A 103,088-nucleotide genomic window follows, 5' to 3' on the forward strand; every position below is an offset into this window, starting at 1 on the left:
CAATAATGAAATAATTACATTATTTTTTGCTCTACCTCAAATTTGTACTATTTTTTAATCTAATAGTGTAAGTTGTTATCTTGCGGAAAACCAAAAATATATTCAAATATTAATTATGACATATGTAATTATACAGTTATGATATCCGCAATATTATTTATATTTTACGTGTTAACTGCACTTAAATGATGTCCATTAAAATAATACTCTATATTTTATAACTGATTATCAAAATCAAACTTTCTTTTTGATAACACAATTGTTTTAACTGTTTTTTAGTTTATGTTGAAACATAGTAAATTATTTAGTAACAGGTAATTTCGTTTCAGGAAGTATAGGAAGTTCTTGTACGACACCAAAGGGTGAATCACTGATTATCAAAATGAAATTTTCTTTTTAATAACATAATTTTGTTTTAATTGTTTTGTTTTACTTTATGACGAAACATTATAAATTATAAATTATTTATTAACAAATAATTTTGTTTCAGAAAACATAGGAAGTTCGTGTAGGACACCAAAGGGTGAATCAGCTAAATGCATACAAATGTATAAATGTAATCACCTAGCTGAACTATTCGTTTTACACAATAAAACTCCAGAACAAATAAAGTTTCTAGAACAGTCGCAGTACGTAAGATTATTATTTCTCAGAATTCTCTGAATACTAACAATCAAAAGTGAATCAATCTTTTCTAGTAAAATATTGATGCAAAACAATTGGGGAAAAACAGTTCTATCAAATTAATGAAATTATTATTTAATACTAATATAATCCATCAGACAAAAATATATTAAATATAACAGTTGTTAAGTCATACAAAAAAGTAGTTCTTAGGATTTCCGCTTATACAAAGAACGATTTCTAGAAAAACTCATCTCAAAGGCATAATGTGTAATTCATAGAAATGTTTGTTTATAATTATTTCGTTTAGTTTGAGCCTCCAATTCGTGTCTCTTAAAAAATAATCACTTCAAATAAACCTAAACTAATCCTACTTCTTCCTAATAATACGGCAGTTTCTCAATTTTTGTCCCACAACAGAACTGTTCCTAGGTATTTCTCTTTGTATTAAACAAATAAATATTGATTATATTTATCAGTTAATTGACAAAGCAGTCCATTTAGAAATGTATGTAATAACTATTTTGAAGACTTATATTAAACTAAGCGACAACTAACTGGTTAGGAGTAGAGCAGATTTTTATATTATTTTCAATATTTTACAGAATTAGCGACGCAAAGACTGCTACAATATCCTCCTCGAAAAAGTTTCTCCTCTTGCTTTGATAAACGTGAAGTTCTTAAAATGTTGCATTTGCTTTTTCAAATAATATTGACATATGTTTTTAATACTACTGTTTACTAATATTTAAACATTAACTTGTTTCTATTAATCGGAGCAACGAAAAATACAGTTAGTAAAACTGTTTGTCTAACAACTAAAGTTGATCAAATTAATAGATATTATTTAACACCTTTGAAAAATATTCTCATTATAGATGCGGAAAAGATATGTACGGTCAATTAGCAGTCTGTTGCGGATCAAGATCTGCAGCTCGAGAGCCAATTAATACTCGTAAGTATTATAATCTAATAATAATTAATCAAAAAATAATTATAAAATAGTAGTGATAAGATGCTTGCTGATCTGTGTAGATAAATAATTTATAAATGATTGATTATAAAACTTTTATTCAGTTTATATATGTTTGTTATTTTAAACAGTATGAATTAAAAAACTTTGAAAAATTTATTAAGAATAAATTATTAATTTTGAAGATTCTGCGTATACAAGGACGGTGCTATAAGTTCTTGGCCTTGACAGACATTTATTTTTTAATATAAATTTTGAGTTTAATATTTTTTTTGTCTTTTGTATTAATGGCCGACTTCCCTTGACTACAAAGACCATTTCAAAAATCGAATGTAATAATTGTTTCGAACAGTAAGAAAACATTGAAATAATTATATTATTTTTTGTTCTACCTCGAAATTTGTACTATTTTTTAATCAAATAGTAATAGTTGCAATCTTGTGGAAAACCAAATAAATGTTCAAATATTAGTCATGATATATGCAGTTATACAGTTATGATATCCGCAATATCATTTATATATCATAAGTGTTAACTACACTTGAACGATGTCCATTAAAATAATATTATATATTTTATAACCGATAATGAAAATGCAACCTTCTCTTTAACAGCATAATTTTGTTTTTTTTTAGTTTTTGTTGAAACATAATAATTTATTTATTAACAGATAATTTTGTTTCAGCAAACATAGGAAGTTCTTGTACGACTCCGAAGGGTGAATCAGCTAAATGTATACAAATGTATAAATGTAATCACCTAGTTGAACTATTCGTTTTACACAATAAAACAGCAGAACAGATAAAGTTTCTAGAACAGTCGCAGTACGTAAGATTATTATTTATCAGAATTCTCTGAATACTAACAATCAAAACTGAATCAATCTTTTCTCGTAAAATATTGATGCAAAACAATTGGGGAAAAGCAGTTCTGTCAAGTTAACGAAATTATTATTTGATACTAATATAACCCATCAGACAAAAATATATTAAATATAACAGTTGTCAAGTCATACAAAAAAGTAGTTCTTAGGATTTCCGCTCATACAAAGACCGATTTCTAGAAAAACTATCTCAAGGGCATAATTTGTAATTCATAGAAATCTTTGTTATAGTTATTCCGTTTAGTTTGAGCCCCCAATTCGTTCCTGTTAAAAAATAATCACTTCTGATATGCCTAAACTAATCCTACTTACTTCCTAATAATACGCCAGTTTATCCGTTTTTGCCACATAACAGAACTGCTCATAGGTATTTCTCTTTGAATTAAACAAATAAATATTGATTATATTTATCAGTTAATTGATAAGGCAGTCCATTTAGAAATGTATAGAATAGTATAATGAATAGACCAGATTTTTATATTATTTTCAATATTTTACAGAATTAGCAAGGCAAAGATTGCTACAATATCCTTATCGGATAAGTTTCTCCTCCAGCTTTGACAAAGATCAAGTTCTTAAAATGTCGCATTTGCTTTTACAAATAATATTGACATATGTTTTTAATACTACTATTTACTAATATTTAAACATTAACGTGTTTCTATAAAATTGAGCAGCGAACAATACAGTTGGTAAAACTGTTTGCCTAACAACTAATCTAAAGTTGATTAAATTAATAGATATTATTTAACATCTGGGAAAAATATTCTCATTATAGATGCGGAAAAGATATCTATGGTCAATTAGCAGTCTGTTGCGGATCAAGATCTGCGGTTCGAGATCGAGTTACTCGTAAGTATTATAATCTAATAATAATTAATCAAAAAATAATTATAAAATAAATGTGATAAGATTCTTACTGGTCTGTGTAGATAAATAATTTATAAACAATTGATTATAAATATTTCAGTCAGTTTATATGTTTTTAAGCTATTTTAAACAGTATGAACTAAAAATTTTAAATTAATTAAAAATAAAATATTAATTTTAAAGATTCTGTGTAGAGAAGGACTGTGCTACAATTTCTGGGCCTTGACAAAGATTTATTTTTCAACATAATTTTTGAGATTCATATTTTTTTTATTAATGGCCCACTACCCTTGACTACAAAGTCCATTTCAGAAATCGAATGTAATAAGTGTTTCAAAGACTGAAACAAACATTGAAATAATTACATTATTTTTTTGTTCTACCTCGATATTTGTACTATTTTTTAATCAAATAGTAATAGTTGCAATCTTGAGGAAAACTAAAAATATGTTCAAATATTAGTTATGATATATGCAGTTATACAGTTATGATATCCGCAATATCATTTATATTTTACAAGTGTTAACTGTACTTAAATGATGTCCTTTAAAATAATACTCTATATTTTATAACTGATTATCAAAATCAAACTTTCTTTTTGATAACATAATTTTGTTTTAACTGTTTTTTAGTTTATGTTGAAACATAGTAAATTATTTAGTAACAGGTAATTTCGTTTCAGGAAGTATAGGAAGTTCTTGTACGACACCAAAGGGTGAATCAGCTAAATGTGTACAAATGTATAAATGTAATCACCTGGTTGAACTATTCGTTTTACCCAATAAAACGCCAGAACAAATAAAGTTTCTAGAACAGTCGCAGTACGTAACATAAAATTATTATTTATCAGAATTCTCTGAATACTAACAGTCAAAAGTGGATCAATCTGTTCTCGTAAAATGTTAATGCAAAATAATTGGGGAAAAGCAGTTCTCTCAAGTTAATGAAATTATTATTTAATACTAATATAATCCATCAGACAAAAATATATTAAATATAACTGTTGTCAAGTCATACAAAAAGGTAGTTCTTCGGATTTCCTTCCTATACAAAAACCGATTTCTAGAAAAACTGTCTCAAGAGCATAATTTGTAATTCATAGAAATCTTTGTTATAGTTATTCCGTTTAGTTTGAGCCTCCAATTTGTTCCTGTTTTTCCTGTTTGTTTCCTGTAATAATACGCCAGTTTATTAGTTTTTGCCACATAACAGAACTGCTTGTAGGTATTTCTCTTTGAATAAAACAAATAAATATTGATTATATTTATCAGTTAATTGACAAGGCAGTCCATTTACAAATTTATGTAATAACTATTTTGAAGACTTATATTAATCTAAGAGACAACTAACTGGTTTGAAATAGACCAGATTTTTATATTATTTTCAATATTTTACAGAATTGCCGAGACAAAAACTGCTACAATACCCCCGTCAAATAAGTTTCTTCTCCTGCTTTGATAAACGTCAAGTTCTTAAATAGTATTCACTTATAAGTTTTTAATACTACTATTTACTAATATTTAAACATTAACTTGTTTCTATTAAATGGGGCAGCGAAAAATGCAGTTAATAAAACTTTTTGTCTAACAACTAATCTAAAGTTGATCAAGTTAATAAATATTATTTAACAGCTCTGAAAAATATTCTCATTATAGATGCGGAAAAGATATGTATGGTCAATTAGCAGTCTGTTGCGGATCAAGATCTATAGTTCGGAGATCGATCATTGACAACATTGATGGTGATTTTAAACCTAATAAATTGATTCCAAATAGAACCGAATGTGGAGTTCAGGTAACTTACTCACAGATTTTGATTATATTTATTTAAGAGCCTATTAAATGATTATATAAAAAATGTCTACAGTTTATTATTAAAGCTCTATATTTTATTGTAGGGCAGTTCTAGCATATATTTAGGACCAATCGCTGATGTAGATGAGTTTCCTTGGATAGCTGTATTGCAGTATAGAAACAGCACTGGACACTTGAAATTATCTTGCAGTGGAACCTTAGTTAGCTCTAGATACATCCTTACAGCTGCTCATTGTGTAACTTATGAATTGAATAAGCGTATTGGCCATCTGTAAGTATTAATACTATGTGTGAGTTACTTAGTGAGTTTTTTTATCGATGACGTCATATCATGCTATGTCATATCAAGCATTACGTTGATTGTACAAATATAATTTTTATTTCGTTTTCATTAAAGCTCGTTTTCACTAAAGAAACCTACCCTCTCTTTAGTAATACATTTTCTCATCAACGTGTAGTTGTTGGATTGTATTCAACCAATTTCTCATAAGCTGTTCAGCCTGTTGAATGGGCTGTCGGTTTTCCAAACAAAGTCACAGTGATAGGCAGAGGTTATCGACAATCATGTAGAAAGTGAGTCGATGAGCGGAAGTGATTAAAAACCACCAAATAAAACTAAAAATGGTCCAATAAAATTGAGTATTTTCGAAAAAGCAATACATTTTTTAAACCATTTATGTTAACAATTTTTTTTAATAATAATGACAATTTTTGTTATAGTTTTACTTTGATACAAACTAGCAACTTAAAGAGAAGGGTCATGCCAAATTTCAAGTAAATCGGTTCAGTAGAAGTTTAGATATCATGTCAACCGACTCGAAAGAAGCAATTTTGATAAAAACGCGCTAAAATTTTTGTCATTTAGATGTTTGTAGATCAGCAAATATAATTCAAATTTTGAAAATTCCTCTTAAGGCATATTCTTCAAGAATTAAGCTTTGAGAATATAAGAAAAAACTTTTTTTTTTGAAGACTAGAATACCTATTTAAATGCCTCTCGTACGTACATCAAAACTCTCTGTTTAGCATATATCATTTCCGGAAGTGTAACCTAGGCTCCGAAAAATAACAATTTATAAACACGAAAACAAACAAAACACGATTCCCAGAAATGGTTCAGTAAAATGGCGGCAATGAAATAATTTGTTTTCTACATTTATAAGTGATGATTTCGTTATATTTGTTGAAAAAAAACTTTAAATGACAGAAGATAAAATGCTCAAATATATTAAGTGAGAAGCTCAAATAGATTCAATTCATCGTGACTATCTATTGCAACTAATGGATCACTGACAAAAAAATGTTGTAGAAACAGAAATGCAGCGAAAGTAATTTTGCAGCATAAGAAAGCTTAATCACATATTACAAGTCTCTATAACAAGCAATAAAATACTTTTAAAAAGTATAATTTTCAGATAATATACATTAAAACATTTCATTTTGACGAGATACTGTCTACACTCTACTGTCTACGAGACACATTTTAAATTTGTGATGTGAAAAGTATCGGCTAATGATAAACAATAGTTTGAAATTTTTCAATTTTTTTTATTATTTAATAATGTAAATTTTTTACGAAAACAAATCCCTCAAAATTACTTCACAATTCTTATGAATATCTTATCAGCTTATCAACCCAAGAAAACCTCAAAGTGATATAATCAAACACAACATTACCGTTACACATTTGTTTAATAAAACGAATCAAAAGTTATAATAAGAACCTTTATCTATATTTATTTGCAGCGTTAATGTTCGTTTGGGCGAATGGAACATAAGTAACCCCTATCGTGACTGTCGGTCATCTGGTAGAGCCAAAATTTGTAATGACCCAGAAGTAAATATTGGTGTAGAAGAAATCATAGTTCATCCAAATTTCAACAATAAAGACCTTAAACACGACATTGCTTTAGTCAGATTGGACCATGAAGTTCAGTTTTCAGGTATATTTAATAAAATGTAAAAAGTATATTTTGATCTCAGCTCTAAACATCGAATTGCATGCTCGTTAAAAACAATTCTCAAAATATATCCACTTTAATTGAAAGAAAATGTTCATAATTTTCAAAGTGTTGATTCGATATAGTTATGAAAAAACCATACTGTCAACCATAAAATCTCAAAAATAGGCAATTGGAAAATTAACTTGTGCTGTCGTAGTAGATCGGTATGGATTCTATTGATCTGGGTTCTAAAGAGACTAAATGACAAAACTACATAGATTCCTACTTCACTCAGCATAATTATTAAATATTACCTGGCTGACCAACACTTTTCAAGACATGTCAATTAAAACTAGGGCTTGGCTAGTTCTATTGAAAAGATATACTTTTTAATGTGCCGAAAATTACTCTTAGTCCGATATGTAGCATAAAATTCTTCACTTCTATAGAACTTCAAAACTTAAACTTCGAGTTGGATTGGCTCTCAAAGAAAATATAAGAATCACCACCCGGACTGAAATCACAGACACTTATATGGTTCTCGCAAATGACGAAAATATTTCATTACATAGCTATCAATAGTTGATGTACCTAATGTCATACAAGAGACAGTATGCTTCATATCTGAGACGCCATGAGCTTTGACCATCATCAAAATAACTTCGACATTAGCGGCTTACGATAAAAGATATTTAATTACTATAAGATTATTAGAAGATTATATTTAAGATAATTCACAAAAACCAATTCACCAATATTTCGAAAATTATTCTATCTAGCCTCGTCAGAGTACCCTATACGAGTACTTATAGTTGAAATGTTTTCAGTAAAGGAAAGCCTAAACCTTATAATATCACTTAATAGCTACGCTAAAACCTAGCTTGCGAAATTCGTTTCAAGCTATCGATGATATTTTTATCACATCCACTAATGGTGCAGATCCTTGAATTGTACGGTATGGTTATATCTCGACAAAATAACATCCTATTCGTCTGGATTCCCAGTCACAAGGACATACCTAGGAAGGAATGACTAATGACCTCGCCAAAGACGCTATTGCGAGTGGTCAACAAATTATAAATACTTTATATTATAAGGATCTTTCCGCATTTATGCATCATAGAGTAGACAACCTGATGCAACTTGAGTGGCACTTGCTGGAAGAGGAAAACAAGCTGTCGCCCATTAAAACGGACTTCTTTTCCCATGCTACAGCTTTATGGAAGAGATATTTTCAGCAAAAAGCAGAGAAATATAGAAATTTATCTGTTAGAATAAGTCATGGCTTACCTGATTGAGGAAAGTTTTCTTGCTGCAAAACCTTCCCAAGTTATTTTGATTTCCCCAAAAAGATTGGTCTACATTTTAAAATCTAATTTTAACCTGTACGCAGCTTCATTTTAAGATGACTTTTATCTATATATAATTTTATTATTCATTTGTTTATTCAGATAATTGTTTTATATCGATATTTGTTGTGTAGATTTTGTTAACTTAATCCTTTTTTAAATTCTAAGCATTATAACTGTCGATTGGATCTGATTTATTGTTTTAGAATTCCTTAGAACGCCCAACTGACAGAGGGAATTTAGCATCAGTTTTCTTTAACATAATTATTGGTCTGTAATAACCTTTAAGATATGCTATAGCGTTCGGGGGACTCTAAACCAATAATATCGATCAATCGATAACTACTAACTCACAGTCATTTAATATTTTTATATTTTGCAGACTTTATATATCCTATTTGTTTGCCATTACCTGGTGAAACACCTAGGAAGATTTTTTTTATATCGGGATGGAGTAAACCTTCACTGTTTACAGACAACTACAATGACATCAAATCAAAATTAACCGTAAGGTTAATAAACCATTCTAAATGTAAGGAACTGCTTAACCATATAAATATTAATATTACCTTGGGAGACGGACAGATATGTACTTTAAGATCTGAGTATGCATGTCAAGGTAACAGTTTTATATCCTACCGTGATAAAGAAATAGTAAATCTTTTAAATTTAAACCGTATATCATTCCACAAATTGTAACTGATTTAGCTTAATGGGGTTCCCTTACATTTCATTCAAAAAATCAGGGGTATACATTCATTATCTTCAAAACGAAAATAGGAATAAAAAAATACATTGGGTTATTTTTCCGGTTTGCATTATTTTTTATCACATTAATATGCTGTATTATTAGTATAATTATTATTATGAAGCATTTTAGCTAATCCTATAATATTTTATGTAGGTAACATAAGTGATGGTAGACCTCTCATGGGAGTAATCAAAAATGATTTCCGTTGGTACATGGCAGGAGTTCTTTCAACTACACTAAACGCGTGTTCTCCAGATATCCCAGAAGTTTATACCAACGTTTCTTATTATTTGGATTGGATTAATAAAAACGTTCGTGAATAAAAGCAGTATATATGGTATAAATCATATTTGATCTATTTATAATATGTATTATATCCTAAAATTTACCATAAAATTGATCCAACATAAATATTTATATTGATTTTGTATACGTACCCCACCAACAAGTGGCCAGTTAATTTAAATAATGAGAACAACGATCATCATTATAAATCTAGTAGAGTGTCTAGTTTGGAACTAATGCATTTCTATTGAATCTGCTGTGTTCTAACAAGTTCCATTATAATCAAGACTCGCTATTATATTTTTGGAAATGCTCGTTACCTCTTGTTAATTGACAACTCCACAACAAAAGGCTATGATAATTTCGACCATCTTTCATTCTATAAATACATCCAAAAGACTATAATCTGCATCTCTGGATTTTTTCCTTGACTGTACATTGACAATTATTGCATCTTAATCAAATAACGTTTATATAATTTGTATGCTTTTGTATATATATTGAACGAGACAAATTTTCCCCATCCATTTTAACAACTGTTTTAAATTACCTTTATTCTGTTATTTTGAACTGTCCAATGCATATAAGTATAATTTAAAACTGAACATTTAAAATATTTGCATCATATTTAATAATTAATAACGATGATGGTATAATTAATTAAGTACTTTAATGCGGCCTAGACAATGGTGTAAACGGGTCACGTCATAAAATAATGTTTACTATTTACAAACAATTAACTGCCTAATGGAATCCAGTGTTAATATTGTCACAAAATTATTAAAACTGCGACAGGCAGAAGATTATTTTGAACCCAAAAACTCCTAAAATCTCCAGCTTATCTCATATAGTAAAATAATTTTTATGAAAATTTTATGGTCTATCCAAATATAACAATGAATTCACGTCACCACGATATCGAATATAGTACCTATCGCGATTGTAAATTAGTTTTAATATCATAGAATGTTTTGCTTCTCATCTTATTATAGCTAAAAAGAGATATAATGCTGTCTAATGAGTCCGAACATGTAACCGAATCAGCCTATAACATTCATCTAGTTGTCAAATGTCTTGTGAAGTTCTTCAAAACATTAGTGATAATAATTAGAGGTTGTAAACCAGCAAATGTTGTTTGGTACTTTGATTGTTTTGATAAGTTTTATAATCGCTGCTTAATATTTGTAGTTACCCCGATAGAAGTTGCTGAAGCCAATAAACGCTCAGTCATATATTTGTTAATAACTTGAAACAAGAATGAGGTAATGAGGGCCCCTTCTAACCAGTAAGATGCGTTAAAGTATTGATACTATTAAATATTAAGTTGCTGTGGTTTTTATTGGAATAGTTTACCGTGTTGCAACTGCATTGAATATTAGTACAGATTTTGTGACTAAAATCTCTTTAAAAATATATTTTTTTTATTATTTAATTATTACATTGTTACTAGTCATTTCCGTCTAACCTACAATTTGTTTTAATGATAAACTTAAATCTAGGTATATAACTAGGAGGACCCATCTGCCCTATCTCAATCTCTGGCGAAATAATGTTTATACGTGTCACTGCTGTATTTTTTATTATATACACCTCACTACACAACACTACAGAAGATCAGATGGTTTGATTCTTTTGAGTCTGTGTCCTGTTCTGATGGTATCCAAAAGCTGCAATATTTCAATATTCTCATGAGGCTGGAGACTTTCCGCAAGCCCCCTTGCAATTCTCTTGATTTCTTGACTGATTGTGGATATATGAAGGTCTCGATGTAGGTAATCAGTCCTACAGTATTTGAGCGAGCCCACAGAACCTCTCAGGACTTTGTTCTGAAAAATTTATATTTTATTTATGTTACTCTTTGCAGACTATCCCCATAATTGAAGTCCGTATGTCCATATAGGTTTCAATATTTTCTTATATAATAGCAATTTATTATGTACTGATAATTTGCGATTCTTCCAATTAACCAGTACATTTTCCTATATTTTAATTCCAGTTCTTTTCTTTTATTCTTTATATGTTCCTTCCAGCGAAGTTTTGCATCTAGATTCATTCCGAGATATTTAGCGTTGTTGCTATATGGAATGATAGTATTATTTAATATTATTGGTGCTTATACTATCTGTTTGTAGATGAACTGCACATGTACAGATTTACTTTCATTAATTCTTATTTTCCAAGCTTCTGTCCAATTATTTATATTGTCACTTGCTTGTTGTAATTTTCGTAAGGCTTCTTCGCTATTGTCTCCGAAAATATACTTCATATAAATGTTAGGAATATGTAGCTCTTTGGGGGATGTAAGTCATCTCTTCAAACACTGTTAGGAAACATAGGATTTAAATAGTGCAAAGATAACCCACAAACCGAACTTTCAGACATTGCTTTTAAAGAATATTCGTTATTTCAATTTGTCTATAGACATGAATATTGCAAAATGGAGCATTCGGCTACTCTTGTTAATGAAATGTTTTATTGCGCTTTATGTAATTTATTTTATTAGAAATATGCCTGAAATAATATGCACTGTATAATTCCTCACTATCATTGCATATACAATCAAATCGAATTTTTATGCAGTATGCCAAAGAATAACTACAATAGATATGTAGGTTGAGACATATATATACAAGCAAGAAGTGTTTAGATATATGGAAAGAAATTACCAAATAACTGACTGAATAGCTGACAATTACCAAATAAATTAAAAAAACTGTAAATGTATCAAATACATATACACCCAAAATCAAAAAACATAAGATATTTTATGTAAAATATACACAGAGGCATACAAGCTATGTTTAGTACTAAACAAGAGAAAAACCAATATATCTCCATATGACATATAGAAACACCTCAGTTAAAACTTGTAACAAAAAATACACTATTTTCGTTCCGCCAAACATACGCCGTGATATGATAATGAAAATGACATTACTATGCATGGGACATTTCATAACAACAGATAAACTAACAAAAACTACAAGAGCATATTATAGAAATTAAAATTATATTTTTAACAACCTGATACCACTTAGGGCGTGTAAATTCTCTCATCACGACAACACGGTGACTTAATCATTTTTATTGTCTTGGCAATGTATATGCGTGAATCTGATTGAATTGTTTTAGTATTCCCAGCTCCACTGATAACTAGAATTCAATGTGCTATAACATTACTATATTTCATTATTTATTTGTTACCTTTAATTGTCAGTTTTGTGCTTCTAAAGTTGCTACCTTGGCACTTTTAGATGTTACTACTAAATCAGGATAATCCATAACCTTTACAAAATCCGGTATCGACGAATATAAATAGTTCGGTCCCGACCTTCATAAAGTTAAGACGTGTTTTTTCCCTCCCGAAAACGAGTCTCTGTAAATAACAAATAAAAATATATCTATATCTTTTTTTAACGGTCGATTTCGGTTAACGGTTTCAAAAAAATCCCAGGGACGGGGTACGGTGAAACGGCCAACCCAAAGTGAAATAAATATGTGCTCTCAAACAAAAGACGTACCACGTTTTCCAAAAAGCGAAAAAAGTGAAAGATAGTGAAAAAAACATTTAATTATAACAATACAACATAATGGATCTGAATATATTACTAAAAGAAAACGAAGAATTAAGAACGAATAACGATCGTCTGAACCAACAACTGTTGGAATTAACTAAGGATATGGCTGCTATCAGTTTGCAACTGCAAGGTCACACGCAAGATACACCAAAAAGGCATACTAATTATGCAGAGAACTACTACACTGATGAAGACGAATTAGCATTAGAGGTAGGGGAACAGTCTGACTGGACCGAGGTAACAAACAAGAAGGATAAAAAGACCAAGAAGTCAGAGATGACGCCTTTGCTAATCACAAGAAGTGATATAAACGATGAAAGCGAAAAAGACAACTAATGTAAATGGTGAAAAACAAAAAAAATAAAAATTTTCCGTTGTTCTACGTAGACATGACACAAAACAAAAATAATAAAAATATATATGACATAAATTAATTACTAGACAGTAGGATAAAAGTGCAACCTCCGAAGAAAAATAATAATATACCACAATGCACAAATTGTCAAAATCTTGAACGCACTAAAAATTGTTGCAGTAGGTAACCAAGATGTGTGAAATGTTCCGGTAAACATCACACAACTTAGTGTAGAAAACAACGTAATAGTATAGCAACATGCGTGTTGTGCAATGAAAAAGGTCACCATGTCAATTATAAAGGATGTGAAATATATCAAACAAAGACCAATTAATAAAGCCAAAAACTGTGAAACAACATCTACCGTTGAAAATTAAAAAAACCCAAGAAACCTCAAGACCATCAGTCAAAAATATAAACGCCACCAAAATATCAAATGATAAACAAATAGATACGAAACCGCAGGAAGCTGCGGCTAACGAGTCAACTATCGTCGACATGATGAAATTGCTCAAAGAATTCCAGACTGAAATGAAAGAGCAATTCAGTCAGTTAGCAGACAGAGTGCAAATGGACAGGAAAGAAATCTACCCAAAACAAGCTAAAGAAAAACAAAAATGAGTAATTCGTTTTTAAGAATTATAACTTGGAACGCAAACGGACTAAATCAAGGAGCCCGGAAACTAGAATTATTCTTGAAAACTAATAATATATATAGATATATCTCTCACATCGGAAACACATTTATCTAAAAAAACTACATTAAAATACGGGGTTATGATGCTTACTGGACACTACACACCAGCGAACAGGCTCGAAGCACAACAGCTTTAACAATAAAAAATGAAGAAATACAAGCTACGATAATTAGTATCGAAAAAAACGGGGCTGAAATAAATATTGGCGCTATATATTGTCCATCAAGTCATAAAATGACACAACAACAATCTAAAGATATCTTTTTAAAATTAGGCCCAAGGTTTATTATTGGTGGAGACTTTAATGTTAAACATACAGCTTAGGGTCACGAATAATAACACCTGGAAAAGGAAAAGAATTACTCAAAGTCATTAACTTTACAAATTGTAATTACCATTCAGGGCGTGAACCCACTTACTGGCCCACAGAGAGTAATAAAGTCCCAGACCTGCTGGATTTGTACATTCCAAAAAGCATCTCATTAAATCAAATTAGTACAGAAAGCTTGTGCGATCTAACTTCTGATCACACTCCAGTATTGTTAACACTGGGCGCGACAATCCTAAGAAAAGTAAAAAAGCCTAATCTTACTAACAAATGTATTGACTGGGACATATTCAGATTAATACTGCGGGAACAAATCAGTTTAAAAGTAAGACTTAAGAGTATAGATGATCTTGAGCAACAAACCAAAAATATAATTGAACAAATTCGGTCAGCTGCAAAAAAAGCTGCGAAAAGCTAGAAGAGTATGGCACAGAACCAGAAATGCTACAGACAAAACTACATTTAATAAAATTAGTAATCAGACAAATCAAAAGATCAAAGAATATAAACAGAATTACTTTCAAAAATATGTAAGTGAATTAAGCCCACAAGCAGACAAAGATTATTCGCTATGGAAAGCAAGTCGAAGATTTAAAAGACCAATTATTCGAGTACCGCCAATTAAAAATGATCGAAATAAATGGGTTCGACGCAACGATGAAAAAGCTGAATTGTTCGCACAATACTTAGCTAACATATTTCAACCTAATGATATAGAATTTACCATGGATACATCTCCTATTTATCAACCCAATGTAGATCTAAACCTAATTTCTCCATTGGAAGTTGCCACTGAAATTGATAATCTCAATCTTAAAAAGGCACCTGGTATAGATGACATTTCACCTGAATTATTGAAGTAACTGCCACGGCAAGCAATCATCATGCTGACATATATATTTAATGCCTGTTTAAGGCTGAAGCATATTCCGGAATGCTTTAAGGTGGCACAAATAATTATACTCAAAAAGCCTATTTCGTTACTACCTGCAATATCAAAGCTATTTGATTAACTAACATTTAAACTTATTAAACATTTTGTAATAATACCAGATTTCTAGTTTGGTTTTCGAAATCACCATTGAACAATCGATCAAGTGCACATAGTAACTGCGGCTATTGAAAGAGCGTTTGAGGAAAAGAAATACTGCCCTGCAATATTCCTAGATGTCCCACAAGCTTTTGATCGGGTTTTTCATTTGCCATTAATCTGTAAGATGAGCAGATTGTTACCGCGTAACTATTGTCAATTGCTGAAGTCATATCTTTTCGGAAGAAAATTTAGAGTATCGCACGAAATGGCGTTCTCGACATTTAAAACTATTTCGGCTGGAGTTCGATAAGGTAACGTCTTAGGAGCTCTTCTAGATCTGGTCTACACTGCTGATATTCCAACAACAAAAGAAACACCACTTGGAATCTTTGCTGACGACACAATTATTATGGCAAAAGATATTTCTCTGCCAAGGGCAATAGAAAAAGTACAAGTTACAGTCAATAAAATCTACAAATGGACGAAAGATTGGAAAATTCAACTTAATAGCTCCAAATATGTTCGCGTTAATTTTGCATTACGACAAAGTAATAAAAACTTAATTATATTACTTAATGGATGCCCGATTCCTCAAGCAGAATCAGCTAAATACCTTGGAATCAATCTTGACGGTAGATGAAATTAGAAACATCACGTTAGACAAAAAGCAAAACATATTAGAACCAAAATAAAACAACTATGCTGGTTAGTCGGAAGATACTCTCAACTTCATCTAAAATCAAAGAGGTTGATCTATAATACAATTATAAAGTCAATTTGAACCTGTGGGGTGCAAATATGGGTTGCACTAAAAATTCAAATCAACTAGTCATACAACTAGTCTCAAAATAAGGTTCTTCGATTGATTATCAATGCCTGTCGCTACGTAACGAACGAAAAACTGCACGATGACCTGGAAATCAAATGGATTTGCGAAGTTATCCAAGAGATTTCGCCTTGAAACACGAAAGAAGATCACTAAATCATACTAACGTGGAAGCAAAACAACAGCTGGACAGTGCGGAGGATGTCAGGAGATTGAAACGAACAAAACTATACGAACTTATATAAAGTGTATACCTTTAGTGTAAACTATAAGTTATTATAATCTTATAATTGAGGAATACATATTGAATACAAATTCGGTCTGCTGTAAAAGAAGCTACCCCAATATCAAGAGAGAAATCAGTATATGAGGTAAATTATCCCCAAAAAATTAGGGAAAAGAAACACAAAAAGCTAGAAGGGTCTGGCACAGAACCCGAAATGCTCTGTACAAAACAATATGTAATAGAAATAGTAACCAGACAAATCAAAAGATTAAAGTTACGACAAATATGTAAGTAAATTAACCCAGGGAACAGACAAAGATTACTCGTTATTAAAGGCAACTCGGAAATATAAAAGACCAATACATTTAGCAAACGTATTCCAACCTAATGATATAGAATCTAAAATAGATACAAATTCTGTTCATCGGCCCGATGTAGCTGTAAAATGACTCCTGGAATTGATGATATTTCACCTGGGTTATTAAAAGAGTTGCCACAGAAAAACAATAATCGTGTTTACATATATATTCAATGCTTGTTTTAGACTGAAGCATGTTATAAGCATATCCTAAGGTTTCTCGAATAATAATGCTTAAAAATCTGACAATCCGGCAAAACAAGATGTATCTTACAGGCCTATTTCGCTGCTACCTGCGATATCAACTATGTATAAACCATCTCTAAATACCAAATTTTCAGTTCGGATTTCAAAATCACCACTCGGCGATCGACCAAGTGCACAGTGTAACAGCGGTTGTTGAAAAGACATTCAAAGAAAAGAAATATTGCCTTGCAATATTCCTGAACGTCTAACAAGCTTTTCACAGGGTACAGCATTTGGGATTAATTTACAAAATGAACAAAGTGCTACCGCGGAATTACTGCCGACTGCTGGAATCATATATTTCCGAAAGAAAATTTAGAGCCTCGCTGGAAGGGGCATTCTCAACACTAAATCTATATTAGCTGAAGTTCCACAGGGTTAAGACCACTCCTATATCTGCTCTATACTGCTGATATTCCAACATCAAAAGAAACAGTTCTTGGAACATTTACCGCAGCCTAACCAAGCATTTACCTAAGCCTGTAAAAAATGTACAAGTAGCGGTCAACAAGATCTACAAATGGTCTGGAAAATACTAGCTCCAAATCTGCCCATGTTAATTTTTCGTTGCGGCGAAATGACAAAAACCTAATTATATAACTTAAAGGAAGCCCAATTCCTCAAGCAGAATCAACTAAATACCTCAGAATATATCTCAATGGTAGGTTAAACTTGAAACATCATGTTAGACAAAAGCAGAGCAGATTAGACACAAAGTCAAGCAACTGTACTGGTTAGTCGGTAGACACTTTCAACTTGACCTATACTCATATAAAGTTTGGTTCTTCAGTCAATAATAAAGCAAATTATTAAGCTATGGGGTGCAAATATCGGGTTGCGCTAAAACCTCAACTCAAATAGTAATCCAACGCACCCAAAACAATGTTTTTCGAGTAATTACCAATGCTTATCGCTACGTAACCAACGAACAGCTGCACGATGGCCTCGAAATCAAATGGATACACGAAGTGATCCAATATTTCGCCTTAAAAAATAAAATAAGAATTCTAAATCACAGCAACATTGAAGCAATACAGCTATTGGACAACCTTCAGGTATACAGAGAATTGAAGCGAACCAAACCACACGAACTTGTTTAGTGTATAAATGTATTCTTAACTTTAATTTAAGTATATTATATTTATTTGAATTTGGGAAATACATAATGATGTATTAATCCCGTACTCGCCTTGCTTGTGTATATATACAAGTAAAACAGAACAGTAGTAAAAAATTAATTTATCATAAGTTAAAACAAATCAAATACAATCTCGGAGAGAAAAATTTAACTAAAATGTGCCTTAAGCATCGCATTTAAAACCTAAAGCTTGTAGATGTTAGTTTATAACAGTGTCTGTGTCTCAGAACTATACAGAAAGGTTGACAAGATAAAAAAGGGGCTGATTTTAATATTGTTCATATGATTTCCTCTCTTTCATGCACACATTAGATAAGCAAAAGCTCCTACAGCTTAGCGGATTCAGCTTATTACTTCGGCAGCAGATGCCACTTTCTTGTGCTGATCAGAAATACTTGAGCTACTCTAATTGGATCCCTTTGAGAATTATAATAGCAGGCGATCCGTCAGTTGTCAATACTTTGGTCTCTTATTCATTAATTCTCTAGCCATATGACAATTGTTAATATGTTACTAAAATTGTTAAGAATACAACAGTAATTGATAATATTTTTAAAAAACGCTGCTTACTTCCATATAAAATCTATCTGGTAATTAAGCATTAATTCTCCATTAATTTACTAAATACTAAAAAATATGTTCCAAAACTTACACGACAGGAATAAAAGAATGAGAAATAAAACAAAATAAATTTTAAAAACCTTTTACATGTGTTTATTTTTCACAAAATACAAAACAACTTAAAATATATAACATATACACTAATCAATTTTGAACATTTAAAGTTCAAAAAATAATAAAAATAGTTCTTGACCATCAACTCCAACATTATCTTCAGGCCGAAATATATTATAAAGTTCATCACTATCCGACAGTTCTAAACAGTAACACATGTCACAAAATAGATCGTAATTTTCCTTGTCCTTCATTTCGGATTTCACGATAATCTTCATTTCCTCTGAAATAGCAATATATTCAATGAAATTTAAAATCGAACTAAATATAGAATACTTACCAACAGTTAAGTTGCATGATAAATCGAGTTCGTGAGCGAGTTTCTCATTTATATTTATGATAACCTTCACTATTGCAGAAGGAGGATCCTTTGGCAGATCATTCGCTTGAGAACCTTCATCGTTTTTATTTTTCTCCGTATATAGTTCCTCTTCCTGTGCACACTTTTTCTTACTTGTCGTTTCGCCTTTTGACGAATTTTCATCCCCTTTTATTTTCGTAACATCCTCTTTAGGTGGCAAACCAACATCTTTATTTTCTTGCTTTGCCACTTTCACTCCAGTTTTATCTACCACGGAGATATCTGTCGGCAGTACTGTTACAGGTAAGTCCTTCTGTTGGCGTTGTATTAAACATTTAAAACCTCTTTTCGGGTAACTGAGTGTTAATTCTGGATACATCATAATTGTTTGAACGGCTTCCTGCAATACATATTTCCTTTATACATGCACATGATAGATGAATTGAAAAATACAAACCAGGAGGTTCCAATCACACTCTTCCAAGTAAAGAATAGCCAATACCTCATCCGTAATCCCCGTATAGTCCTAAGAAGTAGACATTGTTTTAATAACACGATAAAGTTAAAAGTTTAAGTTAAATTACTATATAAGCAAATTACTTACATGAAGAGCCATAACTTTGTCTACTCTGCTACTCATTATTATAAACAAAGTTATAATAATTACTTCTAAATAAAGTTTCGGGAACTTAAATACACCAATTATGTCAAAAACTACTATAATAACCAATAATACCAACTACCGAAAGCCGCCAAAAATAAAAACACTAACCCTATAAAATATCCATTACCTTAATATAACAAACAATAATTTCAGAAATTTGTTATATATATATTAATGTTGTCGATATGGAACTGTTACTATACATTAAATGTATATTTATTTTAGTCTTTTTTAGGCTTAGACTAGTAACGTTTCGGTTAAAAAAATTCGTCAGCTTCATTACAGATATGATATATCCTTTATTAACTAATACAAACATGAATACTAAAAATTTAAATAAAAAAGTATTCCAATAATAAATAAAACTAATGAAAATAAATCGCATCTCTTTTGGAGGAGAAATCAAGGACGTGTCTACAGTCTTATCAACAGGTGGCATTGGTGTCTATAGGCAATCTTAATTTTCGACACGAATCGGTACACTTATTAAGTATTTATTACATATTCAAAACATACCGTGCATATTTTTCATTATTTAAACGCGAAAATGTTTCAAAAAGTTTAAAATAATACATTTTTCTTAATTAATCGTTAAGGGTATATTAAAAATCTCTTGGAATATTATCAGAAGTTCATGATTCACTACATTCCTACGTGAGGATGACAAAAATGTAAAAATACAATTTTCTTTTAAAAATCTCTATATATTGCGATTTATTGTCATTTCGCTAATGAAATTACTTTTATTAATAGTAACTAATACACGTTTATTAATAGTAAAAATGTTTTATTAATACTATATATTTTTATATCGTCTAATTAGTTACTAAATTTTACTAAAGAATCCAAATTCGCGGAAAGTTTCATTATAAGGTCTGGTTTCACTTCAAGTCGGTTTCTATATACATTTTAAAGGTAAACTAGTGTTGATAACCCAGTTTCACATTTATAAGTTTTTTTTATTACTCTCCACAATAAGTATTTCTTTTGTCTATATTACATATACATGTAGAAAATCACTTCATTAAGCAGTCTTCTGTACAAAATATTATCTTTATTAATTAGTCTTATTCTAAAGCTTATTCTAAAGTCTACATATGTCCAGTAATCAGATCAGGTGGTGTTAAACGTTTTAGTCTACGCACTTCACTATCACGTCGCATATTTAGCTGATTAGCGAGTACATTGGGATGCACTGACACTCTTTCGAAGTACTCCACACAAACACGTTGAACTACACTCGTTATAGGTTCTAGAGGAATATCGCGCTGTATCACTTTATTTGAAATATAGTACGGAGCATCAACAATGGCACGCAACACCTTATTTTGGAACCGTTGAATGATGGATATATTAGATTTGCTACCGGTACCCCATAGTTGGATTCCATATGCCCAAATGGGCTTGAGTATAGACTTATACAGCAATACCTTGTTGTCTAATGATAACTTGGATTTGCGCCCGATGAGCCAATACATTTGATATAATTTTAGTCCCAGTTGTTTCCGTTTAGAGAGTATGTGCTTCTTCCTGGTTAGGCGTCGATCCAAATGCATACCAAGATATTTAACATGCTCTGCTTAGGAGACTTAACGATGATTGATATTCACTGGTGGACATGTTCTTCTACGCTTTAATGTGCCATGTCTTCAACCATAATTGTATTTGCTCCAGGTGGGTTTGTAGGTTTATTGATGCTGTGACTGGATCTTCATGGGATGCTAAGATTGCGGTATCGTCTGCATATGTTGCCAGAGTGGTTATTTTTGTGTTGGGTAGATCAGCCGTATACAGAAGATACTACTGGACCTAGTACACTACCTTGCGGAACTCCTGAATATATGGGATTTAATTCGGTATGTTCATCGCCTTGATTTACAATGAAATGTCTATCAGTGAGATACGATTTTAGTAACTGATAGTCCGGATGAGGGAGAAGTTTCTTTAGTTTAACCTGCAAGCCCGTATGCCATACTTTGTCAAAAGCCTGAGATATATCTAGAAAAGCAGCCGAACAATATCTTTTGGCATTTAGGTCAGCGTTTATTTTGTTTACAAGTCTATGCAATTGTTCTATAGTCCCATGCTTATTGCGAAAGCCAAACTGATGTTCTGGAATAATTTTTCTTTTTTCTATTATATAGTTTAGCTTTTTTATATATAATTTCTTGTAAACTTTCGATATTATCGGTAACAAACTTATAGGTCAGTAGGAGGTATCTTCTGGTATTTTTAAGAATCATTAATATTTTAGCTACTTTCCAGATACTAGGGAAGTAATTAATTCGTAGCATAGCATTAAATATAAATGTTAATAGATTTATACCCTTTTCTGATAGTTCTTTTAAAATTTTGCCAGTAGTTAAGTCATAACCAGGAGCTTTTTTAATATTAATCTCTCTCATTATTGTTTATTTAACTCTTTTGGCCGTTAATGTCTCGTGCGGTAAATCCATTTGAAATGGCGAATCTAGAGAGCTAGTAATTTTATTTTCCTCATCTTTATGTAACTGAGACTGGAAAGGTTTAAAGACATGTTTTAAGTGTTTTGAGAAAATGTCGGCCGTCTCTTTATTGCTTCTCGCTCAATTATTTTCGTTTGTTTTAATAGATGGGTTATGCTGCTGGGATCTCCTAAGCTTTTTTGTTGCTTTCCACAACGAATAGTCTGTAGCCTCAGTTGATGTCAAGTTTTCTAGGTATTCTTGAATACCTTGGTTTTGTTCAATTTCGATTAATTCTTTCAACTCTTTTATTGCCCTATTACATTTGCTTTTATTCTCTTCAGTCCTTTGTTGTTGCCAATTTCGTCGCAACTTTCTTTTTTCTGCTTTCTTTTTCTGTATGGTACATGATATATATGTATTTTTTCTTGGAAATGTTTCGCTGTTAGGAGTCGCGGAATATGCTGCCTCCTCTATATTTTTTGTAAGATTTATTGCTGCTATTTCAATATCCATTTCAGTTTATAACGGTAAGTTTAGAGAGATGTTTCGGTCTAAGTTTTCTCTAAGTGAGGGCCAGTTAGTTTTATTATTGCACAGAGAAGGGGGTTTACCTTTGATGGTAATTTTTGAAGAAATTGTTACTATTATTGGTGAATGATCAGAAGACAGGTCGAAACATGATTCCGCCTGACACTTTTTTGGATCAATATTTTTTGTAATACAGAAATCTATTGTATCTGGTTTTTTATTTCTGTCTGAAGGCCAATATGTTGGTTCACCAGTAGAAATATGTTGTAAGTTATCTGTCCTTGTTGCTTTTAGCAGTTCTCTACCTTTTGAGGTTATTATTCTTGAACCCCACATTAAATGTTTTGCATTATAATCTCCTCCGGCTATAAATCTATTACCTAGCGTACTGAAGAATTCTTGAAATTGTTCTGCCTTGTTGTTATGTTTGGGTGGGCAATAAATCACAGAAATTGTTAATGGTCCATGAACTTCCTCTATGGTTATACTGGTGGCTTGCAGGTAGTCTTTGCGGAATTTTTCTTTTTCGAAATGCTTTATATCATCTCGAATTATTATGGCTGTACCTCCATGTGCTTTATCATCAGGGTGATTTGTATGATATAAGTTTATATTAAGGAATTTTCAAATAATGTTTGTCCGTAAAGTGTGTTTCGGAAACCATTATAACGTCAATATGTTGTTCAGTTACGAACATTTTTAGTTCCCTGGCGTGTTGTTGGAGCCCATTGGCATTCCAGACGGCGATTTTGTAGCTATTGGTTTCAGGTATTAGGCAAGTTTGCTGACGACGGTTGTGAGTAGACCAAGCATCGTACTCATTTGATCCATTAGTTTGGCCATCATGTTTTCTAATCTAGAGATGTTGCTAATTTCAGTAGGTTGAGATGTCGTCTTTCGATTTTATGCTGAACCATTTTCAACCATTTGGGTTATGTCTGGTTGACTTGGTCTGATGGGTAGACTGGTAGGTGTGGATTGTTTTTGTTGCTGTTGATGCCTTTTTTCCCTTAAGGCAGGATATAGTTTCTGTTGTAGTTGCTTGTGAACTGCGCAACCCTTGTAGTTCGCTGGATGATTTCCGTTACAGTTAACACATTTCACTTTTTCATCGCGAACTTTACGAGTACAATCTCCTCTCTTATGTTCTCCTGCACATTTTACGCATCTATATGATTTGCGACAGTAAGTCTTTGTGTGCCCGTGCGCTTGACACCTTGTGCATTGTGGTATAATTCTTTTTATATGTGGTGGTTCGCATTTAATAATATTATTTTCCAATTAGGTGATTTCATACACCGCCTTATTATTTCCATTAGGTTTTATATCTATATAGAACATAGGCAGAGGATTTTTTGTCGTGTGACGTCGTATATTGTGAACATTTAAGACCTCGTGGCCTTTTTCAGCTAGTGCTACCTTGATGGTGTTAAAGTCCGTCTCGTGATGTAATCCTTTTCACACGAATTTAAATGTTCTCTCGGATTTTGGTCTGAATGTATGGTATTGGGTGTTTCCTTCATCTAATTCTTTTTCAAGAACTTTAATGTGATCCACTTCGAACAAATGGATTTTAATTGTTTCATAGCTCACTGTTTTAATTATGTAGTTCGTAGTAATGGTTTTCGGCTCATCGTCAACTGTGATCATGCTTAATGGAGAATATTCACAGTCCTGAGGCTCCTACAGCAACATAAATTGGTTGAGAAGTAGACAATCTTCACAAGAGCAGACTATAGTTACCTACCTGTTGACATGAAGTACCTAAAATAACAAAACTACAGTCAGATCTCGGTAGAAAAACTCTGTCTAAGCTCCTAGGTATGAAGGAATGAAAACCACCCTCCTTAAAATTATGTTCAGTGAAAATTGTCGTATACGATTTTTTTTACCGGGTAGGGGAATCCGGTTACGAATACCTGGTCGGAAAGACCCGCAGGAATAAGCAAGTTGGACTGGTTATGTGGAGACTGCCTCTGGGCTACCCACTAAACCCCACCCTATCAACTGATCCAATGACCCTAACTGATATTTCTAACTGTTAGTAAGGAGGGTGCCCGTAACCGGTAACACCGTTAAGAGGCACAAGGGCCGGGCAAGGACGTGGCATCGGTATCACACCACGCAGCCTGCGGTACATGAGTTAATCGCTCGCCGGAAAAGGTCGAAACAACTTGGAGTTAGAGCATGACGGGGTAGTGTTGGCTGTGATAGAATAAGGCTACGAAGAGCCGAATGAGTTATTGGCTTAAAATATCTGCCAGAAAAAGTTTAATTGTCGTATACGAGGCGATAACAGTTCATATGGGAACTCAATGCTGTCATTACTGTGACAAGATCGTTGATAACACATTTTTGCTAATCAAAATTGGATTATATGGATCAGTTCCTGTAAAGTATCAAGTTAACCAAAATAAAAATCAACAACACGGATAATGAAAACACGAAAACGTATTCTAAAATTACTGATTTAAATATTTTAACAGAAATCGACAAGCGATCAACGAGCAAATGTCTTTATATTCCTTCCAAATTATGAGTAATAAACACATCAAAGTATATTAGATATAGCTAATGAACAAAATGATAACTGTTAATAACAGACTAGCCATAAGTACATTAACTTTTAATTATATTTCCTATATATAACTAAAATTCGATATACGCTATCAGATAGTTCCTATTCAGACTATAACTAAAACAAAAATTAATATGGATATTTTAAGGCTCACTAATTATATTAATGAGATATTTTCCAAACTGCCATTCCAGAAAAAGATTTTATTATATACAATACTAGTGGGAATATTATCATTTATAATACAACTGATATCAGTTGCGATAACCAACGATCATATCAAATCGTATTTACCTTTTCTTATTCTGCATTTTGCTGTTAGTATTTAATATTAGAAATAACCATGCTATGAAATTTCAACTAATTATTGCTATATTCTAGTTAATAATTACATCAACAATGGTGATTTTATTCTCTCAAACATATTTTATAATTGCTACAATATTAAATGATATATATTCGTTTATCAAATTTAACGAAGAACACAACAAGAAGTTTGATAAGCATACATTATTGTGGAATGTTGCATTGCAAATGATTTTCCTCTTTTCGTTTTCAGGCAACATATTTTGGCACTTTAGCGGTAAGATATACAGGGTGTCCCAAAAAAACTGCATGAAACATTTCAAGTGATCATTTTATTAAATCAGATGAATTTAGCAAAACAACACCAAATAACAACAACATGGACCCTTAGGAATAATTTACACATCCAATTTCGAAGTGACCTCCTCCCGCGGCTTTACGCAGGTTTAAGTTTGACTTGAAATTGTCAGCAATAGGCCGGATAGGTCTTCTGACGCAATCGGTCCCATTCTCGACGCTGCAAACTTTTGTAGCGTGTAGTACAGATATTCTGTAGTCCATCGGGTAGAGATCCGTCGAGTAGAGAGGCCATTCTGCCGACATGGTAAAGTCCGAGAAATAGGCCTCCATAGAGTCCTGTTGGAACATCCAATTCGCATCGCCGAAGTGTTGCTCAGCCCACAGAAGTACGACAGCCTTGAGAATATCGCGACGATACATTTCTTGATTGATTTTGACCGCTTGAACAACAAAAACGAGTCGGCACCTGTCATTATGTACCGTGAACTTCCGGTACACAACTGGGAAGCTTCCCGTGCGTGAATAGAATGCGCTCCCATCGCTGAGCAGCGGCCCGAGCTGAATTTTTTGGACCTTGTACGCTTTAGGGTTGAGCATCTTTTTGGCTATTCGATGAAACGACGACTTGCTTATACCATTCCCACGAGTGATTATTCTCATTGAGATTGTCGAATTCTGATGGACTCACTTCTTGACGATCTTTCAGTTAGCAAAAGTGTCGGCAGTGCACTTTCTTCCACTGCTTGAACGCCGACCATCATGACCAAGCTTTTTAAAACGATCGATGATGCAAAAAACAGTCGACTGCGTAACATTGAGCAGACAAACAATTTCACATTACTCTTGAAACTGTTTTCCTTGGCGAAACAGTTCCAAAATTGCACTACGTTTGTTTTAAATTAAAAAAACAATTCAAAATGAGTTAGCATACAGTCGAAATTTAACACAATAGTACATAAACATACGAAAACCCCGATGGAACAAAAATTAGTTTATTACGGTAAAATACTTTCGTGTTAGGTTAACTTAAACTTTCATGCAATTTTTTTGGGACACTCTGTAAATGCTGATCTGAAATTGAATGCAATTTTCATGTATTCATATATAGCTTTACATTTTTTCGTTGAGTTAGAGAAAATAACCTGAACATTTTCCTAACAACTACATCATAGGGACAGAAAGTACCCAAATGCAAGTACTTGAAATCGTTGTTTGAGAATTTTCAGCAATAACCTGGATTGTGTCCACACAAGATAGAGTGGAACGTGAGTCCATCGTAGAGCCCGCAGTTTATGACACGTAGTGCTGTCATCTTCAATTTAGACTGGTTATCGACGCCATTGACCAAAATTCCCAAATTCGTACCAAACAGAAACTTTTGTGGATGCATTGCCACCTGGTGCACTTATGTGGATTACTGGATATTATTTTATCTGTAAAGTATTATCTCTCAATCAAGTAACTTGCACGATGAATGGCAGATATGACATAATAATAAAAAAATATTAAGGAAAGGCCACCAAAACAACATCGACACACCCTTATAGAATCAATCTATTCAAATATTTCAAAATAACGTACAACGAAGAAAAAAGATTGATGAGGGATTTATATGGCACTCTCAAGAATAAAATATTGGCACCACCATCCTCAACAATAACACAAATTGATGCGCAACATCAATTGTATATTAGTTGAAAGACAGATAATCTATCAGAATACATTAATATATACTGACAATGATAATTAAATGCGATTTATTTTAGAAGGAGAAAATTACACCTTGATGTTGGTATTTGCTCGAAAGTATACATCCTATGCATACCACTTAATTAAATGGATAAACATTTGCTGGATTCAAATATCCATTCTACATTTTTCTTCACTGCTTAGACTATTGCTTGACTTATATTTGATCTACATAAAAATGGTAATTACTTTTCGGGTATCTTTTTATATATAATATATACATGCTATCTGTATTTATTTTCAGGTTAATTTATTTTCGAAAAATATTGCATCTAACCAGCTATTAAATCTGCCTTATAATAGCATCACGAGTCAATATAAATCAATTGAATTTTATAATGAGGCTGTAAATAAGGAACTGAAAACAATATATTACCAACATTTATTATTTTTAAGGTAATTAGTAATTTTGTAATCAAATCGTTGCAACTGTTTTCACAAAACTTTAAATTTCCATTAACTTTGCTTCTTTATAGTTATGTTTATATGTTAGATGCTTGCGTGATAGTTATGTAGGCTAGTTTTAAACCCAAGGCGTGTCATATTAAATAACTAGAAATAGATATCAAAATAAATGATATAACAGTTATTTACACAATAAATGGAAAAATAAATTAATCAAATTCTAAGCGTACGAGATCATCATGTTAAGGTAGCCGAGTTGTAGTTCTGAAAACGTACCTGAGCAACCAATTTTCAATGCCGAGGGTGACATTAAAAAATACACATGAAATATACTAAGGATCAGTGATTATCACGAAAATTACTTAAAGTATCAGGTATTAATGACATATAATGATACTGACAATTAATATTACTGGAAGCTAATACTACAAGTAATTAATTATACTGAGAGATCACAGTATTATTTTATTATTTAATTATTATATAGTTACTAGTAGTTTCCGACTAACCTACAATTTGTCTTTATGACAACTTAAATCTACGTATATAACTAGGAGAATCCATCGGCCCTATCTCAGTCTCTGATGAAATAATGTTTATATATGTCACTGCTGTATTTTTTATTATATGCACCTCACTACACAACACTACACAAGATCAGATGGTTTGATTCTTTTGAATCTGTGTCCTGCTCTGGTGGTATCCAAAAGCTGCAATACTTCAATATTCTCATGAGAATGGAGTCTTTCCTCATGCCCCCTTGCGATTCTCTTGATTTCTTGACTGACAGTGGGTCTCGATTAAGGTAATCAATCCTATAGTATTTAGGTGCGTCCACGATACCTCTCAGGACTTTATTCTGAAAAATTTGTATTTTATTTATGTTACTCTTTGCAGAACATCCCCATAATTGAACTCCATATGTCCATATAGGTTTCAGTATTTGCTTATATAATAGCAATTTATTATGTACTGATAATTGTGATTATCTTCCAATTAACCAATACATTTTCCTATATTTCAATTCCAGTTCTTTTCTTTTCTTCTTTATATGTTCCTTCCAGCGATGTTTTGCATCAAGATTCATTCCGAGATATTTAACATTGTTGCTATATAGAATGATACTATTATTTAATGTTATTGGTGCTTGTACGGTCTGATTGTAGGTGAACTGGTCAGTTGTCGAATGCTTGTTAATAAACCCAAACTGGTGTGTTGGTATTAGATTTTTTCTCTCTATATCGATTTTATTCTTTTCAACAGGAGTTCTTCAAAAACCTTAGATATTACTGGCCGCAGTAATATAGGTCTATAGGCTTTTATTTCGTTTGCTGATTTCCCAGGTTTTGGTTTCATTATAATTTCCGCCATCTTCCAAATGCATGGGACATGTTTTAATCAAAATGCTGTATTGATCAAGTTGGTGAGTTTTATAATTCCCTTTCTTGGTAAGATCACAGTACTGATAAATAAATGCATCGACAAGTAATTGTACAGTGGATGGTATTGATAATGGGCATGCAATGAGATCAAGAAAAGATGACGCACGAGATATTGACATTAGGATTAGTAGGTCTCGTTAAAAAAAGCGTAAGGGTAAAGCTAAAATTTCAAATAAATAAATAAGCAACTCTCTTGCTATTGCGCAATTGTGGCACCAGTGCGGATTGCACACTTGCACTCACTTTTCCATCTCCGACTGTGATGAATGTGAAATGCGCATAAGAGAAAAAGCCAAAGGCCACACGCTAGATACGCTGCGACTACATCAGTTACTTTGGCCACTTTGGTATAAGTTTCTTACTTATAAAACATTTTTATTTTACATTTTATAGTTGCAACCATAAAGTTATTGTCTTTAATTTACCGTAAGATACAGATAAAAGTTAGAATAAATAATAAAATAGGGGAAAATAAAATATATAAAGATAATTGGATAAATAGATATATAAATAAAGAAATAAATAGAAAATAATTAATGACATAAATAGAATGGAATTAATTTTAAAAATGAAAACTGCATTATTCTGTGAAAAATTGACCATTTTATGAAAATTAGGTTCGGCTGCACAAAACAAAGACAATCAACATATTAAAAAATTAAAGACTCTTAGCAGTGCGTCTTTACAAATGAACTATTATGAACATCTAACGTCCCTTGGACATATGAAATAATTACATCTGGCCGATGAAAAAGGACCAACCATGTTACCATTTATGGCAATTGTTTATGTTACTGAGTGTGTGGAAGGCCCCCAAAAAAATAGAGGCGACAACTTCACATTTTAGCTTCTCATCGTTATTTCAATTTTCTCAGAATACATAAATGTTCCGTATTATTAAAAGATATAAAATTACCCTTAAGACGTGTTCGATATTTTATAGATACCATAAGCTTTCTAATAACCAATTCTGGGGGTTTAAAATTTCCTCGAACCACATTTATTTAATGTTCGTTTTGTACATAACAATTGTTAAAATGGCATGCTAAAATAAGTCACTTTTACAGTTATTAGTGAAAATGCAAAGTATCAACACCAGTTAAATTTCATGATTTGCGCCTTCTGATCACCACTTTCAGACCGACGCATGTATAGTTTTAAAGTACTAAAGAAGTGCAATGAAAATACATCGAGAATCAGCATGTTGCCTGAAAAATTAAAAACAATTTTAAAAATTGATTTTGAAGAAGATTCGTACTAAAGACAAATTAGAATGTGAGAGCTATCCTGTTTTATCACTAAATTCGTATAATAATTTATTACAAATTGTTTGTTAGGTATCATCAATATTATTTTTCCATTTGGTTTTTGAAATATTCATTTTCAATTTATTGCTTTTTTATATTTTTGAATTCTAATAATATTTGCCCAACGTTGATAAAAGTTTAAACATCAGTTTTTTAACAGAGCAGTGCAAACAGCTTGCCATTCCAATGCAATAAGAATTTACGGTGGATTAACACTAATACTTGGATTAGCCTTTATACCTTTTTCATTATTTGTGTTAAAGCATTTTACAAAGGTAAATATGTCGTATAAGACATTGTTACATAAACGACTAATAAAAAACTTTAATTTTAGATTTTGAGGATGTGTACATTTTTGTCTACGCTAGTACCATATGGTATTTTCTTCATCGAATTTTTCAATGTGGGTCAACTTGCTGAGAATCAAGTATCTATCATATTCCTGTTAATTTCAAATAACTAATATTTAACTATTTTAGCAAATAAAATTGAATAGAGTTCTTCAACAATTAGTTTGGTATGAATGGAACATTGAAAATAGGAAAACATATATGATGCTGTTAAGTCGTAGTCAAAATATTGATAGTATAACTATTGGGTTTAACCAAAAAGTTAACAGGATTTCCCTTCTGAAGGTATATACTATCATGCATTATATATATGAAAATATCTACTCCAGTAGACTAGATTAATATATCCATAACTTAATGGTTTCCAAATTTGATGTTCCCAAATTGGAATAGTTTAGAGGCTAAACGCGCTTTGACCAACCTCAATCCGCCTATACTACTCTGAATAAACCCTTCTCCCCAAATTTCCAGCAAATCAAAATATCGATGTTCTTACAAATTCAGAATTTCCAAATTCCAGAGCTAAAGTCCAAGTCCAGTCCTACTGGTCTATGATACTTAATCATCAATCTATAGCCGGCACTCGGGGAGTGTCTAGTTCTCAACTAATACAATCATTCACCAAATCTAGCCAGTTAGTAACCGTTGAAGTTGGACAAAGTTAATCTCTTAATTTTCAGAGATCGCTTCCTATGATCTTGATACCTGTCTTTCTCAGAGATACTCGTTGCGCTTTCCATCTAGGTTAAATTCTCAACAAGACTGAAAGGAATTCGTTTACCTCTCATTCCACAGACATGCCCAAACCATCGCAATCAGCGTCTCTGGATTTGTGGTTCAACTGCACACTGATTACCGCACCTTAACCTAATACCTTCACTTATAATACCGTTTCGGAGATAAACGTAAACTTTGCCTTTACCATCGAGTTTGAAAGATTTCAGCGATATGGAAAGATTGACGAGATAAGCGTTCGAAAGATACGGGTTTTGGTCAGTTTTGTAATGTTTTCTCTCTTCACAACGAACCATCTTAAAGAAACTTATTATTTCAACAATAAATACCACTTTATTCTCCTGTATTAACGATCCCAAGTAATTGAATTCCTACACTTGCTCTAAGTAGATTAAATAGCGGGCGATCCGCCAGATTTCAATACCTCATTAATTGGTCTTATTTTCATTAATTCTCAAGCCATATGGCTCTGCGGAAAATTGTTTTCAGTTGTGGTTGACTGTAGCTCCATCCTGAGCCGTGTTTTATATGGACCTCATGGGCATGGCACACTCCACAACTGTTGCATTAGATGTTCAAATGCCTGAAATGTATTTGTCATTTCTACTTGAAGCTCCTAATAATTTGTATTCATTTCCACAGGGTATTCCACAGAGTCGCTAACAATACTGCAGATTTGTTGGTATATTCAAGGAAAGTTTGTAATATAAACATGTCACCTGAAAACAGACAATCCCTATTCTTTGTTCCTATACCAAATGAGCCCTAATAACGTAGGTTTTTCTTTGTTGTCTAAGGTATTTATTAAAACACCAGTTTTCGAAATATAAAAAACACTTTAATAAATAACTAAAAATTTAAACTACAAATAACTGATGCTTGTATGTCTAATTAAATTGTTCCTTCTTTTAAACTCAAAATCCAGACTCCAGACAGATTCTGGCCTCCGGTATTTTTTTGAAAAAGCCGTCTTTACTTGATTGTCATTTCTCCTGTGGAAAGTTCACCGAGTTTCAAAGAGGATTATCTAAAATTGATCAATGATCTGACAAGTTTATCTTATCACTGTTATTTATCTCACCTTTATTTTCAAATATATTCTCTATATTACTTTCATTATGGTAATCCACTACATCTTTATTTACTGATTTAGAAGATAATTGTCCATTCTGTTACTGCATCCCTCTTTTAAACCATCATTTTTGTGTAATTTTACTATTCTAGAGATCTACTCAATCTATTTGCTTCTAACATACTACTATATACATCATAAAGTTTTGTTTTCCTTAGTATTTATAACTATTTCACTATCTCGAATACTTACATGTGCTTCAGACAAAAGAGCATTATTAGTAATGATTTTGCTGCTTGAAATTTTATAAAGGCATTACAAGAAGCTTTAAAGTTATTTCTTCTCCATTAATTTGCCATCTTTGTAGAAAGGATACCAGAGTTGTTAATATATCTCAGTATATTTGACCAAATGTGTCTACATTCCTGAATAATTTTTTGTAAAATATATTTTAGAAAATCATGCCAAGATCTATCTTGTTACCATATGCTGTTAATGGGCAATACTTCAAGTTTCCTTCTCCTATCTTCTCTAATGTATCATTTTCTTTACAGCAAAACTGACATCGATATATGAATCTGCTTTCATTCTCAATGAACTCTACTGTTTTAACACCATACCTCTCTTATACAAATGCGATATTATTTCATAATTCCAAACCAAACATTTTTGACGTTTGATTTTTGATTTGTAATTATTTACAAATCTCACCGATTCTATGATGATGTTTTATAACTTCATCAGCAGTGTCAATACTATGTGTCTCTCTAATCTCCTGAAGCCAGAATAATCCAGCAGTATATTCAGTTCATAATTAAATCAACAATAATTTCACAATTTGAGTTCATTAGTCCACATTTTTTCACAAAAGGACTTTGTCTGATTGTATCTTCTGTTTCTTATAATTCCTCCTAATGTAAAGGTGACTGATTTATTTGCTATCCCACTTTATTTATCTTTCTATACGTCTGATCTTTTGTTCTAACCCTGTGATTTTTATTTCTATCTCGGCCAATGTATCTCTCTATCCTAGGCAATTTTTTTATACTCCTTATCCCAATTTCACTATTGTATCTCCGATGTGCCCCCAGTGGTATAGACTTGGCTTTATCGTCAAAAACACCAGTCCAGCCCAATCTAAACACCAGAGCCCGAAATATAAAGATACTAAAATAAATTAAACTATACAGACAACCATATAATTAATGTTGTCTAGCTGTACTCCCTCGTCCAAATCACTTAAAGATAAAACTGTAACGGGCACTAACCTATGTCTTAAGAAACGTCAACATCAATTTTGCTTGTTTATCTGCCGGTAGACTAGCAACACACTCTAATGGAAAGGCCACGCCAGGCGCCGCCGCCTGATTGTTAATGTGATTATTTTTTAAAAAAAGTCATAATTGTGAAATAGTTAAATACATTTAATTTCATATATTTAATACAATAGTATAACATACATTTATTTTCAGTACATGAAACTTATTTATGGTTGCTTCACATTTCTTTACCAAATAAATTTTAATAACTAACACCATATTCAAGAAGTAATATATATGTATTCAGTAAAATATATATAGATAAAGTATAGTTAGTAATTAAAGTGTATCTCTAAAATATACTAATTAAGAATGTTATTTAACATATACTTATTCTAATAATAAAAGCATTTTTAAACGAATGTAAACTTATTCAACAATATAGTTTCCGACAATATAGAATTCCAATAATACCGCAACATTTATATAGAAGGATTACATAAAATAACTATTTGCTTATGTTACAGCTTCTTCATTTGGGCCAAATTTAACATCAGTTAATATTAAAATAAAATTTAACTAATATCATTAAAATGTTTAGAACATTGTGCTGTTCTTCGGACTTAGTATATAAGTCGATGGTTGAAATTAGCAAATAAAAATATTATTTGTATTCTTTACACAATGCGTCATTAAATATAATTTAAAATGTAATTATAAATTCTAGTTATTCAAATTATATTAGGGATTAGATCTAATGAACAAAAAAAACAAAACCAAATAAGACTTACAATATTATAAAATTCTGAAAGCAGAAGGAATTAAATATATCAAACAAGTCTATGTAATAAATCAATGAACTCATATCATCTAAATTTATAAGGTCAAAACGTCGCAATATTTCCCCATAAACCAATTTTAGTTTATTTTGTCTCTAACCAATAACAGAATTTTAACTAACACAAATAATTAAACAAAAATAATGTTATTAAATCTAATTTATTTTAACATTATAGTTCATTTAATGCATATAATTACAGTCACAATAATTTTTACATTTCTTCTTTCTTTTATTTCTCTTTAGTTCTTGAGTTCTTTTATTACATTTACAATGAACCCCCACTACCTGTTTGGTAGAGTTCTAGACGCATTTTTTATGCAGTTTCCCTTGAAGATCTAATCCACCAAATTAATGATTGAATATCCAAGTAATGTATTTTACTTTCATTAGACCATATTTATGTTTTTTTTTAGTTCTTGTTTCTTATCAGGTCATTTCCATATCACTGTATATCTCCTTAATTCCATCTGTTAGTACCTCTATAGATTTTCTTGATAAAATTAGTTTTAATCACTGTATTCTTCCTAGCTTAACTCATACATTCTAACTTAATGCTCATGTATAATTCTGCACAATTACACACATATCTGAGCACAAAAATATTTCAAACTCTACAATTTAGTTGTTGCCTCACCTTGTCTTAGTGAAAGTTTCATTCACTCACTGTTACTTTCTAAGTTATTTCTCAATTGCATGTCCATTATAATCTTTGCCACATCTCATATCAATTCAATTGGATTGAATATGTAGCAATAAGGAGAAAGACTATATAATTCAGCCATCTACTGTGTATCTTTTTCTTACACGTTTTTTATTAGCGTTTTGGCAAAAGGAGCCCAAAATTCCCTTTTGAAATATCTAAATATCATCTAGATACACAAATTGAAATAACAAATTCTCCTTGAGATGCTTTTAAAAGCAATATCTAGAAATATTATTAGACATCTTCGTGGGTTATATTTACACCATTTAAATTCCATGTTCCCTAACAGTGTATGAACTACACATCCCTATCAATACTTTCCAGATTCTCTGAAATAATTGTATGAAATATATTGAAAAAACTGTTTGTTTGTGTAGCCACTATTTCTATATATTTCAAAAATTTGATCTCGAATAGAGCTAACCTCAAGATGTTCTTGATTCCTCGGTCGCTTCAAATGTATGTTTTTCATATTTAAACAGATTTTAGTTAAAGTGTTCATAATAATATTCAGATTAGCTGCAACACACTAAAAAATATTGCCAATAAATACGCAGAAACTTATTATTTAATAGTACTAATACTTACCTCTCTAAAGCATTTTACTGGCAAAAACGCAATTTGTTTCTGATTATTTATATTGGCTTCGGCATTCTCAAGCAGAGTAATCACAAGTATTAAATAGCAATTGAAAATTTTAAATACAAGCAACGCACAGAAACAATGTTTGCCAGTTTACAACCTCCAATAATCATCATTATGTTTGGAAGTTTGCAGATATTTAACAACAAAACAAATTTAATAGAATGATTTGTTTACATTTTCGGACGTATCAAACAGCATTATCTTCAGCATCTCTTTTTAACTGGTCTAAACTATCTCAGTTTAAAACGTATCACAAATTATTATGGTTAGTAAAGACATGAAGGAAGCGAACGGATCGGGGCCTGCGCGGACCATTCGCGAAGTTCCGGAATGGATTCGGCAAATGGTGAGTACGGAGTTGAACGAAGCGAACGATCGCGGTCTGCGCGAAGATTCGGCAAAATTCTCTCCGTTCGCTCCGTGATCAAATCATTTCGTGGGGCGTTCGGTTCTTCTCGGAATGTTTCGATCTCCAAAAATCATTTGACGGTTTTGATGGTTTGGTTCGGATCCCTGTAATCTTTTGTTTATAACACTTCTCATAGTAGCGTGCCAAAATAAAATGTCTTGTGAATCATTTTTCGATGGTACGTGTAGTGTTCTTTTCCTAAAAAGCAATGTTTATTTCTAAAATAATATGTACCGTCTAATCATTTTTTAAAGAGTATCAAATTATTGTAAGTATGACCGGTAACATAATAAAAAATGTTATGATAAAGGAGAAAATACGAATAATGTTGAAATTCAACTCGTTTGAAGTTTATGGTAAGAATATAACATAACACTCGTATGTTTATACGACTTGAGTATTCTATTTGTAGATTCGTGAAGGAGTTTCAAACAATTCTGTAACTATTACAAAATGATCCAAAATCACCAGAATCAGAATCAGAAGATATATTCAATCCTAAGAGAAAAGAGTGTATTTTCATTTTAAGGTAAACATAATAATACCTTAAATTAAAAATATTACCTTTATTTGGTGAGACAAAATGTATAAATGGAGTCATCAGGCAATTCATCCATCATTGCTAGGGATTGAAATTATATAAACAGGTATGAATTTGTATTTACTGCATGATATATTTTGTATATATTTTATTACTATTTTGAAGATGAAATATTTGTTAACTGGTAGTACATCTAAGTTGAATCATGAAAAGCATCATCTTCGGCTTTGAGCTTAATTTATTCTGCAATTCTTCCACTAATATACTGCTGTTGGTGCCTCAGGACATCATTTTTCACTAATCTCGCCGCAATTGGAGATTGCCTGCATCTATTCTGGCCTCGGATAGTATAAGACAGGATGATGACAGTGGAAACAACTGAAGCTGAATATATAATTAATATAGGATAACTGTAGAAAATTGTGCTGTGGAATCTGAAAAATGTATGTGCATAGATATATATGTAATATCTCAGAATATATATGAGCGTTCGATTTAAATATACGAGGAGACAATGAATAGCTGTTTTATTTGCAGTTTGTTTTGCAGATATGGCAAACGCATTAGGGAGGCTGCAGTGATTAAAAAAAATTTATCAAGAAAAATGTACACAGGTAATAACAGAAGAAACTAAGGAGAAACACAGTAATATCAGAATGATTTGACAATTTTGTAATGACTGTAAAATATAATCAAAAATCGTCAGAATATATAATCCGATCCAAGGGCATACACTGTATGTAAGAGGTAGACATAATAAAATCGTACATTAGAAATATTACCTCTATTTGGTGGCACAAAATTCATAATTGGAGTCATGAATTCATTCATCCAACAAGACTAGAAACAAGAATTGCATAGATAGAGTTTATATTTGCTACATGATGTATGGTTATATTGTAGTAATATGATTACTATTTGTTAACTGTGTTAAAATTATTTCAGATACAAAAGTAGTATGAAGAAATAAAGTTGACAAGTACAAGATAATTTGAATGGAAAAGTCACGGTCATATGTCACGAAGATATGTTATATAAGATATATGCTAGTATCTTTTAAAATAATACAATAAAAAAATAAAGTTACCAACAAGTGCATAGAGACATATATTTGAAAAAAAAAAGTGACTCTTCTACAAATCGCTATATTTAATATTTTGCTCTATATTTTAGATAGAAAATATGATATATGCTTCCAAGAACTTTTGACTGAACACCTTTAGAACTATTAGGTATAGAAAATAAACTAAAAACCAATTGGTGAATTCAGTGTGGTTAATGGCATGTTATGTTTGTATATTGGTGTTTGATACATTTTAAGATGTTTGCATTGTTTTATAAATTAAATAAAATTAGTAATAATGTTGTACTGTATTGTTTCAACCTTTTTTTTATTGCCATTTGTAATATTCGCTAAACTTTCATATGTGTTCCTCCGAACAATAATATAATGTAAAATAATATTACAACCATGGCCAAACTTTTTTATATTAATTATTTTTACACTAGTTATGAAATAGCTTTTCCATATTATTAGATCAATTTTGTGCTATGAAGATTATCAATATGTAATAAGTCTTAACTCTTCCAATCATCCCTCCTTTGCTAATTATAATTATTATATATAATTTGTTTAAAATATTTTTATGGCATTTATTTTTCTTTTAATTGCCATTTGCAAAATACATATTACTAAGCCAAATATTATTTCATACTTCAAAAACGAGATTCTTGTAATGGTGAGTACAGATCTGAATATTCGTTCCGAACGGATTCGGCGCATTTATGGAAAGAAGGGCAAAAAGGAGCCTAATTCTATGCGCACGTATGTGTTTTCTATGAATGCGCTGAATGCTCAGATCTGTACCCACCATAAGAAAAATATCAATATTTTAATTTCTCATGTTTTTTAATAACGCTTTCATTTAAATATACGTATTAACTATGAATTGTTATTAAATATATATTTATCATTAAAAATCTCTTTTGCAATGCAAATTTATTTGTAATGCAAATTGCATTACAAATAAAAAAAGAGTAATTTTCTCGAAACCATCTATAATACCATCAGCTTTTCCCACCCTCGCTCAAATTTGTTGGCCGCATTTACCACACCATGGACGAGATTCCTTTCGCTAGTGAGAGATGAAATTAATGTGGCAAAGGTTATAACTAAGCAAGCCGCATGCGCACTACAACTTCGGGCCAATTTTGAAAACTGTTCGCCAATTTCAGCAGTACTCATGTGTTTATTGAATTTTCGAAGTCAATTCCCCAAAGTATTCAGATCTATACTCATCTTAAACTGGTTACCCACCAGTTGATAATAATACAAATAACCCCTAGTTGGTAAAAAAGAGGCTTTAAACTGTATTAAAAAATCGAAAAAAACTATTTACAGTATAAAAACGTAATATTGTTTGTTTATTATTTTATTTTATCAACAAAATACTAATAAGCATTCATATGCTTCCAGATACCTGTAATATCGACTGAAGAATATTAAGGGCTAACTTTGAGGTTTTACTTTAGTTGTCAAACGCAAGTAGCAAATTAGTCTGACTTTACTTGAAGAAAGCGAATTGTGACTAAACAAGATTTAAGATATTAAAAACAAGTTATAACATGTACGTAAATATAATTTCAATACAAAAATTATTTAAAGCATTCTATTTAACAGTTAATTAATTAATTTTAATTTTTAGGTCGCAAAAGGCTATATTCTTTAATCTTGAAAATGAAGGTAATGCGAAGTATCAATAAAAAATACACTTTATTTCTAACAGTTTATACGTTTTGGTGACATTGAAACAAAACACCATTTAATACGTTTAAAATGGTAAATATATTGACTTAAAAAGTTTATATAATGTATGTGGTTTGGCATTTTATTATTTTTGTCTTCATTTAGTATTGGTATTAGATAACGAAGATTTTTAAGTCAAACCTAAAGTCCATAAAAATATACCGACCTAAAAGATTATATATTATTGAAACTACCCAAAAAACAGTTTTGGTAATAACAAAAGTCAATATAAAAAATGAACAAGATATCAGATATATAACTTATATGTCATTATATTTATTTATGATACAAAAGATTAATATTTAATATTATCTTTATATAGGTGATGGCAATATTCACATTGCCACCAATAAATCTGGACTGGATATCCTGGAAAACTTAGCTGATGGCTCTATACATGTTATCAAGAATGCCAACGTTACTTTGGAATTTGCCAAAAATGAAAAGCGCGTGGCTAACATGATTATTGAAGAACAGATCCAATACCAGAATGATAATGCTATCCATCATTCAAACACAAGCAATCAAATTGAAGGATTATTAAAAAATCTACCGCAAGGTATAGATAATCAAGTAGTATTAATATCTATGTCATACATTAATTCTTTTAGGCATTAAAGTTACTAAATGTCGAGCAACTGAACCCAAAGTTGTTAAACCTAGACATATTTAAACGCTAAACTATTATAAAACAAATTTAATTTTCCCTAAATGCTCTATATGTAACTGAATAATAAAAACTTACTAAATTTACTTATTTTTTGACTTAATTTTACCACTGAATCAAGTTTTATAGTTTATGTTTTTATATTAGTCTTTATGTTAGTCTTAATATCAACTGCTATAAAAATTCTAAATAGTATCAATAAGCGATAAGTTAATAATTCTAGTTTAGCCGATTCAAAAACAAGCTATGTTGTTCTACGCAGATTAATCTCACAATAATAATTAACATAAGTAATCATGATTACATATAATGGTAGGTACGAACCTGGCCATTTGGCGCATTCAAAAAAAAATACAAACGTACGCAGAGAATTAGGCTATGTTTTGCCTTTTTTCATCAATGTACTGAATCCGAACCGAATATTCACATCTGTACCCACAATAATATGATAATCAACAATACATACAAACTTTCAAAAAATTATAAATGCATTCCTAATTTTTCACATCAACAATACCACAAGAATCATAGTAGGAAACAAACATATTATAGGTTCAAGTATTAACTTAGTTCAACAGGGGTTTAATTTATTTAATATATTTACGAAAATAAATAAAAACTGAAACAAATAATAAGCTTTTCTCGCACTACGAAGCTGCTACAGTGCTTTAGAAATAAAAGGTGATACAATTTCCCAGAGACTTTTGTGGGGAAATCGACCGTTTGGGTGAAAAATCAGGTAAAGACCCCGAAGAACAAATGAATCAAAATAATACAAAGCACTTTGAAAATAGGAGACTACCATTATCCGGAGCTAGAAAAGTTGTGGCCAGTAGCCAACTGTGGCGAGATTTATTGAAGTAAAGTCTTACAACTTCAACAGCAGTGTATGTGTTGAAAATTCTACATATGAATTGATGATGATGTATTCGGAGCGGTAATTTACTCACGTAAACTCTTGTAAATTTTGAAATACCAATGAGTTTGTATATATTTCTTTAATTATTGCTTAAAAATTCAACATTATTCTATTGTGCTTGCAACTGAAATTCTTTCAAAATGTAAGAGATTAGATGTTAAAGGTTTTAGGTTATGTATCACAAAACTACAAGTTAGGGATGTTAACCCCAACGAAAATTTCGATATATCCATTAAAAGGACAATAAATATATATAATATGCATACTTGTTTTTAAATATATCCATGTTATTTTTGCAACAGCCAGGAAAAATATCTTTTCGTTTTATCGATTATCTTAATATATATCTATCTATAAGTATTTTTTTTAAATATTGAAAATATTAATATATCGGGCCAAAAGAAATCACTTGGTGAAACATTGTGATATTTTAATTAAAAGGTAAGTACCAAAAACGTAGTAAACCTTTTGAATCGGTAGTTGATTGAAAACTTCATTTTAAAGGTTTATTACCTATATTTTTTTTTATGTAATTTTTTTCAAAATTTCGATCAAAAATATCGATCTTCTTGGAAAAAATTATCATCCCCACTTCTATTCAATCATTTAATATCTGAAAATTATTTAAAAAAAGTGAATCTGAACCGAAATTGCAAGTATAATCTAATTAAATTAAGTTTAGTTATTAAACGACCAAAATTATTTTTGACAGTTAATAAGTTGAAGGGCATTTCAAAACATTAATTTCAGGAGTTCCCTGCCGCCCGTATAAATCTAGAAATTCGGAAGGGTAAGTGATAATAATAACTCAATAAGAATCAAAATATATAAAATTTATAAAAACATTTCAATTAGATATAAGTTTATTATTATAGAGTTATAAATATTTAATTTTTATTAGATTATATTTCGTCTCAAACCGCCATAAGTTATTCTTCAATAGCTAACGCAATTATGGACAACGTACAAGGGAAAGAGGTAAAATTAATTTCCTTTATGTTGTTATTCTTATAAATCTAGCCTTTACCTCATCAATTTAACTTGAATGTTCCGACGAATTTTATTATCCAATATTTATTTTATAGAAGTATACTACAACTGCCAATACAGGACCTGAAACTATACAAATTAAAGAAGAAGGTAAGGATTTATACCTTTTTCATGCAATAATAATTATTTTCTTTATATACAGGAAGGAGTAATATTTATATTACACCCAATGATTTACAAAACATACTTAAGAAGGCAAATCGAAGGAAAAAATTAGTCTATCGAAACGTGAGAGTATCACTGTGGCTTAAAAGAAGTGCAGGAAAATTAAGTCAAGTTAATATTAAGGTTGATAGCCAAAATGCAGAAACTAACAGGAAAGATGAAGAAATAGAAAAAATTCTCAAGAAGTTACCCCCTGGTGAGTGGCAGTAATTATCTAATAAATTATTTCAATAAAGTTATAATTTACAGGTACCACTGTTAAAAGATACATTCCAAATGAAACAGAGTGACTGCAAAGAATGCTTGTTAAATTATTATCACTATTAAAGATATTTATTAGTATTAAGTTTATTAAAAGTAGATAAATAAAAGAGCTAAAAAATAAATCACATTTACTATATTATAGTTTAACATAAAAAATACAGTAAAGTGACATTTTTTAAATATGGGTTTTCTTATGTTATCTGGTTTTGTTGTTTCCATTCACACTTAGTTTTAAGACATAATTACTGTAACTTTTTATGGTTACAACTCATTCTAAATTAATTTGCCTGTATGTATATATATTATATTATATATACACATATATGTAATATACATATATATATATATATATATATACATATTCTATAATAAATTGATGGAAGAAAATAGATATTCAATTATGTTGACTATGTAAGAGAGACCTTATATAAATATCATATTCAGTAACATTAACTTTTCATTACATTAATTATGTCTTCTTTACTAAAACTAAAAATGATGAATATTAATCTATATTTTGCCTTTTTTTCATCAATGTACCGAATCAGCTTGAACCGAATATTCAGATCTGTACCTACGGTAATAAGATAATCAAGAATATATACAAACTTTAAAAAAATTATAAATGCATTACTAATTTTTCACATTAACAATACTATAAGAATCATAGTAGGAAATAAACATATTATAGGTACAAGTGTTAAATTAGTTCAACAGGGGTTTAATTTACGTGATAAGTGGAAATTTAGAAAAAAAAAATCGAAGCAAATAATAAGCTTTTCTCTCACTACGAAGGTGAAGTGGTTTAGAAATAAAAGGTCATACAATTCCCCAGAGACTTTTGTGGAAAAATCGACGGTTTTGGTGAAAAATCTGGGAACAACATTGGAAAAAAAAAAAGTTAAAAAATAAGAAACTACCATTGTCCTGAGCTAGAAAAATTGTGGCCAGTAGCCAACTGTGGCGAGAATTATTTAAGTAAAGTTCTTACAACTTCAAGAGCAGTGTATGTGTTGAAGATTGGACGCTCTACATATGGTTTGATGATGATGTATTCGGCGCGGTAATTTACTCAGGTAAACTCTTGCAAATTTTAAAATATCAGTGAGTTAGTACTGAATAATACAAAAATGGTGTCCAATCTCAAAGATTCAAAAAAGAAGTAAAAAATTGTATAAGACAATTAAATCAGAAAGCGTACCATCATATAAAATTTACGACGTTTAAAAAGATATATCTAGTTAATTCTCTAACATTTTCATATAATGACTTAAAATGTTTAAATACAACACAAATCTACTGATATATGTATTATTATAGTACATACTTCTTTAATTATAACTTAAAAATTCAACATTACTCTAATTGTGTTTGTAATTTGTAGTTTCAAAATGTAAGGTTAGATGTAGGGATGCAGAAAAATTTTTATATATCGCTTTTTTTTTTAAAATATCGATATTTTTTGGACAAATTTTTTAATATATTTTTTAATTATTTATTTAATATTTATATATATTGATATATAATTTTTTTTTTTGGAAAATATGGATATTAAAACATAGCGTTTTTGAAACAATAATAATAAAAAATATATCGGAAAATATCGGTTATCAAAATTATCGATATTTTATCGCCTTCTTTAAGGACTTTGACAGGAGAGTCTGACATTTGTAGTTCCGTCCTGAAGAACTATTCAAATGCAAAACGCGGGATTTTCTATTATTTAAGTTTTTTGTTGGAGACACCTAGATGTTACATTAACTAACTACAATATCTTCAAGTGTTCTTCAAGTGGTATCTTCAAACAGAAAATCAACAAGTTTGTTGTAATCTGTGTGGAAAGATTTACAAAACCAGCGGTAATACCTCATATTTGGCGGCCCCTTTAAAGAGCAAACATTGTAACTCTTATTTCAAATTTAAGGACCAAACTGAGAAAAAAATGGCAACTTATGGTTCTTTAAGGTCTACCGGAGGCAGGAGTGCTAAGCCAACAAGTTCTCCTATGCCTTCGAGTAGTTAGAGTACCACACATCACCTTGCTTAATGTGAAGAGGTTGAACTTTAATTCTCTTGAATTGTAAATATTCTGAAGCTGTAAGTATATCAGTTAGTTTTGTTTCATTTCATTAAATCTAGTGAATAATTATAAGCAGTAATATAGAAGAGCAAATAGTGTTAATATATTAATATCAACTTAAATTTTCTTGATTTTACCTATACCAATTTTGAAGACTATAAGTATAGTGAAGTGCTTATTAGATCCTCAATGATTTGATTTTCAGGCTGAATTCTCTAGAGAAATTACAAGCAGGAAACAAACTACGTTAATGGATGTACTCGAAAAAAATTGAAGTTATGAAGGTATTTTTAAAGATTTATATCAATTTTTAATATGATTAATGATAATCCCTTAATTCAGCGGGCGGGCCAAAAACATGCCAGATTAATCAGTCATTAATATATATGATATGCAAAGATAACATGCATTCATCTTGTGGAGAAGTGTGGCTTTAAACAATTTATGAGGGTCACTTCTCCACGTTATAGCATACCGTCACGACCTACGGTAAGCAAACTGCACCTATAAATATATATCTATACACCTTAATATTTAAACATTGTGGTATTGATATTTATTTGTTGTTACAGGTCACTGCCTTCATGGAATAAAGATATGGCACAACTAAGGCCATAATAAAACAAAATATTCTGGATCTGAGAATATTGCCATAACAAGTAACATAACAACATATCTTAACTCTGACAAACTCCACAATAAGTTGCAGTTAAAACATAAAAATAATGTTTGATTTTACTTTTGTAGGCACATACATCGGATTATATTAGGTTGTGTCTGGAAAATGTAATGGCAGAATACGGAATTCAGAAAGAGGTTATTCTGTCTATAACCACAGATGGTGTTGCTAATATGGTGGCTGCTGTCAAGCAGTTTCTAGGAGATGCTAAAGGGATCCCTTGTATGGCTCATTTATTAAATCTAGTTGTAGATGATGCCATAAAGGAAAGTCCACAAATTTTAGAAATTACTAACAGAGTAAGAATCATAGAGTGTGAATACCATGGAAGAGCTCAGAGCTGAATAAGAGAGGCAAGACCTAACACTAATACAATGTGTTAGTACTAAGTGGAATTGTTGCCTTGATATGCTGCAGAGGTTCATTTCTTTATCGGCGAGTGTGGTAAAAATTCTAGCAACGTGACAAAATAGTGCGGACATGGTCACCTCCTCAGAATTGCATGTTATAAAGAATTTAGTGGCTCTGCTTAGTTCTTTTAAACAACCAACTGAAGAGATTGTTGGTGACCAATATGCGACTGCGAGCATGGCTATTCCTGTAGCAAGCACAATTCAGAGATGCCTGCAAGAACCAAAACCATATACTGAGTTAGGTGTTTCATTTCAGCAATGTTTGATTAATTTAGTTATTGAAAAACTAAGTTCGTTGGAAAATAATTTATATCTAGCAAAAGCAACTATTTTGGATGCTCGTTTCAAACGGGCATACTTTAGCTCTATTCGAGCGATTTCAACTGCATTGGCTGAACTATTAAAACAAATACCTTATATATAATTGTAATCCTTCTCCAATATTTAATGATTGTATATGATCCTTACAATAATGGTTGTAAGTGAATATATGTTGTTTTTTAAATTAGGAATAAATGAATATACCCTTACGTCTGCTTAATGACTTATTTTTATGTAAAACGGTAACTGCAGGATGAGTAAAATATATTTTTAATGAAAACTCTTATTCATTAGTTTTTTTTTTATAAATAATTTAAAATAACTTAAAATCTAATAAAAAATAAATTTATCGTTATTTTCTCATTATTTTTTTAATATCGTTTCCGTAAAAAAATTGATATTTTATAATAATATATATATTTTTTTGAACTGTTCCAAAAAAAATAACGATATTATTATCGAAAAATATATTCATATTTTTTAAATAACGAAATATCGATATTTTTCTCGGCGGCCAACACCCCTAGTTGGATGTTAAACATTTTAGGTTATGTATCACAAAACTACAAGTTAGGCATGTTAACCGCAACCGAAAAAATTCGATATATCAATAAAAAGGACAATAAAAATATGTATACTTGTTTTTAAATATATCATATTAAAATAACATATTTTTGCAACAGCCAGGAAAAATATCTTATAATATTTCTGATAATTAAAAATATTATATCAGATTTTTTTTTTAATATTGGAAATATTAATATATCGGCCCAAAAAAATTATTACAAATTGGTAAAAAATTGTAATATTTTTATTAAAAACTAAGTGCGAGAAACGTAGTAAACATTTTGAATTAAGTATCAGAAACTTCATTTTAAGGTTCATTATCAATATTTTTTAAAATGTATTTTTTTTTTGAAAATATCGACCAAAGTTATAAATGTTATTGTTAAAAAATATCATCCCTACTTCAAGTTCTATATATTATCTATTCAATCATTAAATATCTGAAAATTATTGTAAAAAATTGAATCTGATCGGAAATTGTAAGTATAATCTAATTAAATTAGGTTTGGTTATTAAACGGCCAAAATTATTTTTGACAGTTAATAAAATATAGGACATTTAAAAACATTAATTTTAGGAGCCCATTTAAATTATAGATATTCTGGAAGGGAAGTGATAATAATAACTCAATAAGAATCAAAATATATAAAATGTATATACATATATCAATTAGATATAAGTTTATTATTATAGGGTTATAAATATTTTATTTTTATTAGATTATAGTCCGTTTCAAACTGCCATAAGTTATTCTTCAGTAGTCAACGCAATTATGGACAACGTACAAGGGAAAGAGGTAAAGTTAATTTCCTTTATGTTATTATTCTTATAAATCTGGCCTTTACATCATCAATTATTAATTTAACTTAAATGTTCTGACGAATTTTATTATCCAATTTTTATTTTATATAGGTATACTACAACTGCCAATACAGGACCTGGAAATAAACAAATTAAAGTAAAAGGTAAGGATTTATTCCTTTTTCATACCACTAATAACAATTATTTTCTTTATATACAGAAAACGGTAATATTCGCAATACACCCAATAATTTGGGAAAATGCTTAGGATGGCTGAGGGAAAACAGAAATTAGTTTAACGAAACTTGAAAGTTTCACTGTCGCTTAAAAAAAGTGGAGAAATATTAAGTGATGTTAAAATTAATGTTGATGAACAAAATGCAGAAACTAACAGGAACAATGAAGAAATATAAAGAATTCTCAAGAAGTTACCCCCTGGTGAGTGGCTGTAATTATCTAATAAATTATTTCATGAAAGTCATAATTTATAGGTACCACTGTTAAAAGACACATTCCAAACGGAATAGAATGACTACAAAGAATTTTTGTTAAATTCTTATTAGTATTAAATTTATTACAATTAATTATAGTTTTATTATAGTTTAAAACAAAAAGTACATAAATTACAAGGACAAATATATATAATCTTATAAATATTATCACAAGTGTGTAAAGCAAAGTGTAATTTTTTAAATAGGGGTTTTCTTATGTTATCTGCTTTTGTTGTTTCCAGTCACACTTTTAGTTTTAAGACATAATTACCATAAGTCTTTATGGTTAATATAACTCATTCGATATTCATTTACCTGTATGTATATATATATATATATATATATATATATATATATATATATATATATATATATATATATATATATATATTGTGTATTATGTATATTATATTATTATATTCTATTATAAATTGATGGAAGAAAATTGATATTCAATTATGGTGGATATGTAAGTCAGATCTTATCTAAATATATATTCAGTAACATTAACTTTTCATTACATTAATTATGTCTTCATTACTAAAACAAAAATGATAAATATTAATCCAAAGTATATGCTATAAAATTATTGACAATTAAAATGGCTATAATATAAAAATATTTGTTTTAATAATAAACATTACTATCCTTATTTAGCTCTTACACTTAATATGATTCTTATCTGCACAGTATAAATTCCTCAAAACAATATGTTTTTACAAATGAACACATGTCTCACATCAATACTTTCATTTTGGTGTTAATGTGCAGGTACATACATGGTTATTATAAACATTATCAGTTAAGATTATTTGAAGGAACACAGTTAATATCAACAATGTAATTAATGAGAATTATAAACGAGTAAACTAGTACCGTAATATGTCTGTTACTTACTTAATGAGTTTCAATTAAATATCCTCCTGATGCCAGATTTTTCTGTCATAGATTTTTTATATACCATACATACAGACAGTAAAATCAATTGTAAATATGAAGAGCCTTAAATAGAACATAGGCATATACATTATTTTTGTAATTATTAAATTGAATGAAAGAAAATTGATGTCATTTAATATTAGATATTAGGGCACTATAAATTAAAGTCACTCTTAATAACCTTACTGCCTCTTTCAAGTATTATGTTTCATATGGTTGTTGATTCTTCAAAGTATCAAAGATATATATATATATATATATATATATATATATATATATATATATATATATATATATATATATACTATAATGCTGTAACGTTGGCACCTTTCAATGTTATATCTGTTCTTAATTTTATATTTATTGGTCATGGTTCATTCCATAAAAACTCACCAGCAATTTAATAGTGTCTTCTTCATTTCATAATCCTGTTCGGGAAAATAACAATAATTCTTGTCATATAATCATTATCAAAAACATAATGTAATAACTAGAGCATTATCTCATGATTCATATAAATATAATTAATTATATTATTATATATAATCATATATATATTTACAAAAATATATATGAAAAATGTAATGGTTGATCTTATATATGCAATTTATTTTTATAGATCTTCGTTATTCAATTATCTTCATTCATCAATTTACAAATTAATATTAGATACATAAGTAAAATCTAAACAAAAAAAATTATAAATACGTACATCACTTCATGATTGTGCCGTGTGATTCCTGTCTTTTAAAAGTTATTAATAAACATATTTAATATATTTGAACAAAATCATATTTGTAGGTCTCGAAGTATATCTTATTTCATGCAAAATGGGGGTATCAGTAATAAAATAACGAATAACATCGAGTTCTTTTATATATACCAACCAGGTGTCATGATTTTATAACAGAACAGTTTATTGAACTAAAAGAATAAAAACAAACCAAACCATATACCAAACTTATAAAAGTTACAACACATTTTAAAATATTTCAATCATAATTAAACAATCATTAATAACATAAGTAAGAATTGTTGAACAATTAAATTAACTTATATGGTGTTTGATTTATATGTTATCACCTTAAAATGTGAATATGTAAATGGTTGCTTAATTTTCAATCAAAAATGGGCAAACACTACTAGTTTTTTACAATACCTACATGTTATATAGAATATGATATTCATAATTAAAAAATTATATAACTATATAAAAATATGAAAACTGAACCAGAACATCTAAAGAACATTTTATTGCTATTGAATATACTTTCCCTTTGAAAATTGTTCATTATGTCAAGTTAAAGTAACTAAATTAGCAAACAATAAATATAAAACTAACAGATCAATACAAATAATTTTTTTTAATTAGTAATATTTTCATGCAGTAAAGCTACCATCTGAACGATGCAGGCATTTGTCACTGGTTGAAATAGAGGAATTGCTTCCGCGTGAATCCGCTGCGTCAGATGTAGATGAACTATACTATTGAAAAAAAGCAAACAGAGGGCTATAACATTTCTGATTACTTCAATTAACTTGTCAATTCATTAACGTATATTATAATGAAATGGTGGTTGATCTGATAACGAAATATGTTATTTATCGTTTTTAACTTACGGTGACAGCGGTAGCAAAATTCACTTCTACATTGGAGGGATAACGAAAGCATATGAGATAAGTTAAAGGATTTATAGTTTCAACAGGAATCAACTAAAATGTTTTCATAAAATTGGAGACATTTTAAAATATTGCATCACTTACATATTCTTCATTGTTTGGTGGTTGAGTGGATGATGTGTTGTGTCCATTTATTATTGGTATATCTATTAAAAATAAGATAAAATTTTCTATTACATTTTTATTCTCTATAGAGAAGAGTATACTAATGCAATTATCACATCAAAATACAGACTTGTAGTACTTGGTGTGGCAGTACTATGTGTAGCCGTAGTAGGTGTAGAATTAACTGATGGACTGATGGTTTGAGGTGTTAACGCTACAGACTGCGGTAAATCTGTAGTAGTAGCTGTGCTTCTTGGAGCTACAAATTTAAATTAAAAATTAGTTTAAATGGGAATTTACAAAAATGTTGATTGAATATTTACCTAATTGTGGGCAATCCGGCGTGGTAGATGATTGAGGAGTTGGTCCAGTAGAAAAATTAGCGAATAGTGGTATAAAGGATGGAGGTCGATTAATATTTAATGCTAAAACAGAACAGAAATTTATATAGTTGGCTCCATTATTGCCATATCAGGTATACAGTCTAAATTAAATGAAATACAAACATGTTCGAGTTTGTGTTGAAGGGCCTGGTTCATCGGGTTGTGGCGAACTATCAAATGTTAATGACGATGCAGAAGATAAATCCATATTTATAATACACTAAAGCAGTTAAATCTACAAAATACAAACAAATAGTTAAATAAAATTGCATTTAAAAAACGAAAATGAAGTTAAAGAGACCCATAAATCAAGTATTGTGTTGAGCATGTTTTCCTCGGAGTTAATCTAAATTTAATTTTCAATTTTTCTAGTTTACAATATTAAAATATATCGATTATCATGAAAATGTACCAGATTCAATAACAAGTTTATTTTTATAATTTTTTTACCTGAATATTATTTATCTCAAAATATATTTTGGGAAAATCTCAAAATATATTTTCGGAAATTAATGTATAGTTAAAATAATAATCTTAGTATTTCTACTATGAAATTAACTATCCAATTTTTCTCTGCATTTAATTTTTAAAATTAGATCTTATAAAATTGCTGACTAAATATACACTTACCGGGAAAGCTCTACACTCTAAATGAAACAAGAGTGATATTAGCATAACCTCAATTTTTAAAACAATTGGCGTCTGTGACGCATACTATAGTCCGTTTAATAAAACAGTTAACACACGTCAATGAACTCAATTGATGACGTCAAAACGTCGCAATCCTGCAGCGTCAACTTTGAGTACATGCATACTTTGATAACATTATAGTACATCTCATGCATATATTATCGATACTTAAAACTACAATTAATTATACAGTTACAATAATTTGTAGATTAGAGTTCTTATATTTACATTGAATGCTTTTCCACACAACCTATGAGGTAAACTACTAGGCGCATATGCAACGGTATTCCTTGGAGACCTAATCTACCTAATTAACAATGATATATCCAAGTAATATATTTTACTTCCATTAGAGAGCATATTTACCTTTCTGCATTTAGTTTTCTTTCATCGCTGTGTTTCCATGCTACAGTAATTTTGATATACCTGTATCTCCTTAATCCCTTCTGTAGATTTTTTTGATAAAATTAGATTTAATCACTGCCTTCGTCCTAATGCATTTGTCATATCTGCAAAATAGTTGGTATTACCGTAGAATAATTACACACGTATTATATCTACACACACAAATATTGCACACTCTACAATATGATTTTCTGCAGTTACCCTTTACATCACCTTGTCTTGGTAAATGTCACCATTGAATCATATTCACATATCCCAAAAGTTTAATTCATTCAATGTCACTTCACACATGCATGTAATCTTTGCCACATTCCATATCAATGTGGTTGAATTGAATATGCGATAATAAGAAGGAAGACATAATGCTTTGTGACCATATTAGTTGGCTGTCTACTGTGTACCTTTTCTGTGTCTTGCCAAGAGTGGTCCAACATTCTTTTTTGAAATATCTAAGTATTGTCTAGATACACAAATGGAACAAATCTTCCTTTTAAAAGCAATGTCTAGAAGTTCTATAAAAACACTTCATGAATTAGATTTACACTATTTAAACTAAACAATCTCCATCGATGTTTTCTAGATTAATAGTTTCCTCTGAAATAATTATATTAAATTATGTTTATATTGAAAAAACTGTTTGTGTACTCACTGTTTTTACAAATTTTAAAAATTTAATCTTGAATAGAGCTAACATCAATATGTTTTTGATTCCTCGGTCGCTTCATTTGTAGGTTTTTCATTTTTTGAGATATTTTAATTACAATGTTCATAACAATATTTAGTGCAGCTGCAACACGCTAAAAAATATTTACAATAAATTAGCAGAAACTTAATATTTAATTATACCAATACTTATCTCTTTAAGGGTTTTTACTGGGAATAATTCAATTTGTTTTGGACTGACTATTGGCTTGGGTATTTTCAATGTGAGTAATCACAAGTATTAAGTAGCGATTAAAATTTGTAAAAACAAGCAAAGCACAAAAACGTTTGCCGATTTATAACCTCTCATAATCATTACTAGCCTTTAGAGGTTTGCAAATAATTGACAACCAGACAAATTTTATAGCTTGATTTGCTTAAATATTCGGACGTATTGTTGTTGGTACAGACCTGGGCATTCGGTTCGAGCTGATTCAGCGCAGTCACAGAAAACACGTGCGTGCGCAGGTAATTAGGCTGTTTTTAGCCGTTGTTTAATTATTGCGCCGAATCCGGTCAAACCGAATATTCATATCTGTACCCTCAATCAGAGAGCATTCTATTTGTGTCAGTTTAAAATAAATTTAAATTAGCTGTAGGCAATGCGCGAATTCACTGTTAATTGATTGGTGATTGTTATAATTGTAATTGCATAGTTAGGTAACAAATTCACAGACGAAGGTTACAATGTTTTGAACATTTTTGTCAAATGAACGATTAATGAATTCCTTACAGCCTTTTGTGAAAAAATAGCCCCTTTGGGGTGGAAGATGCAACGAACAGGTTCAAAAAAGATATGTATCAAGGTTACCGACAAACGCTGACTATGGATTAATAATGATGATAGTTGTTATAATAGAATTTGTATCAGAATCCTTGAAACATTGTAGAAGAATAAGATCGATTGAAGAACTATGACCACATTTATTGTCAGTGGTTGATAGGTAATATTGTTGTTTTATTTTGTGTTATTTTAAATGTAATATCAGTAACGTATATGTATAGTTCTAACATATATTTTTAGGTATATTTTGGCATCATGACTGAGTGAGAATAATACATATACAAAACAATTTGATTTAAATATTACAAGACCAACCTAATAACTCCTAAGTTTGAAAGCCCAAGTACTTTCAGAAGTAATATGTAGTTCTGATTATCCTTCCACTTCAATACATACTGTATGAAAATAAAAGTAAGTTTGGTATTTATATTAATTTATTATATTTCTTTTTTGAGTGTTTCGAATAATTAAATTTTTTTAAAAGAAATGCAATATTATAAAAGAAAGAAATATTTAAAGGAATACAATATATAATTTAATTTTTAGAATTCTCATTTTGCTTTGAAAGTAGATACCATAACAGTAATAATACAAAATTTAATAAAATTGAGGTTGTGTTTCTGTGGTTTTTAACATGCTTGTAAGTTAAAATTTTTTGTTTGGCTTTAAGAAATGTGTTTTTTGTTACATGGCTCACTTTATATATGGGAGCACTATTTTGCTTTTATTTTAATTATTTTTAAGCCTAAAAGTTATATCCTTTCCTTTACTATACATCTCATATCGTTAAATTACTTTAGCTGATTTCATCAATATTAATCAATAATTTAAACAATATCTATAAAATAAAATTGTTCAAAATTAAATTTAAGTAATTTGATTATCCCTGCTTTCTAGTATTCTGCAATTAATTCTTGATTAAATATATCAAGGATTTGAAAATAGTTTCAATGTATTATTTGTCAAAATTTAAGTATTTTCCTATGCTATCTTTATATTCTCTCTAAGTCTTAGCATGTTCTGCATGAACTACCTTTTTGTAGTATTGTTATTAATAAGTTAATAAGTTGTTTGTAGTTTCAAAAACATATTTTTAAGGTATTTTGATTACTTATTTTAGTAGTGTAGCTAATTAGTATAAATTTTGTATACATAGTTTTCAAATTGAATGGTTTATTTACTCATATCTATATATATAAATCTACTACATATGAATAGATATCATTTTTCTGATAATTATCTATCTAAAGATGTTTTCTAATAGTTTAGTTTCAACAGTGTCTGTAAAAGATGCGTATGAATAATACTATATATTTTTGTTTTAAATATTCACCATTATATTTGTTATTTTTTAATTACAGAAATTATTTAGCTAGCTCCTTTTTGTTCCTACAATTGATTCTTTTCTATTCCAATATAATTTTGTATTAGAATTTTGCTTTAATATTTTGTATCACTGGCCACGATAACCCTAACATATTCAATTCTGCTTTTACATTACTAATTATATATTTTGCTACTAGTGGATAGTACTTTAAAATGTGTGCGTACTTATTTTCAAAATTAATTTATATTTATCTTTATGCTGTATGCGTTAGAAAAAATGTAACTATAATATAGTATTGTATAGTTGAATTGCATAATGTATGTCGTTAATATGAAGTTGAAATTTGTTAATCATCCTAATAACTCAGCCATTTTGCATTTTTCATTATTTAATTTCCATTGACCTTTAAATTAATTATATGAATTTTGTCAAGTTGTTATAACAGATATTGCTGTTGAAAACTGATTATAAAAAAATTTGGTATTAAAAATTAATCAAGCTGTAACTTTTATCGTATTTATTTAATAAAAACCTGATAAACATTATGTTTCTTATATTTTTACTATTGAATCACCTAAAAGGGCATTAATGTCTTACATAATCACAAAATATTTGTCAACAAATGCGTACATACATGCTCTGTATATAATAACAATTTGAATGAAATATTCAATTATACAATATTATTTAATTTAATATCAATATCATAAGTATTAGTTCTTATTCCAGTTTGTGTTTCAACCCAATGAGCAAAATTAGCTATATTTAAAAAGGGCACTAATTTACTACATATACCTCCATTACTTCCCGGTATTAGATATCCCAAAACGTTACCATTTAACTCAACAATATTTCCAAAATAATCTAAATAATTACTTCCTGGTTGTTTGAAACATGATATAATTTTTTGTGTTTCACCAGCGTTATAGCAATAATCACATAGTATTTCTGGAGCTAATTTTACTTCCATCTTTTTCAAATCAAATGTTGCATCAGAATTGGACCATCCACTGACTTGTAACATTGAATTCTCCTTTAGCAACACATCGTCCCACTTTATTTTTGCTTTCTGAATTACAGCTGAAAATTCCAAAGGCTGGGGTATTCGAATTAATGCGATATCATATTTAAAATTCCAAAAAGTATTATCATCGCCATTAAACAAAAAATTGCTAGAGTTATATCCATAGGTATTCAGAATATTTTTACTCAAATGTTTAGCTTTTGTTTTTGTTCCTACGTATACTTTAACGCTAGAAGATCTAAAAAAATGAATGATTGAAATATAGGAATAATATTTAGTTACTTTATAATGTTAGACAATTAAGAAAAGGATGTACATTTTTAAACATCAAATTTTATTATTTCAGTGGTGTTTCAACAAGATATAGAAGGATTTCTTTGTGTTACAAACAGGATAAAATCATTCAACTCTAAATCAAAAACCCTAATGGAAGGCCTCATCCACAAGAAAATTACAGTTACATGTTACTTCAAGAGGAAGGTTCACTTATTATATTCGTGTTATAAAATGTGTATACTTAATTGTGTTATAGCTGTGTTTGTTTGAGGTAAATAGGAAAAGATTATACTTTATAGGGAAACTTTTACATGTTTTAAATAAAATACATTACTGTATAGTTGCATTGATATATCCCACGTTTGTGATGTACATTACCTGTTCTTAATATAATCATGTATTTAAAAGTAATTATATCGTAATTATTTACTCAGCAATGCAGGTTGCAGGTGTCATGATATAATTTCTACTAATAATAATTGCACTACATGCTGTTTCCTCCGATGTAACGATCTGAGCTTGATATGGAAATTCCTCTAAATTTACATTTTGTATTGTTGGCAAATTAATTACCTATAATAATATAGATATTATAACAGCACCTTATGGAAAAGTCTACTTACTTGTGCAGCAAAGAGAAAACTAAAACATGTAAATAAAAAATAACACGTTAAATTCATTTTGGCTGTGTAGGGTATAATAAACCAAATGTAAGAAAATAAAGAAAATATTTCTTATATGTACCGATATCAAATAATAGGTCAATATAAGGTCAAGTTAATAATGATTGTGTATAAAGTCAATTAAGTATAAATAGCGATAACAAATAATTATGTTTGTTTATATATATATATATATATATATATATATATATATATATATATATATATATATATATATATATATATATATATTCTATCAGAAATTCAAAATTAATATTGATCTTTTGTTTGCTTTTAAGGAGGAAAATTTATATTATTGTAGATTATAACGAAAGTGTGCATTCATTTTTTAACTACAATAAAAAGAAAATGCACTTAGCCAATTTTAATTTGAAATATATATATATATATATATATATATATATATATATATATATATGTATATATATATATATATATATTGGTATGTAATATGGCTAAAGACACAATGTTGGTATTAAAATTAGTCTAGATTACATGTGTTGTAATTTAATTATAGAAGTGTAGTATGTAATGAATCATTGAATTTTCTATGAGACATGTATTTATTACATATGTTATGCCCTGTATCTATAACTAGATATAAATGAATTAAAAAATACAAAAAGTTTAATGTAATACAAATTCAACAAAATGTATATCTACTACTATTAAGCAGGTTTTAAATGTTATTGTCACTAATTATAGAAGAAACTATAATTTTTTATATCTAACGGTTAATTAGGTTCAACGCTTCCAGATGCCATAAATAAAATATGGTCAAAAAGTTGTTTTTCAACACAGCTGCATTTCTCGAATCGCTTTTCCATTTTTTCTATAATAGCTTTTAACGTAGTTTTTTTATCTTCAAGTTCTTCAAATTTAGATGTCGCTGATGTGTCCGATGAATCAATTTTCTTCGTAACAAATGTTATTGTGCTAGTTAGATTAACAACCATTTCTTGTAATATGGTAACTTGTGAATTAGTACCATTATTTCCTTCGATCTGTTGTGTTAATCTGTCAATTTCGAATTGCAACTTATCAACTTTAACTTTATATGAATTCAATTGTTTGCTATTATCACCCATTTGATTTTCTAAATATTTTACTTGTGTTTCAAGATAATTTATTTTATTTTCATTTATATTGCATTGGCTAGCTAATTTCGTTACATCACTCTTTAAATCATACATGAATTTTTCTACCGATATAATTTTATTTTTACTGAATGTACTCATTTCATTAATTTGCGATGCAAATACACCGGCTTTGTCGATTAACGCTCTTTCTTTTGTTTCTAACATATATATACGTTCATTTCCTTTTGAAATTAAATCATCATAATATTTCTTGGCAAGATTTAAATTGTCTTGTAAATTGCTTCCAAAAGTATTTACACCCTTCTTGAGCTTTTCTTGTTCTTGTTCTAAATTATCTAAGCGTTTTTTCAAAGAATTTTGAACAGTTGCAATATCCTTTTTATATGAATGTGCGTTACAGACACTCGAATTGGTATTAGTAATTTCGCAGGCCCATTCTGTGTAAGAACCATATCTTACAAATGATTCAGTCACGTTGTTTGAATATACAGTACGCATATTCGTAATTGTATGACCTAAAACTTTACCGTTCAGCACTACTAGTTTCCCGTTTGCTTTACTATCCCGGTCAGAAAACATTTTTTCAGTAATACAACCGCTTCTATCAGATAGCATAATATCGACTGTATCGCATTTAACTATTGTTGCTTTAAAGCTTGAATAAAACCCGATTATGTCGACTATTAAACCGGTATCGAAATCAAGTTGATCTAAAATCTCCGCTTCTTTGAGACCATAAAGCGAAATAGGTATTGGATTTACTAGTTTTAATAACGCAATGTCGTTTTCAGAATTCTGTTTTCCCTTTGAATAGGATTCATGGATAATAATCTTTTCTACTTTAAATGTGTTGGAGCCAACATGTACAGTTACATCAGTTGATCTGTAAAATAATAATATTAATAAACTTTAAATAAAAGCACAAACAATAATTTCATAATAATGATAAAATCAACCAGTTTATTTGAGTTCATGGATTAAAGGACTAACTGAATGACCAAAAAAAACTGAAGTAATGCTGGTGAGAGAGCTACATTACAGAGAAAAGATGTTTAGCAGCAGTTTAAAATTAGCAACTTTTGTTGATACATATATTAGTGTCAAACCTATTCTGTGTTACAGAGACGTACAAACTGATTTTTTTGTTGCTATTTATTGCTGTTGAGAAATTTTCTATGGGAATATATTAAGGACCGATGTTAGTCTTACAATCGGAACAACATATAATTGATGTGCAGTGAAAATGAATTAATATCATAACAATTTCGACAGCAATTTAGATATTTCAAACTATTCTCCATAATATTTATCAGTTGTATTTTCTACAGAAAACAATAATTCTAAAATATTTACACGCATAATAGTTTTAATAACACTAAAGCAAAACCATCTATAAAACGTACTTCCATTTAATTTAACTCACTTTTGTAACAATGATGCACTTGTTATAATAAGAGATTTATCTATGATCACTCCTTTCAAATTTGACCATAACAGATCACCATACTCCGATGTATCATATTTGTAAATCTTAACAATAAAGGGATATTCCATTCCATCAGATTCCAAACGAACAAATCCACACTGTAAAAAAAAGAAATCATTAACGTAGATATGCACACACAAATGCCTCATTTTACAATTTTACTAAAATTTTATTTACTTGAAGCAAATATATAAATAAGAAGTAGAGGACATGCGTTATATGTCTCATTTTAGTGATCAAATTTATCATTAATGTGTTTTAATTATTGTCCTCTATAAATATAAACCAATATTGAATTCAAATTTTATGCAATGAATAAGAATTATTGGGAAAACCAAAGTAAATTTAAATACAATAGAATTATAACAACAAAGTGATTATACGAAATCTCATAATCGCAATTTCGTCAAATAACGCCTCAGATAAAAAATACACTTTTTTTAAAAATACAACAACAAAAATCGACTATCACGTAGTGATTAAATTATTTGTAAAAAAGCGTTCTAAGAACGGTGAAAATTTATACCGAAATGGTAAATGTTGTAGGTGAATACAATTCTTCAAAAACAATTATTTGTAAATGGATCAATTCGTTTAAAAGCGGTTGTACACATCTACATCAATAACATTTATCGTTGTACAAATTCAGAATATGACTTGGGAAGATCGTGGACTGTGATGATTGACTGTTAAGAAATCTATCAAGTAATATTTTAAGTGATATTTTAGGCCTACAAAAATATTTGTAAAGTAGTCTCTAACGATAGAACATGCCATTTTAAGTTTTCTGGGATAAAGTCTGATGGGATAAAAAGAATTCGTCTAAACTGGTAAAATGAAACTCATATCATTATTATATGCGAACTAATTGTATGTAAAAATTGGTGAAACATATTGTTTTAATAAATTTCTCGGGATTTAATTGAAAACCATATGTTACGAATCACTTATCATTTGGGAAGGGACGGAATTAATAACACCTCTTATGGCTTTGGAACAAAAGAGGAACTTTATTTACATCTCTAGTCTTTTGTACATTTTTGAACAACCTCGATACAAATTATAGCGCCCTCTACTAGTTGTTTTTCTTTTCTACATTGGCTCTTGTATTGACATAAATCATGTATTTAACACAATTATCATCAAAGGAAGATGTAATAGCTGACGCAGATAAGTATTTTACAAGCTTTCCGGAAGTACACTACAATTATGGTATTCATAAGATGGCTCCCAAAATAAAATGGTATTTTTATTTCAATATCAATACTTTTCCAAACTCGCCAATTGAAACCGAATACTGCAGCGGCTTAATTAGCGTCAATCATCAGACTTATAACCTAACAACTTGAACATTTGCTTTACTTCTATTTCTGATTTCGTTGGCGATATCGTAACGGAATTTTACATTTATAGTTGTGAAATCATAAATTAGTCCAAACGCTAATATTGCTGACATACAGTAATCCCTCGTTATCCGCGGTGGTTACATTCTGATAAGATAGCAACGGTTGATGTAATTGCGGTTAACGAATCCATCCATGTATGGAATAAAAAGAGAAAAGCATGTAATTTTGTTAGATTTATAGTTGAATTTATTTGTCTATTCATTAATGAAGAAAAATCTATGTACGTAAATATAAAATTTATTTTCTCTTATACTTTAGTTGCCGATTAAAACATGAAACAACACAAAACACCTATAGTACGCCAGTTACAAAGTTATATGTACTTAGAAAATATAAATGTAATAAACTAAAGTTTATTTAAAAAAAATGAAAGGTTTTGAAAAACCCTCTAGACCATTATTAAACTTCATATTTCGTTGCAGTGAAGGATCTAAGTTCAAAACCAAATCCAGATAATTCTTGAGAAGTGTAATCTTCATGATTTGATTTATTATTTGTGTTGCTTTCCAAAATTTCAACAAGTTCCCCTTCTGTGAGTTCATTGTCATTAGCGGTTAAAACATCATTATCTGTTGACTGAAGATCTTCAAAACCTGCTTCTGTATTTGATGCATAACTTAATAAAATATTAATGACTTCAGCTTCATTATCCGGCAATGCTGAGATATCGATAACAACTCCCGGCCATAGGTTTATCCAGCACGCGTTCATTTTTTTTTCTTTTGGCCTAAAAACCAGGCGGTGGAATGCATGACGCATACCTGGTCGCGGAGACTTGTCCTGGAGTGACAAGTTGGATCGGGTTATGTGGGACTGCCTCTGGGCTTACCAATACATTAAACCGAAACCGCCTCACAGTTGACCCCTGTGGATCGCTACTGCTACTGCATTAAATTTGGGGATATGGCACCCGCTGATCGGGCAACCGTTATTGGGCACGAGGACCCGGCGATTCTATTGATTCGCGAATCTGGGTTAACACACAACTGGATACTGTTGTATGGGGGCAAAAGTTATGACTGTAGCGACGGATGAGGTCGTTTCAACCTGGAAAAGGGGAGAGCTTAGCGGTGACGTGGTGGTAAGCTCCCAGCATGTCGACCAGGTCGCGAACAAGCGCGTTTTCAGAAGAACTTGAGCTGAGTTGTTGTTTGTGGAATGACTGAGATATGAAGTGCTTGATTTCTGGAGTGTCAGTTTTCCTATGAATTTGATTATTTCTGACAAACCATGGAGCGTTTAATATTCTCCTGAGGACCTTATTTTGGCAAACTTGAAGCCGTTTGACCTGGTTGGGTGTAACAAACTTGAAGTAGACATTAGATCCGTAGAGGAGTACGGACCAAATTAACATCTTGTAAAATAAGCATTTGATGGAGATGGGAAGTCTGCTAGAAGGGCAGATCAGAGAAGATAGCAGGTTTGCTATCCCCGAACCTTTTTGGATTGCTTTCTGGATTTGGGAATGCCAACCGAACCGCCGGTCGAAGTGAAGACCTAGGTACGTGACGTTATCCAGCCATGGAATTATTGCGGTGTCGATCTTAAGTTGCGAGACGCGCAGTGCGTAACGCTTCTTATGGAAAACGATGGCCTGGGTTTTCAGGGGGTTGATTTGCAACCTCCAGAATTTGAACCACTTGACCGCATGATCGAGCTGCTTCTGTAAACGTTCATGAATTGTAACTTCGAACGGGGCGGCCGTGAAGAAAGCAGTGTCGTCAGCGTAAAACGCGACGTCAATGTGCTCTTTTCTCAGCAGATCTGAAATAAAGAGTTTAAATAAGGCTGGGGCCAGCGGGGAACATTGAGGTACGTCAGCATCGATTTGTTTACGACTGGAAAGTGATTCCCTGATCTTGACCTGGAAAGATCTGTCCGAGAGATAGGACTTGATGAGAGCGGTTAGGTCTTCTGGGAAGCCTAACCGCACGCACTTTGCGATCAATCCGTCGTGCCAGACCTTGTCGAAGGCTTTGGTTAGGTCCAGAAGAACTGCTCCAAGCTTTTTACGTTAGTCAAGAGCGTGATGGATGTGTGCGACCAGACGGGTAGCCTGATGGACGGATGAGTGGTGAGCGCGAAAGCCGAATTGTTCATCTGGGATGATGTTGTTTTCCTTTGTGAAAGAGTTGAGAGCGTAGAGTATTGCCCTCTCGGCAAGCTTCGAAATGGCGTTGAGAAGGCTGATAGGCCTGTAATCAGATGGAGATGATTCTGCTCCTTTCTTGGGTATAACCGCTATATGTGCGTGTTTCCAAGACGCCGGGAAATGTTGCAGCCTCATGATGGAGTTAATGATTTTTGCCAGTTCTGCGAGCTGCTTATGCGGGAGCTTTTTTAACTGGGTAATCGATATTCCATCGAAACCTGGAGATTTTCTGGTTTGAAATTTGCCGATCATAGTCTGTAGAGACTTTGGAGACACGAAATGGTTGAGAAGAAAGGCTGGGTTTACTGGTCTTTTGATGGAGTTGGATTCGTTGATGACAGTGTCATTGCCTTTAGCTTTAGTGTTCTCTGCGGGTGGGAGGCATTTCATTTGAGCTTCGTAGGTCTCTGCAAAGAGCTCGACTTTTTCTTGGTCAGTGACTGCGAAATTTCCTGTAACCGCTGACTTCAGGGGGGGGGTGACATTGTGCGTCTTCCCCACGAGGCATTTGGAGACACGCCAGAAGGAAGGAGGGCCATCCAGTCTTTGGACCGCGAGAAATTAGTTCCATTTCATTGCTCGCCAAGTCGAGACGGCCGCCCTTACCCCCTTTGATGCTCTGTTCGCCTCCCTTTTATCTGCAGCATCAAGGGTGAATCGAGCTAATCTGCATAAACCGTTTTTGATGCGAATTTCACGTTTAAGAGAAGCGGGAAGGTCGTTTTTCCACGGCTGGGGTTGTGATAAAATTTTGACTGTGGCAGATTCGTGAGCAGACTGAATATCACGAGTTAGCTTGAGTACGGATTCCTCGAGTTGTTTTGGTGTGTGAATTTTCGGAATTGGATCGGAGTTCAGGAGAAGAGAATGGTAGTTTTTCCAGTCGGTCTTTTTCCTGAATCTTGTTAGTGGGACTTGAGTGGTGGCGCAGTTTCCGAGTTTGAGAAGGACCGGACGATGATCAGAGTCTAGTTCGTCAAGGACTCGAACTTCGGAATGGCGATTTACGTCTTGAAGAATAAAGAAATCAAGAATTCTTGCTGCGCGTTGAGAAACTGTACTAGGGTGATGGATGGGTTCATCTGGCAAGGCAAGACCGTAGCCCAGAACTGCACTTAGAGCTACGATGGCTTTACTTGCGGGATTCGCTCTGGAACACCCCCAGGTGGAGTGGTGGGCGTTAAAATCGCCACCTATTATTTTTGGAAATTTTCTTTCTACGTAATGTAATCACGAAGGGACGTTCTTGGATATCGATTTTAATGGAGGTTGTTTCGAAGTTGTTTACTGATAACGATGGAAGGAGCTCGTGTTTGACTCCTTTTCTGACGAGAAGGGCGGTTCCACCGCCTCAACCCGGAGTTCTATCGTTTCTGTAGACAAAAAAGTGTTCGAAAGAGAGACGATGTGAGGGTTTCAGGAAAGTTTCCTGGATGAGAACGATGTCGACGTCATAGAATGTTATGACGTCTTCCAATTCCTTTTGCTTTCCGCGTAAGCTGTTTGCATTCCATGTCATCAGTATAAGAGATTTCGAAACAGCCATTTCGAAGAATTAAAAGGCTGCTGGAAGTTAAAGAAACAGGTAAATGTTGCCGCTTATGCGGCGACATTTGGAAAAAGACGAGCAAGTTGGTGAGCCAGGGCGATCACTTGCAAGAAAACCTGCGGGTCAGTAAACGCCTGCATTTGGGATTTAAGGTCCGGTTTATTGGTTGGAGCAGATGTTTGAGTTGGAGCAGGCTCGGTGGCGCTGGCTAATTTTTGGGCTAGCTTCCTGTCACCTTAGTTACTCTATGCAGAACCTTGTGGAGGCCTGGATTTGGTCGGATTTTTTGGTTTTCTTGGAGCAGGACGGCAGCTGCAACCGGTGAAGTTTGCGGTATGAATTTCATCGCAATTGCTGCACTTTGGAGGTGCTTCTGTGATTTTGGTACAGGATCTAGTATCGTGATGTCCGGTACATTTGACGCACCGTGGGGGGACTCGGCAATACGAGCTGGAATGCCTGAAAAGCTGGCAGCACTGCACTGGCTGGCCGTTTCTCCTCTGGACCTTCACTGTGATGACGCCGAGTTTGGTCATATATATGATCTGTCGCTCTTCGCGACGGATAACTACCTGAACAATTGGTAGTTCTATCCCGGATTTTAATTTCCATCTTTGCACAAATTTGGGATGGAAGCCTTGATCAAAGAGAAATTCACGTACCTCGTCAATGCAGAGTGATTCTGCGGTGTTTCTTATTATTACCCGGAATGCTCTCTCCTCCGGATGACAGAAGGAATGGTAAGGGTAATTCCTTTCCTCGAACAGGGTAGTGAGTTTACGGTAATCGTCGCTTGTGGCGACGAATAAGAAAATGCCCTCCCTTTTATTTCGGGTTATATTATCAATTGATTGTGCCTTAGTAATTGTAATGAACCTCTTCTTGTCACGGAGCACTATAGGCGAAATTTTTTCCTTTGGGGGAGTTTGAGAAACAGTCACCGAAACGGTTGGCACTGTTTTTGCTGTGGAGATTAAGATTTGTTTAGTGGCCTGGCTAGTTACCTGCGCAGGCTGGCTGGGTGGTAACTTTTTTCGGTAGTGGCTGTGGGGCCGTCCTGGTGGTCTGCTTGTTTTAAATGGCCTTGGTTTTAAATGCTTGTTTAAATTTAAATTAAAAAATTAAATGGCCGGCTTGGCAACCCGATTGGGTTGTGATTTGGGAGCCTGTTTCCCCTTGTTGCCGGCCTGGAGGTGGAGTGATGGGCCCTCTCTTTCTTTTTCCCACCAAGGTGAAACCGTCGTCTGGGTCTTCAGTTTGGTTTGGTTTGGGCCGTTGTGCCGGTTTAGCTGGTGTCTGTGTCTGAGTTTCTGTGGCAGCGGGAGTTTTTATCTCCATGGCATCTTTTTGATACTTCATGAAGTCTGTTATCGTGGCAGTGAGAATTTTTATTTCTTCTTTAAGATTTTCGGAAGCCTTTTCGCTCTTTTCCGTCTGCTTGTTCAGGGTGTATGTTTGTACTTTAGCGAATATTTTTACTTCAGCTATCTGTTTTCGAAGGTCTTCATTCTGTCTTCTTAAATCTATTATAAGCAATTCCCGGCTGTCTTCGAAAGATTGTCCATTTGAGTTAGGAAAGCTGGGATTATGCTCTGGAGGCGACATCGGCTCTGACATACATGACGCCATTGCCTTGTCTGTAAATGCGCCTTTTCGGCGTTTACAAATGCTTTTTTGACGTAGGCACTGGTGGAAACGTGATAACGGATCGACTGTCTCAGAGGAAGTTTCGGGTAATTCTCGGAAACGCAGGTAGGTTCGGCGGACCGGACACGACCGTTCTCTTCGAGAGCTAGCACGGAACTGAGCACGTGTTTATAATTGATAGTCTTAGTCACTCACTGTATCTTTAATAATGGTTATGCAATGAGCAATACTAAACTGTTTCTGTTCTTTCGGTAACAATCAATGAAGTATCCGCGTATAAGCGGAACCTCAGTTGGTGTATTGAAGAATTAGTGTATTACATTAAACAGAGTGTTAACTGCTGGTGTTTATTTCATTTATTGTTAACTCAGAGATGAAAATTACAAGAAAAGCATTATAAATAATTAATGAATCAAAAAATAATTTGCTTATTGTATTTATATTTGATTCACTTCGAACTCTGTTGTTTACTGTTTTGTATATTAACCTTGATTAAAAATGAAACGGTTGTAAGTGTCATGCGATTAATTTAAAAAAATTAATTTAACTACTGCACGATAACCGTTCGACTATGGAATTAAACACATTAGATCTTTTCAATAGGTTTTAAAATATTAATAATGCATTTTGTATAAACTTAGTTCACTTTTGCCCCATTATTATTATATGCAGAATGTCTTTAAAAGGTACTATATAAATTTAAGATATATATACAATACCTTATATAAAGTACTTACCTTATATATAGAATTAGAATGTAAATACTTTCCATTTTGTTCAGTGTCAATTTTTTATAACTGCAAAAAAATCATTCGCCAGAGTAGTGTTGTGAGATTTGATTAACCTTCCTTTTCTTCCTTCCTTCCTTCCTTCCTTTTTTCTTTGGTTTCTTATGGAATTCTAAATAGCATATTTCCAGTGTAATAACTAACTAGTCAAGATACACTCAGCGGCTAACACAGCATTATCTCTATAACGTTTTCTACAATTTCTTAATATTTTTGTCTTTAATTCGTTTTATCCTTCAGCAGACATTTCTGTACGTAGTCGATTTTCATTATTCCATTACATCTTTCAATTCTGTAAAAAAATGGCCAAAGAATGTAGGTATATTCGGTCAACTTATTTTATTAGCAAATAAATTTGTTAATAATTATTAAAATCCTACTTTGCCACTTTTTATGATGCGTATTTAACACAGTGTCTTTCTGGCATTCACTTAAATCACGCGTATACTATAATATACATCATCATCAATACATAACCGGCACAAGGAAACCTGGAGTGTACCATTTGTAAAAGCATTCGTTTGGGAGAGCGTCTACTTCTCAACTAATACGCTGCTGTTGGTGCCGCAGGACTTTGAATATTCATTTCCTTATCTTGTTAAAGTTAGGAAGCAGTCGCAAATAGTCTAGCTTCGAATGTGATTCTCTATGAATTCTTCTATGAACATGATCCATCTTTTTTAGAGCTATTGCTGTATTGTGATAACCTGCATCTTTGATTGTATTCCTCAACTGTGCTTTGATTGTCACATTTTAAACGAATGACTTCATTTCTAGAACGATCTCGAAGAGAAAATGTAGAATATCTGTCAGACTGTAATAGATTATAATCAATCCTCTCTTCCACGCTATCTTCCATAATCTTAGAGATTCAAAAGTTCCTACAGCTTAGTTGATTCGCCTTATTACTTCAGCGGTAGTTACCACTTTCCTCTCCGTTATTGCTGATCCCAAGCAGATGAACTCCTACACTTGCTTAAACTAACTAAAACACTTTGATATGTTCTATATTAATTCTCAAGTCATTACATCAGATCGGTCAAGCAGTGTTTGACGAATACCGGCATTGTTCCAGTGAGGGCCAATGTATACAGTCGAAAGCAGAGCAAAAATCAATAAAAGTGACAATCGCACATTTTTAGCATCTTACACATTCCTCTATAACTTTATTTACACAATCGCGAGTCGGTCTAAATCCCACTTGCTCTTCTCGGTTTGTCTCTTCAACAGCTCTACGAAGTATCATTCGTAAGATCTTTATAAACACCTTCCGGACAGTTGCTAGGAGGTTTATGTTTCTCCAACGGCCTTTAATGATTTTGTTGCCTTTCGTTTATTGTTGGCTCGTAATCAAAAAAAAACTTTCTAAAATATCAATTGTTGACGTAGATGCTTGTAGAGCTATAGAAGAACTTCTTCAGCCGTTCAATAGGCTCATCGAATTACTTTGCAAAGGTTGCTTTTTGAATGTTTTCGTTGGTAGATTTAATCTTATCATTTAATTTCCTAAGCGATTGGTACAGTACAGTATTTCAGATTCCATTACTATTCTGCTTATATTCAGTTGAAATACTACGATGCCAAAGTTCAGGCCTCTCCAGTCAGTATGCATCCGGTATTAAAAAATATTTAATTAGTATGCTGAACACAACTGATTGTGAATGAGAGCAGATTTTACTTATGGTAACTGTGGCAAACTTGAAATGAAGATCATGAAATGGATGAAAATATGTGTAATTTCTAAGGGTACATACGCTTAATATTTAGTATTTATATTTTACAATTACATTCAAGCCAGTTTTTTGAACAGCAAAAAATTCATTATTGTATGTATAATTTTATTTAGATTTTCAATTATGTCTTATGGAAGTATATTCCACAGACCTAGTATTAAGTATTAATATTGTTGTTACGATATCATTAACATCCAAGAGCTTTTAAATTATTGCTATTAAATTTGAAGCTTAATTATTATTACATCAAATGTATATACAACATTACAACAATAATATTTCAGTATATAATTTTCACAAAATTACAACTGTATTCTCAAAAATTAAGTAAAAAATAATAATAAAAAAACTTATCCCTGAGCACAATATTATTCGTAATTATTGTATATAAAAGCCGAAAATAACTTATTTATATATATTATTTATATATAATTTATTTTGCACATTATACTTATTAGAAATTAATGGATGTTGAAAATGAATAATATCTTATAAGCTGTAAATCCACTATAAGATATCTATATTATTTTCTACTCAAATATGTTAAGTTATAGATGGGACCAAATATATTTTTAACAAATAAAATTAATATAGATATACCACAATATACGTTAGTTTACATTAACATTAATGTGTAAATAAGTTCAATTATTTCATCTTCAGCTAACTTAGCACAAAATACTTCGGAGTTTACTGGAAATAAACCCCACCAAAATTGTTAATCGACGAAGCTTACTAGCGGTCAAATTGTGTAATTCCTAAGACAATTCGGTCTTTTCCGTTCGAACTCTCAAGCAGGATGGAGCTTAGCGGAGTTACTGCTGAAAATGTTCTGAATATTGACACAGAAGAAATCAATAGGCTTATTAAACCTATATTTACCGAAGCAATATGGGCTAACATGACAGAATCGGATAAATTTTATCAAAGGGTCAGATTCATAGTTTATGTAAAACATGAAATGATTCGTAAGTAACCGTTTTTTATAGAAATTTCATAAAAATATCATATATAACATACTTATTTGCAGGCAGTAAGTGGTCCTTGCAAAAATATTTGTTAGAGATTATACCGCTGGTTGTGATGACATCTGATATTAAAAACTTTGATGACGACGTTGTAATATCCATTAGTCCTTATGAAACGCCTTATGGCGGCCATGCTGGATTCGAGAGTAAGTATTAGATATATATATATATATATATATATATATATATATACAGTGTAACTTTTTATGATTTAATTGTTGTCATGGTATTAGATTCGCAGTTAGGGGAAGAGAATAACCATGAAGCCACTAATCCTGTATACTCTAATCAAGCTGAATTCACTATTTTTATTTATTTGGATTTTACTGATAATGACACAACCTCAGGAGGTAAAATAGAACCTTATTTTTCTCTTATGAATATATTTCTCATTTTCTTCGTTTTATTCTTTTGTTTCAGCATAAAGTGTTACCAAGATGGCCTCCATGAAGATGTTACTTGTTAGATGGTCATCAAAAAAATATTTTTTATACTTTTTTTAATTTCTTTTTTGTAAAACAAAAAATTAGGAATAATAAAGTTTTTTTTTAAAGTATTAATTATTTTATGTATATAAAATAACTATATGCATTATTGAAGTTTTTGCAAAATTATTTTCTTATAAATGCTAATAATCCTGCTCCTAATTATCCTTAAAGGCGGTAGTAGCGCCACCTCAATAGACGGCTATATAGGAACTAACCATATATATTAGGAATAACTGTTTTACCTACCTCGCTATAAAAATTACATTAGTTTTAATAAATTGGAATAATATAAAGCTTTATACTTATCAACTACACTTAGTTTAAAATATCTATATAAAATTCTCCAATTACCATTTATTACTTATAAAGTACGAAAAAAATTATAATCCCGCCAAAACCCTTAATTGGTACGTCATTTTATTGAAATAGAAATAACTTTTTCACCCCCTCCACCTGTTTCATTTGGCAACCATTGATAGTTCTTAGCTTATATAGATAGTTGAAAGTTATTCCAGAGTTTATTATTAAACTAATATTAATTATGGATTTGTATGACGAAATTTTTGCAACTCTTGATGTCCAACATGTAAATTTGGTATTAAGAAGATTATATTCAGATTCAGTATGGAACCAGATGAGTGAGTTAGAACAAATGAACAACAGAATTAGATATATTGTATATACCATGGCTCCCATTATTTGTAAGTATACTTCCTTGTATACTATAGTATACTTTAGTATTTATTTCGTGTACACTTGTATATATATTCTATAGTTGTAAAAAATGCCTTTTCTCTTAGATCATAGGTTCAGCCTGCAAGAATTCATGTTTATAATAATACCACCGGTTATCTGCTCGAACATTATAACTCCCTATTATGATGGTGAAATTGTAATAAGTCTCCACTACTCAATTGACTTGGATGAATTTGACGAATACATAGAAAGTAAGATTAACAATTAATTTTGTAACTTTATATTCCCACAATGCCTATTTTTAGTTCCATTAACTAACAATTATGCGTCTGTTCGTGTGGAGGATCTTTTATTTCCTACAATCACTGCCGCTAATGGTTTGTCTATACATGTCTATCCGGCTGAGCAGACTGAAAATTAAATATTAGGTGACACATTAATATCTGATGTTATATAGGAATTTTTAATAATATGTATGTTTCAAAATATTATTCATTGAATTATGTTAATGAAAATGTATGATTTAATCGTTTTTTTTTGATATTTTTCAATAAATAATTATATTAAAGTAGTTGTATATATGTTATTTTATGTTAATAAATCATTAAAATTAATATAACTAAAACCAAAAAAAATCCAACAACAACTTGCTATCAATATTACAATATAATATATCAAAAATGGAGAATGGTTAGATATCTTGTTATTAGTATGATATAAATATATATGTTTTCTGAATTCTTATCAACGTAGTTCTGGAGTATACCAGACCCCAACTCTAGTAATCCAATATGTTATTGCAAATATTGTAGGACTATATTTCTAGTTTTTGGATTTTGATTGTGACAAACAATTCGTGCATCTTTGTATATTTCTTAAAAATTAATAATAAATTGATTTGTAAAGTTGTAAAATACTATTAACTTTTGCATTGGCATTTTTACATATATAATAACGTTGTTTTTATTAATTATAAATTATTATTACTATTATTTATAAATTATTATTCAATCGATTATTATAGTGGACTTTAATAGAGGTATAATCAAGTATAGGATTGTAAATATCTAACATTTCGATGTGTGCACCTTTGAGTGTAACCCTGGTATAATGTATTTTTCTGTTAAAGTTTGCAGATGTCCTCTTATATATGATTTTTTTCAAATGAAAATTTTACATTACATATCCATAATATAGTTACTAAGGTTATGGTAAATTTATATAGTCTGTCGTTGATATCAATTTTGACTTTTATGATCAGTTACTTCAGCTTTTATTTAAATTCAGCACATATTGTACACATAAAATGCTGCGAGAGGTGGGTATTCTTAACGATTAACCTGAATATCTTTTGTGTACATATAAGAAAACAGATAAACACAAGGAAGCTTTCAAGTAAAGTTTTTTGTTTAAGTAAATTTTAAGAAGTTTTTAAAGTAAATTAATAATTTTTGTTTGATAAACACTTTTTTAGCTTAGAACTTAGAAGAAATATATTGTTATCAAAATGATTTGGCAAGGAAACAAGAACTAAACGTAAAAATATAAATGCTCTTTGAGAGAAATTAAATACATTACTTGGATATACAAAGGTTAATTAGGTGAATAAGGCGTCCAGGAGATACCACTTTATAAAAAATGCATCTAGAACTCTACCTCATAGGTGGTTTGGAAAATATTTAAATATAAATATAATAAAATACAACTCTAACCTACAAACTATTGTGACTCTATAATAAACTGTATTATCTTTCGTAAAGTCTTTCGATAAAATATAATATTAGATTCGAATTTTATTTTATGTTAATGCCAAAATTAACTAAAACTCTTTAGGGTAAATGATGTGGCTCGGTGAATGGAGGTAAAACGAAATGAAACAGTGGTGTTTACATTATGTGACCGTTATTTATTGAAGTAATATAAAAAAATAAAAATACAAATGATAAAACGGATGGCAGCGGTGTTACCTGGTAACGAGGCTTGGGCAGTCGATGGTGGCACGTTTAAATCAAACGAGGGTTGAGCACTGAATGAATCGAAATACCCTTCAATAACATCCCAGATAAACGTCTCGGAGTTGCCGCCAGCTATTCGTTATTGGGTACCAGTTGGCGCTGCTGACACCCCGCCCGTGTTCAACATCTGGGATTATATTTCTGGGTATTTGGTAGACCGTTATTCCACGATGTAAAATTCGACATGCCTCAAGGTCGCTACAACTCAAAGATGATGCGGCAACATTACGGCGTTTTGACATTATAAATTTAGATGACGTGAGTTCACTGTTTTATTGATCGAGTTATATATCTGAATCTGTAACTGTCTGTGGAAGTCGGCTGCTTTCGACGACTGGTTTGACTACTGCAAACTAGTTGTTTTGCCCAAAATTTTGTGTCGATCAGATCGTTTCATTATCTTTTATTGATGACGCTTTTCCATCAGGCTTCTGGTAGTAACTGGATCGAAACGTTCTCTATATTTTCTCAAGAGATATCTAATTGCGTTTATTCAATTTAATATATAATAGAATATAGATATTTAATGGTGGGTATAGGCTTGAGCATTTGAAAATTGAAACTACACATGGGCAGAACTGAATTTGGCGACCATTCGTACCGAACAGGTTTCAAAATTGGCGCAAAGTCGTAGTGCGCATGCACTTTGCTTATTTCGAGTGTTCGCTGTATGACTTTCAGCGCTTGACGACGAACAGAACATTGTCCCAGGAGCTGCGGATCGGCCCAACAAATTTGAGCGAATGGGAAAAATTGGCGGGATTATGAATGACATAGGTTTTGGTTTCGAGATTGAAAAACCCTGCAAAACCTTTATTAATATTTAACTTGTATTTCTACTTTGCAAATAGTAATTATCAAAATCGTGTCATAAAAATATGGGCTGTTTTTCGTATTTTTCATAGAAGGTAATTTGTTGATAACATTTGTTGATACTTTTCGTAGCACAAAACTTGTCAAATATGGAAAATTTATTTCACAACTGCTGGGAGAAAAGAAATTTAATTATAATCTCATATAAAATAATTATGAAGACCATAAAAAATTAAGTTTGCCAAGGGTTGTTGGAACATTATTTTTTCAACATATATGAAAGTTGTGGAATTACTAGAAACTGCAACTGGAAAAAGGTTGAAAAAATACTATAATATAATATTACTTTTATTAAATACATAGAACAATGCAAACATTTTATAATGTATCAAACACATCGAATGTAAAAATAATCATCCATTAACCGCGCTACAGTCAACAATTGGTTTTTTAGCTTCTTTCCAAAAAACTACCATATTTTATATGGTATATGGTATATATTTTATATAGTATATAGTTTATAAAACACCGACCTAAAATATAGACTAGAACTCATTAAATACACTAATTTAAAAAAAAAGTCACTTACCTATATTATTCTTTAGACAGCAGTTATACCACCACTCCAATTATTTATTTTTTTAATCACTTATTGAATGTATGTAACGTAATATTTATTGCCTACTATCCAGGAAGCAATTATTGAACTACTAAGAATTATAAAAATAAACTTTTACACTCAACGGCTTACTAGTCCACGAAATTTGTAGTACACGTATCAATAGCTTAATTCTACAACTGTGTGACATAATTAGCGTTTAAGCTAAAATGTATCTCAAAACTGTAAGCAGACCTGAGAGCTGTCTACAGCAGAGCCATAGATACTATTGTTGAAATCTAACTATCACAACCAACAGTATTTTAAATAGAAGTACAATTATCAATTCTTTTTGATTGATTATTGGTTCCTAAATTGTTATCTGCCTCAACGCTCTTTCCCATTGTACTAATAAAATTTTAATAAATCAATTGTTACCCATCTCAATGAATATTACCAGTCAATGGTAACTAATCAACCAAATTTGATATTGCCTTCAAGGCTTTCAAATCATCCGTAAAGGAACAACTTTCATACTCGATCTTCATATTGAATTATTTTTTCTTCTCATTTTTTCTTGTATTATGGCTATCTATGAGGAGAGCTATAGTCTCACTTTAATGATTATTGCTCCCATAGTCCTTGATTAATTACCATTGATACTGTAGGTACTATAAAATAATCTAAAGAATACTGCCCTTACGATTTCCTGTACGCTTCCAGCCTGTCGTAGAAAGATACTCCTGTGGTTCCAAATTTGCAGCTTCATTCTTCATTTTATTAATATCAATGCATTCATACTTTTTTTTGATTTATTAACAGAACATAAATGTTTATCTAATATGTTAATTTTATAATACCAAATAATGATAACCCTAGTTGTTATTGGAAATCCCCATAATTACATAAAATACTTCATATCTGAAAATACTCGTCATCCTTTAAACCAGACATTAATGTAATATATTTCTTAAGTCAGATGAGATTGTGACACTTATCAAGTGTCATATCACTAGCGAGATAATATACTGAATATCAAATGTAGAACAATATAAAACCCATTGCCGATGTTTTATAACACCACAATAAAGGAAAACAACAAGCGGGTATATGCAATTAACATTCTGGGAAATAAAAACGTTAAACGTAAACTTCTACATACAATAATATTAATTCTACAATATTTTTTTATTAATTACATCTTACATTAAATATAATTAGTAAAATCTTAGTTTACAAATTAATTTATTAGTTTATTACTACTATTCTGTTGTAATTAATATAAAACTAATCTACTTAAGTTAAAGTTGTTAAGAATACACTAAACAAGTTCATGTGGTTTGGTTCGCATCAATCTTCCGATTTCCTGCATGTTGTCCAGTAGCTGTATTGCTTCCACGTTGCTGTGATTTACCAACCTTATTTTATGTTTTAAGGCGAAATCTTGAATCACTTCGTGTATCAATTTGATCTCGTTGATTTTGAGGTCATCGTGCAGCTCTTCGTTGGTTAGGTAGCGATAAGCATTGGTAATTAATCGTAGAAATTTGTTTTGGTGCGTTGGATTACTAGTTGGTTTGATGATTTGGTGAAACCCCATATTTGCACCCCATATGTCCAAATAGGCTTTCTGACTGAGTGATAAACTAATCCCTTTGATTTTAGGTCAAGTTGAGAGTACCTTCCGACTAACCTTGTAGTACACTTGCTTGACATTGAATTTAATTTGTTCTGCATTTTGTCTAACATAATGTTTCGAATTTTACCTACCATCGAAATATATTCCGAAGTATTCTTCCCCGTTCAAGTGATATAATTAGGTTTTCGTCATTTCGCCGCAACGCAAAATTAACATGGACATATTTGGAGCTATTAAGCTGTATTTTCCAGTCTCTAGTCCATTTGTAGATCTTGTTGACCGCTACTTGTACTTTTTCGACAGTCTTATACAGAGATACACCATTATATCTGTGTCGTCGGCAAATGTTCCACGTACTGTTTCTTTTGTTGTTGGGATATCAGCAGTATGGAGCAGATATAGGGGTGGTTCCAAGACTACCCTGTGGAACTCCAGCCGAAATAGGTTTAAGACTCTTAAATTCGTTAATTTTCTTTTGAAAAGATATGATTGCAGTATTCGACAGTGAATCCACGGTAGCAATTTTGTGGATTAATCCCAAATGCCATACCCTGTTAAAAGCTTGTGAAACGTCCAGGAATATTGCAGGGCAGTATTTCTTTTCTTCGAATGCATTTTCAACAACCGCTGTTACTCTGTGCACTTGGTCGATTGTCTAGTGGTGATTTCGAAATCCAAACTGGAAATCAGGTATTTCTATAAATAGGTTAATGTATTTTAACAGGAGTTTCTCAAATAGTTTTGATATTGCAGGTAGCAGCGAAATTCGCCTGTAAGATCCCAATTTTTCTGACGCTTTGTCAGATTTTTTAAGCATAATTATTCGAGCAACCTTAAGACATTCCGGAACATAATTCAGCCTCAAGCAAGCATTGCATGTATATGTCAATATGATTATTGCTTTTCGTGGCATCTCTTTTAATAACTCAGGTGAAATATCATCAATTCCAAGAGCCTTTTTACGTTTGAGGTAGTTGTTAATTTATGTGGCAACTTTCATTGGAGAAATTAAATTTACAGCTACATCGAACTGATAAACAGGATTTATATCTATTGTAAATTCTATAGCATTCGGTTGAAATATCGTAGCTAAATTAATGCGAATAATTCAGCTTATTCATCATTGTGTCGAGCCCATTCATTTTGATCATTTTTAATAGGCGGTACTCTAATAATTGGTCTTTTAAATCTCCGAGTTGCTTTCTATAGCGAATAATTTTTGTCTGCTTCCGGACTTAATTCACTTACATATTTTGGAAGCAACTCTGTTTATATCCTTTAATCTTTTGATCTGTCTGACTACTAATTCTGTTAAATATTGTTTTGTCTACAGCATTTGTGGTTCTGTGTCATACTCTTCTAGATTTTCGTCTTTCTTTTGTCAATTCCCTAATGTCAAGGGGGTAATTTACCTCATATTCTGATTACCCTCTTGATATCGGGGTAGCTTCTTTTACAGCAGACCGAATTTGTTCAATTATATTTCAGGTTTGCAGCTCAAGATCATCTATAGTTTTGAGTCTTACTTTTGAACCGATTTGTTCCCGCATTATAAGTCTAAACATGTCCCAGTTAGTAAATTTGTTAGTAAGATTAGGCTTCTTTGTTTTTTTTCAGCATTGTTGCGCCTAGTGTTAACAATACTGGAGTGTGATCACATGATAGTTCGCACAAGCTCTGGATTTGCCTTTCGAAATGTAAACGTCTAGTAGGTCTGGTACTTTATTACTGTCGGTTTCCAGTGATTGGGTTGATGCCCTGAATGATAAATTACAATTAGTAATATTAATTGCTGCGGGTAATTCCTTTTGCTTTTCCAGGTGTTATTAATCGTGAACCTCAGGCTGTGGGTTTAACATTAAAGTCCTCTCCAATAATAAACCTTGGGTCTAATTTAAAAAATAAATCTCCGGATTGTTGTTGGTGGACTGTATATAGCTCCTATGTTTACTTCAACGCCGTTCTTTTTAATACTTACTTTAATAGCTTGTATTTGTCCTATATTTATCACATCTTGTTGGAAATGCTGTATATTTTGTTTTATAATTAGAGCTGTTCCGCCTCGATCATGTTAGTGTAATGTTTTTAGAATAATGAGTCTCCGATCTGTCTCATCGCTTTTAGCAGCTCTCTATCTTTTGAGGTTATTATTCTTGAACCCCACATTAAATGTTTTGCACTGTAATCTCCTCCGGCTATAAATATAAATAAATAAAATATACTTAGCGTACTAAAGAAAGCTTGAAAGTGTTCGACCTTGTTGTTATGTTTAGGTGGGCAATAAATCGCAGACATTATTAATGGGCCATGGAATTCCTCTATGGTTACACTGGTTGCTTGCAGATAATCTTTGCTGAATTTTTTCCTTTTCGAATTGTTTATACCATGTCCAATGATTATGGCTGTACCTCCATATGCATTATCATCTGGGTGATTTGTATGATAAAGCTTATATTTGGGGATTTGCAAATAATGTTTGTCTATAAAATGTGTTTCGAAAACCATCATAATGTCAATATTTTGTTCTGTTACAAACATTTTTAGTTCCCTGGCATGTTGTTGGAGCCCATTGGCATTCCAGACAGCGATTTTGTAGCTATTGATTTCAGGCATTAGGCAAGTTTGCTGACGACGGTTGTGAGTAGACCAAGCATCGTACTCATTTGATCTATTAGTTTGGCCATCATGTTTTCTAATTTAGAGATGTTGCTAGTTTCAGTAGGCTGAGATGTCGTCTCTCGATTTTGTGCTGAACCATTTTCAACCATTTGGGCATAAGTTATGTCTGGTTGACTTGGTCTGGTGGGTAGAATGGTAGGTGTGGATTGTTTTTGTGGTTGATGCTTTTTTTCCCTTAAGACAGGATAGAGTTTCTGTGGTAGTTGCTTGTGAACTGCGCAACCCTTGTAGGTCGCTGGATGATTTCCGTTACAGTCAGCACATTTCACTTTTTCATCACGAACTTTACGAGTACAATCGCCTGTTTTGTGTTCTCCTGCACATTTTACGCATCTATATGATTTGCGACAGTAAGTCTTTGTGTGGCCGTGAGCTTGACACCTTGTGCATTGTGGTATAATTCTTTTTATATGTGGTGGTTCGCATTTAATAATATTATTTTCCAATTTGGTGATTTCATACACTGCCTTATTATTTCCATTAGGTTTTATATCTATATAGAACATAGGCAGAGGTTTTTTTGTCGTGCGATGTCGTATATTATGAATATTTACGCCCTCGTGGCCTTTTTCAGCTAGTGCTACCTTGATGGTGTTGAAGTCCGTCCCGTGATGTAATCCTTTAACACGAATTTAAATGTTCTCTCGGATTTTGGCCAGAATGTATGGTATTGGGTGTTTCTTTCATCTAATTCTATTACAAGAACTTTAAAGTGATCCGCTTCGAACAACTGGATTTTAATTGTTTCATAGCTCACTGTTTTAATTGTGTAATTCGTAGTAATTTTTTTCAATAGGTCATGGATGTGTTTTATTACTCCTATCTTATAGACTGTTATTGGTGGTGGTTTCGGAACAACTTTTTCAGGGCTTGCTTGTATATTCTCTTCAATTTCTTCTGACGGATTACTAAAGCTGTTTTTTGTCTCTATCGGTTTCTGTAACCAATAGTCACTGATTCTTGTCTGTTTCCTCGCGATTTCTTGTTCTGAACTTCTCAATCGTTTTTTGTTAATGACTGTAGTCCATTCTGGTGGTGAAGTTTGCGTTATTGCTGATTGTTCTAATCTTATATCAAAGTGTGCAGGTGATTTGGTTGAATTGGTGTAGTTTGCCATTTTTAGATTTTTAATATTTTATTTTAGTTACTTCCAGAGGATAAAAAAATAAAATAAATACATTGTTTATTTCACGCACTTCATTTTCCACTTACGTTATTTTTTGCACTAGTTTTTGAGCAAAAATACTATAAATGAATTTCAAAAGGACTGTTGTAAAATAAGGAGAAATAATTTTAAAACACTAATAAAAATGAGATGCAGTCTTTTTGTTTGGTCACGTAAACCCGTATTCACTACACTTTAGGTCTGCTGAGAGACGGATAGCCGCATCTGTTTTGCGGTTTTAACACTCAATTAAATAACTGTAATAAAATACTGTTTTTTTAGAGAGGTATCTTTCTAGAGATTGGAGCGTACTGAAAACACGTCTTCACCCTACGAAGGTTGGAACCGCAAAATAATGAGCACACGATACATAAGGAAGGTAACAATGTGCCAGCTTCTATTTTTTTTCTTCATCACTTTATGCTTCGCTTTAAGGAAAGGGGACACGCGAGTTCCTACCCACCACTGTAGTTACTAGGCTTTATTAAGCAAAAACCAAAATATGAAATGAATAAATAAGCACTTTGCGATTGCTATTTGCTATTGTGAACTCACTTCTCTCAACTCCGATTATGACGAACCTGTAATGCGCATAAAAAGCCAACGCTGTTACCAAGAGCCAGCAGGAATCATTTTCGATGACGTTTATGTTTGGTTCAAATTATCAATAATATCAATATAATTATCTTTAATTTACACTAATTTTATTATGAAAAATTTACGAATAAATAATAAAACATAATAAATAAATAAATAAATAAATAAATAAAGAATAATCAATTGAATAAATAAAACAGAATGAAATTAAAAAGGGAAAACAAGAATACGCTGCGAACAAATTCATCATTTAAAAGGGTTTAAAATATTTAATTATTCTGTTCAAATATCATTTTTCATACCGAGTGATGTATAATTAAATTCACCAACGATTTTAATTTTCGTTTGAACACACCCAAAATGCAATATATTTTTATTTTTATTTTTTCTTAAAACTTATTTTGATTAAAAAGCAGTGTAGAAAGAGTATGTTAGTAAATAATAACCAAATAGACTATAAACAGACAAATTAAGAATCGTGACAACCCAATAACTTACACATTGTGGTACAAGTGAACAGTCTTCCATAACACACACACCCCACCTACAGGCCTATTAGTTTGCTCAGTGCCATTTCAAAACTCCCCGAAAGGGTCATACTCCATGCTATTAAAAACTTCACAAAGGAAAACAACATCATCCCTTACAAATAATTCGCTGTGCGTTCCGCAGATTCGACGCCCATCATTCAGTCGTTCCCCAGGACTCAAGCATCTGCCCGCAAGCATCCATCACGCTCTTGACCAGCACCAAAAGCTCGGGGCAGTCCTCCTGGACTTAACCAAAGGTTATGACAAGGCCTAACAAGACGGTTTGATAGCAAAATGCGTCCAGTTAGGCCAACCAGAAGACCTTACTGCTCTTATCAGATCTGTCATCTCGGTGAGATCATTCCAACAAATTAAGATCAAGGAAAGTTTTTCCAGTCGGAAACTTATCAACGCCGACGTTCCTCAAGGTTTCTCAGTGATCCCACCCAACAAGGTGGAACGGCTTCAAGTTTTCCTAAATAAACTTCCATGGTTTATCAGAAATAATAAAATTCGCAGAAAACTGACATCAAAAATCATGTCACTTTCTTTCCATAAACGACACAGCTCAAGTTCTTCTTAAAATGCGTATATTAGCAATCTGGTCGATTGCTGGGAGTTTAACACCTGTCACTGCTAAACAGCCCTTTCTCCAGGCTTTTAATGTTTGTCCCAAACGACAACACCCTGTCGTGTGATAACTCAAGTTCGCGAAACCACAATTAGTTTACTAGCTTTCCTTATCTTTTCAAATTCCCAAAGTTAGTGCAGAAACAGTAGTGATCTCCAGTGATCAGCTGTGTCTCCGTTGACGTCTATGCCTCACGAATTCCACCGCCTGGTTCATGGCAAAATAAAAGGAAACAACACCTGAAGATGAAAAAATTTTATTTCGTATTTGTTATATACCTAGACACTAAAGACAATTTTAATGATGAATTTAACGAAGGCTCTAATAATGATCCTAATAAAGATTCTAATGGAGTCTCTGCTAATGCACTCTAGTGAATATTCTACAGAAGAGTCTAATAAAGTTGAAGGAACCATATCATTTTCTTACTAAACTATAAAACTTGTTTATACTTGCTAACAGTTCACTAACTACAAATTAACATATAAGTTTGTGTAAGTGTACCTTTTAATTAACTTTTCTATTATATAAACGTAAAATAATTTGCTATTTATAGTTTTATTTCTAATTTAAGGAACTATATGGGTTCGCGTAGGTCTATATGGGTTTACAATAATAACTTTATTTTATCAATTTTATTTTAGTGTCAATGACAGCTTTAAGCCTAGATATCAATACTCAACCATGTCGCTTTTTTATTTTGAACATCTGTATGTATCTGGCCATTATTCCATTTGGACACTTTACAACTGTAATAAAATTATTTGTAACTATCGCTTGTACTTTCGTTTGCCAGTTTGCCTATGATATTCTTCTGAATAACATGGTTTTTTTAGAATTTCCCTGTTTGAAATGGTTTCCCACTTTTGCTGAGTCCAAATTCCAGTAGTCTATCACTGGGAAATTAAGCTACTGCAATCTGCCTCTAATGGCGTTCACCCAGAACTGCAATGTTGCGGCCAAGTTCCAATTCCAGTTTATAACAACTTCAGTCTCCCTTTGGTGATCTTACACCCTGAAACTCAAAGTCAATAAGAATTACAATTTCACGAGATATTAATTCAAGTATAAAATTTTTAAAACGGGAAATGTTAATAAAGTTAAGCTAATATAACAAGGAGTAGAATCACAGAAAGCAACACCTGAAGATTTCAGATGAGATTCTGCCGAAAGATCATCAACATGTTAAAGGGCCAAACGCGGATAAAAAAGCGAAACGATATATATGTTATGTCCGCGTTTCTGAACCTTCTGCAGTCAGCAGACTCCTAGAAAATCAAACACAATTTCAAGGACTCCCTTAATAAAAAAACACATGAACACATTTAGGACAATTTATTTTAGTCGTAGTATTTATTATAGTAGTACTATATTTTTATAAAAATTAAAAATACTGTATTAATGTACAGGTTGGTGTTGCTTTTTTGAAACTAACTTAATATTATTCGGGTTGATGTTTTTATTTAGTTGTAATCTCAAATCGGATTCCAATTGTAACATGTTCCTGTATTTTTTGTATTTATTAATTCATATGTTCATATAAGTCAATTCAGATAAGTTCCTCAGGGATACACGGACCACATGTTAAGAAACACTATGTTATGTAATACGGCCGAGACTATCCGGCCATCTATTTTTTTGACTACCTGTATGGGGAACAAGTAAGACTGGATGATCTGTTTTTACCCTTAGTGTCGCTTTGTATCACCGTTCAACCAGTCAAAAACCAGTCATTTAAAGTAAATGAATAATTTTTGTATTCTAAACATTTTTCAAACATTATAATTTGGCGATGCATTGATATTCGACCTGTGTCAACATAATTTTAATTTCATTCCAGTTTGGATGTGACGAACAGATCTGGTCGAATATATAGAGGTACAAGTTATGGCGTCTTGAATATATCTTCCATGTTACGCTAATTACCAGTACATTGGATGGAATATACCTATGTTATCGATATTAATTGTTCCATCTACGTTACTGATGCAAATGTATGTTATCCTCAGCACGAGGCTTGGCTTAATTAAACTTAATATATCGTAATCGCTCACTTTCAAATATCAATTGCTCCAGACTATTTCTGCATTTAGGGAACGTCGACCAATATTTGCTATTCGTCCTTGAGGACGTGGCATTTTGTTCTAACAAATACACAACAAATGAATATAAGTAAGCTATAAAGTTAAAATGAATAAGAATTCAGGCGAAATTTCACTGAGAACTAAACATTGGGACTAAATATTGGGATAAAATTTGGGACAGTGAAAATATTTCAAAATATTGCCCTATTTCGATATGGCCATATTTATTGTTTTAGGGCTAATTTTAAACCCAGAACGTTAAATAAAATAACATTTAAATAAAACAATTTTTAAATGATGTCGCAGCTACTTATACAATAAATAACAAAATATTGAAAAAAAATTCGAAAAAAATTTAAGTGTGCGTTTTCTTAATATAGAGGTGTTCGGATGAAGGTTCTGAAACCGAAATGTAAACTTATTTAAATGTCTAATTTTCAATGACAAGGGTAAAATTAAAAGTACACATGAAATATGACAAGAATTGATATTTATCACGATAGATACTTTTAATGTCAAGTAATAATTAAACATAATGATAATAACGATTAATATTAATATTAGCTAACACTACGGGCAATTAATTATGCTGTTGGATCATAGTGCTGACAAATAATAGTACCGACAAGTAATACTACTATCGATGGTATTGATAATATCAACAACATACAATGACAATGGTAGTGAATAGCAATAACCATGATAGCTAATCTTAGTTTATAATAATCAATAACAATGACACCCAATCATAACAGACAACGGACAGCAATGATAAACTCTGCTAGAAAAGTATAACATGTGTACACGGTAAGAAGGGAAGGTAATATGCCATGTAACTGCTTCCACTCTAACACTAACAATAATAGAGGTGTAATGAAATCAAGTGGAGCAGACGCACGAGATTCTGCCACTAGGGCCAGTAAACCTCGCTAGGGTAAACCCAAAACCTCAAATAAATAAATAAATAAGCAATACTCTTGCTGTTATGCACATTGTTAAGGTATCACATCTGGCAATAATGGTTCGAGAAAAAGTAACAACAATGTTGCCATTCAAGGTTGTTATTTCTGTTGCTGGGTATCCGCAAAGGCAACAAATCGCACAATTAAAAAAAAGTGTTGATGCCGCCTAGTTCACTTTACCAACTTCATTTATTTCATTTCGACTTTTTTAAACATAAATGACCCAAAATTTAAACGATCTAAAATATCAAATGACCAGATGGAATAAATAAGTACCATAGATTTTCGGAACGCTTTATAATTTTCTTGAATAATACTTGTATATATTATAAGAAAAAAAAATATTGAGAAAATATAAACAAATAAAATTCGCTTTTACGCTCTAAATTAATACATACTATATAATGTAACATTCTGTATAATATAACATACTGTATAATGTAACACACTCCATATCCCATAAAAGGGCTTTGTCGGCAAATATGTTCGAGCCCCATGAATATATTATTGTTTTCGAAATTATTTAATGATAGCTTGATCTGTGGAAGGCAGTAAATTTTACTTTTAATATTACCAATAACATATATTTACATTTATATTATTCTATATATAGTCATTATTGCGGCGGTTAAGACATAGAATTTTAAAAATATATGTTAAACGGTTATAAAAGTGAAGGAATACTAATACTCTATTTTTTAAAAGAATACTTTCATTAAATAATTTTATTTAATTACATAATTACTTACTAGATGTCGCTGTTTGAAATAACAACAAATTTTAGGTGATATCCGTTATTATTGACATATATTTGTAAAGATCATACTTCATTATAATTTTGATTTTTTACGTTACATATTACTAGAATGGATTTAGATAAAATAAATTGTCTAAATTTGGAATCTGAACATATCAATAATTTAGTGAGATTAATATATGGCGAAGAGAGATGGGCTAATACAGGCTTGGTTGAGCGAACGCTGCAAAAGATTCGTCTTATTGTATTTCTGATGTATGGTTTTATTAGTAAGTATAATTTTACAATTGTTTTTGTATTTAAATCAATATAGTATTTTGTTTTCAGGAAAAAATTGCACTTTAGACCAATTTCTATTCCAAGTTACACCACCCATAATATGCTTAAAACCTATAATATCCGAAGAAAATGGCTTGGTTATTTCGCTTGGACCTGCAAATAAATCCGGTTATAGTGTCCCTTTTCATCTTTATAACATACCCTATTTCGTTATATACCTAGACACTAATGAAGATTCTGAGACAGATTCTAGCGAGGATGATAGTGAATTTTCTAGTGAAAATTCTAATGGGGGTTCTCGTGAAAATTCTAACAAAAACTTCCAGTGAAAGTGAAGTTTCAGAAATTGACTGAAACCGTATATTGACCTTATTAAGCTTGTATACTTTTTATGTTCTTTATCTTGTCTTATAATATTGTATCTTTGTACTTTTTATGTGTTATTACCTTATATATTAAAATAATATGAATATTTATGGTTTTATTTTTAACTTATATATTTAAATAAAAAATAAAAATGGATAAAAACATCACTGTATATGTAAACAAAAAAAAAGAATCTTTTATAAACTTCTTTCTTAAAAAATCTTAATTTAAAAATTAATGTATTACTACTCTTCTGTTGTAGTCGTACTTACATCAATTTACAACCAAAATGAGTACAGGATAAATATATTAGTATGTATTTCCCAAATTAAAATAAACTTAAGCTACTTAAGTTAAGAGTAGCACTTATACACTGTAGAAGTTCGTCTTTTTTGATCTTCGCGTCAATCTTCTGATTTCCTGCGTGTTATCCAGTCGCTGTATAGCTTCCAGATCGCTGTGGGTTAGTAAATTTATTTCATGCTTTAAGGCGAAATATTAGATAACCTGGTAAATCCATTTGATTTCGAGTAATGATTGGTAATTGTTCTTTCGAAAAGATATAACGCTAGCGGTTGACAATAGTTCCGCTGTAACAATTTTTGTCCCAAATGCCACACCAGAATATTCCAAGGCAGTATTTATTTTCTTAAAATGCCTTCGGAATATGATCCCGATAAGACTACCTATTTCATGAAGGAATGGTTTGGATATGCAAGTAATCTAAATTAATTAGGCATAAGTATATAATAATTGCACTATAATTGTTAAGGCTAGCCAGCCCCTCAAAGGCCCATATTTTAAAAAGGACAAGATTTATAAATCCCCTATTTCTACTGGGTTGGGTGAAAACAAGATATTACCATTGAACTATATTGATGACAGTGGTGCAAAAATATATATAATTACAAAGAGAAATATGGGAAAACACCGCCCACAAAAAAAGCCCATTATGCACATATATTATCAGGTCTAGGAACAAAGACAGCATTCAATGTCGGCACCTGTGAACTTATAGCGGTCTTCGGGCGGCCCCAATTGATACTTTTTATTTATTAGTTTAAACCATATTTCATTTCTCCTGGAATGGGATATCGTCATACATGAAGACATAATAAATGAGGCCAATATTAAAATAAATAAATCTGCTAATGGTTAGAAATAAGTTATGACCTATTTAACATTCCCAATGTTAGGATAGGTTGGAAAGATTTTAATATATACAGTTGCGTGATGACCGAGAAAATAATCAAAATTTTCCCGTGTTTCGTTTCTCTAAAACTTATGATGCGCAGTTGACGTGTATGTGGTGTGTATTGAGAAAATTCCATACACAGTGAAAAACCTTGATATACTGAGCATATTGATCATGAAGGTCTTTTCGATCAAAAGTCAAGGTTGTACTCAAGTTCTGATTATAACAGATGTATCTTCAAAATATTGTTATATATGTCTCATTAGAAACAAAACTACAGACGTAACATTAGCAGATTTCTACAAAATATTATAAGGAATACGAAATGGCTCGAAAAATTATAGCAGATAGAGCAACAGTATTTACATCTCTAATCTTTCGCAATTTCCTGGAACATAAAAATGTTAAATTACATCTCATCGCTACTGGAATGCCGGAACAAAATTATTAGGTTGAACTTTTGATGCGTACTATTTTCAGTTTACTGCAAGTTTCGTTAAAAAATAAAGAAAAAATAAAATGTAAATTTTATCAATCTGCTTCAATTTCGACAAAACCTAAATTATTAGCTACGTATTAGCAGAATAGCTGAACAGATCTTAAATAATATAATAATAAAAGTCCCTTTATTGAACCAAAAGTATGATTACGTTAAATTTTAATGTCCGTTAAGTTTTATCCTTAGCTTAGCCCTTTGACTTTTTATCTGATTTTAAAAAAAGACTATTTGATCGTCAACATTTCAGTGACCGTTACAAAAGTAACACTTCAGACTTTCTCCTCTCCATTTTTTACTAGAAGTAAACAGTAACTACACACAAAAAGAGTATTACTAAAAATATTATTACCTAAAAATAAAAAAAAACGGTAAATTTATAAAACATTTATTCTAAATTATTCAAAAAACAAAGGTTCAATAAGATAAATACAGATTGTCTATTTGTTGAATAGACGTTTTTGATGAAAAAAATACGGAAATGTAGAAATTCTGGAAATGGACTTTTCTAGTTTTACTTTTTGCAAATTCGTTGATAAGCTTTTCAATATCTAGCGGATTTAAAAAGTTTATAAAGTTTGTATGTAGTTTTTTTTTAAAAAGGTTATATGTGATAGCAAGAGTCTTATAGAACTGAATTTCTAACTGCTTATGGTCCATTCTAGATCATACATAATCCTTAATTAATTTTAATTTAGAGAATCTTTCGATCTTTCAGCTGTAACTACAGAAATTAGTATAATTAATAATATACGTAATACAATAGTAACGTTTGGGAATGAATGAGTGAATACATTATTTATCATAATACAATTGAGTGATTCTACCACAGACGATGTCACAATTTTATCGCAATTTTTCATAAATTGTAGTTCATGTTCAAGTTCCGTTCCGTTATATATCCGATCTTGGTCGGTTAAAACGTCAAGCTTTCTACAAAAATTAAATTGGTCTCGGCCAAAAATCTTCAATATAAAACAAAAATAAAAAACATCAGAATAAGAGAATAATAGCTCAGATATTTCATTAACAAATGAAAGAGTAATGCTTAGCAAGGCAAAGAAATAATTCACTTTAAATCTTAATTCTGGGGTTTCAATTGGCTGGTCTTCACTTTCGTAGGATAATTGTTGGTAAGGTACTTTTCCTGGTCATAAAATTTCTGAATACTTGAATACTAAGCAAGATGTTAATTCTTTGGTATCTACGACCATGTTACTGAACCCTTTATCTGAAGAGAACCCTGAACCCCTTATATTATAACATACACATTTTGAATAATAACTTCAAATAAAATAAGAGGCAGTATCTCTGATTAAACTTCCTGGGTCGGAGGGCTAATAAATAATGTGAGGGAGAGTACCTCTGGAGGAAGTTTCAGAGCGGCAGTATCGCTGGTAAAATAAATCAAGAGACAGTACCTCTGATGAATTTTCCAGAGCGGGAGGACCACACTTTTACTGTGTTGTACGGTCTGCGGCATTAAGTCTACCGATTGACCAATGACCAACTTAGAAATCATCCCAGAAAATATCCGGTCTTACCCAGCCTGATTACTGGCGTGACTGGGATCATTTTCCTTGTCGGATTTTGCACTCTTGCCTAAGGACAATCACAAATAATGAATCAAGGCATAATCACAAGAGTGATGCAATTATTTTGCAAATTCAATGAATTTTTAATATTCAATTTAAAAAAAAATTGAATATTAGAATTAGAAAATTTCGCCTTTTCACTACAATATAATTTTCTTGCAGATTTGTCAGTTCCTACTGTCAGTGCTGTTTTTAATAAGAATTAATTTCTAGACATATTTCGTTTAAACTTTGCCAGCCTTTATACTAGTAAAAACAATTAATTTCTAGACAAATTTCTGAGCTGAAAAGTTTCTGGCGTAACAAAGAAAACGCGTTTTTTTTTTTTGTCAAAAATGATTTTATTCATTTACGTAATCTTCATCAAGAGCCACCCAGCTCGGCTCTAACATTTCAATACCACTTTTGTATAACAATTTAACCTTTGCCTTAAAATAGGCCTGTCACCAGTTGCTGTCCACTCAGATGACGATCATTTTGATTCCGAAGTGAAGTGATCCATTTTTTTTATTATTTAGTTAATATATTGTTACTAGTCGTTTCCGTCTAGCCTACAATTTGTCTTTATGATAACTTAAATCTAGTTATATATCTAGGAGGACCCATCGGCCCTATCTCAGTCTCTGGTGAAATAATGCTTATACATGTCATTGCTGAATTTTCAATATATGCACCTCACTACACAACACGACCCAAGATCAGATGGTTGGATTCTTTTGAGTCTGTGTCATGTTCTGGTGGTATCCAATAGTTGTAATATTTCAATATTTGGGTGAGAATGAAGTCTTTCCGCATGCCCCCTTGCAATTCTCTTGATTTCTTGACTGACTGTGGGTATCTGAAGGTCTCTATGTAGACAATCAGTCCTATAGTATTTGAGTGCACTCACAATACCTCTCAGGACTTTGTTCTGAAAAATTTGTATTTTATTTTTGTTACTCTTTGCAGAACATCCTCATAATTGAACTCTGTATGTCCATATAGGTTTCAATATTCGCTTATATAATAGCAATTTATTATGTACTGATAATTGTAATTATTTTCCAATTAGCCAGTGTATTTTCCTATATTTCAATTTCCGTTTTTTTCTTTTTTTTTTCTTTATATGTTCCTTCCAGTGAAGTTTTGCATCGATATTCATTCCGAGATATTTAACGTTGTGGCTATATGGAATGTTAGTATTACTTAATGTTATTGGTGCTTGTACGGTCTGATTGTAGGTGAACTGGTCAGTTGTTGAATGCTTGTTAATAAACCCAAACTGGTCATCATCATAATATTTCTTGGCATATTTTAAATTGCTTGCAAATTGCTTCCAAAAGCATTTACACCCTTCTTAAGCTTTTCTTGTTCTTGTTCTAAATTATCTAAGCGTTTTTTCAAAGAATTTTGAACAGCTGCAATACCCTTTTTATATGAATGTGTTTGTTATATGTCTCATTTTAGTGATCGAATTAATGTGTTTTAATTATTGTCGTCTATTATATTTATAGATATACCAATATTGAATTCAAATTTTATGCAATGAATAAGAATTATTGGGAAAACCAAAGTAAATTTAAATACAATAGAATTATAACAACAAACTGATTATACGAAATCTCATAATCGTAATTTCATCAAATATCGCCTCAAATAAAAAATACAATTTTTTAAAATACAACAACAAAAATCGACTATCACGTAGTGATTAAATTATTTGTAAAAAAAACGTTCTAAGAACGGTGAAAATTTATACCGAAATGGTAAATGTTGTAGCTGAATATGATTCTTCAAAAACAATTATTTGTAAATGGACCAATTCGTTTAAAAGCGGTTGTACACATCTACATCAATAACATTTATCGTTGTACAAATTCAGAATATGACTTGGGAAGATCCTGGACTGTGATGATTGACTGTTAAGAAATCTATCAAGTAATATTTTAAGTGATATTTTAGGCCTATAAAAATATTTGTAAAGTAGTTTCTATATTCTCTAACGATAGAGCATGCCACTTTAAGTTTTGAGTCTGATGGGATAAAAAGAATTCGTCTATACTGGTAAAATGAAACTCATATCATTATTGTATGCGAACTAAGTATATGCAAAAATTGGTGAAAAATATTGTTTTAATAAATTTCTTGGGATTTAGTTGAAAACCATATGTATTCATAAGATGGCTCGCAAAATAAAATGGCATTTTTATTTTAATATCAACACTTTTCCAAACTCGCCAATTGAAACCGAATGCTGCAGCGGCTTAATTAGCGTCAATCATCCGACTTATAACCTAATAACTTGAACATTTGCTTTACTTCTATTTCTGATTTCGTTGGCGATATCGTAAAGGCATTTTATCATTTATAGTGGTGAAATCATAAATTGGTCCAAACGCTAATATTGCTGACATACAGTAATCCCTCGTTATCCGCGGTGGTTACGTTCTGATAAGATAGCAACGGTTGCTGTAATCGCGGTTGACGAATCCATACATGTATGGAATAAAAAGAGAAAAATGTAATTTTGTTAGATTTATAGTTGAATTTATTTGTCCATTCACTAATGAAGAAAAATCTATGTACGTAAATATAAAATTTATTTTCTCTTATACTTTAGTTGCTGATTAAAACATGAAATAACACAAAACACCTATAGTACGCCAGTTACAAAGTTATATGTACTTAGAAAATATAAATGTAATAAACTAAAGTTTATTTTAAAAAAATGAAAGGTTTTGAAAAACCTTCTAGACCATTATTAAACTTCATATTTCGTTGCAGTGAAGGATCTAAGTCCAAAACCAAATCCAGCTAATTCTTGAGAAGTGTAATCTTCATGATTTGATTTATTATTTATGTTGCTTTCCAAAATTTCAACAAGTTCCCCTTCTGTGAGTTCATTTTCATTAGCAGTTAAAACTTCTTCAACATATGTTGACTGAAGATCTTCAAAACCTGCTTCGTGTATTTGATGCATAACTTGTAAAATGTTAATGACTTCAGCTTCTTTATCCGGCAATGCTGAGATATCGATAACAACTCCCGGCCATAGGTTTATCCAGCACGCGTTTATAGTTGATGGTCTTAAGTCACTCACTGTATCTTTAATAATGGTTATGCAATGAGCATACTAAACTGTTTCCAATTTTCGGTAACAATCAATGAAGGATCCGCGTACAAGCGGAACCTCAGTTGGTGTAATGAGGGATTAGTGTATTACATTAAACAGAGTGTTAACTGTTGGTGTTTATTTCATTACTTGTTAACTCAAAGATGAGAATTACAAGAAAAACATTACAAATAATTAATGAATCAAAAAATAATCTGCTTATTGTATTTATATTTGGTTCACTTCGAACTGTTGTTTACTGTTTTGTATATTAACCTTGATTAAAAATGAAACGGTTGTAAGTGTCATGCGATTAATTTAAAAAAATTAATTTAACTACTGCACGATAACCGTTCGACTATGGAATTAAACAGATTAGATCTTTTAAATAGGTTTTAAAATACTAATAATGCATTTTGTATAAACTTAGTTCACTTTTGCCCCATTATTATTATATGCAGAATATCTTTAAAAGATACTATATAAATTTAAGATACATATACAATACCTTATATAAAATACTTACCTTATATATAGAATTAGAAAGTAAACACTTTCCATTTTGTTCAGCGTCAATTTTTTATAACTGGAAAAAAATCATTCGCCAGAGTAGTGTTGTGAGATTTGATTAACCTTCCTTTTCTTCCTTCCTTCCTTCCTTTTATCTTTGGTTTCTTATGGAACTAGCATATTCTCAGTGTAATAACTAGCCAGTCAAGATACACTCAGCGGCTAACACAGCATTATCTCTTTAACGTTTTCTACAATTTCTTAATATTTTTGTTTTTAATTCGTTTTCTACATCCTACAGCAGACATTTCTGTGCGTAGTGGATCTTCATAATTCCATTACATCTTTCAATTCTGTAAAAAAAAATAGCCAAAGAATGTAGGTATATTCGGTCAACTCTTTTTATTAGCAAATAAATTTGTTAATAATTATTAAAATCCTACTTTGCCACTTTTCATGATGCGTATTTAACACAGTGTCTTTCTGACATTCACTTAAATCACGCGTATACTATAATATACATCATCATCAATACATAACCGGCACAAGGAAACCTGGAGTGTACCATTTGTAAAAGCATTCGTTTGGGAGAGCGTCTACTTCTCAACTAATACACTGCTGTTGGTGCCGCAGGACTTTGAATATTCATTTCGTTATCTCGTTAAAGTTAGGAAGCAGTCGCAAATAGTCTAGCTTCGAATGTGATTCTCTATGAATTCTTCTATGAACATGATCCATCTTTTTTAGAGCTATTGCTGTATTGTGATAACCTGCATCTTTGATTGTATTCCTCAACTGTGCTTTGATTGTCGCATTTTAAACGAATGACTTCATTTCTAGAACGATTTCGAAGAGAAAATGTAGAATATCTGTCAGACTGTAATAGATTATAATCATTACTCTCTTCCACGCTATCTTCCATAATCTTAGAGATTCAAAAGTTCCTACAGCTTAGTTGATTTGCCTTATTACTTACATTACTTACAGCGGTAGATACCACTTTCCTCTCCGTTATTGCTGATCCCACGCAGATGAACTCCTACACTTGCTTAAACTAACTAAAAATTGTCAACACTTTGATATGTTCTTCATTAATTCTCAAGTCATTACATCAGATCGGTCAAGCATTGTTTGACGAATACCGGCATTGTTCCAGTAAGGGCCAATGTATACAGTCGAAATCAGAGCAAAAATCAATAAAAATTACAATCGTACATTTTTAACATCTTACACATTCCTCTATAACTTTATTTACACAATCGCGAGTCGGTCTAAATCCCACTTGCTCTTCTCGGATTGTCTCTTCAAAAGCTCTACGAAGTATTATTCGTAAGATCTTTATAAACACCTGCCCGACAGTTGCTATGAGGTTTATGTTTCTCCAACGGCCTTTAATGATTTTGTTGCCCTTCGTTTATTGTTGGCTCGTAATAAAAAAAAACTTTCTAAAATATCAATTGTTGACGTAGATGCTTGTAGAGCTATAGACGAGCTTCTTCAGCCGTTCAATAGGCTCATCGAATTATTTTGCAAAGGTTGCTTTTTGAATGTTTTCGTTGGTAGATTTAATCTTATCATTTAATTTCCTAAGCGTTTGGTACAGTACAGTATTTCTGATTCCATTACTATTCTGCTTATATTCAGTTGAAATACTACAATGCCAATTTCAGGCCTCTCCAGTCAGTATGCATCCGGTATTAAAAAATATTTAAATAGTATCCTGAATACAACTGATCGTGAATGAGAGCTGATTTTACTTATGGTAACTGTGGCAAACTTGAAATGAAGATCATGAAATGGATGGAAATATTTGTAATTTCTAAGGGTACATAAGCTTAATATTTAGTGTTTATTTTTTACAATTACATTCAAGCCAGTTTTTTGAACAGCAAAAAATTGATTATGTATAATTTTATTTAGATTTTCAATTATGTCTTATTGAAGTATATTCAACAGACCTAGTATTAATTATTAATATTGTTGTTACGATATCATTAACATCCAAGAGCTTTTAAATTATTGCTATTAAATTTGAGGCTTAATTATTATTACATCAAATGTATGTTCAACATTACAACAATAATATTTCGGTATATAATTTTCACAAAATTACAATTGTATTCTCAAAAATTAAGTAAAACATAATATATTTAATGAAACATGAAATACTGCCCAGCAAGAAACACTTATTATTCTGAATAAAGAACACAAAAATAAAATGTGTCTAAAAAAATATTAATATTTTCTTCTTTTTTTTCTGTAAACTTATGCCTGAACACAATGTTATTCGTAATTATTGTACATAAAAGCCGAAAATAATTTATTTATTTTGCACATTATACTTATTAGAAATTAATGGATGTTGAAAATGAATAATATCTTTTAAGCTGTAAATCCACTATAAGATATCTATATTATTTTCTACTCAAATTTTGTAAGTTTTAGATGGGACCAAATATATTTTTAACAAATAAAATTAATATGTATATCTATATTATATTACATTATATTACAATATACGTTAGTTTACATTAACATTAATGTTTAAATAAGTTCAATTATTTCAACTTCAGCTAATTATTTTATGTATATAAAATAACTATATGCATTATTGAAGTTTTTGCAAAATTATTTTCTTATAAATGCTAATAATCCTGCCCCTAATTGTCCTTAAAGGCGGTAGTAGCGCCACCTCAATAGACGGCTACATAGGAACTAACCATATATATTAGGAATAACTGTTTTACCTTCCTCGCTATAAAAATCACTTTAGTTTTAATAAATTTGAATAATATAAAGCTTTATACTTATCAACTACACTTAGTTTAAAATATCTATATAAAATTCTAACTACCATTTATTATATATAAAATACGAAAAAAATAATAATCCCGCCAAAACCCTTAATTGGTACGTCATTTTATTGAAATAGAAATAACTTTTTCACCCCCTCCACCTGTTTCATTTGGCAACCATTGATAGTTCTTAGCTGATATAGATAGTTGAAAGTTATTCCAGAGTTTATTATTAAACTAATATTAATTATGGATTTATTTGACGAAATTTTTGCAACTCTTGATGTCCAACATGTAAATTTGGTATTAAGACGTTTATACTCTGAGTCAGTATGGAACCAGATGAGTGAGTTAGAACAAATGAACAACAGAATTAGATATATTGTATATACTATGGCTCCCATTATTTGTAAGTATACTTCCCTATTTATTTCGTATACACTTGTATATATATTCTATAGTTGTAAAAAATGCCTTTTCTCTTAGATCATAGGTTCAGCCTGCAAGAATTCATGTTTATAATAATACCACCGGTTATCTGCTCTAACATTATAACTCCCTATTATGATGGTGAAATTGTAATAAGTCTTCACTACTCAATTGACTTGGATGAATTTGATGAATACATAGAAAGTAAGATTAACAATTAATTTTGTAAGTAACTTTATATTCCAATAATGCCTATTTTTAGTTCCATTAACTAACAATTATGCGTCTGTCCGTGTGGAGGATCTTTTATTTCCTACAATCACTGCCGCTAATGGTTTGTCTATACATGTCTATCCGCCCGAGCAGACTGAAAATTAAATATTAGGTGACAAATTAATATCTGATGTTATGTAGGATCATTTAATAAAATGTATGTTTCAAAATATTATTCATTGTATTATGTTAATGAAAATGTATGATTTAATCGTTTTTTTTGATATTTTTCAATAAATAATAATATTAAAGTAGTTGTATATGTGTTATTTTATGTTAATAAATCTTTAAAATTAATATAACTAAAAACAAAAAAATTCCAACAACAACTTGCTATCAATATTGTCAATATAATATATCAAAAATGGAAAATGGTTAGAGACCTTGATATTAGTATGATATAAATATACATTAAATGTTCAACTTGTTGAATATCTACTACGAATTTTTCTGCTTCAAGATTTAATTGTTCAATTGTCTTAAGGGGTACATTTAGTTGAATTCGTTTGTTCAATTTTTCAGCAAATCCTTCCCAGTCTGTTCTCTTGTTTGTTAACGTTGGGTTTCTTTCATTTCTTATTATATTTTCGCTCAACGTCAGAATCACTGGCGTATGATCTGAACTTAGGTCAAAATTTTCTTTCCCATTAGTTTAAGTAGCAATTCGTTGCTGGTTGCTTCATCTTCCTTGCTGTCTCTTTGGTTACTTTGACTGATACTTTGGGCATAAGTCATTAACGTTGTTATATTTTTTCGGTTGTTTCTTTTCACTCATTGTTTCTTGAGGTTTAACTTGAGCTACTTTATTTCTTCTCTCTTGTAGTGTTTTAGCAACTACACATCCTCTATAACTTGCCGGATGCGCCTAATTGCAGTTAGCACATTTCGGCTTAGCTTTTTTGGGTTTTCTACACTCATTGGCGATATGTTTACCTGAACATTTTACACATCTAGTTTCTCTTCTGCAGAATTTCTGTGTGTGTCCATGCAATTGGCATCTTTTGCATTGCGGTATTAAGTTCGATTTTTTTAGAGGTTCGATTTTTATTTCGACCCCTAAAATTTTTTAAACCTTTTTTAATACCAAAAATGGTTTTTGTGTCCGTATCATGTTCAAAGGCTAACATAAATAGAGGTAATGGCTTCTGGTGGACTAAAATTTCTCCTTTGTTATTTTTGGTCTTTTCTTTTTTTTTAATATTTGTCGCATTTAAGCATTTAAGCCCATTCTGGTTTAGTTCTGCGATAATTTTCGCACTTTCAGCTGTTGATGGAAGCCCTCTTGCCATAACTTTGATGTCTCTGGTTTGTTTGTCTTCATAAGAGTGCCATTGCAGTTTCAGCAACTCTAAACAATTTATTATTTCTGTGAATGTTGTACGACATTCGGCGTTCAGTTTTATTTGTCCATTGTTTAGTACCGTTACTTTGAATACTATATAGTTGGACCTCAGTGTTTCGTATTTGCAAGTCAAAGTCGGTAACATTACTTACGATAATTGGAGGTGACCTGGGCATTCTAATTTCTTTATTTTGTTTTATTTTTATTTGCTGTGGTGAAGATCCTGCAGAGTTATTTGCTTTTCTTTTTTTATTTTTAACCTTCTTCATCTGTTTCGTATGTAACAATTGGACTGCTTTTGTTGACTTGGTGATTTATCATTGTTTTGTCCTTGCCCTCAGAGCTTCGTTTATTTAGTTGTAGCTGAAGGTCATTTATTTGTTTTTGCATATTGGTTAATGCAATTTCAAGACTCTCCCGCGCCGACTTTTCGTTCATCTACGCATTGTAGAGTGCCTGTTCGGTGTGGGTTCTAGATGTGTTATCTACATTCAAAACTGTAATATGTGATAAGCCTGATGTCGATGTTTCCATTTTATCGGCTTTTTGTGCAGTGTTCTTCTCCATATTTTTTATATATTGTTGAAATAATAGTGTTATTTTTATGTTTCAAATTATCCTACGCCGCATTTATACTCCAGATGTTTTCGACCCTTAACGTTTTGCATTTATTTTCTACGGTACTGACCTTTTTTTCCGATTGCACTTTCACTTTTTCACCAGTCTGTAAAATGTTATTGTTAGACTTTTTTTTTAACGCCGCATTTGTGACATAGATGCTGCACTTTTGTTTTGTTTCACTGACCGTCTCTTCGATCACGTCTTTACTCTGTGAAGGTCAAACGTCGACTATTTATATTTAATGCTATGCTACGAATTAATTATTTCCCTAGTATCTAGAAAGTAGCTAAAATATTAAAGATTCTTAAACCAGGAAAAATACCAGAAGATGTGACCTCCTACCGACCTATAAGTTTATTACCGATAATTTCGAATGTTTTTGAGAAATTATACATAAAGAAGCTAAACTATATAATAGAAAAAAGAAAAATTATTCCAGAACATCAGTTTATCTTTCGCAATAAGCATAGGACTACAGAACAAGTGCATAGACTTGTAAACAAAATAAACACTGACCTAAATGCCAAAAGATATTGTTCGGCTGCTTTTCTAGACATATCCCAAGCTTTTGACAAAGTACGGCATACGGGCTTGCAGGTTAAACTAAAGAAACTTCTCCCTCATCCGGACTATCAGTTACTAAAATAGTATCTCACTGATAAACAGTTTATTGTAAATCAAGGCGATGAACATACCGAATTAAATCCCATATATTCAGGAGTTCCGCAAGTAGTGTACTGGGTCCTGTACTGTATGTATAAATATATAAATATATAAATGTATAAATCTTTAAATATCTTCTAATTCTATAAATATTGTTCCCTTATATCCCTGTATATAATTTCAACATTAAATCAATTTCATCAATCAGTCCTGTAGTATGGGTGCATCACAATACTTCTCAGGACTTTCTTCAGAAGAATTTGTATTGCATTTATATTGCTTTTCTCGGAACATCCCCATAATTGAAGTCCATTTGTCCATATAGGTTTCAATACTTGCTTGTAAGGTCGGTAACAGCGATTTAATATGTAGATCTTCCAATTAACCAATACATTTTCTTATATTCTAACTCCAGTTCTTTCCTTTTCTTTTTTACATGTTCCTTCCAGCGAAGTATTCCATTAATATTTATTCCGAGATACTTTTTTTTATTATTTGTATTGTCACTTGTCTATTGTAATGTTCGTGCATCTTCTTCGCTATTTTCTTCGAAAACAATATGTTTCTTGTCATCTGTTTCTCAGATTTCTCAGATAGTTATTTATAGATTTGTTTTATAATTTCAATATTTCCCTTTGAACTTTTGTTTGTTATTGTTATTGTTTTGAATTTATATTCATAGCCTTCATTCTTCAGTTGCCATTTCCTTTATTTTTTTCCGACAATTAATTCGTTTAATTATATCCTTAATTTCTGGAGTATTATTCCAAGCAGCTTGTTGGGTATCAGCAACAAATTTTTCTGATTTAAAATATAATTGTTCGACTATCTTAAGGGGTCCATGTTCGTTCGTTCTATAATTCGATTGTTCAGTTCTTGAGCAAATCCTTCCCAGTTTGTTCTCTCGTTTGTTAACGTTCGATTTTGTTCTTTTTTTTTTACTATATTTTCATTAAGTGTCAGAATCACTGGTATATAATCAGAATGAGTATATCAGAATCAGAACTAAGAGGTGTGGTGGTTTCTATGTATCAGTCGGCCAATAAGTTGGTTTTCCAGTTGTAACCAGTTGTGTGTTGTTGACATGTAGTGTTTTAGCAACTACACATCCTCTGTAACTTACCGGATGCTTTTCATTGCAGTTTGTACCTTTTGAGACATTTACACTCTGCAGTAGTAATATATGTACCTGAACATATTACATATTTAGGTCTTCTTTTGCCGACATTCTGTGTTTTTCTATGCATCCGTACCATGTTCACGTGCTAACGTAAGTAGGGAGGCGTCTATAATAATATATAAATAGGGCTTCTTGTTGACTATAATTTTACCTTTGTTATTTTTGGTTCTTTTTTTTTAGAATATTTGTTACACTTGTTTTTATTCCGCAATTTTTTTTTCACTTTAGCTGTTGGTGAAAGCCCTCTTGGCATAACCTTGATGTCCGTAGTTGGTTTGTTTTCGTGTCATTGGAGCACATTCAGCATTTGTATATCGTACATTGTACGCTCAATATTTTCTACAATTTTATTTGTCTACAATAGTTTACCGCGGTTGCTTTGAACTTTATATTAAGTTCTGTAAATTAAGCCATAATCATTAATAATACTTACGATAATAGGAGGTGGTCTGGGCATTTTTGAATCTTTTGACTATTTTGTCGCTGTTCTTTATTTTGTTTAACTTTAAGCTGTTCCGGTGAAGATCCTGGCGAATTATTTGTTGTTCTCTTTTATTTTTAGCGGTGATCCTTCCTATTTCTCTCTTTTTCGCTTGTTTCGTACTGTGGCGCGTATTTTTTTTTTCCCGATTATAAAAGAAAAACTAGTAAAGTTAAAATGACTTTATTTACAATAAAAACTTCTTTAATCTTTTGATTTTGATTATTGATTATTAATTCTATTAAATATTGTTTTGTCTACAGCAATCCTGGTTCTGTGCTATACTCTGCTAGCTTTTCGTCTTTATTTTATCAATTCCCTAATGTTAACAATACTGGAGTGTGATCAGATGATAGTTCGGACAAGCTCTCTATTTATATTTTATTTAATGAGATGTCTTTGGAAATGATGGAAATGTAAAAGTGCAGTAGGTCTGGCACTTTATTACTATCGGTGGGTCTGTAAGTAGGTTCAAGCCCTGAATGATAGTTACAATTAGTAATATTTATTGCTGCGTGTAACGCGTTTCCTTTAACAAATGTTATTAATCGTAAACCCAGGCTGTGGGTTTAACATTAGTCCCTTCCAATAATTAGTTATTATGTTATTTTGTAACTTGGTGGACGGTATAGCTCTTATATTTATTTAAGGACCGTTCTTTTCAATGCTAACTATCGTAGCTTGTATTTCTTCTTGTTTTATCTCGTCTTGTTGGAAATGCTGTATATTTTATTTTATTATTAGGTCTCTGATATGGGAGCTATACCTGTGTTATTTGTTCTCAGAAATAGTGATAGTTCCCGGACTCGCTGATTTAGCCCATTTGCATTCTGTGTTATAATTCTTAAGAACGAATTACTCATTTTTATTTTTCTTGAACTTGTTTTGGGATTTTTCCTATTTTTCTACCCTGTTTGCGAACTGAAAGACTGAAATGCGACACAATTTCAGTCTGAAATTCACCGAACAATTTCATCATAACGACGATGGTTGGCTCGTTGGTTACAGTTTCGTGCTTTTTTACTATAATTTGTTTATCATTAGATTTTTTATCGCATAAGCTTTTTACCATTGGAATTACTGTTTCTTCTAGTTTGTTATTTTCAATAGCAGATGGCTTTGCAGAGTTTTGAGCTTTGTCGTTTGTCGAATAGTTGTACAGCTATCATTTTATTATTCTCTGGTACACTACACACCCTTTAAAACTAGCAGAGTGTCCTTTTTCGTTGCATAATGTACATGTTGCTACGCTATTGCGTTGCTTTCTACACTGACTTGTGTGATGTTTACCAGCACACTTCACACATCTAGGTTCCCTACTGTAGAAATTGTTAGTATATCCAAACTGTTGGTGGTTTGTGCGTCGGGGGTTCTATTTTTATTTTACAATCTCTTAGGTATTTTATGTCATAG

The 103,088-nt window shown here is 31.3% G+C and overlaps 8 protein-coding genes and 4 long non-coding RNA genes across 19 annotated transcripts in view; 6 read left to right on the forward strand and 6 right to left on the reverse strand.

Moving 5' to 3' along the window:
- LOC143196953 (CLIP domain-containing serine protease B9) overlaps positions 1-9,618 on the forward strand; it is a 10,209-nt gene extending 591 nt beyond the window's left edge. The window contains exons 2-11 of one of the 3 annotated variants that reach the window (XM_076404924.1): positions 491-629; positions 1,503-1,579; positions 2,283-2,421; positions 3,259-3,332; positions 4,033-4,171; positions 5,006-5,144; positions 5,248-5,435; positions 6,911-7,107; positions 8,839-9,075; positions 9,361-9,618. In XM_076404924.1, coding sequence (XP_076261039.1) covers positions 491-629; positions 1,503-1,579; positions 2,283-2,421; positions 3,259-3,332; positions 4,033-4,171; positions 5,006-5,144; positions 5,248-5,435; positions 6,911-7,107; positions 8,839-9,075; positions 9,361-9,530 — 1,499 coding nt within the window. In that variant the 3' untranslated portion in view covers positions 9,531-9,618. The remainder of the gene's footprint in view (positions 1-490; positions 630-1,502; positions 1,580-2,282; positions 2,422-3,258; positions 3,333-4,032; positions 4,172-5,005; positions 5,145-5,247; positions 5,436-6,910; positions 7,108-8,838; positions 9,076-9,360) is intronic. The other 2 variants (XM_076404925.1, XM_076404926.1) reach the window with 2 other exon arrangements.
- An 18,127-nt stretch (positions 9,619-27,745) lies between these two features.
- LOC143196968 (uncharacterized) lies at positions 27,746-41,154 on the forward strand. 3 transcript variants are annotated; one of them, XM_076404961.1, is made up of 7 exons: positions 27,746-28,067; positions 28,131-28,282; positions 31,201-31,315; positions 31,375-31,467; positions 31,520-31,675; positions 40,072-40,222; positions 40,301-40,338. In XM_076404961.1, the coding sequence occupies exons 1-6, from the start codon at positions 27,888-27,890 to the stop codon at positions 40,099-40,101; spliced, it is 726 nt and encodes a 241-aa protein (XP_076261076.1). In that variant the 5' UTR covers positions 27,746-27,887; the 3' UTR covers positions 40,102-40,222; positions 40,301-40,338. The 3 variants fall into 3 exon arrangements, with proteins under 3 accessions (XP_076261076.1, XP_076261075.1, XP_076261077.1); XM_076404960.1 differs by lacking the exons at positions 40,072-40,222; positions 40,301-40,338 and adding an exon at positions 34,670-34,803; XM_076404962.1 differs by lacking the exons at positions 27,746-28,067; positions 28,131-28,282; positions 31,201-31,315; positions 31,375-31,467; positions 31,520-31,675 and adding exons at positions 40,724-40,960; positions 41,013-41,154 and having other exon boundaries at positions 40,085-40,222.
- LOC143196976 (uncharacterized) lies at positions 32,942-33,348 on the reverse strand. Its single transcript, XR_013005894.1, has 2 exons — positions 33,207-33,348; positions 32,942-33,152 (listed from the first exon to the last, which is right to left on the reverse strand). It is a non-coding gene; the product is annotated as an uncharacterized LOC143196976 (long non-coding RNA).
- LOC143196977 (uncharacterized) lies at positions 36,192-36,729 on the reverse strand. Its single transcript, XR_013005895.1, has 3 exons — positions 36,589-36,729; positions 36,425-36,529; positions 36,192-36,329 (listed from the first exon to the last, which is right to left on the reverse strand). It is a non-coding gene; the product is annotated as an uncharacterized LOC143196977 (long non-coding RNA).
- Positions 41,155-42,648: 1,494 nt separating the features above from the next.
- On the forward strand, positions 42,649-43,643 carry LOC143196975 (uncharacterized). Its single transcript, XM_076404972.1, has 5 exons — positions 42,649-42,777; positions 42,889-42,965; positions 43,073-43,127; positions 43,180-43,398; positions 43,452-43,643. Exons 2-5 carry the CDS (start codon positions 42,942-42,944, stop codon positions 43,490-43,492), a joined length of 339 nt encoding a protein of 112 aa, XP_076261087.1. The 5' UTR covers positions 42,649-42,777; positions 42,889-42,941; the 3' UTR covers positions 43,493-43,643.
- On the reverse strand, positions 42,816-44,845 carry LOC143196978 (uncharacterized). The gene is made up of 2 exons (XR_013005896.1): positions 44,794-44,845; positions 42,816-43,106 (listed from the first exon to the last, which is right to left on the reverse strand). It is a non-coding gene; the product is annotated as an uncharacterized LOC143196978 (long non-coding RNA).
- A 262-nt stretch (positions 44,846-45,107) lies between these two features.
- On the forward strand, positions 45,108-48,911 carry LOC143197782 (uncharacterized). Its single transcript, XR_013006069.1, has 10 exons — positions 45,108-45,325; positions 45,391-45,563; positions 45,752-45,830; positions 45,889-46,035; positions 46,119-46,578; positions 46,643-46,875; positions 48,246-48,322; positions 48,439-48,491; positions 48,548-48,765; positions 48,819-48,911. It is a non-coding gene; the product is annotated as an uncharacterized LOC143197782 (long non-coding RNA).
- Positions 48,912-50,618: 1,707 nt separating this feature from the next.
- LOC143196971 (uncharacterized) lies at positions 50,619-54,158 on the reverse strand. 3 transcript variants are annotated; one of them, XM_076404965.1, is made up of 12 exons: positions 53,867-54,067; positions 53,670-53,817; positions 53,422-53,614; positions 52,982-53,124; positions 52,844-52,922; positions 52,556-52,789; positions 52,049-52,160; positions 51,866-51,967; positions 51,673-51,801; positions 51,522-51,583; positions 51,378-51,470; positions 50,619-51,242 (listed from the first exon to the last, which is right to left on the reverse strand). In XM_076404965.1, exons 7-12 carry the CDS (start codon positions 52,131-52,133, stop codon positions 51,138-51,140), a joined length of 576 nt encoding a protein of 191 aa, XP_076261080.1. In that variant the 5' UTR covers positions 52,134-52,160; positions 52,556-52,789; positions 52,844-52,922; positions 52,982-53,124; positions 53,422-53,614; positions 53,670-53,817; positions 53,867-54,067; the 3' UTR covers positions 50,619-51,137. The 3 variants fall into 3 exon arrangements, with proteins under 3 accessions (XP_076261080.1, XP_076261079.1, XP_076261081.1); XM_076404964.1 differs by having other exon boundaries at positions 53,181-53,614; positions 53,670-54,158; XM_076404966.1 differs by lacking the exons at positions 52,556-52,789; positions 53,422-53,614; positions 53,670-53,817; positions 53,867-54,067 and having other exon boundaries at positions 52,982-53,119.
- Positions 54,159-56,335: 2,177 nt separating this feature from the next.
- LOC143196967 (chymotrypsin BI) lies at positions 56,336-57,912 on the reverse strand. Its single transcript, XM_076404959.1, has 3 exons — positions 57,757-57,912; positions 57,564-57,706; positions 56,336-57,095 (listed from the first exon to the last, which is right to left on the reverse strand). Exons 1-3 carry the CDS (start codon positions 57,811-57,813, stop codon positions 56,507-56,509), a joined length of 789 nt encoding a protein of 262 aa, XP_076261074.1. The 5' UTR covers positions 57,814-57,912; the 3' UTR covers positions 56,336-56,506.
- A 448-nt stretch (positions 57,913-58,360) lies between these two features.
- On the reverse strand, positions 58,361-60,659 carry LOC143196960 (uncharacterized). 2 transcript variants are annotated; one of them, XM_076404947.1, is made up of 3 exons: positions 60,580-60,659; positions 60,340-60,500; positions 58,361-59,799 (listed from the first exon to the last, which is right to left on the reverse strand). In XM_076404947.1, the coding sequence occupies exons 1-3, from the start codon at positions 60,649-60,651 to the stop codon at positions 58,551-58,553; spliced, it is 1,482 nt and encodes a 493-aa protein (XP_076261062.1). In that variant the 5' UTR covers positions 60,652-60,659; the 3' UTR covers positions 58,361-58,550. The 2 variants fall into 2 exon arrangements, with proteins under 2 accessions (XP_076261062.1, XP_076261063.1); XM_076404948.1 differs by having other exon boundaries at positions 60,557-60,608.
- A 9,817-nt stretch (positions 60,660-70,476) lies between these two features.
- On the forward strand, positions 70,477-71,130 carry LOC143197351 (uncharacterized). The gene is made up of 4 exons (XM_076405738.1): positions 70,477-70,645; positions 70,708-70,851; positions 70,939-71,055; positions 71,126-71,130. Exons 1-4 carry the CDS (start codon positions 70,477-70,479, stop codon positions 71,128-71,130), a joined length of 435 nt encoding a protein of 144 aa, XP_076261853.1.
- Positions 71,131-71,656: 526 nt separating this feature from the next.
- On the forward strand, positions 71,657-72,310 carry LOC143197352 (uncharacterized). The gene is made up of 3 exons (XM_076405739.1): positions 71,657-71,894; positions 71,994-72,140; positions 72,195-72,310. Exons 1-3 carry the CDS (start codon positions 71,735-71,737, stop codon positions 72,308-72,310), a joined length of 423 nt encoding a protein of 140 aa, XP_076261854.1. The 5' UTR covers positions 71,657-71,734.
- Positions 72,311-103,088: the final 30,778 nt, after the last annotated feature.

The sequence above is a fragment of the Rhynchophorus ferrugineus genome, unplaced genomic scaffold (genome assembly GCF_030347505.1).
Source record: "Rhynchophorus ferrugineus isolate W39M unplaced genomic scaffold, kcgeb_rfMv2 rfM5, whole genome shotgun sequence".
In the NCBI taxonomy this organism is placed as follows: Eukaryota; Metazoa; Arthropoda; class Insecta; order Coleoptera; family Curculionidae; genus Rhynchophorus; species Rhynchophorus ferrugineus.

What these genes read in the sequence shown, in the direction of transcription:
- LOC143196968 (XM_076404960.1), top strand. Translation starts at nt 27,888, where the DNA reads ATGCGATTTATTTTAGAAGGAGAAAATTACACCTTGATGTTGGTATTT. An exon ending in ATTTGATCTACATAAAAATG is followed by an intron (nt 28,068 to 28,130) that starts GTAATTACTTTT and finishes ATTTATTTTCAG; the next exon opens with GTTAATTTATTTTCGAAAAA. An exon ending in GTCAACTTGCTGAGAATCAA is followed by an intron (nt 31,468 to 31,519) that starts GTATCTATCATA and finishes TAACTATTTTAG; the next exon opens with CAAATAAAATTGAATAGAGT.
- LOC143196975 (XM_076404972.1), top strand. Translation starts at nt 42,942, where the DNA reads ATGGACAACGTACAAGGGAAAGAG. An exon ending in ACAACGTACAAGGGAAAGAG is followed by an intron (nt 42,966 to 43,072) that starts GTAAAATTAATT and finishes TTTATTTTATAG; the next exon opens with AAGTATACTACAACTGCCAA. An exon ending in TATACAAATTAAAGAAGAAG is followed by an intron (nt 43,128 to 43,179) that starts GTAAGGATTTAT and finishes CTTTATATACAG; the next exon opens with GAAGGAGTAATATTTATATT.
- LOC143196971 (XM_076404964.1), bottom strand. Translation starts at nt 52,133, where the DNA reads ATGGATTTATCTTCTGCATCGTCATTAACATTTGATAGTTCGCCACAA. An exon ending in TTCAACACAAACTCGAACAT is followed by an intron (nt 51,968 to 52,048) that starts GTTTGTATTTCA and finishes GTTCTGTTTTAG; the next exon opens with CATTAAATATTAATCGACCT. An exon ending in ATTTTGCTACCGCTGTCACC is followed by an intron (nt 51,243 to 51,377) that starts GTAAGTTAAAAA and finishes TTTTTTCAATAG; the next exon opens with TATAGTTCATCTACATCTGA.
- LOC143196967 (XM_076404959.1), bottom strand. Translation starts at nt 57,813, where the DNA reads ATGAATTTAACGTGTTATTTTTTATTTACATGTTTTAGTTTTCTCTTT. An exon ending in GTTTTCTCTTTGCTGCACAA is followed by an intron (nt 57,707 to 57,756) that starts GTAAGTAGACTT and finishes ATATTATTATAG; the next exon opens with GTAATTAATTTGCCAACAAT. An exon ending in CCTGCAACCTGCATTGCTGA is followed by an intron (nt 57,096 to 57,563) that starts GTAAATAATTAC and finishes TCATTTTTTTAG; the next exon opens with ATCTTCTAGCGTTAAAGTAT.
- LOC143196960 (XM_076404947.1), bottom strand. Translation starts at nt 60,651, where the DNA reads ATGATAAATTTGATCACTAAAATGAGACATATAACGCATGTCCTCTAC. An exon ending in TATTTATATATTTGCTTCAA is followed by an intron (nt 60,501 to 60,579) that starts GTAAATAAAATT and finishes TTTTTTTTACAG; the next exon opens with TGTGGATTTGTTCGTTTGGA. An exon ending in AGTGCATCATTGTTACAAAA is followed by an intron (nt 59,800 to 60,339) that starts GTGAGTTAAATT and finishes ATTATTTTACAG; the next exon opens with ATCAACTGATGTAACTGTAC.
- LOC143197351 (XM_076405738.1), top strand. Translation starts at nt 70,477, where the DNA reads ATGGAGCTTAGCGGAGTTACTGCTGAAAATGTTCTGAATATTGACACA. An exon ending in TGTAAAACATGAAATGATTC is followed by an intron (nt 70,646 to 70,707) that starts GTAAGTAACCGT and finishes ACTTATTTGCAG; the next exon opens with GCAGTAAGTGGTCCTTGCAA. An exon ending in CGGCCATGCTGGATTCGAGA is followed by an intron (nt 70,852 to 70,938) that starts GTAAGTATTAGA and finishes TCATGGTATTAG; the next exon opens with ATTCGCAGTTAGGGGAAGAG.
- LOC143197352 (XM_076405739.1), top strand. Translation starts at nt 71,735, where the DNA reads ATGGATTTGTATGACGAAATTTTTGCAACTCTTGATGTCCAACATGTA. An exon ending in TACCATGGCTCCCATTATTT is followed by an intron (nt 71,895 to 71,993) that starts GTAAGTATACTT and finishes CTTTTCTCTTAG; the next exon opens with ATCATAGGTTCAGCCTGCAA. An exon ending in ATTTGACGAATACATAGAAA is followed by an intron (nt 72,141 to 72,194) that starts GTAAGATTAACA and finishes GCCTATTTTTAG; the next exon opens with TTCCATTAACTAACAATTAT.